Source organism: Phyllobates terribilis, unplaced genomic scaffold (genome assembly GCF_046119375.1).
Source record: "Phyllobates terribilis strain yellow unplaced genomic scaffold, ASM4611937v1 Scaffold_12__6_contigs__length_324123572, whole genome shotgun sequence".
Classification (NCBI taxonomy): Eukaryota; Metazoa; Chordata; class Amphibia; order Anura; family Dendrobatidae; genus Phyllobates; species Phyllobates terribilis.
Genome location: NW_027362772.1, coordinates 157,019,448 through 157,163,626, shown reverse-complemented (window position 1 = coordinate 157,163,626; position 144,179 = coordinate 157,019,448). Strand labels below are relative to the sequence as shown.

Sequence of the window (144,179 nt, the reverse complement as noted above, 5' to 3'; positions counted from 1 at the left end):
CTTGCCCATCTTTCTAGTAAAAAAAACTGATGCAGCTTTCAGAACAATCATAAACCTAAAAAAGCTAAACAAATATTTCAGAATCAAATCCTTCAAAAGTCCATAAGATCGGCAATAAAGCTTCTCTATCCAGATTGTTACAAGGCAGTTCTGGAAAAGATGGAAAAGATTATCACGTTCTGATTCATGCAAAACAACAAAAATTCCCGAGGGTAGCTCTCACCATAAAGGGGGAGATCCGGCTCTTTCAGTTTCGCGCCCTCCCCTTTAGATTATCAATGGCCCCTTTGGATTTTTACAAACATTGTGGTCAAGATGAGAGCTCACCTTTTGGAGAAGGATACACTGGTGATGCCTTATCTCGACAATTTCCTGATTGTGGCCAGATCCGACAGTGCAGGATTCAGATTGCAGTAATCAGAGCTATCCTGACACGGTTGGGCTGGACAATACATTTAAAAAAAATCAAGGTTAGAGCCCCAAAAAGGTACAGGTTTTTCTCTGCATTTTTTTGGCTTCCAGATTGCTAGGCTATCTGGTCGTAACTCTGAGGAAGGCCATGTCTGTGTTAGGAACCTTAACTACCTGGTATCCCGGTGGTAGAATGGGCTCAGGTACACACTCAAGTGTTAGTGGGAAATCCAGACACAGAAGTATGCATCCAAAGGGTGGTTAGACGCCAAACTAACTTTCTTCAACTATGATTTAGTCTCTCCTCTGGTGGCTAGAAACAAAACCTGTCCAGAGGGGTTTGCTGGATGAATTGGATATCTTGGATGCAACAGATGCAAGCCCCCAGGGATAGGGTGCACATCTAGGGTATCGCCTGGTCCAGGGTCAATAGCTTGAGGAAGAAAAGTCCAGTTCCTCCAACCTGAAGGAGCTTTGGCAGTAAGGCAGGCACTACGAGAGCAACTTCCGTCCATACAAGGCCACCATGTAAGAATCCTGTCGGACAACAGGATAAATGGCCTACAGTCCTGCTCATCGTTATTGGCACCCATGAAGTTTAAGTACATAATGTGGAATATCTCCTGAAAAAAAAAATGAATGAAGTGAAAGTTTTTTGTATAGAGCACTCGTGTTAAATGCAAAACAGCAAATTATAAACAATTTATAAAAACCAATGGGAGGGAAAAATAGAAAACCTAAAGCTTGCTGTGCCACTGGTATTGGCACCCTTTACATTTATTTAGTATGGAAATACATTTTGACTCACCTTTGGTAAATAAAGAATCACCTGTGATTGTTGGTGCCCATGTGTCATGAATTAGCCAATGAATGATGACTTCATTGTTCTAAAAAGCCACATGGTAGGCTCTGTTGCTTTGTCACGTTGGTGAAGACAAAGGAGCTGTCTGTGGATATCAAAACTGCTGCTATTAGCAAACCCGATACTTCCAAAGGGTATAAGGCCATCTCCAAAACCTTGGTATCCCTGTTACAGCAGTGTGCAATGTTATTAAAAAGTTTGCCAAGCATGGAACCGTCAAAAACCTCCCTGGACGTGGGGGAAAGAGGAAAATTGCCAAGAGATGTCTTCGAATGGTGGAAAAAAACATCACATAAAACATCCAAAGACCTGAAGGAGAACCTTGAACAGTCTGGGGTCTTGGTTTCAACAAGTACCATACGCCGCACACTAAACCAAGCAGGGCTTTATAAGCAAAGGCCAAAGAAGAAACCATTGCTGAAGAAAAGACACCAAAAGGAACGACTGATCTTTGCCAAAGAGTACCTTGAAACAAAAATAGAGCTTTTGGGCAATGCAAACCAACAGTTTGTTTCCAGACGGCGCAATGAAGCTTATAAGGAAAAGAACACCTTATCAACAGTTAAGCATGGTGGAGGATCCATAATGCTGTGAGATTGCTTTCCTGCGTCTGGTACTGGAGGCCTTGACCGTATCAGAGGAATCATGAAATCAGAGAATTTGAAGAGATTTTAGAGCGTAATGTCCTACCCAGTGTAAGAAAACTTTGTTTAAGTCGAAGATCATGGGTCCCCCAGCAAGACAATGACACAAAGCACACATCCAAAAGCACACAGGAATGGTTGAAAAATAAAAAATGGAATGTTTTAAAATGGCCAGCAATGAGTCCTGACCTCTATCCCATTGAAAATCTTTGGAGTCAGCTGAAATCTGCAATTGGGGAAAAAGAACCCTGCAAGAGCTTGAACAAACTGCATAGGAAGAGTGGAAGAAAATTCCAACTGAGAAGTGCAAGAAGCTTATAGATCGTTACAAGAAATGTTTGGAGGCTGTCAGCAATGCCAAACGGTGTGCGACCATGTATTGATTATTGCTGCACATGCCTTTATTGCTGCACATGCTCTTTATTCTGTTTCTTTGAAATTGCAACATGGAAGTTGAAAAACAATGTTTTATTGTATTTCTTTGGACCACTAATTAAAAAATCCTGAGGACATACCTTTAGTACATTTCCATTTATTTCTGAAGATATTGTACAGTCTATGAAAAAAATGAAGGGGTGCCAATAATGGTGATCAGCACTGTACATAATGACAAAGACCAATTAGATCTTTCGTACGGCAGAATCTCATCTCTTGTCCCTGTCCTGACAGCACTTCACATAAAGGGGAAAGAAAATTGCAAGGCAGACTTTTCAAAGTCACGTCTAACTGAAACAAGGGGAATGACTCTGAATCAGAAGGTTGTTCTATTTAATTGTGAACCTATGGGGGATCCCAGAAATAGATCTTTTTGCTTACAAATAATAGGAAGGTAAGAAAATCCTGTTCGCTGGATCGGAGAGGAGACATGTAAGCAGTGGATGCTTTCCTGCTCAATGGGTTTTCGGTCTAGCTTATGCGTTTACCCCTATGGCATTAATTCCAGCAGTTCTAGAGAAGATCAGGCAAGGGTAACCTAATAGCCCCATTTTGACTCAAGAGACCATGGTTTTCGTAGATGAGTGATGGGAGTCTCCATGGGTCTTACCAAAGATTCCAGATATACTATCTCAAGGTCCAATTCTTCACCCTCAAGTGTCCAACCTGCATTTGACCGAATGGAACTTTGAAAGGAGTCTACTAAAATATAGAAGGGTTTTCTCCAAATTTGGTCTCGACGTTACAGCAAAGTAGGAAGGCGATGACAAGGATTACGGCAGGACGTGGAAATTTCTAATTGGTTAGGAGGCAAGTGAAGATGATGTACCAGTTAGAGCCATTTTGTAATTTCTCCATTATGGATTAGACCATTTACTGTCTACAAGTACATTTAAGGTTCAGATATCTGCTCTGGGTGCCCTATATGACCTTGATCTGGCAAGTAATCATTAGATTCCAAGATTTATAAAGGTAATCCTTAGGTTCAGACCACTATCCAACCCAAAGCTGTCATATTTGAATTTGATGCTCACAGCACTAGTCAAACCTCCCTTCAAACCCATGGATTCGGCTTTTATCAAGGTTATAACCTTAAAAACCATAATCCTGGTAGCGCTGTTGTCTGCATGTAGGAGTAATGATTTTCTAGCCCTATCAGTTAATCCTCGGTTTACTTAAATTCTGGAAGATAGAGTAGATTTAAAACCTGAGCTGGCCTACCTTGCTAAGGTTGCCTCCAAGTTCCATAGGAGTCAGGAAATTATGCTCCCTTCCTTCTGCACCAATCCTGGGACCCCGAAGGATAAAGAATACCATACTCTAGCTGGCAAGAGGATTCTTGAAATTATATTTTGGCCACGAAAGCCTGGAGATGTCAGTCACTTTTCATGCCCTTTCAGGGCCCCAGAAAGTGGCTTGGGGCCTAAAAGCACACTAGCTAGATGGATTAAAGGGGTTGTTGATTTAGCTTACTCTGCAAGGGACATGGCAGTTCCAGGGGACCTGAAGGCTCATTCTACTAGGGCTATTTCCCTAGTGATCACCCCGTCCCCAGTGATCACCCCCCTAACCCAGTGATCAACCCTCCTGCTGCTGCCGGCCTCCTACCCCCCTTGCAGCTGTCGGCTCCTGCCCCCCTTTCTGCCCCAGTGATCACCCCCCCTGCTGCTGCTACTGCCGGCTTCCTGCCCCCCCCCTTTCTGCCCCCTCCTACGCCTGAGTGCGCCCCGTGTGCCTGAGTGCGCCCCGTGTGCCTGAGTGCGCCCCTTGTGCCTGTGTGCCCCCTCCTGCGCCCCGTGTGCCTGAGTGCGCCCCCTACGCCTGACAGTCCCCTACACCTGACAGTCCCCTACACCTGATTTTTGAAGTTTACACCAAGCACTCACACATACACTCACACTAATAATAAAGTTTTGATTTTTTTTTTTTTTGCACACAGCACACAAAATGTCCCGCTCAACCCAGTCTAGGGCATACACAGCTGAGGAAGCATATTCTATTATTGCCTCCGAAGCTGATAGTGAGGGAGAGGACCCCACGTTCCTCTATTCCTCCCATTCTTCCTCCTCCAGTGACACCGAGGCGGCACCAAGACGACGTCAGAGGTCAAGACATCGTCCGGAGGCCGTGGAAGAAGACCCACAGCCATCTGTGAGTAACCCTCCACCTGGTGCTAGTCACGCCCAACCTAGCACCAGGGCCCCAGTGTGGACCCCTGTCCCTGAAAATTACACCCTACGGATTCCTGATTTGCTTCCCCAATCAGGAATCCGTGGGGTGTAATTTTTAGGTCCCTGTGTGCCTAAACAATGGAGCTCCCCCACAAGTGACCCCATTTTGGAAACTAGACCCCCCAGAGAACTTATCTAGATGCATAGTCAGCACTTTAAACCCCAAGGTGCTTCACAAATTGATCTGTGAAAACGAAAAAGTACTTTTTTTTTCACAAAAAATTTCTTTTAGCCTAAATTTTTTAATTTTCACATGAGTAACAGGATAAAATGCATCCTAAAATTTGTTGGGCAATTTCTCCTGAGTACACCGATACCACATATGTGGTCATAAACCACTGTTTGGGTGCACGGCAGGACTCAGAAGGGAAGGAGCGCCATTTCACTTTTTGAATGGAAAATTAGCTCCAAAAGTCAAATTGCGCTCCTTCCCTTCTGAGCCCTGCTGTGTGCCCAAACAGTGGTTTATGACCACATATTAGGTATCGGTGTACTCAGGAGAAATTGCCCAACAAATTTTTGGATGCATTTTATCCTGTTACCCATGTGAAAATTAAAAAATTTAGGCTAAAATAAAATTTTTGTTAGAAAAATTAAAATGTTAATTTTTTTCTTCCTTGTTGCTTTAGTTCCTGTGATGCACCTGAAGGGTTAATAATCTTCTTGAATGTAGTTTTGAGTAGCTTGAGGGGTGCAGTTTTTGGAATGGTGCCACTTTTGGGTGTTTTCTGTCATGTACACCCCTCAAAGGGACTTCAAATGTGATGTGGTCACTAAAAAAAAATGGTTTTGTAAATTTTGCTGGAAAAAAGATAAATTGCCGATGAACTTTGAACCCTTCAAACTTCCTACCAAAATTTTTTTTTTTTACAAAATTGTGCTGATGTAAAGTAGACATGTGGGAAATGTTATTTATTAATAGTGTTGAGCGATACCTTCCGATATCGGGAAATATCGGATCGGATTGGATCGGACCGATACCGAAAAAGTATCGGATATCGCCGATTCCGATACCGGAAACCAATGCAAGTCAATGGGACATAAATATCGGAATTAAAATAAACCCTTTCTTTCCTTGTAGGTTAATTCTACATGAAGTAAAACAACTAAGAATAATGTAGAATGTATTGGGGGAGGTGGGGGAGACAATAAAGGCATAGAGGTTTAGCCCAGTCAAATGGAATAGCAGGAATTACTATTTTTTTAAGATGTTCTGAGTTACGGAAATATTAACTATGTTAAGTATTTTTATATTTTGTCAGATATTTATGTTTCACTACTTCCATGCTCTTCACCTTCTTTTTTACTTCTCCCACACTTTCTCCTTCATCATCCTCAGCATCTTTTTCATCCACTTCTTCACCTTCTTCTTCTTCACCTTCTTCGTATTATTCTTTTTTTACATTCTTCATATTCTACTTCTTCATCTTCTTCATATTCTTCTTCTTCATCATATTCTTATTTGTGACAGGCATTCCTGTAGTTGTTATCTATAAAAGGTTGGACATTACACCTTTCGTTCTGCCCGTCACAAAAGATTCACAACAGGATTTGTCCGCGTTCAGTTTGGCCTGCAGCAGCAGGACTTTTCCAGGGGCACCACGAGGAGGAACGGACTCACCCCCATACACTGCTTAGTCATATTCTGCTTATAATTTAGATATTATCTTTTGCTCTGAATTTTAATCTTATGCTTAATGTTCTTCCGCTTTTTGTTCTGCAGCTTCTTGTATTTCTGCTTCTTGGTTTTCTGTCTCTTGTTCTTCTGTATCTTGGTACTTGTCTTCTCTTCTTTGTCCTCTTGGTCAACTTCTTCAGGGTCATCTTCTTGGTCTTCTTCAGGGTGGTCTTCAGGGTGGTCGTCTTCCGGGTCCTCGTCTTCGGGGTCCTCGTCTTCTTCGGGTTGGTCTTCTGGGTCCTCGTCTTCGGGGTCCTCGTCTTCTTCGGGGTGGTCTTCAGGGTCCTTGTCTTCTTCGGGGTGGTCTTCAGGGTCCTCGTCTTCTTCGGGGTGGTCTTCAGGGTCCTCGTCTTCAGGGTCCTCGTCTTCTTCGGGGTGGTCTTCAGGGTCCTCGTCTTCTTCGGGGTTCTCGTCTTCTTCGGGTTGGTCTTCAGGGTCCTCGTCTTCAGGGTCCTCGTCAGGGAGATCCAGAGTGATTACCAAGAACCATTTCAAAAAGCTTGAACTTGCAAATGTAGCAGAAAGTACAAGAAGGCTGAGGAACTACCGAGGACCAGCTGACGGTACTGGAACCCGGATGGGTAGCAGAAGGTACAAGAGCCAATGGAACTACCGAGGACCAGCTGATGTTACTAAGCAGGAGGTACCTGTGCCAGAAAGCACTACCAAGGACCAGCAGACGTTGGTGGAACTTGGATACCGAGAAGGAGGCACCTAATCCAAAGGCACTGCCGAGAACCAGCTGACGGTACTGGAACCCGGATGGGTAGCGGAAGGTACCCATGTAAAAAAAAGTTCAAGGCCGCGAGCCGGCCGCAGTTACCAAAACCCACAGTCCTACAGGGGGTGCTTGTCCTATTGGCATTATGGAACCAGCCTTCATTGCCAGATCCCGCAGCCCACATAGGAGTCACCTAAACTGCAGGCACCATAGAGTCGGCTAACCCGACCGCAACACGACAGGACAACGCATTGGAGGCAAAGTGACGTTGACACTACCCGGAAACAGCTGGCGTGCTGGAACCAGGCTGGGCAGGAGGGAGTACCCGTGCCAAAGTCACTGCCGAGAACCAGCTGACGGTACTGGAACCCGGATGGGTAGCAGAAGGTACAAGAGCCAATGGAACTGCCGAGAACCAGCTGGCGGTGCTGGAGCCCAGGGTAAATACTAAAAACAGAGGAGCCAGAGGTGTATTTGGAGGAGGTTTTAAATCCGTAGTACAGTGGATGTGGACAAAGCAGGAGAATTTGCCGGACACACAGCTGGGGATCAGCTGACGTTACTGAACCCCAATAACACTGGAGCAAGCGTTGACTGTGCAGACGGCACTTCTGAGCAGCAACTAGCGGTATTGGAGCCCAGGGTAAATACTAAAAACGGAGGAGCCAGAGGTGTATTTGGAGGAGGTTTTAAATCCGTAGTACAGTGGATGTGGACAAAGCAGGAGAATTTGCCGGACACACAGCTGGGGATCAGCTGACGTTACTGAACCCCAATAACACTGGAGCAAGCGTTGACTGTGCAGACGGCACTTCTGAGCAGCAACTAGCGGTATTGGAGCCCAGGGTAAATACTAAAAACGGAGGAGCCAGAGGTGTATTTGGAGGAGGTTTTAAATCCGTAGTACAGTGGATGTGGACAAAGCAGGAGAATTTGCCGGACACACAGCTGGGGGATCAGCTGACGTTACTGAACCCCAATAACACTGCAGCAAGCGTTGACTGTGCAGACGGCACTTCTGAGCAGCAACTAGCGGTATTGGAGCCCAGGGTAAATACTAAAAACGGAGGAGCCAGAGGTGTATTTGGAGGAGGTTTTAAATCCGTAGTACAGTGGATGTGGACAAAGCAGGAGAATTTGCCGGACACACAGCTGGGGATCAGCTGACGTTACTGAACCCCAATAACACCGCAGCAAGTGTTGACTGTGCAGACGGCACTTCCGAGCGCCAACTGGCGGTGTTGGAGCCCAGGGATAAGAATGAAAACAGAGAGGAGACAGAGGTCTAATTGGAGCAAGTTTTAAATAAGTAGCACAGTGAATATGGACAGAGCAGGAGAAATTGCCGTGAACACAGCAGGGGAACAGCTGACGTTACTGAACCCCAATAACACCGCAGCAAGTGTTGACTGTGCAGACGGCACTTCTGAGCGCCAACTGGCGGTGTTGGAGCCCAGGGATAAGAATGAAAACAGAGGAGCCAGAGGTGTAATTGGAGCAACTTTAAAATGTGTAGTACAGTGGATGTGGACAAAGCAGGAGAAATTGCCGTCCGCACAGCAGGGGAACAGCTGACGTTACCGAACCCCAATAACACGGCAGCAAGTGTTGACTGTGCAGACAGCACTTCCGAGCGCCAACTGGCGGTGCTGGAGCCCAGGGATAAGAATAAAAACAGAGAGGAGCCAGAGGTGTAATTGGAGCAAGTTTTAAATAAGTAGCACAGTGAATATGGACAGAGCAGGAGAAATTGCCGTGAACACAGCAGGGGAACAGCTGACGTTACTGAACCCCAATAACACCGCAGCAAGTGTTGACTGTGCAGACGGCACTTCTGAGCGCCAACTGGCGGTGTTGGAGCCCAGGGATAAGAATGAAAACAGAGGAGCCAGAGGTGTAATTGGAGCAACTTTAAAATGTGTAGTACAGTGGATGTGGACAAAGCAGGAGAAATTGCCGTCCGCACAGCAGGGGAACAGCTGACGTTACCGAACCCCAATAACACCGCAGCAAGTGTTGACTGTGCAGACGGCACTTCCGAGCGCCAACTGGCGGTGCTGGAGCCCAGGGATAAGAATGAAAACAGAGGAGCCAGAGGTGTAATTGGAGCAACTTTAAAATGTGTAGTACAGTGGATGTGGACAAAGCAGGAGAAATTGCCGTCCACACAGCAGGGGAACAGCTGACGTTACCGAACCCCAATAACACGGCAGCAAGTGTTGACTGTGCAGACAGCACTTCCGAGCGCCAACTGGCGGTGCTGGAGCCCAGGGATAAGAATAAAAACAGAGAGGAGCCAGAGGTGTAATTGGAGCAAGTTTTAAATAAGTAGCACAGTGAATATGGACAGAGCAGGAGAAATTGCCGTGAACACAGCAGGGGAAACACAGCAGGGGAACAGCTGACGTTACTGAACCCCAATAACACCGCAGCAAGTGTTGACTGTGCAGACGGCACTTCCGAGCGCCAACTGGCGGTGTTGGAGCCCAGGGATAAGAATGAAAACAGAGAGGAGCCAGAGGTGTAATTGGAGCAAGTTTTAAATAAGTAGCACAGTGAATATGGACAGAGCAGGAGAAATTGCCGTGAACACAGCAGGGGAACAGCTGACGTTACTGAACCCCAATAACACCGCAGCAAGTGTTGACTGTGCAGACGGCACTTCCGAGCGCCAACTGGCGGTGTTGGAGCCCAGGGATAAGAATGAAAACAGAGAGGAGCCAGAGGTGTAATTGGAGCAAGTTTTAAATAAGTAGCACAGTGAATATGGACAGAGCAGGAGAAATTGCCGTGAACACAGCAGGGGAACAGCTGACGTTACTGAACCCCAATAACACCGCAGCAAGTGTTGACTGTGCAGACGGCACTTCCGAGCGCCAACTGGCGGTGTTGGAGCTCAGGGATTACAGTTCAGGTGGTAGAAACATGAACAGAACAGGAGACCTGGATACTGTTGCCAACCAATTATTTATTCTGGAAGAGGACTGGCAAATTCATGAGAGATCCAGGCCTTGTTCATTTTGAGAAAAGTAAGCCAGTCAACGTTATCGGAGGATAGTCGCATGCGATGGTCTGTTAGTACACCACCTGAGGCACTAAAGACGCGTTCCGATAATACACTAGCAGCAGGGCAAGCTAGCACCTCCAATGCATACTGACTAAGCTCTGGCCATGTATCCAGCTTACAGACCCAAAACTTGAAGGGAGAAGAGCCGTCTGGGAGTACACTAAGAGGGCAAGACATGTAGTCTGTCACCATCTGACGGAAACGTTGCCTCCTGCTGACTGGAGCCGTCTGTGATGGTGTAGACATTTGTGGCGGCGGGGACACAAAACTTTGCCACATTTCGGCCATAGTGGTCTTGCCTTGTGCTGAGGCGCTGCTTCTGCTCCCTCTTTGTGCAAAGCTTCCTCCACTGCCTCGACGCACTGAGCTGCTTTGTAAAGCACTAGCAGCACTGCTCTCGGTTGGAATGGAGAACATGATGGAATGCACCAGTGCGTCTTGGTACTCCCGCATTTTACGCTCCCGGTTCAACGGTGTTATGAGGCTTTGTAAGTTGTCCCGGTAGCGAGGATCTAGGAGGGTGGACACCCAATAATCAGCCGTGTTGAGAATGTGGGCGATGCGGCGGTCGTTTCTCAGGCACTGCAGCATGAAATCAACCATGTGCTGCAGACTGCCAACTGGCCAAGAAATCTGTCCCCTGCTTGAGGCGTGATCTCTGCCTGCTCTGCATCACCCCACCCTCGCTCTAGATACTGACTACTAGAGCATTGTGTACCTCCCTCCTCTGGACAGATGTCTTCCTCATCCATTGACTCCTCCTCATCCTCCTCACAAAGTGTCCCCTGCTTAGGCCTTTGTGAGGAACCACGTTGCGCAGACTGTAGAGAAGCAGATGGCATTTGTGACTCCTCATCCTCCACCTCTTCCAAAACCTCGTCCCTTAGTGCTTGCAGTGTTTTTTCAAGCAGGCAGATAAGGGGGATAGTCATGCTGACTAGTGCATCATCTGCACTCGCCATCCGCGTGGAATAATCGAAGGCACGCAAAACGTGGCAAATGTCCTTCATAGAGGCCCACTCAGTGGTGGTGAAGTGTGAACGGCGCGCACTGCGACTTGTTTGCGCCTGCTGCAGCTGGTACTCCATTACTGCTGCCTGCTGCTCACACAACCTCTCCAACATATGTAACGTTGAATTCCACCTGGTGGGTAGGTCACATATGATGCGATGTTCCGGAAGACGTAATCGGCGCTGATCTTATCATATGATGCGTGATCTTGCATTGCTGGAACGCCGCAAGTGAGCGCACTCTATGCGGACCTTGTGAAGCAGTGCATCAAGATCCGGATAGTCCCTCAAAAAACTCTGCACGACCAAGTTGAGCACATGTGCCAGACATGGGATGTGAGTGAGGTTGCCTAGGCCCAGAGCTGCCACCAGATTTCGGCCATTGTCACACACTACCATGCCTGGCTGGAGATTCGCTGGCACAAACCACACGTCGCTCTGCTGCTTGATGGCATTCCAGAGCTCCTGCGCTGTGTGGCTTCGATTCCCCAAAGAAATTAATTTTAATACGGCCTGTTGACGTTTGGCCACGGCTGTGCTCATATCGGTCATCATAACAGGTAACCGTTCACGGGTCGATGTGGAGGTAGACCGTGACGGCTCCTGCAGCGCTGATTCAGAGGAACTGGAGTATGAGGAGGAGTCAATGTGTACAGACTGGATTCCTGCAATCCTTGGAGTTGGCAGAACACGTACAGCGCCACTCTCAAGATTTGTACCCGGCTCCACAACATTTACCCAATGGGCAGTGAGGGAAAGGTATCGTCCCTGTCCATGCTTACTGGTCCACGCATCAGTGGTCAGGTGGACCTTGCTACTGACGGCGTTTTGTAGCGCATGTTTAATTTTTCCCTCCACATGATGTTGCAGGGCAGGGACGGCTTGCCTGCTGAAATAAAAGCGGCTGGGCACATTGTATTGTGGGACTGCCAATGCCATAAAGTTACGGAATGTGTCAGTCTCCACCAGCCTGAATGATAGCATTTCAAGGGCCAGTAGTTTAGCAATGCCAGCATTCAGAGCCTGTGCTCGGGGGTGGTTTGCCGAGTATGGGCGCCTTTTCTCCCATGCCTGTGCTAACGATGGCTGTAGACTGGCCTGGGAGTGTGAGGATGACTGGGAAAGTGGTGCTGTGGGTGGAATTACACTGTGTCTCTGTACAACAGTGCCAGAGATTCTTCCATGGCGATCCTGTGAGGAAGCCGAACCAGCTGTGTGTGAGCTGGAGGAAGAGGCTACAACACGAGCTGAAGAGGTGGTAGGTGGCGCTGTAGGTTGGCCTAGGTCTTCAGTGTGTTTTTGTAACTCCACCACGTGCTTGGTCCGCACATGTTTCCACATATTTGTGGTATTGAGGTTGCTGACACTTTTCCCTCTTTTCACCTTCTGATTACACAGCTTGCATTTGACAAAGCAAATGTCATCTGCAACTGTGTCAAAAAAGGACCAGGTACTGCAAGTCTTGGGAGCGCCCGCTTTGGATTTTGGAAGAGCCATGCTCCTAATGGGTGCCGAAGTGGAGGCTACAGGCAACCAAGTCTGCCCCCTCCCTCTCCCTCCTTTTTGGGCCGTTCGGGGAACCTCTTCCTCAGAGCTGCTCCCACCACTTTCCTGTCCCTCACGCCATGATGGGTCAAGGACCTCATCATCTACACCACCCTCTTCAAACAACTGCTTCTCCTGGGTAGTCTCGACAGCACAGTACGCACCAGAAAGTGGCACCTGAGTCTCATCATCAGATGCGTACTGAGGTGTGCTGCTGACCATAGGCACTGGCCCACCCGCCTCTTCAGATTCAGAGAGACAAAACGGTTGCGCATCACTGCATACTACCTCGTCTTCAAATTCTAGAATTCTGCTTGGCTGGCCCCCTCTTTCCAAGCCAAGAGATTCAGAGAACAGAAGTAGAGTTGGCTCCTGTCCAGGGCTCTCTGACTGCCTGGGCAATTTGGCAGGTGGTGAAGAGACAGATGGGTGCTCTTCAGTGCTCAGGACCTGAGAGGATCTGGAACTAATTGAAGTCGATGCGTTAGCTGCCATCCATCCGACAACGGCTTCAATTTGGTCCTCGCGCAGCAGTGGGGTACGGCTAGCTCCTACAAAGCTGCGCATAAAGGACTGTTCCCTGGTAAAACTGGGGGATGCTGAGTCACTGGTGCCCGCAGCAGGCACAGAATCCCCACGTCCTCTCCCTGCAGGCACAGAATCCTCACGTCCTCTCCCTGCAGAAACTCCACGCCCACGACCACATGCCTTACTCCTTGCCTTCTTCATCTTGGTAGACTGATAAAGATAGGCAGAAAAGTACTAAGGGCTTAGTGTGCTTATTCCTGAACAGCTGCTAACAGGTATAAGAAACACTAATTTTATAAAGTGTGGACTAGACTTTAATATGAGCTAATGTGGCCTACACAACTGTAAAGTGGAGTGTTTGGTGAACTTTATTTAGGTTTTTTTTTGTCACAAAAAGACACTGGATGTGCCTAAAGATGTAATAACGATAGTATCACAAACTTTTTGTAGCTATTACAATGTAGGAAGGTAACCTACAATTTAATAGATGAGGCTGCAAAAAATAGGCTAAGGCTGTGTGCCCACGTAGCATTTTTCAAGCGTTTTTGATGCGGAATTTCCGCAGCGTAAACGCTTGAAAAACGCTTGGTAACACGCACCCCATGGTCCCCAATGGGATTCCGCAAGTTCTATGCACATGCTGCGGATTTTTCCGCAGCGTTTATGCTGCGTTCAAAAATCCGCAGCATGTCATTTAATTTTGCGTTTCCGCAAGCAGAATTGCCTTTGTTCAATGCATAAAAAACGCAAGGCAATTCCGCATGTGGAAAACGCGTGATAAACGCGCGAAAAAAGCGCGATAAACGCGTGCGGAATTCCGCATGCGTTTTTCCGGGAGAGGACTTGCATTTATGCAGCAGAAATTTTCTGCTTCATAAATGCAACGTGGGCACATAGCCTTATACTAATCTGGCTGGGGCTGCAGGGCCCAATGCTGCAGAAAGGCTCCTCTAACTACTCCTATATAGTGTGTTTGGAATCAATTTAGCTGAATACAGATGGAACCACCACACTAATAGGAGATATCAGGAAAAATTATGAATTGGCAATAAAGGACAATGTATGAGGCAGTGACACACACTGAGTGCACTACAACCAGACGGGGTTGAAGCACACACTACAGGGTGAGCTGCACTCACACACCAGACCTTGCAGACAGCGGTGAACAGTACAGATGCAGAGCACTGTGCACTAGCGCTGCAAGACCAAAAAAAATTCTCTATCTACTCCTATATAGTGTGTTTGGAACCAATTTAGCTGAATACAGATGGAACCACCACACTAATAGGAGATATCAGGAAAAATTATGAATTGGCAAAAAAGGACAATGTATGAGGCAGTGACACACACTGAGTGCACTACAACCAGACTTGGCTGAAGCACACACTACAGGGTGAGCTGCACTCACACACACAGACCTTGCAGACAGCGGTGAACAGCACAGGGAACTGTGCACTAGCGCTGCAAGGCACAGCGATTTATAAAGTAGCTTGGGTAAAGCAGTATAGAGCAAATAGGTAGCTAAAACTGTCCCTCAGAACAACAGCGTCCTATCCCTAACTGAATTCACAGCAGAGTGAGCTCAAAATGGCGGCCGCGGCTTTTATAGTGCATCATGACATCATTTCAGCAGCCAATCACAGCCATGCCATTAGTTAAGATGCCTACATGCCTAACAGGATGTGCCCACACTTCTTAGGATCCTCATTGGCTGAATAAAATGAAAATGGCTCATTGCATTATGGGAACTTCCGATTCCGGTATACGATATTGCAAAAGTATCGGAATTAAGTATCGGAATTCCGATACCGCGAATATCGGCCGATACCCGATATTTCAGTATCGGAATGCTCAACACTATTTATTAACTATTTTGTGTCACATCACTCTCTGGTTTAGCAGAATAAAAATTCAAAATTTGAAAATTACGAAATTTTCAAAATTTTCCCCATATTTTTGATTTTTTCACAAATAAACGCAAATATTATCGACCTAAATTTAATACTAACATGAAGCCCAATATGTCACGAAAAAACAATCTCAGAATCGCTAGGATCCGTTGAAGTGTTTCAGAGTTTTTACTTCGTAAAGGGACACTCGTCAGAATTGACAAAAATGCCAAGGTCTTTAGGGTCAAAATAGGCTGGTTCCTGAAGGGGTTAAAGGGAATGTATCATCAGAAAATTATTCTTTAATTAGCTATTTGTATTAATATTTTTTTAAAATTTTTGACAATGTTTTTTTTCCCATATCCCAATCTGAATTAAAAGGGTTATTTTAGACTCATCCTTCTTGTCCTCTTCAGCAAGAGCTTATCAACCCAGGCAGGATTACAGTGACAGTTAACACCTTTATACAGAGCTGATCCTGGATTCACTGATCACAATAGGTAATTTCATAGCTCCTCCCGTCGAATGACTTTTGCACATGCTCAGTAGATGCTTCAGTACAATAGATGAGGTGTGAGTCAGTCTATTGCTGCTAATGTACATTTGCGTTGGATTTCCTGAAAGGACAGGAAGTATGAGTAGAATAGCCCCAGTGGCCAATGTGAAAATTGCAAAATTTTTATTTTTAATAAAGATTATATGGAAAAAGAAACATTGGCAAAACTAAAAAAAAATGCATTTAACACAAACACCTGATTTAAACAATAGGTCTTTTTCTGATTACATATTCTCTTTAACATCAGACAATCCCTTAAAGGACTTTTCCACTTTCAGGAAAGTGGACCGCAAACGCTCTAAAATACCTTTTAAAAAACAAACGATGCTTGCCCTTTCTTGGTTTAGTGTTGACTCTGTGCTGCTGTGTTGGGGCCTTGTGTGGAGCCAATGCAAAGGCAAAGCCCCTGAGATTAGTGATTAGCTACGGCTGTGGTGGTAGCTAACAACGTGATGTCACCACTGCAGCCAAAACCTCTCGAAACTCAAGCAGTAGTGGGAAACCGGTGGTGAACCCTGGGATTGTGAGTGCCTGCTCTTTGTTATTTTAGAGTTTTTGGGGGTCCATTTTTACGAAAGTCGAAAACCGCTTTAAATCTGTTGCTTCCCTGGTTGAAGGTGAATTTTATTGCAGTTACTCTGGATGCAAGTTTTTGGGTTGTGGAGTCCACTCAGTGTATCCCACTTTAGGGTTTATAGGATCAAATGCTGATAGTGGAAAATGGGGAAGGATAACTATTCTGTGTCCTAGTTCCTTCTAGAGGGGAGGTACATAAAATTCTTCAGACTGCGCCAGGTGTCGCATATATAAACAGGCAAGGGAGGGGGGGAGAAGGTCACCCTCCCTAAAGTCCACCTCTGCTCAGATCTTCACTTCAAGACAACAACACAAAGGCAGATTTCCTAAATCGGCAGGTTGAGTCAGCTAGGCTGGGTACTTAATCAGGGAGCAATGGGGGAGTCTGGATATACATATGTTTGCAACAACCCTTGGGGGGGATGGAGTCTTTCTTTGAGAGGGTCCATTGGTTATGCTTTTCCTCCTCTGTGTCTCCTTCCCAATACAAAAGATCAGACAGGAGAAAGCCAGGGTGATACTGGTAGGACCCATTCTAGCCAAGGAAGGTTTGATTTACGTGGCTCAGAAAGTTTTCCCTAATGGTTCTCCGGTCAGGGTAGAGCTATGATCTTTGGGTCCAATTCTACTTCCTGAAATACGCAACCATTATTTCACAGCTTGGAACCTGAAAGGAGGTTGTTAGCCCATTATTTTTATCAGTAGTGATGAGCAAGCATGCTCGCTACTGCTCTGTGCTCGCCCGAGCATCTTACTGCTCGAGATGCTCAGCACTCGCCGAGTATTTCCGGGGTTGGTCGGCGTGAGCTCAGGTCCCCTCCCTACATGTTTGGAGCTCTTTAGAGCACCAGTCAACATGCAGGGATTGTCTGCCACACACTGTAATGCCGCAGCCATGTTGGTTGTGGGCATTACAGTGATTGGCTGGCCGCACAGCGTCATCAGGTCTGTGTCAGACCTGGCGCTGCCATGCTCGTCACAGTCTACTCCGGAATCAGGCAGTGTAGGGAGCGCTGCTGCTGCGTCAGAGAGAGATTTGGTTGTTTATTAGTTAGTGTAGGTATTCTAAAAGATTCTCTACATATCCCTCTCAACTAACAGTCCTTCTGAGGACTAATCCAGCTGCAGAGATATCAGTGCTAGGCAGGCAGGGTATATAGCAGACTGCAGTGCACATAGCAAGAGGGTCCATTACAGTTCTGTCTGCTGGTGCTTTTACTGATATTTGTAGAATTAGCCCCAGGTATCGGGCCAGGAATATTTTTTTTTTTAAACTTAATTCTGATTATTTGCTTAAAAAGCAATCCAGAGAACACCATTTTTCTGCCCCATTTGCTTTTTGTCACTGCAGAATAGAGCCAGGTCCTTCGATATTACAGCGCTAAAAATCCAGCTATTTAAAACTTTGGTTTGTCCGTCACACGGATCACATAATTGCGCTGAAAATATTGCCTTTTCTGGCCTCCATTGAAATTTTGTTGCAGTGTGTCATCGAACTTATTGACATGAGGTCGGCGCTGTTAAAAAATAGATACGTACAGTCCATCTATTTAAAACTGTGGTTTGTCCGTCACATGGATTACATATAATTGCTCTGAAAATGCTATCATTTCTGGCCTCCATTAAAATTTTGTTTCAGTGTGTCAACGAAGTTATTGACACCAGTTTACTGTTAAAAATAATTACCTAGAGGCCAACTATTTAAAACTGGTTTGTCCATCACACGGTTCACATATAAGTTCGCTCCAAATTCAGCCATTTGTAGTGCGCGTGGAAAATATTGTCCTCCATTTAAAATGGGCAAGGTGCGTGGCAAGGGACGGGGAACTGGACATGATGGTGATGGTGCAGGCAGAGGTTGAGGCCTTGGGCAAGCTGAAATTGTGCCACAAGAAACACCCATATCTTCTCGCTCGACCTTCCTGTCCCAATTAATAGGGGACCGCAGAATACCATTATTGAACACAGCAGTGTGAAAAGGTTATACTAGATAATGCTTCCAGTCACTTAGCCGCTACTACTACCACCACCCTTTCTTCCACACGGTCAAGTCTCAGTAGCCGTGAGTCTGGACCTCATATTCCTCACCCTGATCCTCCTTCCTCCCACCATGCCGAGTGCCCGGAGACAACTGATCCCACACTTGGACACTCCAAAGAGCTGTTCACTTTTCCGTTTATAGATTCGGGCTTCTAGCCTGGTGCATTTGAAGCGGGGCAAGAGATCACATGTAGCGATGCCCAAATATTTGAGCAGCCACGGTCATATGAAGGTGACAGTGGGAAAGTGTCACAAGAGGTGGACGATGATGAAACACAATTGCCAGAAAGTCAGGAGGAGGACCAGGGTGCAGAAGTGGAAGACAGGTGGTGGATGATATAGTAACGGACCCAACCTGGCAGGAGGACATGCAGAGCAAGGACAGCAGTACACAGGGGGAGGGAGGCAGAGCACCCCAACAGGCAGGAAGAAGCAGTGTGGTAGCTGCAGACTGAAGGCGGGCAACCGTTCCCCATAACACCAACACAACGGAAGTTGCCAGTACAACTGTTTAGGTCTTCCCGAGTCTGGTTGTTTTTTAAAGACTCTGCTGATAATCCCAAAAAGGCCATTTGCACCACCTGCCAGGCCAGCATTAGCAGGGATAGCAAAACTACCAGCCTGACCACTACCAGCATGATCAGGCACATTGCAGCAAAGCACCTGACTTTGTGGGCCGAACCCCAGGGTCCAGGAACAGTGTTTGCGGGTGACACCACTGCTTGTTCCGCTGTTGTGCGTGCAAGCCAATCCCCTGTCCATGGTACATGCGAAGATGCCTCCGGCCCTGCACCTGTCGTTGCACACTCTCAACTTGCACCATCAGTAAGCACGTCCTTGTCCCAGCGCAGCGTTCAGTTGTCCATACCCCAGTCCTTGGAAAGCAAATGCAAATACGCAGCCAACGCCCCACAGAACACATTACTAAATTCCCACATTTCGCGACTGCTTGTGCTCGAAATGTTGCCTTTTGGCTCGTGGAGACGGAATCTTTCCGCAACCTGATGGCGGCGGCCGTCCCTTGGTACTCGGTCACCAGCCACCACTATTTCTTCCAGTGTGCCATCCCTGCATTACATAAGCACGTGTCCCACAACATTAACCGTGCTCTCAACAATGCAGTTACTGGGAAAGTCCACCTAACCACGGACACATGGACAAGTGCTTGTGGGCAGGGACGGTACATCTCGCTGGCGGCACATTGGGTTAACATAGTGGAAGCCGGGACCCAGTTGGACCTAGGGACGGAACACATCCTTCCGACGCCGAGGATTGTGGGCCCTAGGTCAATCAGGGTTGCCCCCACAGTCTACAGCTCCTGCACCTCAGCCTCCTCCTCCTCTTCAGCCTCCATCTCCGAAATGACCACATCAGTCACAAGCTGGAAGCACTGCAGCATTGCTTCAGCCAAGCGGAAACAGGCTTGGCTGAAGCTAATATGCTTAGGTGACAAACCGCACAATGCTGAAGAGGTTGTGGACAGCTCTGAAAGAGCAGGCAGATCTGTGGCTGACACCGCTGAACCTACAGCCAGGCATGGTCATGTGTGACAATGGCCGGAACCTGGTGGCGGCTCTGAGGCGAGCACACACATGTACCATGCCTGGCCCATGTGCTTAACCTCATGGTTCAGCGGTTTCTCAAAACCTACCCGGAGCTGCCGAATCTGCTTGTCAAAGTACGCCGCCTGTGTGCCCATTTTAGGAAGTCAGCTACAGCTTCCGCCACCCTTGCCGTGCTTCAGCAATGTTTGCAGCCTCCAGCTCACCGACTGGTGTGTGATGTCCCCACGCATTGGAACTCTACACTGCAGATGTTGGGAAGGATTTGTGAGCAGAAGAGGGCAGTTGTTGACTACCAGCATCAATAAAGCCGTCGGTATTCAGTTCAGACTCCACACATAAGACCTCAGGAGTGGACATGGATGTCAGACATATGTACCATCTTCCAAAACTTTGAGGACTCCACCAAGATGGTGAGCGGCGATGACACCATAATTAGCGTCACCATCCCACTTCTCTGTCTTCTGTACCACTCTCTGTTCACAATCAAAGAGGATGCATTGTAGGCAGAGCATGATGAGATGGAGCAAGGAACCATAGAGGGTGATTACACACAGCCCAGCCTCATCTCATCCCAACATGGATTGAGTGACAATGAGGAAGAGTAGGAGGAGGAGGAAGGAGAGGGGCTAGTTTCATGCGCTATAGACAGTACTACCTACACAACTGTCATACTGTCTGTTCAGCGTGGATGGCCAGAGGACAGGGAGGAGGAGGAGAGCATGGTCAGTCATCCTCTTGGTGAGGACACGGAAGTCTTGCCTGTTAGCTGTCTGGCACGCATGGCTGAGTTTATGTTATGCTGCCTTTCCCGTGACCCTCGCGTTCTCAAAATTTTAGGTGACAGTCATTACTGATTGGTGACACTTCTAGACCCACGCTACAAGGAGAACCTTCTATCTCTTATTCCTGAAGCGGACAGGTCTACAAAAATGGGGCTGTACCAGAAGGCCCTTGTTGCGGAACTATTAAAAAAAATCCCTTCTGAAAATGCTGACGGCAGAGGTCACAGTTCATTGGACAACCAAGGAGTACAGGCGAGAGAGACACAACTCCAATCCAGCAAAGGCAGGGGAACACTGTCAAGGTTCTGGGAGAGTTTTCTCAGCCCCTTCCATCACACAGGCCCTGAAGCGCGGGGTACTCTCACAAGGAGTGCAAAGTTTAGAAAGATGCTGAGGGAGTACCTTGCCGACTGTACCAACGTACCAACGTCCTCCGTGATTCCTCTGTGCCTTATAATTATTTGGTATCCAAGCTGGACACGTGGAATGAACTGGCTCTCTACGCGTTGGAGGTCCTGGCCTGCCCTGCCGCTAGCGTTTTATCAGAGCGGGTTTTTAGTGCAGCTGGTGTAATTATAACTGATAAGCACATCCGCCTGTCAACTGAAAATGCTGACAGGCTGACTCTTATAAAAATGAACAAGGGCTGGATTGGGCCAGACTTCTCAACACCACCGAATTATAGCAGCGTAACATAAACACAAATCCAGTGTCTTTTTTTGGGAGGTGTATTCCCATGCACCTTTTCACACCCACACATGAGTACACACTTCCTGATTTTGGCTATTTGCTCTTGTCCTCCTTCTCCTCATCCTCCACCACCATATCACCTGGGTAACTGTGGGTAACTCACAGCATATTCAATAACAGTATAGGAGACCCACTCTTTAGTAATGGGAACAACAAAGTATAGTCGGCTGATGGCTCTCTAACAATAGTGAGGGCCGACTGCTGGCCCTTTAAGAATAGTAAAGGCCGCCTGATGGCCCTATAAAAATAAGCTTTGTGACTTTCAGAGTCCCTCCTTCATAAATGAAACAGGATGTGTCTGATGATGTGTCACACACCACATGGCCAGATAAGGTTGTAAAATGTTAAAATGACATTTCCCGGTGAATGCATTTGTCACGGTTGAAAGCAATACAAAAGTGCAAAAACGCATCAAAAACGGTACGTGTGAACATAGCCCATGGTGTGGAGGAGTATTTTTGTTTTTGGTTATTTATTTTGCCTTATAAACAAGTCATTACCCTGGAAAGGATGTTCCTTAACATATTTCCCAGGAAAATCCAATTTGGTTTCGTTTTTGTATGTTTTATTGTGAGTCTGACAACATTGTTGACAGCAGTGACCTGGGAATCAGAAATGCTTCCAGGGTTCTTCCCCATGCCGTTCCCATGTCATTTGAGTACTGTTCCTATTGATTTGGGCAATTTTTAGGTCCTCTGCAGACCGCTGGGGGGAGCCGCCTGAAAAATGCTTGAGTTTCCGATAGACTTACATTGGACTCGTTGCTCGGGTCGAGAACCCGAGTATTCTAGTGTGCTCGACACAAACACCCGAGCATTTTAGTGCTCGTCCATTACTAGCTATCAGATCATCTCATTGTGGGTTAGTTAAATTAGACAAAATGTACAATTGGGGGAGGAAGGTTGAACTTGATGGACCTAGGTCTTTATTCTACCTTCGTAGTCAGCAGAAAAGAAGATTATTTCAAATATTTATTTAAGAATTTGAAACGCTTTAAAGAAGTTTTCCACTATTTTGACATTGATGATTGAGGATAGGGCATCAATGTATGATCGTCCGGCGTCCTGCACACCGCACCTCCGCCGATCAGCTGTTATTGGAGCCGGCAGCAGCGGCCGCAGGCCGGAAGTCCTTACCTGCGGTGCCTGGCCGTCAAGTTGTAGTGGCTGCCGCTGGGTACTGCACATCCGCCTCCCATTCAATTGAATAGGAGGCCGATATGCAGTTACAAGCGGCTGCCACTACAACTTGACGGCCAGGCACCACAGGTAAGGACTTCCGGCCTGCGGCCGCTGCTGCCGGCTCCGATAACAGCTGCTCGGCGTGGGTGCCGCATGTGGGACCCCGGCCGATCATACATTGATGCCCTATCCTCAATCATCAATGTCAAAGTAGTGGACAACCCCTTTAAGTTGATTAGTCATCCAGTACATGTGCTTTTGGGGTCAGAATTTCCAGTTTTTATTTTTGCAGAAGAGTCTAGATAAAAACTTGAAACTTAGTACTAATAAGGTCTAGATATCTGTCCCCTTTGAGGTTATGCTCTACGATCATTCCTGGATTAAGAAATTTGTTAAGGTTATTGAAAGATTAAAACTTTCTGTAAAAAAATAAATAAATCTTCCTTGCTGGGATTTAAATCTTGTTCTTCCAATACTTTGAAAACCAACTCTTCAACTTTTGGAGAATTTAACAGTTAGTATCCCATCCTAAAAACCATCTCTCTGTTCCATCCACAATTATTTTGGATAATAAACTTTAACAGCGTTTCTGTTTTTTTCAGTCAAGATGGGGAGTAGAGTGTACTTTAATGAGAAAAAAATGAACATTTTAGAATTTACCAAATGGCTGCAATGAAACAAAGAGTGAAAAATTTAAAGGGGTCTGAATACTTTCCGTACCCACTGCATTAGTGTATGTGCCCACAACGTTTAATTCAGGCAGATTTTGTCTACAACCCCCCTGAAAAAGCACTTCAAAGAATGAACATAATGCACAGCAATGCTTGGTATAGGTTTTGGCTTTTCTTCTTTTAACTGCTCCAGGCTAAAAGTAGAGATGTGACCATTCTGCTGGCCCTACTTTATATTAAAAAATAATCTTATAATAAAAGCACAAACATATTTCACAGTGCTTTACAATTCACAGACATTGGGGCTCACAATCTACATTCCCTATCAGTATGTCCTTGGAGTGTGGGAGGAAACTGGAGAACCCACAGGAAACCCACACAAACATGGGGAGAACATACAAACTCCTTGCAGATGTTGTCTTTGGTGGGTTTTGAACCCAGGACCCCAGCGCTCCAAGGCTGCAGTGCTAACCACTGAGCCACTGTGCTGCCCAATATTTGTGATTTAGAAAAGAATCTTTGCTGCTAAAGACATCCAAGACGACGTCACAAAAGATTCTTCAGGAAAAGCACTGCTGGCATCTTCCTACAGCAAAAACTATGTGGGTACGCCATCATCTGAAAGACATGGGCACATATCATTACTTTAGCTCATTCCTCAGCAGGGGTTCAGGTCCCTTTGTTTTTTTCCGCCTATTCTACTAGGGTCGTGGCTACATCTTGGGCTTTGATTGATATGTTGACTTGCAACTTGGAGTTCCCTAAATACATTTTTTTAGGCATTACAGACTGAATCTTTCTTCCGCTAAACAAGTGGCCTATAGAAGAAAAGTTCTCCAAGTAGTAGTCCCATCCTACTTTCATCTAGTTTATTCTCTCGCTGGTGCTGTTATACTTACCGATACACGATTTTCTATGATCCTTTGGTAGCACCGGTAAATTCCATTTCCTAGCCAGCTGATCTGCTGCATTGATTACTACCATCTTAGCCATGAGTACTAATGGAGATGGAAACTAGCGAAATCCTCCTGACCCTACTCTGCTGCAAAGTCGTTTGGATCGATGACTCTTCATCTAATGATTATTCAAGCAAGCGTTTCCTTCAGAGGAAACTGAGAAGGTGACCAAGCCGCTCAGGTCAACCAGCAAAAGAACAAGTCAGGAAATAGAGCCATGCAGGACATGATGTTTGTAAGGTTAGAGAGTAGGCACAGAACGATGTTCCGTTTCCATAAAAATGTCTGGTCCCACATATGGAAAGAATAGTGCTTATTCCTAGGTTGGTATACCACTTTGAGGAAGAGGAAAAAGGGAGCACTATTCTTTTTTTGGAGCGAAATTGTGGCTGCAATAGATTGGGGACTCCATGTCGTATTTGCAGACTCCATCAGGTACCAAAACAGCAGAAACCCAAAGTCATCCCATTTTGGAAACTAGACCCCTCAAGGAATTCATAGAGGGGTGAGTTGACCCTTTAGTACACAGAACTTTATAACATTTGGATGTGAAAACAAAAAAAAATAGTTTTTTTTTTCTTGTAAAATGTTTTGCCCCAATTATGGAATTTTAACAAGCGGCAAAATGGACCACATAATTTTTCCCCTGCTCAGTGATACCCCATATGTGGTCAAAAGCTAATGCTTGGGCACGGGTGGGGGGGGTCTCAGAAAGCAAAGAGCACTATTTGATGTGAGATATAATTGTGGTGGTTATGTTTTTTGTTCCTGTTAAAAAAAACGGAGAGCAGATGGAAAGGAGGCAAACGGAAGACATTTTATGACAATTCTGTTCTTTGATCAAATGAATGGGTGCTGTACTGGAAAGTTTTATTTCCTCTTTGATGATCCTAAAGTGAATCCTAAATCGGAAGTGACTACTAGACATGTGAACAGAGCCTAAGTTTTGTGCCTATCAGGTATAACGACTGACATGAAGGCTATACTTTCCAGAACTTAATTGACGAAAACAAGCAATGTGCAACCATTGAGTCCGCAAAGAGAATGGAGTTCTGCTCTGAAGGCTATGGAATTATCTAGTTCAGGTTTCCGCGGCTAAATGAATAATGCTGTCTCCTGTAAATTACTTTGTTTTATATGGAAGGACACAATGTAGAATTCTAAGAAAAGAATGGTTAATTTATGAGGAATACAAGTATGTACTAATACGGACATGCTGAGAGAGGTGACCGATCCCTGTAAAGCCCCATCCCTGATTCTGCCAAGGGACACTACCAGGCTACTCAGTAATACCGAAATTTGTGCAAATTTGCACAAGCACATTCCCTTTTGTGGAACAGTCCTACAGAAAACAGCATAGTTGGCGGGTGTGCGTATAATTCTAGTCTGCATTTCGGACCCCCGAGAACCATCACCTGGGAATCAGCAGAAGTATACGTCACATTTTGTGGACTCCTAAGATAAAGCCAAGTTCCCGAATGTTCTGGATTATACGATAGCCATTGAAAATTAAGGAAAAAAAAAAAGCTCAATACAAACTATATCATGTACAGTTTGTCATCCACAGCCAACCTAGGGCAGGTTGAGAATTGCAGGAGGGGTTTTTATGATTATTCGAAAACGCTATATTTATGGGAATGGTATATCGTCACCATCTTCCGCTTCGGTGACCTAAAAAAACCCCCACAAAATTATAATTGTATTATCTTTTACATGCGCTGTAGAGCGTTGGAGGAATTATTTGGGCATGTTAGGTGGCATCTGAAAGCTACGCAGCCTGATACACCAGGCACTTGCTTGGTAGCTCAGTGCATGTGCAGAGGAGGATGATATAGTGGCTGTCAGGATGCACACAGCATCTCCAAGGCTTGTGGGCTGTCAGCAGCCTCCTCCTCCTCCTCCACAGCGGGGGAACTCCTGGGCATGTGACTGTTGGAGTTAAGATGGCAGCTCTGTCTGAACCCTTAGGTCTGGAGAGAGGTAATAGACACAATGCATGTTGCATTGCAGGGGCTGGGATCTTGCCTGGAGCAGATGAGTATAGCCAGAGGGAGGGGGAGAGATGAATGAGCTTTGCCTTTATTTCGCCGGCACCTTCCTGCTAATCAGGGAGGTGACTGATTTGCAGAATAACCTTGCACTTACCTTTCATGGCTCCTATTGCTACGATGCCGAATTTTTACGCTGCTCTGAGTCAGAACATATTGTACATGTGGCCTTACAGCCTCTGGTACCAGCATTTAGTAATTACTGCATTACTCACATTAGTCGCCTCCATCCATTCATTCGTCTTTGTAGCCACAATCCACAGCCCTTGCAGGCGGAGGGCAGGGTGAGATGCTAGAGGTAGGACAAGGAGATAACGTACCGCATCAAGTACAACATTTCTGTAATGCAGAAGAGTTATTAGGGGAGCAATGTAATAAATGTCTGAGAAATAGGTGGTTCTGGAACTTCGAGGATAGAATAGATATACATTAAAGAATACAGCAGCCACTGCAAACATTGAACATATTAAATGTAAACTGCATTACTGCCATATAGACTATACTTTCTACAAGAGCCAGGTAGGACAGGGTTAAATCATAGCACTGCAGGTCTTGATTAGATTGACCTGAATAGCTTTGACTAAGAACCAGCGTCTGTGGTCACTAGGTGTGTCAGTCTGCTAGATGTTGAGCAGAATCAAAAGTGCTGCTGGTGCATGACCAGCCAAAATGTGAGCTGTAGCTGAGAGAGATGTGCCAGGTCTCTCTCTCTGAATAGAGACTGCACGGGTTAGCTAGGAAAGCTGGGCAGGCTGTGTGTTGGAGCTGCAGAGAACCTTGTGGAAGCTGCAGACTGTGCAGTGTGAACTGTGCCTGGAGTTGAACACTTCTGTTTGGTGCTAGAAACTGCCGGAGCTCAGGTTGAAGGGGACATGGAGACTGGTAGGATCCTGCCTCTTATTTGAGTAAAGTTTGCTCCTGGAGAAAGGACTGACATATGTGCCCTGCTAAATGAACTGTTTATTAGCTGTGATATCTTTGTGCCTAGAAGAGGCTGTTTTGGGCTTTTGAATCCCTTGGAGTTTTATGAAAACAATAAAATTGCCCACGTTTGGACCAAACCGTATTGACTGTGTGAACATTACCTAATGCCAACCTGAGATCGTGAATCCCTACAATTTATATACTGCATTACTGCCATATAGACTATGCTTATATACTGTATTACTGCCATATAGACTGTACTTATATACTGCATTACTGCCATATAGACTGTACTTATATACTGCATTATTGCCATATAGACTGTACTTATATACTGCATTACTGCCATATAGACTGTACTTATATACTGTATTACTGCCATATAGACTGTACTTATATACTACATTACTGCCATATAGATTATACTTATATACTGCATTATTGCCATATAGACTGTACTTATATACTGCATTACTGCCATATAGACTGTACTTATATACTGTATTACTGCCATATAGACTGTACTTATATACTGCATTATTGCCATATAGACTATACTTAAATACTGCATTACTGCCATATAGACTGTACTTATATACTGTATTACTGCCATATAGACTGTACTTATATACTTCATTACTGCCATATAGACTATACTTATATACTTCATTACTGCCATATAGACTGTACTTATATACAGTGGTGGCCAAAAGTATTGGCACCCCTGCAATTCTGTCAGATAATACTCAGTTTCTTCCTGAAAATGATTGCAATCACAAATTCTTTGGTATTATTATCTTCATTTAATTTGCTTGCAAGGAAAAAACACAAAAGAGAATGAAGCAAAAATCAAATCATTGATCATTTCACACAAAACTCCAAAAATGGGCCAGACAAAAGTATTGGCACCCTCAGCCTAATACTTGGTTGCACAACCTTTAGACAAAATAACTGCGAACAACCGCTTCCGGTAACCATCAATGAGTTTCTTACAATGCTCTGCTGGAATTGTAGACCATTCTTCTTTGGCAAACTGCTCCAGGTCCCTGATATTTGAAGGGTGCCTTCTCCAACTGCCATTTTGAGATCTCTCCACAGGTGTTCTATGGGATTCAGGTCTGGACTCATTGCTGGCCACCTTAGAAGTCTCCAGTGCTTTCTCTCAAACCATTTTATAGTGCTTTTGGAAGTGTGTTTTGGGTCATTGTCCTGCTGGAAGACCCATGACCTCTGAGGGAGACCCAGCTTTCTCACACTGGGCCCTACATTATGCTGCAAAATTTGTTGGTAGTCTTCAGACTTCATAATGCCATGCACACGGTCAAGCAGTCCAGTGCCAGAGGCAGCAAAGCAACCCCAAAACATCAGGGAACCTCCACCATGTTTGACTATAGGGACTTTGTTCTTTTCTTTGAATGCCTCTTTTTTTTTCCTGTACACTCTATGTTGATGCTTTTTCCCAAAAAGCTCTACTTTTGTCTCATCTGACCAGAGAACATTCTTTCAAAACTTTTTAGGCTTTCTCAGGTAAGTTTTAGCAAACTCCAGCCTGGCTTTTTTATGTCTCGGGGTAAGAAGTGGGGTCTTCCTGGGTATCCTACCATACAGTCCCTTTTCATTCAGACGCCGACGGATAGTACGGGTTGACACTGTTGTACCCTCGGACTGCAGGGCAGCTTGAACTTGTTTGGATGTTAGTCGAGGTTCTTTATCCACCATCCGCACAATCTTGCGTTGAAATCTCTCGTCAATTTTTCTTTTCCGTCCACATCTAGGGAGGTTAGCCACAGTGCCATGGGCTTTAAACTTCTTGATGACACTGCGCACGGAAGACACAGGAACATTCAGGTCTTTGGAGATGGACTTGTAGCCTTGAGATTGCTCATGCTTCCTCACAATTTGGTTTCTCAAGTCCTCAGACAGTTCTTTGGTCTTCTTTCTTTTCTCCATGCTCAATGTGGTACACACAAGGACACAGGACAGAGGTTGAGTCAACTTTAATCCATGTTAACTGGCTGCAAGTGTGATTTAGTTATTGCCAACACCTGTTAGGTGCCACAGGTAAGTTACAGGTGCTGTTAATTACACGAATTAGAGAAGCATCACATGATTTTTCAAACAGTGCCAATACTTTTGTCCACCCCCTTTTTTAGGTTTGGTGTGGAATTATATCCAATTTGGCTTTAGGACAATTCTTTTTGTGTTTTTTTCATTGAAGACAAATTAAATGAAGATAATAATACCAAAGAATTTGTGATTGCAATCATTTTCAGGAAGAAACTGAGTATTATCTGACAGAAAAAAAGGCAAATACAATTCTGGGATGTATTAACAGAAGCATACAGTCTAGATCACGTGAAGTCATTATCGGTCTTTACTCCTCTTTGGTCAGACCTCATCTGGAATACTGTGTACAGTTTTGGGCACCACATTTTAAAAAAGACATCGACAAACTGGAGCAAGTTCAGAGAAGAGCGACCAGAATGGTGACTGGTCTGCAAACCATGTCCTATGAGGAACGGTTGCAGGATTTGGGAATGTTTAGCTTGCAAAAAAGAAGACTGAGAGGAGACTTAATAGCTGTCTACAAATATGTCAAGGGCTGTCACATTGTAGAAGGATCATCTTTATTCTCATTTGCACAAGGAAAGATTAGAAGCAATGGGATGAAACTAAATGGGAGGAGACACAGATTAGATATTAGAAAAAACTTTTTGACAGTTAGGGTGATTAATGAGTGGAACAGGCTGCCACGAGAGGTGGTGAGTTCCCCTTCAATGGACGTCTTCAAACAGAGGCTGGACAGACATCTGTCTGAGATGATCTAGTGAATCCTGCTTTGAGCAGGGGGTTGGACCAGATGACCCAGGAGGTCCCTTCCAACTCTACCATTCTATGATTCTATGATTCTATGATTCTAGAATTGCAGGGGTGCCAATACTTTTGACCACCACTGTACTTCATTACTGCCATATAGACTGTACTTATATACTGTATTACTGCCATATAGACTGTACTTACAGTGAAGGAAATAAGTATTTGATCCCTTGCTGTTTTTGTAAGTTTGCCCACTGACAAAGACATGAACAGTCTATAATTTTAAGGGTAGGTTAATTTTAACATTGAGAGATAGACTATCCCAAAAAAAATCAAGAAAATCACATTGTATAAATTAGATAATTTTTTTTGCATTTTGCAGTGAGAAATAAGTATTTGATTCTTCTGGCAAACAACACTTAATACTTGGTGGCAAACCCCTTGTTGGCAAGCACAGCAGTCAGACATTTTTTGTAGTTGATGATGAGGGTTGCGCACATGTCAGGAGGAATTTTGGTCCACTCCTCTTTGCAAATCATATCTAAATCATTAAGATTTTGAGGCTGTCGCTTGGCAACTTGGAGCTTCAACTCCCTCCATAAGTTTTCTATGGGAGTAAGGTCTGGAGACTGGCAAGGCCACTCCATGACCTTACTGTGCTTCTTTTTGAGCCACTCCTTTGTTGCCTTGGCTGTATGTTTTGGGTAATTGTCTTGCTGGAAGATCCAGCTATGACCCATTTTTAATGTCCTGGCGGAGGGAAGGAGGTTGTCACTCAGGATTTTACGCTACATAGCTCCATCCATTTTCCCATTGATGCGGTGAAATATTCCTGTGACCTTAGCAGAGAAACACCCCCAAAACATGTTTCCACCTCCATGCTTGACAGTGGGGATGGTGTTCTTTGTGTCATAGGCTGCATTTCTCTTCCTCCAAACACGGCGAGTTGAGTTAATGTCAAACAGCTAAATTTTTTTCTCATCTGACCACAGCACCTTCTCCCAATAACTGACAGAATCATCCAGGTGTCCATTGGCAAACTTCAGATGGGCCTGCACATGTGCCTTCATGAGCAGGGGGACCTTGCGGGCACTGCAGGATTTTAAACCTTTAAGGCGTAATGTGTTACCAATGGTTTTCTTGGTGACTGTGGTCACAGCTGCCTTGAGATCATTAACAAGTCGTCCCCCCCCCCCCATGTAGTCTTAAGCTGATCTCTCACCTTCCTCATAATCAAGGATACCCCACTAGGTGAGATTTTGCATGGTGCCCCAGATCGATGTCGATTGACAGTCATTTTGTATTTCTTTCATTTTCTTACTATTGCACCAACAGTTGTCTCCTTCTCACCCAGCGTCTTACTTATGATTTTGTAGCCCATTCCATCTTTGTGCAGGTCTATGATCTTGTCCCTGACATCCGTAGATAGCTCTTTGGTCTTGCCCATGTTGTAGAGGTTAGGGTCTGACTGATTAATTAAGTCTGTGGACAGGAGTCTTTTATACAGGTGACTATGTAAGACAGCTGTCTTTAATGCAGGTAACAAGTTGATTAGGAGCGTCTAACTGGTCTGCAGGAGCCAGAACTCATAATGGTTTGTATGGGATCAAATACTTATTTATCACAGCAAAATGCAAAAAAAATTGTCTAATTTATACAATGTGATTTTCTTGATTTTTTTTTATTTGGATAGTCTATCTCTCAATGTTAAAACTAACCTACACTTACAATTATAGACTGTTCATGTCTTTGTCAGTGGGCAAGCTTACAAAAACAGCAAGGGATCAAATAATTATTTCCCCCACTGTATATACCACATTACTGCCATATAGACTGTACTTATATACCGCATTACTGCCATATAGACTTTACTTATATACTGCATTACTGCCATATAGTCTATACTTATATACTACATTACTGCCATATAGATTGTACTTATATACCGCATTACTGCCATTTAGACTGTACTTATATACTGCATTACTGCCATATAGACTATACTTATATACTACATTACCGCCATATAGACTGTACTTATATACTACATTACTGCCATATAGACTGTACTTATATACTACATTACCGCCATATAGACTGTACTTATATACCGCATTACTGCCATATAGACTGTACTTATATACTGCATTACTGCCATATAGACTATACTTACAGTACAGACCAAAAGTTTGGACACACCTTCTCATTTAAAGATTTTTCTGTATTTTCCTGACTATGAAAATTGTACATTCACACTGAAGGCATCAAAACTATGAATTAACACATATGGAATTATATACTTAACAAAAAAGTGTGAAACAACTGAAAATATGTCTTATATTCTAGGTTCTTCAAAGTAGCCACCCCTTTTGCTTTGATGACTGCTTTGCACACTCTTGGCATTCTCTTGATGAGCGTCAAGAGGTAGTCACCGGAAATGGTTTTCACTTCACAGGTGGGCCCTGTCAGGTTTAATAAGTGGGATTTCTTGCCTTATAAATGGGGTTGAGACCATCAGTTGTGTTGTGCAGAAGTCTGGTGGATACACAGCTCATAGTCCTACTGAATAGACTGTTAGAATTTGTATTATGGCAAGAAAAAAGCAGCTAAGTAAAGAAAAACGAGTGGCCATCATTACTTTAAGAAATGAACGTCAGTCAGTCCGAAAAATTGGGAAAACTTTGAAAGTGTCCCCAAGTGCAGTTGCAAAAACCATCAAGCGCTACAAAGAAACTGGCTCACATGAGGACCGCCCCAGGAAAGGAAGACCAAGAGTCACCTCTGCTTCTGAGGATAAGTTTATCCAAGTCACCAGCCTCAGAAATCGCAGGTTAACAGCAGCTCAGATTAGAGACCAGGTCAATGCCACACAGAGTTCTAGCAGCAGACACATCTCTACAACAATTGTTAAGAGGAGACTTTGTGCAGCAGGCCTTCATGGTAAAATAGCTGCTAGGAAGCCACTGCTAAGGACAGGCAACAAGCAGAAGAGGCTTGTTTGGGCTAAAGAACACAAGGAATGGACATTAGACCAGTGGAAATCTGTGCTTTGGTCTGATGAGTCCAAATTTGAGATCTTTGGTTCCAACCACTGTGTCTTTGTGCGACGTAGAAAAGGTGAACGGATGGACTCTACATGCCTGGTTCCCACCGTAAAGCATGGAGGAGGAGGTGTGATGGTGTGGGGGTGCTTTGCTGGTGACACTGTTGGGGATTTATTCAAAATTGAAGGCATACTGAACCAGCATGGCTACCACAGCATCTTGCAGCGGCATGCTATTCCATCCGGTTTGCGTTTAGTTGGACCATCATTTATTTTTCAACAGGACAATGACCCCAAACACACCTCCAGGCTGTGTAAGGGCTATTTGACCAAAAAGGAGAGTGATGGGGTGCTACGCCAGATGACCTGGCCTCCACAGTCACCAGACCTGAACCCAATCGAGATGGTTTGGGGTGAGCTATAAGACATATTTTCAGTTGTTTCACACTTTTTTGTTAAGTATATAATTCCACATGTGTTAATTCATAGTTTTGATGCCTTCAGTGTGAATGTACAATTTTCATAGTCATGAAAATACAGAAAAATCTTTAAATGAGGTGTGTCCAAACTTTTGGTCTGTACTGTATATACTGCGTTACAACCATATACACTGTACTTATAAACTGCATTACTGCCATATAGACTATACTTATATACTGCATTATTGCCATATAGACTATACTTATATACTACATTACTGCCATATAGACTGTACTTATATACTGCATTACTGTCATATAGACTGTACTTATATACTGCATTACTGCCATATAGACTATACTTATATACTGCATTACTGCCATATAGACTGTACTTATATACTACATTACTGCCATATAGACTGTACTTATATACTGCATTATTGCCATATAGACTATACTTATATACTGCATTACTGCCATATAGACTGTACTTATATACTACATTACTGCCATATAGACTGTACTTATATACTGCATTATTGCCATATAGACTATACTTATATACTGCATTACTGTCATATAGACTGTACTTATATACTGCATTACTGCCATATAGACTGTACTTATATACTACATTACTGCCATATAGACTGTACTTATATACTGCATTACTGCCATATAGACTATACTTATATACTGCATTATTGCCATATAGACTATACTTATATACTGCATTACTGCCATATAGACTATGCTTATATACTGTATTACTGCCATATAGACTATACTTATATACTGCATTACTGCCTTATAGACTGTACTTATATACTACATTACTGCCATATAGACTGTACTTATATACTGCATTACTGTCATATAGACTGTACTTATATACTGCATTACTGCCATATAGACTATACTTATATACTGCATTACTGCCATATAGACTGTACTTATATACTGTATTACTGCCATATAGACTGTACTTATATACTGCATTACTGCCATATATGCTGTACTTATATACTGTATTACTGCCATATAGACTGTACTTATATACTGTATTACTGCCATATAGACTGTACTTATATACTGCATTACTGCCATATATGCTGTACTTATATACTGCATTACTGCCATATAGACTATACTTATATACTGCATTATTGCCATATAGACTGTACTTATATACTGCATTACTGCCATATAGACTGTACTTATATACTGTATTACTGCCATATAGACTGTACTTATATACTGCATTACTGCCATATATGCTGTACTTATATACTGTATTACTGCCATATAGACTGTATTTATATACTGCATTACTGCCATATATGCTGTACTTATATACTGCATTATTGCCATATAGACTATACTTATATACTGCATTACTGTCATATAGACTGTACTTATATACTGTATTACTGCCATATAGACTGTATTTATATACTGCATTACTGCCATATATGCTGTACTTATATACTGCATTATTGCCATATAGACTATACTTATATACTGCATTACTGTCATATAGACAATACTTATATACTGCATTACTGCCTTATAGACTATACTTATATACTGCATTACTGTCATATAGACTATACTTATATACTGCATTACTACCATATAGACTGTACTTATATACCGCATTACTGCCATATAGACTGTACTTATATACTGCATTACTGCCATATAGACTGTACTTATATACCGCATTACTGCCATATAGACTATACTTATATACTGCATTATTGCCATATAGACTATACTTATATACTGCATTATTGCCATATAGACTGTACTTATATACTGTATTACTGCCATATAGACTATACTTATATACTGCATTACTGCCATATAGACTGTACTTATATACTGCATTACTGCCATATAGACTGTACTTATATACCGCATTACTGCCATATAGACTATACTTATATACTGCATTATTGCCATATAGACTATACTTATATACTGCATTATTGCCATATAGACTGTACTTATATACTGTATTACTGCCATATAGACTATACTTATATACTGCATTACTGCCATATAGACTGTACTTATATACTGTATTACTGCCATATAGACTATACTTATATACTGCATTATTGCCATATAGACTATACTTATATACTGCATTATTGCCATATAGACTGTACTTATATACTGTATTACTGCCATATATGCTGTATTTATATACTGCATTATTGCCATATAGACTATACTTATATACTGCATTATTGCCATATAGACTATACGTATATACTGCATTACTGCCATATAGACTGTACTTATATACTGCATTACTGTCATATAGACTATACTTATATACTGCATTATTGCCATATAGACTATACTTATATACTGCTGTACTGCCATATAGACTATACTTATATACTGCATTACTGCCATATAGACTATACTTATGTTCTGCATTACTGCCATATAGACTGTACTTATATACTGCATTACTGCCATATATGCTGTACTTATATACTGTATTACTGCCATATAGACTGTACTTATATACTGTATTACTGCCATATAGACTGTACTTATATACTGTATTACTGCCATATATGCTGTACTTATATACTGTATTACTGCCATATATGCTGTATTTATATACTGCATTACTGCCATATAGACTATACTTATATACTGCATTACTGCCATATAGACTATACTTATATACTGCATTACTGTCATATAGACTGTACTTATATACTGCATTACTGCCATATATGCTGTACTTATATACTGTATTACTGCCATATAGACTATACTTATATACTGCATTATTGCCATATAGACTATACTTATATACTGCATTACTGCCATATATACTGTACTTATATACTGCATTACTGCCATACAGACTGTACTTATATACTGCATTACTGCCATATAGACTATACTTATATACTGCATTATTGCCATATAGACTATACTTATATACTGCATTATTGCCATATAGACTATACTTATATAATGCATTACTGCCATATATGCTGTATTTATATACTGCATTACTGCCATATAGACTATACTTATATACTGCATTACTGCCATATAGACTATACTTATATACTGCATTACTGTCATATAGACTGTACTTATATACTGCATTACTGCCATATATGCTGTACTTATATACTGTATTACTGCCATATAGACTATACTTATATACTGCATTATTGCCATATAGACTATACTTATATACTGCATTACTGCCATATATACTGTACTTATATACTGCATTACTGCCATACAGACTGTACTTATATACTGCATTACTGCCATATAGACTATACTTATATACTGCATTATTGCCATATAGACTATACTTATATACTGCATTATTGCCATATAGACTATACTTATATAATGCATTACTGCCATATAGACTATACTTATATACTGCATTACTGCCATATAGACTATACTTATATACCGCAGTACTGCCATATAGACTATACTTATATACCGCAGTACTGCCATATAGACTATACTTATATACTGCATTACTGCCATATAGACTGTACTTATATACTGCATTACTGCCATATAGACTATACTTATATACTGCAGTGCTGCCATATAGACTGTACTTATATACTGCATTATTGCCATATAGACTGTACTTATATACTGCATTATTGCCATATAGACTGTACTTATATACTGCATTACTGCAATATAGACTATACTTATATACTGCATTATTGCCATATAGACTATACTTATATACTGCATTATTGCCATATAGACTGTACTTATATACTGTATTATTGCCATATAGACTATACTTATATACTGCATTACTGCCATATAGACTGTACTTATATACTGCATTATTGCCATATAGACTATACTTATATACTGCATTATTGCCATATAGACTATACTTATATACTGCATTACTGCCATATAGACTATACTTATATACTGCATTACTGCCATATAGACTGTACTTATATACTGCATTACTGCCATATAGACTATACTTATATACTGCAGTACTGCCATATAGACTGTACTTATATACTGCATTACTGTCATATAGACTGTACTTATATACTGCATTACTGCCATATAGACTGTATTTATATACTGCATTACTGCCATATATACTGTACTTATATACTGCATTACTGCCATACAGACTGTACTTATATACTGTATTACTGCCATATAGACTGTACTTATATACTGCAGTACTGCCATATAGACTGTACTTATATACTGCATTACTGCCATGTAGACTATACTTATATACTGCATTACTGTCATATAGACTATACTTATATACTGCATTATTGCCATATAGACTGTACTTATATACTGTATTACTGCCATATAGACTGTAATTATATGCTGCATTACTGCCATATAGACTGTACTTATATACTGTATTACTGCCATATAGACTATACTTATATACTGCATTACTGCCATATAGACTGTACTTATATACTGCATTACTGCCATATAGACTATACTTATATACTGCATTATTTCCATATAGACTATACTTATATACTGCATTACTGCCATATAGACTGTACTTATATACTGTATTACTGCCATATAGACTGTACTTATATACTGCATTACTGCCATATAGACTTTACTTATATACTGCATTACTGCCATATAGACTGTACTTATATACTGCATTACTGCCATATAGACTGTACTTTTATACTGCATTACTGCCATATATGCTGTACTTATATACTGCATTGTTGCCATATAGACTATACTTATATACTGCATTACTGCCATATAGACTATACTTATATACCGCAGTACTGCCATATAGACTGTACTTATATACTGCATTACTGCCATATAGACTGTACTTATATACTGCATTATTGCCATATAGACTATACTTATATACTGCATTACTGTCATATAGACTATACTTATATACTGCATTACTGCCATATAGACTTTACTTATATACTGCATTATTGCCATATAAACTATACTTATATACTGCATTACTGCCATATAGACTGTACTTATATACTGCATTATTGCCATATAGACTGTACTTATATACTGCATTACTGCCATATAGACTATACTTATATACTGCATTATTGCCATATAGACTGTACTTATATACTGCATTACTGCCTCATATGCTGTACTTATATACTGTATTACTGCCATATAGACTATACTTATATACTGCATTATTGCCATATAGACTATACTTATATACTGCATTACTGTCATATAGACTTTACTTATATACTGCATTACTGCCATATATGCTGTACTTATATACTGTATTACTGCCATATAGACTATACTTATATACTGCATTACTGCCATATAGACTGTACTTATATACTGCATTATTGCCATATAGACTGTACTTATATACTGCATTATTGCCATATAGACTGTACTTATATACTGCATTACTGCAATATAGACTATACTTATATACTGCATTATTGCCATATAGACTATACTTATATACTGCATTATTGCCATATAGACTATACTTATATACTGCATTATTGCCATATAGACTGTACTTATATACTGCATTATTGCCATATAGACTATACTTATATACTGCATTACTGCCATGTAGACTATACTTATATACTGCATTACTGCCATATAGACTGTACTTATATACTGCATTACTGCCATATAGACTGCATTTATATACTGCATTACTGCCATATATACTGTACTTATATACTGCATTAGTGCCATACAGACTGTACTTATATACTGTATTACTGCCATATAGACTATACTTATATACTGCATTACTGCCATGTAGACTATACTTATATACTGCATTACTGCCATATAGACTGTACTTATATACTGCATTATTGCCATATAGACTATACTTATATACTGCATTACTGCCATATAGACTATACTTATATACTGCAGTACTGCCATATAGACTGTACTTATATACTGCATTACTGCCATATAGACTGTACTTATATACTGCATTACTGCCATATAGACTGTATTTATATACTGCATTACTGCCATATATACTGTACTTATATACTGCATTACTGCCATACAGACTATACTTATATACTGCAGTACTGCCATATAGACTGTACTTATATACTGCATTACTGCCATGTAGACTATACTTATATACTGCATTACTGTCATATAGACTATACTTATATACTGCATTATTGCCATATAGACTGTACTTATATACTGTATTACTGCCATATAGACTGTACTTATATACTGCATTACTGCCATATAGACTGTACTTATATACTGTATTACTGCCATATAGACTATACTTATATACTGCATTACTGCCATATAGACTGTACTTATATACTGCCATATAGACTATACTTATATACTGCATTATTTCCATATAGACTATACTTATATACTGCATTACTGCCATATAGACTGTACTTATATACTGTATTACTGCCATATAGACTGTACTTATATACTGCATTACTGCCATATAGACTTTACTAATATACTGCATTACTGCCATATAGACTGTACTTATATACTGCATTACTGCCATATAGACTGTACTTATATACTGTATTACTGCCATATAGACTGTACTTATATACTGCATTACTGCCATATAGACTTTACTAATATACTGCATTACTGCCATATAGACTGTACTTATATACTGCATTACTGCCATATAGACTGTACTTATATACTGCATTACTGCCATATATGCTGTACTTATATACTGCATTGTTGCCATATAGACTATACTTATATACTGCATTACTGCCATATAGACTATACTTATATACCGCAGTACTGCCATATAGACTATACTTATATACTGCATTATTGCCATATAGACTATACTTATATACTGCATTACTGCCATATAGACTATACTTATATACTGCATTACTGCCTCATATGCTGTACTTATATACTGTATTACTGCCATATAGACTATACTTATATACTGCATTATTGCCATATAGACTATACTTATATACTGCATTACTGTCATATAGACTTTACTTATATACTGCATTACTGCCATATATGCTGTACTTATATACTGTATTACTGCCATATAGACTATACTTATATACTGCATTACTGCCATATAGACTATACTTATATACTGCATTATTTCCATATTGACTATACTTATATACTGCATTACTGCCATATATGCTGTACTTATATACTGTATTACTGCCATATAGACTGTACTTATATACTGCATTACTGCCATATAGACTATACTTATATACTGCATTACTGCCATGTAGACTGTACTTATATACTGCATTACTGCCATGTAGACTGTACTTATATACTGCAGTACTGCCATATAGACTATACTTATATACTGCATTACTGCCATATAGACTGTACTTATATACGGTATTACTGCCATATAGACTGTACTTATATACTGCATTACTGCCATATATGCTGTACTTATATACTGTATTACTGCCATATAGACTGTATTTATATACTGCATTACTGCCATATATGCTGTACTTATATACTGCATTATTGCCATATAGACTATACTAATATAATGCATTACTGCCTCATATGCTGTACTTATATACTGTATTACTGCCATATAGACTATACTTATATACTGCATTATTGCCATATAGACTATACTTATATACTGCATTACTGTCATATAGACTTTACTTATATACTGCATTACTGCCATATATGCTGTACTTATATACTGTATTACTGCCATATAGACTATACTTATATACTGCATTACTGCCATATAGACTATACTTATATACTGCATTATTTCCATATTGACTATACTTATATACTGCATTACTGCCATATATGCTGTACTTATATACTGTATTACTGCCATATAGACTGTATTTATATACTGCATTACTGCCATATAGACTGTACTTATATACTGCATTACTGCCATATAGACTATACTTATATACTGCATTACTGCCATGTAGACTGTACTTATATACTGCAGTACTGCCATATAGACTATACTTATATACTGCATTACTGCCATATAGACTGTACTTATATACGGTATTACTGCCATATAGACTGTACTTATATACTGCATTACTGCCATATATGCTGTACTTATATACTGTATTACTGCCATATAGACTGTATTTATATACTGCATTACTGCCATATATGCTGTACTTATATACTGCATTATTGCCATATAGACTATACTTATATACTGCATTATTGCCATATAGACTATACTTATATACTGCATTACTGTCATATAGACTGTACTTATATACTGTATTACTGCCATATAGACTGTATTTATATACTGCATTACTGCCATATATGCTGTACTTATATACTGCATTATTGCCATATAGACTATACTTATATACTGCATTACTGTCATATAGACTATACTTATATACTGCATTACTGCCTTATAGACTATACTTATATACTGCATTACTGTCATTTAGACTATACTTATATACTGCATTACTGCCATATAGACTGTACTTATATACCGCATTACTGCCATAAAGACTGTACTTATATACTGCATTACTGCCATATAGACTATACTTATATACTGCATTACTGCCATGTAGACTGTACTTATATACTGCAGTACTGCCATATAGACTATAATTATATACTGCATTACTGCCATATAGACTGTACTTATATACGGTATTACTGCCATATAGACTGTACTTATATACTGCATTACTGCCATATATGCTGTACTTATATACTGTATTACTGCCATATAGACTGTATTTATATACTGCATTACTGCCATATATGCTGTACTTATATACTGCATTATTGCCATATAGACTATACTTATATACTGCATTATTGCCATATAGACTATACTTATATACTGCATTACTGTCATATAGACTGTACTTATATACTGTATTACTGCCATATAGACTGTATTTATATACTGCATTACTGCCATATATGCTGTACTTATATACTGCATTATTGCCATATAGACTATACTTATATACTGCATTACTGTCATATAGACTATACTTATATACTGCATTATTGCCATATAGACTATACTTATATACTCCATTACTGTCATATAGACTATACTTATATACTGCATTACTGCCTTATAGACTGTACTTATATACTCCATTACTGTCATATAGACTATACTTATATACTGCATTATTGCCATATAGACTATACTTATATACTCCATTACTGTCATATAGACTATACTTATATACTGCAGTACTGCCATATAGACTATACTTATATACTGCATTACTGCCATATAGACTATACTTATATACTGCATTACTGCCATATAGACTGTGCATATATACTGTATTACTGCCATATAGACTGTACTCATATACTGCATTATTGCCATATAGACTATACTTATATACTGCATTACTGCCATATAGACTATACTTATAAACTACATTATTGCCATATAGACTATACTTATATACTGCATTATTGCCATATAGGCTGTACTTATATACTGCATTATTGCCATATAGACTATACTTATGTACTGCATTACTGCCATATAGACTATACTTATATACTGCATTACTGCCATTTATGCTGTACTTATATACGGCATTATTGCCATATAGACTGTACTTATATACTGCATTATTGCCATATAGACTATACTTATATACTGCATTACTGCCATATAGACTGTACTTATATACTGCATTATTGCCATATAGACTGTACTTATATACCGCATTACTGCCATATAGACTGTACTTATATACTGCATTATTGCCATATAGACTGTACTTATATACTGCATTACTCCCATATAGACTGTACTTATATACTGCATTATTGCCATATAGACTATACTTATATACTGCATTACTGCCATATAGACTATACTTATATACTGCATTACTGCCATTTATGCTGTACTTATATACTGTATTACAGCCATAAAGACTGTACTTATATACTGCATTATTGCCATATAGACTGTGCTTATGTACTGCATTACTGCCATATAGACTATACTTATATACTGCATTACTGCCATATAGACTATACTTATATACTGCATTATTGCCATATAGACTGTACTTATATGCTGCATTACTGCCATATAGACTGTATTTATGTACTGCATTACTGCCATATAGACTATACTTATATACTGCATTACTGCCATATAGACTATACTTATATACTGCCATACAGACTGTATTTATGTACTGCATTACTGCCATATAGACTATACTTATATACTGCATTATTGCCATATAGACTATACTTATATACTGCATTAGTGCCATATAGACTGTATTTATGTACTGCATTACTGCCATATAGACTATACTTATATACTGCATTACTGCCATATAGACTATACTTATATACTGCATTATTGCCATATAGACTATACTTATATACTGCAATACTGCCATATAGACTATACTTATATACTGCAGTACTGCCATATAGACTATACTTATATACTGCATTACTGCCATATAGACTATACTTATATACTGCATTATTGCCGTATAGACTGTAATTATATGCTGCATTACTGCCATATAGACTGTATTTATGTACTGCGTTACTGCCATATAGACTATACTTATATACTGCATTATTGCCATATAGACTGTACTTATATGCTGCATTACTGCCATATAGACTATACTTATATACTGCATTATTGCCATATAGACTGTACTTATATACTGCATTATTGCCATATAGACTATACTTATATACTGCATTACTACCATATAGACTATACTTATATACTGCATTACTGCCATATAGACTGTATTTATATACTGCATTATTGCCATATAGACTATACTTATATACTGCATTACTGCCATATAGACTGTACTTATATACTGCATTACTGCCATATAGACTATACTTATATACTACATTATTGCCATATAGACTGTACTGATATATTGTGCATTATTGCCATATAGACTGTACTTATATACTGCATTATTGCCATATACACTGTACTTATATACTGTATTACTGCCATATAGACTGTACTTATATACTGCATTATTGCCATATAGACTATACTTATATACTGCATTACTGCCATATAGACTATACTTATATACTGCATTATTGCCATATAGACTATACTTATATACTGCATTACTGCCATACAGACTGTATTTATGTACTGCATTATTGCCATATAGACTATACTTATATACTGTATTACTGTCATATAGACTGTACTTATATACTGCATTACTGCCATATAGACTGTATTTATGTACTGCATTACTGCCATATAGACTATACTTATATACTGCATTACTGCCATATAGACTATACTTATATACTGCATTATTGCCATATAGACTATACTTATATACTGCATTACTGCCATACAGACTGTATTTATGTACTGCATTATTGCCATATAGACTATACTTATATACTGTATTACTGTCATATAGACTGTACTTATATACTGCATTACTGCCATACAGACTGTATTTATGTACTGCATTACTGCCATATAGACTATACTTATATATTGCATTATTGCCATATAGACTATACTTATATACTGCATTACTGCCATACAGACTGTATTTATGTACTGCATTATTGCCATATAGACTATACTTATATACTGTATTACTGCCATATAGACTGTACTTATATACTGCATTACTGCCATATAAACTGTATTTATGTACTGCATTACTGCCATATAGACTATACTTATATACTGCATTACTGCCATAAAGACTATACTTATATACTGCATTATTGCCATATAGACTATACTTATATACTGCATTACTGCCATACAGACTGTATTTATGTACTGCATTATTGCCATATAGACTATACTTATATACTGTATTACTGCCATATAGACTGTACTTATATACTGCAGTACTGCCATATGGACTATACTTATATACTGCATTACTGCCATATAGACTGTATTTATGTACTGCATTACTGCCATATAGACTATACTTATATACTGCATTACTGCCATATAGACTATACTTATATACTGCATTATTGCCATATAGACTATACTTATATACTGGCTTACTGCCATATAGACTATACTTATATACTGCATTACTGACATATAGACTGTACTTATATACTGCATTACTGCCATATAGACTATACTTATATACTGCAGTACTGCCATATAGACTGTACTTATATACTGCATTACTGCCATATAGACTGTACTTATATACTGCATTACTACCATATAGACTGTATTTATATACTGCATTACTGCCATATATACTGCATTACTGCCATACAGACTGTACTTATATACTGTATTACTGCCATATAGACTGTACTTATATACCGCAGTACTGCCATATAGACTATACTTATATACTGCATTATTGCCATATAGACTATACTTATATACTGCATTACTGTCATATAGACTATACTTGTATACTGCATTACTGCCATATAGACTGTACTTATATACTGTATTACTGCCATATAGACTGTACTTATATACTGCATTACTGCCATATATGCTGTACTTATATACTGTATTACTGCCATATAGACTATACTTATATACTGCATTACTACCATATAGACTGTTTTTATATACTGCATTACTGCCATATATACTGTACTTATATACTGCATTACTGCCATACAGACTGTACTTATATACTGTATTACTGCCATATAGACTATACTTATATACTGCAGTACTGCCATATAGACTGTACTTATATACTGCATTACTGCCATATAGACTATACTTATATACTGTATTACTGCCATATAGACTGTACTTATATACTGCATTATTGCCATATAGACTGTACTTATATACTGCATTACTGCAATATAGACTGTACTTATATACTGCATTATTGCCATATATACTGTACTTATATACTGCATTATTGCCATATAGACTGTACTTATATACTGCATTACTGCCATATAGACTGTACTTATATACTGCATTATTGCCATATAGACTATACTTATATGCTGCATTATTGCCATATAGACTGTACTTATATGCTGCATTATTGCCATATAGACTGTACTTATATACTGCATTACTGAAATATAGACTATACTTATATACTGCATTACTGCCATATAGACTATACTTATATGCTGCATTATTGCCATATAGACTATACTTATATACTGCATTACTGCCATATAGACTGTACTTATATACTGCATTATTGCCATATAGACTATACTTATATGCTGCATTATTGCCATATAGACTGTACTTATATACTGCATTACTGAAATATAGACTATACTTATATACTGCATTACTGCCATATAGACTGTACTTATATACTGCATTACTGCCATATAGACTATACTTATATACTGTATTACTGCCATATAGACTATACTTATATACTGCATTATTGCCATATAGACTGTACTTATATACTGCATTACTGCCATATAGACTGTACTTATATACTGCATTACTGCCATATAGACTGTACTTATATACTGCATTACTGCAATATAGACTATACTTATATACTGCATTACTGCCATATAGACTGTACTTATATACTGCATTACTGCCATATAGACTATACTTATATACTGCATTATTGCCATATAGACTATACTTATATGCTGCATTATTGCCATATAGACTGTACTTATATACTGCATTACTGAAATATAGACTATACTTATGTACTGCATTACTGCCATATAGACTATACTTATATACTGCATTATTGCCATACAGACTATACTTATATGCTGCATTATTGCCATATAGACTGTACTTATATACTGCATTACTGAAATATAGACTATACTTATATACTGCATTACTGCCATATAGACTGTACTTATATACTGCATTATTGCCATATAGACTATACTTATATACTGCAGTACTGCCATATAGACTGTACTTATATACTGCATTACTGCCATATAGACTGTACTTATATACTGCATTACTACCATATAGACTGTATTTATATACTGCATTACTGCCATATATACTGTACTTATATACTGCATTACTGCCATACAGACTGTACTTATATACTGTATTACTGCCATATAGACTGTACTTATATACCGTATTACTGCCATATAGACTGTACTTATATACCGCAGTACTGCCATATAGACTGTACTTATATACTGCATTACTGCCATATAGACTATACTTATATACTGCATTACTGTCATATATACTATACTTATATACTGCATTACTGCCATATAGACTATACTTATATACTGCATTATTGCCATATAGACTATACTTATATACTGCATTACTGCAATATAGACTGTACTTATATACTGCATTATTGCCATATAGACTGTACTTATATACTGCATTATTGCCATATAGACTATACTTATATACTGCATTATTGCCATATAGACTATACTTATATACTGCATTACTGCAATATAGACTGTACTTATATACTGCATTATTGCCATATAGACTGTACTTATATGCTGCATTATTGCCATATAGACTGTACTTATATACTGCATTATTGCCATATAGACTATACTTATAAACTGCATTATTGCCATACAGACTATACTTATATGCTGCATTATTGCCATATAGACTGTACTTATATACTGCATTACTGAAATATAGACTATACTTATATACTGCATTACTGCCATATAGACTATACTTATATACTGCATTATTGCCATACAGACTATACTTATATGCTGCATTATTGCCATATAGACTGTACTTATATACTGCATTACTGAAATATAGACTATACTTATATACTGCATTATTGCCATATAGACTGTACTTATATACTGCATTATTGCCATATAGACTGTACTTATATACTGCATTATTGCCATATAGACTGTACTTATATACTGCATTACTGCCATATAGACTGTACTTATATACTGCATTACTGCCATATAGACTATACTTATATACTGCATTATTGCCATATAGACTATACTTATATACTGCATTACTGCAATATAGACTGTACTTATATACTGCATTATTGCCATAAAGACTATACTTATATACTGCATTATTGCCATATAGACTATACTTATATACTGCATTATTGCCATATAGACTATACTTATATACTGCATTATTGCAATATAGACTATACTTATATACTGCATTACTGCCATATAAACTATACTTATATACTGCATTACTGCCATATAGACTGTACTTATATACTGCATTATTGCCATATAGACTATACTTATATACTACATTACTGCCATATAGACTATACTTATATACTGCAGTACTGCCATATAGACTGTACTTATATACTGCATTACTGCCATATAGACTGTACTTATATACTGCATTAGTACCATATAGACTGTATTTATATACTGCATTACTGCCATATATACTGTACTTATATACTGCATTACTGCCATATAGACTGTACTTATATACCGCATTACTGCCATATATACTGTACTTATATACTGCATTACTGCCATATATACTGTACTTATATACTGCATTATTGCCATATAGACTGTACTTATATACTGCATTACTGCCATATAGACTATACTTATATACTGCATTACTGTCATATAGACTATACTTATATACTGCATTACTGCCATATAGACTGTACTTATATACTGCATTACTGCCATATATGCTGTACTTATATATTGTATTACTGCCATATAGACTATACTTATATACTGCATTACTACCATATAGACTGTATTTATATACTGCATTACTGCCATATATACTGTACTTATATACTGCATTACTGCCATACAGACTGTACTTATATACTGTATTACTGCCATATAGACTGTACTTATATACTGCAGTACTGCCATATAGGCTGTACTTATATACTGCATTATTGCCATATAGACTGTACTTATATACTGCATTACTGTCATATAGACTATACTTATATACTGCATTACTGCCATATAGACTGTACTTATATACTGTATTACTGCCATATAGACTGTACTTATATACTGCATTACTGCCATATATGCTGTACTTATATACTGTATTACTGCCATATAGACTATACTTACATACTGCATTATTGCCATATAGACTATACTTATATACTGCATTACTGTCATATAGACTATACTTATATACTGCATTACTGCCATATAGACTGTACTTATATACTGTATTACTGCCATATAGACTGTACTTATATACTGCATTACTGCCATATATGCTGTACTTATATACTGTATTACTGTCATATAGACTATACTTATATACTGCATTACTGCCATATACACTGTACTTATATACTGTATTACTGCCATATAGACTATACTTATATACTGCATTATTGCCATATAGACTGTACTTATATACTGCATTATTGCCATATAGACTATACTTATATACTGCATTATTGCCATATAGACTGTACTTATATACTGCATTATTGCCATATAGACTGTACTTATATACTGCATTACTGCCATATAGACTATACTTATATACTGCATTACTGCAATATAGACTGTACTTATATACTGCATTATTGCCATATAGACTATACTTATATACTGCATTATTGCCATATAGACTGTACTTATATACTGCATTATTGCCATATAGACTATACTTATATACTGCATTATTGCCATATAGACTATACTTATATACTGCATTATTGCCATATAGACTATACTTATATACTGCATTATTGCCATATAGACTATACTTATATACTGCATTATTGCCATATAGACTATACTTATATACTGCATTACTGCCATATAGACTATACTTATATACTGCATTACTGCCATATAGACTGTACTTATATACTGCATTATTGCCATATGGACTATACTTATATACTGCATTACTGCCATATAGACTATACTTATATACTGCAGTACTGCCATATAGACTATACTTATATACTGCATTACTGCCATATAGACTGTACTTATATACTGCATTATTGCCATATAGACTGTACTTATATACTGCATTATTGCCATATAGACTATACTTATATACTGCATTACTGCCATATAGACTATACTTATATACCGCAGTACTGCCATATAGACTGTACTTATATACTGCATTACTGCCATATAGACTGTACTTACATACTGCATTACTACCATATAGACTGTATTTATATACTGCATTACTGCCATATATACTGTACTTATATACTGCATTACTGCCATACAGACTGTATTTATGTACTGTATTACTGCCATACAGACTGTACTTATATACTGCAGTACTGCCATATAGACTGTACTTATATACTGCATTACTGCCATATAGACTATACTTATATACTGCATTACTGTCATATAGACTGTACTTATATACTGCATTACTGCCATATAGACTGTACTTATATACTGTATTACTGCCATATAGACTGTACTTATATACTGCATTACTGCCATATATGATGTACTTATATACTGTATTACTGCCATATAGACTATACTTATATACTGCATTACTACCATATAGACTGTATTTATATACTGCATTACTGCCATATATACTGTACTTATATACTGCATTACTGCCATACAGACTGTACTTATATACTGTATTACTGCCAAATAGACTGTACTTATATACTGCAGTACTGCCATATAGACTGTACTTATATACTGCATTACTGCCATATATACTATGCTTATATACTGCATTACTGCCATATAGACTGTACTTATATCCTGTATTACTGCCATATAGACTGTACTTATATACTGCATTACTGCCATATATGCTGTACTTATATACTGTATTACTGTCATATAGACTGTACTTATATACTGCATTACTGCCATATAGACTATACTTATATACTGTATTACTGCCAAATAGACTGTACTTATATACTGCATTACTGCCATATATGCTGTACTTATATACGGTATTACTGTCATATAGACTGTACTTATATACTGCATTACTGCCATATATGCTGTACTTATATACTGTATTACTGCCATATAGACTATACTTATATACTGTATTACTGCCAAATAGACTGTACTTATATACTGCATTATTGCCATATAGACTATACTTATATACTGCATTACTGAAATATAGACTATATTTATATACTGCATTACTGCCATATAGACTATACTTATATACTGCATTATTGCCATATAGACTATACTTATATACTGCATTATTGCCATATAGACTATACTTATATACTGCATTATTGCCATATAGACTGTACTTATATACTGCATTATTGCCATATAGACTGTACTTATATACTGCATTATTGCCATATAGACTGTATTTATATACTGCATTACTGCCATATAGACTGTACTTATATACTGCATTATTGCCATATAAACTATACTTATATACTGCATTACTGCCATATAGACTGTACTTATATACTGCATTATTACAATATAGACTGTGCTTATATACTGCATTACTGCCATATAGACTGTACTTATATACTGCATTATTGCCATATAGACTATATTTATATACTGCATTACTGCCATATAGACTATACTTATATACTGCAGTACTGCCATATATACTGTACTTATATACTGCGTTATTGCCATATAGACTGTACTTATATACTGCATTACTGCCATACAGACTGTACTTATATACTGTATTACTGCCATATAGACTGTACTTATATACTGCAGTACTGCCATATAGACTATACTTATATACTGCATTACTGCCATATAGACTGTATTTATATACTGCATTATTGCCATATGGACTATACTTATATACTGTATTACTGCCTTATAGACTGTACTTATATACTGCAGTACTGCCATATAGACTATACTTATATACTGCATTACTGCCATATAGACTGTATTTATATACTGCATTATTGCCATATAGACTATACTTATATACTGCATTACTGCCATATAGACTGTACTTATATACTGTATTACTGCCATATAGACTGTACTTATATACTGCATTACTGCCATATATGCTGTACTTATATACTGTATTACTGCCATATAGACTATACTTATATACTGCATTACTGCCATATAGACTATACTTATATACTGCATTATTGCCATATAGACTATACTTATATACTGCATTACTGCCATATAGACTATACTTATATACTGCATTATTGCCATATAGACTATACTTATATACTGCATTATTGCCACATAGACTATACTTATATACTGCATTATTGCCATATAGATTATACTTATATATTGTGCATTATTGCCATAAAGACTATACTTATATACTGCATTATTGCCATATAGACTATACTTATATACTGCATTATTTCCATATAGGCTATACTTATATACTGCATTACTGCCACATAGACTATACTTATATACTGCATTATTGCCATATAGACTATACTTATATACTGTATTATTGCCATATAGACTATACTTATATACTGCCATATAGACTATACTTCTATACTGCATTACTGCCATATAGACTATACTTCTATACTGCATTACTGTCATATGGACTATACTTATATACTGCATTATTGCCATATAGACTATACTTATATACTGCATTATTGCCATATAGACTATACTTATATACTGCATTATTGCCATATAGACTATACTTATATACTGCATTATTGCCATATAGACTATACTTATATACTGCAGTACTGCCATATGGACTATACTGATATACTGCATTACTGCCATATAGACTATACTGATATACTGCATTATTGCCATATAGACTATACTTATATACTGCATTATTGCCATATAGACTATACTTATATACTGCATTACTGCCATATAGACTATACTTATATACTGCTGTACTGCCATATAGACTATACTTATATACTGCTGTACTGCCATATAGACTATACTTATATACTGCATTACTGCCATATAGACTGTACTTATATACTGCATTACTGCCATATAGACTGTACTTATATACTGTATTACTGCCATATAGACTGTACTTATATACTGTATTACTGCCATATAGACTGTACTTATATACTGCATTACTGCCATATAGACTTTACTTATATACTGCATTACTGCCATATAGACTGTACTTATATACTGCATTACTGCCATATAGACTGTACTTATATACTGTATTACTGCCATATAGACTGTACTTATATACTGCATTACTGCCATATATGCTGTACTTTATACTATATTACTGCCATATAGACTGAACTTATATACTGCATTACTGCCATATATGCTGTATTTATATACTGCATTATTGCCATATAGACTATACTTATATACTGCATTATTGCCATATAGACTATACTTTTATACTGCATTATTGCCATATAGACTATACTTATATACTGCATTACTGCCATATAGACTATACTTTTATACTGCATTATTGCCATATAGACTATACTTATATACTGCATTACTGCCATATAGACTATACTTATATACTGCATTACTGCCATATAGACTATACTTATATACTGCATTATTGCCATATAGACTGTACTTTTATACTGCATTATTGCCATATAGACTATACTTATATACTGCATTACTGCCATATAGACTATACTTATATACTGCATTACTGTCATATAGACTATACTTATATACTGCATTACTGCCATATAGACTATACTTATATACTGCATTATTGCCATATAGACTATACTTATATACTGCATTATTGCCATATAGACTGTACTTATATACTGCATTATTGCCATATAGACTATACTTATATACTGCAGTACTGCCATATAGACTATACTTATAAACTGCATTGTTGCCATATAGACTATACTTATATACTGCATTATTGCCATATAGACTATAGTTATATACTGTATTACTGCCATATAGACTGTGTTTATATACTGCATTACTGCCATATAGACTGTACTTATATACTGCATTACTGCCATATAGACTGTACTTATATACTGCATTATTGCCATATAGACTATACTTATATACTGCATTACTGCCATATAGACTATACTTATATACTGCATTACTGCCATATAGACTATATTATATACTGCATTACTGCCATATAGACTATAATTATATACTGCATTACTGCCATACAGACTGTACGTATATACTGCATTACTGCCATATAGTCTATACTTATATACTGCATTATTGCCATATAGACTATACTTATATACTGCATTATTGCAATATAGACTATACTCATATACTGCATTACTGCGATATAGACTATACTTATATACTGCATTACTGCCATATAGACTATACTTATATACTGCATTACTGCCATATAGACTATACTTATATACTGCATTGTTGCCATATAGACTATACTTATATACTGCATTGTTGCCATATAGACTATACTTATATACCGCAGTACTGCCATATAGACTATACTTATATACTGCATTACTGCCATATAGACTATACTTATATACTGCATTACTGCCATATAGACTGTACTTATATACTGCATTACTGCCATATAGACTGTACTTATATACTGCATTACTGCCATATAGACTATATTTATATACTGCATTATTGCCATATAGACTGTACTTATATACTGCATTATTGCCATATAGACTGTACTTATGTACTGCATTACTGCAACATAGACTATACTTATATACTGCATTATTGCCATATAGACTATACTTATATACTGCATTATTGCCATATAGACTGTACTTATATACTACATTACTGCCATGTAGACTGTACTTATATACTGTATTACTGCCATATAGACTATACTTATATACTGCATTACTGCCATATAGACTATACTTATATACTGCAGTACTGCCATATAGACTATACTTATATACTGCATTACTGCCATATAGACTGTACTTATATACTGCATTACTGCCATATATGCTGTACTTATATACTGTATTACTGTCATATAGACTATACTTATATACTGCATTACTGTCATATAGACTGTACTTATATACTGCATTACTGCCATATAGACTATACTTATATACTGCATTACTGCCATATAGACTGTACTTATATACTGCATTATTGCCATATAGACTATACTTATATACTGCATTATTGCCATATAGACTATACTTATATACTGCATTATTGCCATATAGACTATACTTATATACTGCATTATTGCCATATAGACTATACTTATATACTGCATTATTGCCATATAGACTATACTTATATACTGCATTACTGCCATATAGACTATACTTATATACTGCATTACTGCCATATAGACTGTACTTATATACTGCATTATTGCCATATGGACTATACTTATATACTGCATTACTGCCATATAGACTATACTTATATACTGCAGTACTGCCATATAGACTATACTTATATACTGCATTACTGCCATATAGACTGTACTTATATACTGCATTATTGCCATATAGACTGTACTTATATACTGCATTATTGCCATATAGACTATACTTATATACTGCATTACTGCCATATAGACTATACTTATATACCGCAGTACTGCCATATAGACTGTACTTATATACTGCATTACTGCCATATAGACTGTACTTACATACTGCATTACTACCATATAGACTGTATTTATATACTGCATTACTGCCATATATACTGTACTTATATACTGCATTACTGCCATACAGACTGTATTTATGTACTGTATTACTGCCATACAGACTGTACTTATATACTGCAGTACTGCCATATAGACTGTACTTATATACTGCATTACTGCCATATAGACTATACTTATATACTGCATTACTGTCATATAGACTGTACTTATATACTGCATTACTGCCATATAGACTGTACTTATATACTGTATTACTGCCATATAGACTGTACTTATATACTGCATTACTGCCATATATGATGTACTTATATACTGTATTACTGCCATATAGACTATACTTATATACTGCATTACTACCATATAGACTGTATTTATATACTGCATTACTGCCATATATACTGTACTTATATACTGCATTACTGCCATACAGACTGTACTTATATACTGTATTACTGCCAAATAGACTGTACTTATATACTGCAGTACTGCCATATAGACTGTACTTATATACTGCATTACTGCCATATATACTATGCTTATATACTGCATTACTGCCATATAGACTGTACTTATATCCTGTATTACTGCCATATAGACTGTACTTATATACTGCATTACTGCCATATATGCTGTACTTATATACTGTATTACTGTCATATAGACTGTACTTATATACTGCATTACTGCCATATAGACTATACTTATATACTGTATTACTGCCAAATAGACTGTACTTATATACTGCATTACTGCCATATATGCTGTACTTATATACGGTATTACTGTCATATAGACTGTACTTATATACTGCATTACTGCCATATATGCTGTACTTATATACTGTATTACTGCCATATAGACTATACTTATATACTGTATTACTGCCAAATAGACTGTACTTATATACTGCATTATTGCCATATAGACTATACTTATATACTGCATTACTGAAATATAGACTATATTTATATACTGCATTACTGCCATATAGACTATACTTATATACTGCATTATTGCCATATAGACTATACTTATATACTGCATTATTGCCATATAGACTATACTTATATACTGCATTATTGCCATATAGACTGTACTTATATACTGCATTATTGCCATATAGACTGTACTTATATACTGCATTATTGCCATATAGACTGTATTTATATACTGCATTACTGCCATATAGACTGTACTTATATACTGCATTATTGCCATATAAACTATACTTATATACTGCATTACTGCCATATAGACTGTACTTATATACTGCATTATTACAATATAGACTGTGCTTATATACTGCATTACTGCCATATAGACTGTACTTATATACTGCATTATTGCCATATAGACTATATTTATATACTGCATTACTGCCATATAGACTATACTTATATACTGCAGTACTGCCATATATACTGTACTTATATACTGCGTTATTGCCATATAGACTGTACTTATATACTGCATTACTGCCATACAGACTGTACTTATATACTGTATTACTGCCATATAGACTGTACTTATATACTGCAGTACTGCCATATAGACTATACTTATATACTGCATTACTGCCATATAGACTGTATTTATATACTGCATTATTGCCATATGGACTATACTTATATACTGTATTACTGCCTTATAGACTGTACTTATATACTGCAGTACTGCCATATAGACTATACTTATATACTGCATTACTGCCATATAGACTGTATTTATATACTGCATTATTGCCATATAGACTATACTTATATACTGCATTACTGCCATATAGACTGTACTTATATACTGTATTACTGCCATATAGACTGTACTTATATACTGCATTACTGCCATATATGCTGTACTTATATACTGTATTACTGCCATATAGACTATACTTATATACTGCATTACTGCCATATAGACTATACTTATATACTGCATTATTGCCATATAGACTATACTTATATACTGCATTACTGCCATATAGACTATACTTATATACTGCATTATTGCCATATAGACTATACTTATATACTGCATTATTGCCACATAGACTATACTTATATACTGCATTATTGCCATATAGATTATACTTATATATTGTGCATTATTGCCATAAAGACTATACTTATATACTGCATTATTGCCATATAGACTATACTTATATACTGCATTATTTCCATATAGGCTATACTTATATACTGCATTACTGCCACATAGACTATACTTATATACTGCATTATTGCCATATAGACTATACTTATATACTGTATTATTGCCATATAGACTATACTTATATACTGCCATATAGACTATACTTCTATACTGCATTACTGCCATATAGACTATACTTCTATACTGCATTACTGTCATATGGACTATACTTATATACTGCATTATTGCCATATAGACTATACTTATATACTGCATTATTGCCATATAGACTATACTTATATACTGCATTATTGCCATATAGACTATACTTATATACTGCATTATTGCCATATAGACTATACTTATATACTGCAGTACTGCCATATGGACTATACTGATATACTGCATTACTGCCATATAGACTATACTGATATACTGCATTATTGCCATATAGACTATACTTATATACTGCATTATTGCCATATAGACTATACTTATATACTGCATTACTGCCATATAGACTATACTTATATACTGCTGTACTGCCATATAGACTATACTTATATACTGCTGTACTGCCATATAGACTATACTTATATACTGCATTACTGCCATATAGACTGTACTTATATACTGCATTACTGCCATATAGACTGTACTTATATACTGTATTACTGCCATATAGACTGTACTTATATACTGTATTACTGCCATATAGACTGTACTTATATACTGCATTACTGCCATATAGACTTTACTTATATACTGCATTACTGCCATATAGACTGTACTTATATACTGCATTACTGCCATATAGACTGTACTTATATACTGTATTACTGCCATATAGACTGTACTTATATACTGCATTACTGCCATATATGCTGTACTTTATACTATATTACTGCCATATAGACTGAACTTATATACTGCATTACTGCCATATATGCTGTATTTATATACTGCATTATTGCCATATAGACTATACTTATATACTGCATTATTGCCATATAGACTATACTTTTATACTGCATTATTGCCATATAGACTATACTTATATACTGCATTACTGCCATATAGACTATACTTTTATACTGCATTATTGCCATATAGACTATACTTATATACTGCATTACTGCCATATAGACTATACTTATATACTGCATTACTGCCATATAGACTATACTTATATACTGCATTATTGCCATATAGACTGTACTTTTATACTGCATTATTGCCATATAGACTATACTTATATACTGCATTACTGCCATATAGACTATACTTATATACTGCATTACTGTCATATAGACTATACTTATATACTGCATTACTGCCATATAGACTATACTTATATACTGCATTATTGCCATATAGACTATACTTATATACTGCATTATTGCCATATAGACTGTACTTATATACTGCATTATTGCCATATAGACTATACTTATATACTGCAGTACTGCCATATAGACTATACTTATAAACTGCATTGTTGCCATATAGACTATACTTATATACTGCATTATTGCCATATAGACTATAGTTATATACTGTATTACTGCCATATAGACTGTGTTTATATACTGCATTACTGCCATATAGACTGTACTTATATACTGCATTACTGCCATATAGACTGTACTTATATACTGCATTATTGCCATATAGACTATACTTATATACTGCATTACTGCCATATAGACTATACTTATATACTGCATTACTGCCATATAGACTATATTATATACTGCATTACTGCCATATAGACTATAATTATATACTGCATTACTGCCATACAGACTGTACGTATATACTGCATTACTGCCATATAGTCTATACTTATATACTGCATTATTGCCATATAGACTATACTTATATACTGCATTATTGCAATATAGACTATACTCATATACTGCATTACTGCGATATAGACTATACTTATATACTGCATTACTGCCATATAGACTATACTTATATACTGCATTACTGCCATATAGACTATACTTATATACTGCATTGTTGCCATATAGACTATACTTATATACTGCATTGTTGCCATATAGACTATACTTATATACCGCAGTACTGCCATATAGACTATACTTATATACTGCATTACTGCCATATAGACTATACTTATATACTGCATTACTGCCATATAGACTGTACTTATATACTGCATTACTGCCATATAGACTGTACTTATATACTGCATTACTGCCATATAGACTATATTTATATACTGCATTATTGCCATATAGACTGTACTTATATACTGCATTATTGCCATATAGACTGTACTTATGTACTGCATTACTGCAACATAGACTATACTTATATACTGCATTATTGCCATATAGACTATACTTATATACTGCATTATTGCCATATAGACTGTACTTATATACTACATTACTGCCATGTAGACTGTACTTATATACTGTATTACTGCCATATAGACTATACTTATATACTGCATTACTGCCATATAGACTATACTTATATACTGCAGTACTGCCATATAGACTATACTTATATACTGCATTACTGCCATATAGACTGTACTTATATACTGCATTACTGCCATATATGCTGTACTTATATACTGTATTACTGTCATATAGACTATACTTATATACTGCATTACTGTCATATAGACTGTACTTATATACTGCATTACTGCCATATAGACTATACTTATATACTGCATTACTGCCATATAGACTGTACTTATATACTGTATTACTGTCATATAGACTATACTTATATACTGTATTACTGCCATATAGACTATACTTATATACTGCATTACTGCCATATAGACTATACTTATATACTGCATTACTGCCATATAGACTGTACTTATATACTGTATTACTGCCATATAGACTGAACTTATATACTGCATTACTGCCATATATGCTGTATTTATATTCTGCATTATTGCCATATAGACTATACTTTTATACTGCATTATTGCCATATAGACTATACTTTTATACTGCATTATTGCCATATAGACTATACTTTTATACTGCATTATTGCCATATAGACTATACTTATATACTGCATTACTGCCATATAGACTATACTTATAGACTGCATTACTGCCATATAGACTATACTTATATACTACATTATTGCCATATAGACTATACTTTTATACTGCATTATTGCCATATAGACTGTACTTATATACTGCATTATTGCCATATAGACTGTACTTATATACTGCATTACTGCCATATAGACTATACTTATATACTGCATTACTGTCATATAGACTATACTTATATACTGCATTACTGCCATATAGACTATACTTATATACTGAATTACTGTCATATAGACTATACTTATATACTGCATTATTGCCATATAGACTGTACTTATATACTGCATTATTGCCATATAGACTATACTTATATACTGCAGTACTGCCATATAGACTATACTTATAAACTGCATTGTTGCCATATAGACTATACTTATATACTGCATTATTGCCATATAGACTATAGTTATATACTGTATTACTGCCATATAGACTGTATTTATATACTGCATTACTGCCATATAGACTGTACTTATATACTGCATTATTGCCATATAGACTATACTTATATACTGCATTACTGCCATATAGACTATACTTATATACTGCATTACTGCCATATAGACTATACTTATATACTGCATTACTGCCATACAGACTGTACGTATATACTGCATTACTGCCATATAGTCTATACTTATATACTGCATTATTGCCATATAGACTATACTTATATACTGCATTATTGCAATATAGACTATACTCATATACTGCATTACTGCGATATAGACTATACTTATATACTGCATTACTGCCATATAGACTATACTTATATACTGCATTACTGCCATATAGACTATACTTATATACTGCATTGTTGCCATATTGACTATACTTATATACTGCATTATTGCCATATAGACTATACTTATATACTGCATTACTGCCATATAGACTGTACTTATATACTGCATTACTGCCATATAGACTGTAGTTATATACTGCATTATTGCCATATAGACTATACTTATATACCGCAGTACTGCCATATAGACTGTACTTATATACTGCATTACTGCCATATAGACTGTACTTATATACTGCATTACTGCCATATAGACTATACTTATATACTGCATTATTGCCATATAGACTATACTTATATACCGCAGTACTGCCATATAGACTGTACTTATATACTGCATTACTGCCATATAGACTGTACTTATATACTGCATTACTGCCATATAGACTGTACTTATATACTGCATTACTGCCATATAGACTATACTTATATACTGCATTATTGCCATATAGACTATACTTATATACTGCATTATTGCCATATAGACTATACTTATATACCGCAGTACTGCCATATAGACTATACTTATAGACTGCATTACTGCCATATAGACTATACTTATATACTGCATTATTGCCATATAGACTATATTTATATACTGCATTATTGCCATATAGACTGTACTTATATACTGCATTATTGCCATATAGACTGTACATATATACTGCATTATTGCCATATAGACTGTACATATATACTGCAGTACTGCCATATAGACTGTACTTATATACTACATTACTGCCATGTAGACTGTACTTATATACTGTATTACTGCCATATAGACTATACTTATATACTGCATTACTGCCATATAGACTATACTTATATACTGCAGTACTGCCATATAGACTATACTTATATACTGCATTACTGCCATATAGACTGTACTTATATACTGCATTACTGCCATATATGCTGTACTTATATACTGTATTACTGCCATATAGACTGTACTTATATACTGTATTACTGCCATATAGACTGTACTTATATACTGCATTACTGCAATATAGACTTTACTTATATACTGCATTACTGCCATATAGACTGTACTTATATACTGTATTACTGCCATATAGACTGTACTTATATACTGCATTATTGCCATATATGCTGTACTTATATACTGTATTACTGCCATATATACTGTACTTATATACTGTATTACTGCCATATAGACTGTACTTATATATTGCATTACTGCCATATATGCTGTATTTATATACTGCATTATTGCTATATAGACTATACTTATATACTGCATTATTGCCATATAGACTATACTTATATACTGCATTACTGCCATATAGACTATACTTATATACTGCATTACTGTCATATAGACTATGCTTATATACTGCATTACTGCCATATAGACTGTACTTATATACTGCATTACTGCCTTATAGACTGTACTTATAAACTGCATTATTGCCATATAGACTATACTTATATACTGCATTATTGCCATATAGACTATACTTATATACTGCAGTACTGCCATATAGACTATACTTATAAACTGCATTATTGCCATATAGACTATACTTATATACTGCATTATTGCCATATAGACTATACTTGTATACTGCATTATTGCCTTATAGACTGTATTTATATACTGCATTACTGCCATATAGACTGTACTTATATACTGTATTACTGCCATATAGACTATACTTATATACTGCATTATTGCCATATAGACTGTACTTATATACTGCATTACTGCTATATAGACTATACTTATATACTGCATTATTGCCATATAGACTATACTTATATACTGCATTATTGCCATATAGACTGTACTTATATACTGCATTACTGCCATATAGACTATACTTATATACTGCATTATTGCCATATAGACTATACTTATATACTGCATTACTGCCATATAGACTGTACTTATATACTGCATTATTGCCATATAGACTGTACTTATATACTGCATTACTGCCATATAGACTATACTTATATACTGCATTATTGCCATATAGACTGTACTTATATACTGCATTACTGCCATATAGACTATACTTATATACTGCATTATTGCCGTATAGACTATACTTATATACTGCATTACTGCCATATAGACTGTACTTATAGACTGCATTACTGTCATATAGACTGTACTTATATACTGCATTACTGCCATATAGACTGTACTTATATACTGCATTATTGCCATATAGACTATACTTATATACTGCATTATTGCCATATAGACTATACTTATATACTGCATTATTGGCATATAGACTGTACTTATATACTGCATTACTGCCATATAGACTGTACTTATATACTGCATTACTGCCATATAGACTATACTTATATACTGCATTATTGCCATATAGACTATACTTATATACTGCATTATTGGCATATAGACTGTACTTATATACTGCATTATTGCCATATAGACTGTACTTATATACTGCATTATTGCCATATAGACTGTACTTATATACTGCATTACTGCCATATAGACTATACTTATATACTGCATTATTGCCGTATAGACTATACTTATATACTGCATTACTGCCATATAGACTGTACTTATAGACTGCATTACTGTCATATAGACTGTACTTATATACTGCATTACTGCCATATAGACTGTACTTATATACTGCATTATTGCCATATAGACTATACTTATATACTGTATTACTGTCATATAGACTATACTTATATACTGCAGTACTGCCATATAGACTGTACTTATATACTGCATTACTGCCATATATACTGTACTTGTATACTGCATTACTGCCATACAGACTGTACTTATATACTGTATTACTGCCATATAGACTGTACTTATATACTGCAGTACTGCCATATAGAGTGTACTTATATACTGCATTACTGCCATGTAGACTATACTTATATACTGCATTACTGTCATATAGACTATACTTATATACTACATTACTGCCATATAGACTGTACTTATATACTGTATTACTGCCATATAGACTGTACTTATATACTGCATTACTGCCATATAGACTGTACTTATATACTGTATTACTGCCATATAGACTATACTTATATACTGCATTACTGCCATATAGACTGTACTTATATACTGCATTACTGCCATATAGACTATACTTATATACTGCATTATTTCCATATAGACTATACTTATATACTGCATTACTGCCATATAGACTGTACTTATATACTGTATTACTGCCATATAGACTGTACTTATATACTGCATTACTGCCATATAGACTTTACTTATATACTGCATTACTGCCATATAGACTGTACTTATATACTGCATTACTGCCATATATGCTGTACTTATATACTGTATTACTGCCATATAGACTGTACTTATATACTGTATTACTGCCATATAGACTGTACTTATATTCTGCATTACTGCCATATATGCTGTACTTATATACTGCATTATTGCCATATAGACTATACTTATATACTGCATTACTGTCATATAGACTATACTTATATACTGCATTACTGCCTCATATGCTGTACTTATATACTGTATTACTGCCATATAGACTATACTTATATACTGCATTATTGCCATATAGACTATACATATATACTGCATTACTGCCATATAGACTGTACTTATATACTGCATTACTGCCATATATGCTGTACTTATATACTGTATTACTGCCATATAGACTGTACTTATATACTGTATTACTGCCATATAGACTGTACTTATATACTGCATTACTGCCATATATGCTGTACTTATATACTGTATTACTGCCATATATGCTGTATTTATATACTGCATTATTGCCATATAGACTATACTTATATACTGCATTATTGCCATATAGACTATACTTATATACTGCATTACTGCCATATAGACTATACTTATATACTGCATTACTGTCATATAGACTATACTTATATACTGCATTACTGCCATATATGCTGTACTTATATACTGTATTACTGCCATATAGACTATACTTATATACTGCATTATTGCCATATAGACTATACTTATATACTGCATTACTGCCATATATACTGTACTTATATACTGCATTACTGCCATACAGACTGTACTTATATACTGCATTACTGCCATACAGACTGTACTTATATACTGCATTACTGCCATATAGATTATACTTATATACTGCATTATTGCCATATAGACTATACTTATATACTGCATTATTGCCATATAGACTATACTTATATAATGCATTACTGCCATATAGACTATACTTATATACTGCATTGTTGCCATATAGACTATACTTATATACTGCATTATTGCCATATAGACTATACTTATATACCGCAGTACTGCCATATAGACTGTACTTATATACTGCATTACTGCCATATAGACTATACTTATATACTGCATTGTTGCCATATAGACTATACTTATATACTGCATTATTGCCATATAGACTATACTTATATACCGCAGTACTGCCATATAGACTATACTTATATACTGTATTACTGTCATACAGACTGTACTTATATACTGTATTACTGCCATATAGACTGTACTTATATACTGCATTATTGCCATATAGACTATACTTATATACCGCAGTACTGCCATATAGACTGTACTTATATACTGCATTACTGCCATATAGACTATACTTATATACTGCATTATTGCCATATAGACTATATTTATATACTGCATTATTGCCATATAGACTGTACTTATATACTGCATTATTGCCATATAGACTGTACTTATATACTGCATTACTGCAACATAGACTATACTTATATACTGCATTATTGCCATATAGACTATACTTATATACTGCATTATTGCCATATAGACTGTACATATATACTGCAGTACTGCCATATAGACTGTACTTATATACTACATTACTGCCATGTAGACTGTACTTATATACTGTATTACTGCCATATAGACTATACTTATATACTGCATTACTGCCATATAGACTATACTTATATACTGCAGTACTGCCATATAGACTATACTTATATACTGCATTACTGCCATATAGACTGTACTTATATACTGCATTACTGCCATATATGCTGTACTTATATACTGTATTACTGCCATATAGACTGTACTTATATACTGTATTACTGCCATATAGACTGTACTTATATACTGCATTACTGCAATATAGACTTTACTTATATACTGCATTACTGCCATATAGACTGTACTTATATACTGTATTACTGCCATATAGACTGTACTTATATACTGCATTATTGCCATATATGCTGTACTTATATACTGTATTACTGCCATATATACTGTACTTATATACTGTATTACTGCCATATAGACTGTACTTATATATTGCATTACTGCCATATTTGCTGTATTTATATACTGCATTATTGCCATATAGACTATACTTATATACTGCATTATTGCCATATAGACTATACTTATATACTGCATTACTGCCATATAGACTATACTTATATACTGCATTACTGTCATATAGACTATGCTTATATACTGCATTACTGCCATATAGACTGTACTTATATACTGCATTACTGCCTTATAGACTGTACTTATAAACTGCATTATTGCCATATAGACTATACTTATATACTGCATTATTGCCATATAGACTATACTTATATACTGCAGTACTGCCATATAGACTATACTTATAAACTGCATTATTGCTATATAGACTATACTTATATACTGCATTATTGCCATATAGACTATACTTATATACTGCATTATTGCCTTATAGACTGTATTTATATACTGCATTACTGCCATATAGACTGTACTTATATACTGTATTACTGCCATATAGACTATACTTATATACTGCATTATTGCCATATAGACTGTACTTATATACTGCATTACTGCTATATAGACTATACTTATATACTGCATTATTGCCATATAGACTATACTTATATACTGCATTATTGCCATATAGACTGTACTTATATACTGCATTACTGCCATATAGACTATACTTATATACTGCATTATTGCCATATAGACTATACTTATATACTGCATTATTGCCATATAGACTGTACTTATATACTGCATTATTGCCATATAGACTGTACTTATATACTGCATTACTGCCATATAGACTATACTTATATACTGCATTATTGCCATATAGACTGTACTTATATACTGCATTACTGCCATATAGACTGTACTTATATACTGCATTACTGCCATATAGACTATACTTATATACTGCATTATTGCCATATAGACTATACTTATATACTGCATTATTGCCATATAGACTGTACTTATATACTGCATTACTGCCATATAGACTGTACTTATATACTGCATTATTGCCATATAGACTGTACTTATATACTGCATTACTGCCATATAGACTATACTTATATACTGCATTATTGCCATATAGACTATACTTATATACTGCATTATTGCCATATAGACTGTACTTATATACTGCATTACTGCCATAGACTGTACTTATATACTGCATTACTGCCATATAGACTGTACTTATATACTACATTATTGCCATATAGACTATACTTATATATTGCATTATTGCCATATAGACTATGCTTATATACTGCATTATTGCCATATAGACTATACTTATATACTGCATTACTGCCATATAGACTATACTTATATACTGCATTACTGCCATATAGACTATACTTATATACTGCATTACTGCCATATAGACTGTACTTATATACTGCATTATTGCCATATAGACTGTACTTATATACTGCAGTACTGCCATATAGACTGTACTTATATACTGCAGTACTGCCATATAGACTGTACTTATATACTGCAGTACTGCCATATAGACTGTACTTATATACTGCATTACTGCCATATAGACTGTATTTATATACTGCATTACTGCCATATAGACTGTTCTTATATACTGTATTACTGCCATATAGACTGTACTTATATACTGCATTACTGCCATATAGACTTTACTTATATACTGCATTACTGCCATATAGACTATACTTATATACTGCATTAGTGCCATATAGACTGTACTTATATACTGTATTACTGCCACATAGACTGTACTTATATACTGCATTATTGCCATATAGACTGTACTTGCAGTACAGACCAAAAGTTTGGACACACCTTCTCATTTAAAGATTTTTCTGTATTTTCATGACTATGAAAATTGTACATTCACACTGAAGGCATCAAAACTATGAATTAACACATGTGGAATTATATACTTAACAAAAAAGTGTGAAAAAACTGAAAATATGTCTTATATTCTAGGTTCTTCAAAGTAGCCACCTTTTGCTTTGATGACTGCTTTGCACACTCTTGGCATTCTCTTGATGAGCTTCAAGAGATAGTCACCGGAAATGGTTTTCACTTCACAGGTGGGCCCTGTCAGGTTTAATAAGTGGGATTTATTACCTTATAAATGGGGTTGGGACCATCAGTTGTGTTGTGCAGAAGTCAGGTGGATACACAGCTGATAGTCCTACTGAATAGACTGTTAGAATTTGTATTATGGCAAGAAAAAAGCAGCTAAGTAAAGAAAAACGAGTGGCCATCATTACTTTAAGAAATGAAGGTCAGTCAGTCCGAAAAATTGGGCAAACTTTGAAAGTGTCCCTAAGTGCAGTTGCAAAAACCATCAAGCGCTACAAAGAAACTGGCTCACATGAGGACCGCCCCAGGAAAGGAAGACCAAGAGTCACCTCTGCTTCTGAGGATAAGTTTATCCAAGTCACCAGCCTCAGAAATCGCAGGTTAACAGCAGCTCAGATTAGAGACCAGGTCAATGCCACACAGAGTTCTAGCAGCAGACACATCTCTTCAACAACTGTTAAGAGGCGACTTTGTGCAGCAGGCCTTCATGGTAAAGTAGCTGCTAGGAAACCACTGCTAAGGACCGGCAACAAGCAGAAGAGACTTGTTTGGGTTAAAGAACACAAGGAATGCACATTAGACCAGTGGAAATCTGTGCTTTGGTCTGATGAGTCCAAATTTGAGATCTTTGGTTCCAACCACCGTGTCTTTGTGTGATGCAGAAAAGGTGAACAGATGGACTCTACATGCCTGGTTCCCACCATGAAGCATGGAGGAGGAGGTGTGATGGTGTGGGGGTGCTTTGCTGGTGACACTGTTGGGGATTTATTCAAAATTGAAGGCATACTGAACCAGCATGGCTACCACAGCATCTTGCAGCGGCATGCTATTCCATCCAGTTTGCGTTTAGTTGGACCATCATTTATTTTTCAACAGGACAGAGACCCCAAACACACCTCCAGGCTGTGTAAGGGCTATTTGACCAAGAAGGCGAGTGATGGGGTGCTACGCCAGATGACCTGGCCTCCACAGTCACCAGACCTGAACCCAATCTAGATGGTCTGGGGTGAGCTGGACCGCAGAGTGAAGGCAAAAGGGCCAACAAGTGCTAAGCATCTCTGGGAACTCCTTCAAGATTGTTGGAAGACCATTTCTGGTGACTACCTCTTGAAGCTCATCAAGAGAATGCCAAGAGTGTGCAAAGCAGTCATCAAAGCAAAAGGTGGCTACTTTGAAGAACCTAGAATATAAGACATATTTTCAGTTGTTTCACACTTTTTTGTTAAGTATATAATTCCACATGTGTTAATTCATAGTTTTGATGCCTTCAGTGTGAATGTACAATTTTCAAAGTAATGAAAATACAGAAAAATCTTTAAGTGAGAAGGTGTGTCCAAACTTTTGGTCTGTACTGTATATACTACATTACTGCCATACAGACTGTACTTATATACTGCATTACTGCCATATAGACTATACTTATTTACTGGATTACTGCCATATAGACTATACTTATATACTGCATTATTGCCATATAGACTATACTTATATACTGCATTACTGCCATATAGACTATACTTATATACTGCATTATTGCCATATAGACTGTACTTATATACTGCATTACTGCCATATAGACTATACTTATATACTGCATTATTGCCATATAGACTGTACTTATATACTGCATTACTGCCATATAGACTATACTTATATACTGCATTATTGCCGTATAGACTATACTTATATACTGCATTACTGCCATATAGACTGTACTTATAGACTGCATTACTGTCATATAGACTGTACTTATATACTGCATTACTGCCATATAGACTATACTTATATACTGCATTATTGGCATATAGACTATACTTATATACTGCATTATTGGCATATAGACTATACTTATATACTGCATTATTGGCATATAGACTGTACTTATATACTGCATTACTGCCATATAGACTGTACTTATATAATGCATTACTGCCATATAGACTGTACTTATATAATGCATTACTGCCATATAGACTGTACTTATATAATGCATTACTGCCATATAGACTGTACTTAAATACTGCATTATTGCCATATAGACTATACTTATATACTGCATTATTGCCATATAGACTATACTTATATACTGCATTATTGCCATATAGACTGTACTTATATACTGCATTATTGCCATATAGACTATACTTATATACTGCATTACTGCCATACAGACTGTACTTATATACTGCATTATTGCCCTATAGACTATACTAATATACTGCATTACTGCCATATAGATTATACTTATATACTGTATTACTGCCATATAGACTGTATTTATATACTGCATTACTGCCATATAGACTGTACTTATATACTGCATTATTGCCATATAGACTGTACTTATATACTGCATTACTGCCATACAGACTGTACTTATATACTGCATTACTGCCATATAGACTATACTTACATACTGCAGTAATGCCATATAGACTATACTTATATACTGCATTACTGCCGTATAGACTATACTTATATACTGCAGTACTGCCATATAGACTGTACTTATATACTGCAGTACTGCCATACAGACTGTACTTATATACTGTATTACTGCCATATAGACTGTACTTATATACTGAATTATTGCCATATAGAATATACTTATATACTGCAGTACTGCCATACAGACTGTACTTATATACTGTATTACTGTCATATAGACTATACTTATATACTGCATTACTGCCATATAGACTATACTTATATACTGCAGTACTGCCATATAGACTGTACTTATATACTGCATTACTGCCATATAGACTGTACTTATATACTGTATTACTGCCATATAGACTGTACTTATATACTGTATTATTGCCATACAGACTGTACTTATATACTGCATTACTGCCATACAGACTGTACTTATATACTGTATTACTGCCATATAGACTGTACTTATATACTGCAGTACTGCCATACAGACTGTACTTATATACTGTATTACTGTCATATAGACTATACTTATATACTGCATTACTGCCATATAGACTATACTTATATACTGCAGTACTGCCATATAGACTGTACTTATATACTGCAGTACTGCCATATAGACTGTACTTATATACTGCATTACTGCCATATAGACTGTACTTATATACTGTATTACTGCCATATAGACTGTACTTATATACTGCATTACTGCCATACAGACTGTACTTATATACTGCATTACTGCCATACAGACTGTACTTATATACTGCATTATTGCCATATAGACTGTACTTATGTACTGAATTATTGCCATACAGACTGTACTTATATACTGCATTATTGCCGTATAGACTATACTTATATACTGCATTACTGCCATATAGACTGTACTTATAGACTGCATTACTGTCATATAGACTGTACTTATATACTGCATTACTGCCATATAGACTGTACTTATATACTGCATTATTGCCATATAGACTATACTTATATACTGCATTATTGCCATATAGACTATACTTATATACTGCATTATTGCCATATAGACTGTACTTATATACTGCATTACTGCCATATAGACTGTACTTATATACTGCATTATTGCCATATAGACTGTACTTATATACTGCATTATTGCCATATAGACTGTACTTATATACTGCATTATTGCCATATAGACTGTACTTATATACTGCATTATTGCCATATAGACTGTACTTATATACTGCATTATTGCCATATAGACTGCACTTATATACTGCATTATTGCCATTTAGACTGTACTTATATACTGCATTATTGCCATATAGACTGTACTTATATACTGCATTACTGCCATATAGACTATACTTATATACTGCATTATTGCCGTATAGACTATACTTATATACTGCATTATTGCCGTATAGACTATACTTATATACTGCATTATTGCCATATAGACTATACTTATATACTGCATTATTGCGATATAGACTATACTAATATACTGCATTATTGGCATATAGACTATACTTATATACTGCATTATTGCCATATAGACTATACTTATATACTGCATTATTGCCATATAGACTGTACTTATATACTGCATTACTGCCATACAGACTGTACTTATATACTGCATTACTGCCATATAGACTATACTTACATACTGCAGTAATGCCATATAGACTATACTTATATACTGCATTACTGCCGTATAGACTATACTTATATACTGCAGTACTGCCATATAGACTGTACTTATATACTGCATTACTGCCATACAGACTGTACTTATATACTGTATTACTGCCATATAGACTGTACTTATATACTGAATTATTGCCATATAGAATATACTTATATACTGCAGTACTGCCATACAGACTGTACTTATATACTGTATTACTGTCATATAGACTATACTTATATACTGCACTACTGCCATATAGACTATACTTATATACTGCAGTACTGCCATATAGACTGTACTTATATACTGCATTACTGCCATATAGACTGTACTTACATACTGTATTACTGCCATATAGACTGTACTTATATACTGCATTACTGCCATACAGACTGTACTTATATACTGCATTACTGCCATACAGACTGTACTTATATACTGTATTACTGCCTTATAGACTGTACTTATATACTGCATTACTGCCATATAGACTGTATTTATATACTGCAGTACTGCCATACAGACTGTACTTATATACTGCATTACTGCCATACAGACTGTACTTATATACTGTATTACTGCCATATAGACTGTACTTATATACTGCAGTACTGCCATACAGACTGTACTTATATACTGTATTACTGTCATATAGACTATACTTATATACTGCATTACTGCCATATAGACTATACTTATATACTGCAGTACTGCCATATAGACTGTACTTATATACTGCATTACTGCCATATAGACTGTACTTATATACTGTATTACTGCCATATAGACTGTACTTATATACTGCATTACTGCCATACAGACTGTACTTATATACTGCATTACTGCCATATAGACTGTATTTATAAACTGCAGTACTGCCATACAGACTGTACTTATGTACTGAATTATTGCCATACAGACTGTACTTATATACTGCATTACTGCCATATAGACTGTACTTATATACTGCATTACTGCCATATATGCTGTACTTATATACTGTATTACTGACATATAGACTGTACTTATATACTGCATTATTACCATATAGACTGTACTTATATACTGAATTATTGCCATACAGACTGTACTTATATACTGCATTACTGCCATATAGACTATACTTATATACTGCATTACTGCCATATAGACTGTACTTATATACTGAATTATTGCCATACAGACTGTACTTATATACTGCATTACTGCCATATAGACTATACTTATATACTGCATTACTGCCATACAGACTGTACTTATATACTGTATTACTGACATATAGACTGTACTTATATACTGCATTATTACCATATAGACTGTACTTATATACTGAATTATTGCCATATATACTGTACTTATATACTGCATTACTGCCTTATAGACTGTACTTATATACTGCATTATTGCCATATAGACTATACTTATATACTGCATTATTGCCATATAGACTGTACTTATATACTGCATTATTGCCATATAGACTGTACTTATATACTGCATTATTGCCATATGGACTATACTTATATACTGCATTACTGCCATATAGACTATACTTATATACTGCAGTACTGCCATATAGACTATACTTATATAGTGCATTACTGCCATACAGACTGTACTTATATACTGTATTACTGCCATATAGACTGTACTTATATACTGCATTATTGCCATATAGACTGTACTTATATACTGAATTATTGCCATATATACTGTACTTATATACTGCATTACTGCCATACAAACTGAACTTATATACTGTATTACTGCCATATAGACTGTACTTATATACTGCATTATTGCCATATAGACTGTACTTTTATACTGAATTATTGCCATACAGACTGTACTTATATACTGTATTACTGCCATATAGACTGTATTTATATACTGCATTACTGCCATATAGACTGTACTTATATACTGTATTACTGCCATATAGACTGTATTTATAAACTGCATTACTGCCATACAGACAGTACTTATATACTGCATTACTGCCATATAGACTATACTTATATACTGCATTATTGCCATATAGACTATACTTATATACTGCATTATTGCGATATAGACTATACTTATATACTGCATTACTGCCATATAGACTATACTTATATACTGCATTATTGCCATATAGACTATACTTATATACTGCATTATTGCCATATAGACTATACTTATATATTGTGCATTATTGCCATATAGACTATACTTATATACTGCATTATTGCCATATAGACTATACTTATATACTGCATTATTGCCATATAGACTATACTTATATACTGCATTATTGCCATATAGACTATACTTATATACTGCATTATCGCCATATAGACTATACTTATATACTGCATTATTGCCATATAGACTATACTTATATACTGCATTACTGCCATATAGACTATACTTATATACTGCATTATTGCCATATAGACTATACTTATATACTGCATTACTGCCATATAGACTATACTTATATACTGCATTATTGCCATATATACTATACTTATATACTGCTGTACTGCCATATAGACTATACTTATATACTGCATTACTGCCATATAGACTATACTTATATACTGCAGTACTGCCATATAGACTATACTTATATACTGCTGTACTGCCATATAGACTATACTTATATACTGCATTACTGCCATATAGACTGTACTTATATACTGCATTATTGCCATATAGACTGTACTTATATACTGCATTATTGCCATATAGACTATACTTATATACTGCATTACTGACATATAGACTATACTTATATACTGCATTACTGCCATATAGACTATACTTATATACTGCATTATTGCCATATAGACTATATTTATATACTGCATTATTGCCATATAGACTATACTTATATACTGCTGTACTGCCATATAGACTATACTTATATACTGCATTATTGCCATATAGACTATACTTATATACTGCTGTACTGCCATATAGACTATACTTATATACTGCATTACTGCCATATAGACTATACTTATATACTGCTGTACTGCCATATAGACTATACTTATATACTGCATTATTGCCATATAGACTATACTTATATACTGCATTACTGCCATATAGACTATACTTATATACTGCATTATTGCCATATAGACTATATTTATATACTGCATTATTGCCATATAGACTATACTTATATACTGCTGTACTGCCATATAGACTATACTTATATACGGCATTATTGCCATATAGACTATACTTATATACTGCTGTACTGCCATATAGACTATACTTATATACTGCATTACTGCCATATAGACTATACTTATATACTGCTGTACTGCCATATAGACTATACTTATATACTGCATTACTGCCATATAGACTATACTTGTATACTGCATTATTGCCATATAGACTGTACTTATATACTGCATTACTGCCATATATGCTGTACTTATATACTGTATTACTGCCATATAGACTGTACTTATATACTGTATTACTGCCATATAGACTATATTTATATACTGCATTATTGCCATATAGACTATACTTATATACTGCTGTACTGCCATATAGACTATACTTATATACTGCATTATTGCCATATAGACTATACTTATATACTGCTGTACTGCCATATAGACTATACTTATATACTGCATTACTGCCATATAGACTATACTTATATACTGCTGTACTGCCATATAGACTATACTTATATACTGCATTATTGCCATATAGACTATACTTATATACTGCATTACTGCCATATAGACTATACTTATATACTGCATTATTGCCATATAGACTATATTTATATACTGCATTATTGCCATATAGACTATACTTATATACTGCTGTACTGCCATATAGACTATACTTATATACGGCATTATTGCCATATAGACTATACTTATATACTGCTGTACTGCCATATAGACTATACTTATATACTGCATTACTGCCATATAGACTATACTTATATACTGCTGTACTGCCATATAGACTATACTTATATACTGCATTACTGCCATATAGACTATACTTGTATACTGCATTATTGCCATATAGACTGTACTTATATACTGCATTACTGCCATATATGCTGTACTTATATACTGTATTACTGCCATATAGACTGTACTTATATACTGTATTACTGCCATATAGACTGTACTTATATACTGCATTACTGCCATATATGCTGTACTTATATACTGCATTACTGCCATATAGACTGTACTTATATACTGCATTACTGTCATATAGACTATACTTATATACTGCATTATTGCCATATAGACTATACTTATATACTGCTGTACTGCCATATAGACTATACTTATATACTGCATTACTGCCATATAGACTATACTTATATTCTGCATTATTGCCATATAGACTATACATATATACTGCATTACTGCCATATAGACTGTACTTATATACTGCATTACTGCCATATATGCTGTACTTATATACTGTATTACTGCCATATAGACTGTACTTATATACTGTATTACTGCCATATAGACTATACTTATATACTGCATTATTGCCATATAGACTATACATATATACTGCATTACTGCCATATAGACTGTACTTATATACTGCATTACTGCCATATATGCTGTACTTATATACTGTATTACTGCCATATATGCTGTATTTATATACTGCATTATTGCCATATAGACTATACTTATATACTGCATTACTGCCATATAGACTATACTTATATACTGCATTACTGTCATATAGACTATACTTATATACTGCATTACTGCCATATATGCTGTACTTATATACTGTATTACTGCCATATAGACTATACTTATATACTGCATTATTGCCATATAGACTATACTTATATACTGCATTACTGCCATATATACTGTACTTATATACTGCATTACTGCCATACAGACTGTACTTATATACTGCATTACTGCCATATAGATTATACTTATATACTGCATTATTGCCATATAGACTATACTTATATACTGCATTATTGCCATATAGACTATACTTATATAATGCATTACTGCCATATAGACTATACTTATATACTGCATTGTTGCCATATAGACTATACTTATATACTGCATTGTTGCCATATAGACTATACTTATATACTGCATTATTGCCATATAGACTATACTTATATACCGCAGTACTGCCATATAGACTGTACTTATATACTGCATTACTGCCATATAGACTATACTTATATACTGCATTACTGCCATACAGACTGTACTTATATACTGTGTTACTGCCATATAGACTGTACTTATATACTGCAGTACTGCCATATAGACTATACTTATATACTGTATTACTGTCATACAGACTGTACTTATATACTGTATTACTGCCATATAGACTGTACTTATATACTGCAGTACTGCCATATAGACTATACTTATATACTGCAGTACTGCCATATAGACTATACTTATATACTGTATTACTGTCATATAGACTATACTTATATACTGCAGTACTGCCATATAGACTGTACTTATATATTGCATTACTGCCATATAGACTGTACTTATATACTGCATTACTGCCATATAGACTGTACTTATATACTGCATTACTGCCATACAGACTGTACTTATATACTGTATTACTGCCATATAGACTGTACTTATATACTGCAGTACTGCCATATAGACTGTACTTATATACTGCAGTACTGCCATGTAGACTATACTTATATACTGCATTACTGTCATATAGACTATACTTATATACTACATTACTGCCATATAGACTGTACTTATATACTGTATTACTGCCATATAGACTGTACTTATATACTGCATTACTGCCATATAGACTGTACTTATATACTGTATTACTGCCATATAGACTGTACTTATATACTGCATTACTGCCATATAGACTTTACTTATATACTGCATTACTGCCATATAGACTGTACTTATATACTGCATTACTGCCATATATGCTGTACTTATATACTGTATTACTGCCATATAGACTGTACTTATATTCTGCATTACTGCCATATATGCTGTACTTATATACTGCATTATTGCCATATAGACTATACTTATATACTGCATTACTGTCATATAGACTATACTTATATACTGCATTACTGCCTCATATGCTGTACTTATATACTGTATTACTGCCATATAGACTATACTTATATACTGCATTATTGCCATATAGACTATACATATATACTGCATTACTGCCATATAGACTGTACTTATATACTGCATTACTGCCATATATGCTGTACTTATATACTGTATTACTGCCATATAGACTGTACTTATATACTGTATTACTGCCATATAGACTGTACTTATATTCTGCATTACTGCCATATATGCTGTACTTATATACTGCATTATTGCCATATATACTGTACTTATATACTGCATTACTGCCATACAGACTGTACTTATATACTGCATTACTGCCATATAGATTATACTTATATACTGCATTATTGCCATATAGACTATACTTATATACTGCATTATTGCCATATAGACTATACTTATATAATGCATTACTGCCATATAGACTATACTTATATACTGCATTGTTGCCATATAGACTATACTTATATACTGCATTGTTGCCATATAGACTATACTTATATACTGCATTATTGCCATATAGACTATACTTATATACCGCAGTACTGCCATATAGACTGTACTTATATACTGCATTACTGCCATATAGACTATACTTATATACTGCATTACTGCCATACAGACTGTACTTATATACTGTGTTACTGCCATATAGACTGTACTTATATACTGCAGTACTGCCATATAGACTATACTTATATACTGTATTACTGTCATACAGACTGTACTTATATACTGTATTACTGCCATATAGACTGTACTTATATACTGCAGTACTGCCATATAGACTATACTTATATACTGCAGTACTGCCATATAGACTATACTTATATACTGTATTACTGTCATATAGACTATACTTATATACTGCAGTACTGCCATATAGACTGTACTTATATATTGCATTACTGCCATATAGACTGTACTTATATACTGCATTACTGCCATATAGACTGTACTTATATACTGCATTACTGCCATACAGACTGTACTTATATACTGTATTACTGCCATATAGACTGTACTTATATACTGCAGTACTGCCATATAGAGTGTACTTATATACTGCATTACTGCCATGTAGACTATACTTATATACTGCATTACTGTCATATAGACTATACTTATATACTACATTACTGCCATATAGACTGTACTTATATACTGTATTACTGCCATATAGACTGTACTTATATACTGCATTACTGCCATATAGACTGTACTTATATACTGTATTACTGCCATATAGACTGTACTTATATACTGCATTACTGCCATATAGACTTTACTTATATACTGCATTACTGCCATATAGACTGTACTTATATACTGCATTACTGCCATATATGCTGTACTTATATACTGTATTACTGCCATATAGACTGTACTTATATTCTGCATTACTGCCATATATGCTGTACTTATATACTGCATTATTGCCATATAGACTATACTTATATACTGCATTACTGTCATATAGACTATACTTATATACTGCATTACTGCCTCATATGCTGTACTTATATACTGTATTACTGCCATATAGACTATACTTATATACTGCATTATTGCCATATAGACTATACATATATACTGCATTACTGCCATATAGACTGTACTTATATACTGCATTACTGCCATATATGCTGTACTTATATACTGTATTACTGCCATATAGACTGTACTTATATACTGTATTACTGCCATATAGACTGTACTTATATTCTGCATTACTGCCATATATGCTGTACTTATATACTGCATTATTGCCATATAGACTATACTTATATACTGCATTACTGTCATATAGACTATACTTATATACTGCATTACTGCCTCATATGCTGTACTTATATACTGCATTACTGCCATATAGACTATACTTATATACTGCATTATTGCCATATAGACTATACATATATACTGCATTACTGCCATATAGACTGTACTTATATACTGCATTACTGCCATATATGCTGTACTTATATACTGTATTACTGCCATATATGCTGTATTTATATACTGCATTATTGCCATATAGGCTATACTTATATACTGCATTACTGCCATATAGACTATACTTATATACTGCATTACTGTCATATAGACTATACTTATATACTGCGTTACTGCCATATATGCTGTACTTATATACTGTATTACTGCCATATAGACTATACTTATATACTGCATTATTGCCATATAGACTATACTTATATACTGCATTACTGCCATATATACTGTACTTATATACTGCATTACTGCCATACAGACTGTACTTATATACTGCATTACTGCCATATAGATTATACTTATATACTGCATTATTGCCATATAGACTATACTTATATACTGCATTATTGCCATATAGACTATACTTATATAATGCATTACTGCCATATAGACTATACTTATACACTGCATTACTGCCATATAGACTATACTTATATACTGCATTGTTGCCATATAGACTATACTTATATACTGCATTGTTGCCATATAGACTATACTTATATACCGCAGTACTGCCATATAGACTGTACTTATATACTGCATTACTGCCATATAGACTATACTTATATACTGCATTACTGCCATACAGACTGTACTTATATACTGTATTACTGCCATATAGACTGTACTTATATACTGCAGTACTGCCATATAGACTATACTTATATACTGTATTACTGTCATACAGACTGTACTTATATACTGTATTACTGCCATATAGACTGTACTTATATACTGCAGTACTGCCATATAGACTATACTTATATACTGCAGTACTGCCATATAGACTATACTTATATACTGTATTACTGTCATATAGACTATACTTATATACTGCAGTACTGCCATATAGACTGTACTTATATACTGCATTACTGCCATATAGACTGTACTTATATACTGCATTACTGCCATATATACTGTACTTATATACTGCATTACTGCCATACAGACTGTACTTATATACTGTATTACTGCCATATAGACTGTACTTATATACTGCAGTACTGCCATATAGAGTGTACTTATATACTGCATTACTGCCATGTAGACTATACTTATATACTGCATTACTGTCATATAGACTATACTTATATACTACATTACTGCCATATAGACTGTACTTATATACTGTATTACTGCCATATAGACTGTACTTATATACTGCATTACTGCCATATAGACTGTACTTATATACTGTATTACTGCCATATAGACTATACTTATATACTGCATTACTGCCATATAGACTGTACTTATATACTGCATTACTGCCATATAAACTATACTTATATACTGCATTATTTCCATATAGACTATACTTATATACTGCATTACTGCCATATAGACTGTACTTATATACTGTATTACTGCCATATAGACTGTACTTATATACTGCATTACTGCCATATAGACTGTACTTATATTCTGCATTACTGCCATATATGCTGTACTTATATACTGCATTATTGCCATATAGACTATACTTATATACTGCATTACTGTCATATAGACTATACTTATATACTGCATTACTGCCTCATATGCTGTACTTATATACTGTATTACTGCCATATAGACTATACTTATATACTGCATTATTGCCATATAGACTATACTTATATACTGCATTACTGTCATATAGACTTTACTTATATACTGCATTACTGCCATATATGCTGTACTTATATACTGTATTACTGCCATATAGACTATACTTATATACTGCATTACTGCCATATAGACTATACTTATATACTGCATTACTGTCATATAGACTATACTTATATACTGCATTATTTCCATATAGACTATAATTATATACTGCATTACTGTCATATAGACTATACTTATATACTGCATTTCTGCCTTATATGCTGTACTTATATACTGTATTACTGCCATATAGACTATACTTATATACTGCATTATTGCCATATAGACTACACTTATATACTGCATTACTGTCATATAGACTTTACTTATATACTGCATTACTGCCATATATGCTGTACTTATATACTGTATTACTGCCATATAGACTATACTTATATACTGCATTACTGCCATATAGACTATACTTATATACTGCATTATTTCCATATTGACTATACTTATATACTGCATTACTGCCATATATGCTGTACTTATATACTGTATTACTGCCATATAGACTGTATTTATATACTGCATTACTGCCATATAGACTGTACTTATATACTGCATTACTGCCATATAGACTGTACTTATATACTGTATTACTGCCATATAGACTGTACTTATATACTGCATTGCTGCCATATATGCTGTACTTATATACTGTATTACTGCCATATAGACTGTATTTATATACTGCATTACTGCCATATATGCTGTACTTATATACTGCATTATTGCCATATAGACTATACTTATATACTGCATTACTGTCATATAGACTGTACTTATATTGTATTACTGCCATATAGACTGTATTTATATACTGCATTACTGCCATATATGCTGTACTTATATACTGCATTACTGTCATATAGACAATACTTATATACTGCATTACTGCCTTATAGACTATACTTATATACTGCATTACTGTCATATAGACTATACTTATATACTGCATTACTGCCATATAGACTGTACTTATATACCGCATTACTGCCACATAGACTGTACTTATATACCGCATTACTGCCATATAGACTGTACTTATATACCGCATTACTGCCATATAGACTGTACTTATATACTGTATTACTGCCATATAGACTATACTTATATAGTGCATTACTGCCATATAGACTATACTTATATACTGCATTACTGCCATATAGACTGTACTTATATACTGTATTACTGCCATATAGACTATACTTATATACTGCATTATTGCCATATAGACTATACTTATATACTGCATTACTGCCATATAGACTATACTTATATACTGCATTACTGCCATATAGACTATACTTATATACTGCATTATTGCCATATATGCTGTACTTATATACTGTATTACTGCCATATATGCTGTATTTATATACTGCATTATTGCCATATAGACTATACTTATATACTGCATTATTGCCATATAGACTATACTTATATACTGCATTACTGCCATATAGACTGTACTTATATACTGCATTACTGTCATATAGACTATACTTATATACTGCATTATTGCCATATAGACTATACTTATATACTGCTGTACTGCCATATAGACTATACTTATATACTGCATTACTGCCATATAGACTATACTTATGTTCTGCATTACTGCCATATAGACTGTACTTATATACTGCATTACTGCCATATATGCTGTACTTATATACTGTATTACTGCCATATAGACTGTACTTATATACTGTATTACTGCCATATAGACTGTACTTATATACTGCATTACTGCCATATATGCTGTACTTATATACTGTATTACTGCCATATATGCTGTATTTATATACTGCATTACTGCCATATAGACTATACTTATATGCTGCATTACTGCCATATAGACTATACTTATATACTGCATTACTGTCATATAGACTATACTTATATACTGCATTACTGTCATATATGCTGTACTTATATACTGTATTACTGCCATATAGACTATACTTATATACTGCATTATTGCCATATAGACTATACTTATTTACTGCTTTACTGCCATATATACTGTACTTATATACTGCATTATTGCCATATAGACTATACTTATATAATGCATTACTGCCATATAGACTATACTTATATACTGCATTACTGCCATATAGACTATACTTATATACTGCATTGTTGCCATATAGACTATACTTATATACTGCATTATTGCCATATAGACTATACTTATATACCGCAGTACTGCCATATAGACTATACTTATATACTGCAGTACTGCCATATAGACTGTACTTATATACTGCATTACTGCCATATATGCTGTACTTATATACTGTATTACTGCCATATAGACTGTACTTATATACTGTATTACTGCCATATAGACTGTATTTATATTCTGCATTACTGCCATATATGCTGTACTTATATGCTGCATTACTGCCATATAGACTATACTTATATACTGCAGTACTGCCATATAGACTGTAATTATATACTGCATTACTGCCTTATAGACTGTACTTATATACTGCATTACTGCCATATAGACTATACTTATATACTGCAGTACTGCCATATAGACTGTACTTATAAACTGCATTATTGCCATATAGACTGTACTTATATACTGCATCACTGCAATATAGACTATACTTATATACTGCATTATTGCCATATAGACTATACTTATATACTGCATTATTGCCATATAGACTGTACTTATATACTGCATTACTGCCATATAGACTGTACTTATATACTGCATTATTGCCATATAGACTATACTTATATACTGCATTATTGCCATATAGACTATACTTATATACTGCATTACTGCCATATAGACTATACTTATATACTGCATTAATGCCATATAGACTGTACTTATATACTGCATTATTGCCATATAGACTATACTTATATACCGCAGTACTGCCATATATTCTGTACTTATATACTGCATTACTGCCATATATGCTGTACTTATATACTGTATTACTGCCATATAGACTGTACTTATATACTGTATTACTGCCATATAGACTGTATTTATATTCTGCATTACTGCCATATAGACTATACTTATATACTGCATTATTGCCATATAGACTATACTTATATACTGCATTACTGCCATATAGACTATACTTATATACTGCATTAATGCCATATAGACTGTACTTATATACTGCATTACTGCCATATAGACTATACTTATATACTGCATTACTGCCATATAGACTGTACTTATATACTGCATTACTGCCATATATGCTGTACTTATATACTGTATTACTGCCATATAGACTGTACTTATATACTGTATTACTGCCATATAGACTGTATTTATATTCTGCATTACTGCCATATATGCTGTACTTATATACTGCATTATTGCCATATAGACTATACTTATATACTGCCTTACTGTCATATAGACTATACTTATATACTGCATTACTGCCTCATATGCTGTACTTATATACTGTATTACTGCCATATAGACTATACTTATATACTGCATTATTGCCATATAGACTATACTTATATACTGCATTACTGTCATATAGACTTTACTTATATACTGTATTACTGCCATATATGCTGTACTTATATACTGTATTACTGGCATATAGACTATACTTATATACTGCATTACTGCCATATAGACTATACTTATATACTGCATTACTGTCATATAGACTATACTTATATACTGCATTATTTCCATATAGACTATAACTATATACTGCATTACTGTCATATAGACTGTACTTATATACTGTATTACTGCCATATAGACTGTATTTATATACTGCATTACTGCCATATATGCTGTACTTATATACTGCATTATTGCCATATAGACTATACTTATATACTGCATTACTGTCATATAGACTGTACTTATATACTGTATTACTGCCATATAGACTGTATTTATATACTGCATTACTGCCATATATGCTGTACTTATATACTGCATTATTGCCATATAGACTATACTTATATACTGCATTACTGTCATATAGACAATACTTATATACTGCCTTATAGACTATACTTATATACTGCATTACTGTCATATAGACTATACTTATATACTGCATTACTGCCATATAGACTATACTTATATACTGCATTACTGTCATATAGACTATACTTATATACTGCATTACTGTCATATAGACAATACTTATATACTGCCTTATAGACTATACTTATATACTGCATTACTGTCATATAGACTATACTTATATACTGCATTACTGCCATATAGACTATACTTATATACTGCATTACTGCCATATAGACTATACTTATATACTGCATTACTGTCATATAGACTATACTTATATACTGCATTACTGTCATATAGACAATACTTATATACTGCCTTATAGACTATACTTATATACTGCATTACTGTCATATAGACTATACTTATATACTGCTGTACTGCCATATAGACTGTACTTATATACCGCATTACTGCCATATAGACTGTATTTATATACTGCATTACTGCCATATAGACTGTACTTATATACCGCATTACTGCCATATAGACTGTACTTATATACTGTATTACTGCCATATAGACTATACTTATATACTGCATTACTGCCATATAGACTATACTTATATACTGCATTACTGCCATATAGACTGTACTTATATACTGTATTACTGCCATATAGACTATACTTATATACTGCATTATTGCCATATAGACTATACTTATATACTGCATTACTGCCATATAGACTATACTTATATACTGCATTACTGTCATATAGACTATACTTATATACTGCATTACTGCCATATAGACTATACTTATATACTGCATTATTGCCATATATGCTGTACTTATATACTGTATTACTGCCATATATGCTGTATTTATATACTGCATTATTGCCATATAGACTATACTTATATACTGCATTATTGCCATATAGACTATACTTATATACTGCATTACTGCCATATAGACTGTACTTATATACTGCATTACTGTCATATAGACTATACTTATATACTGCATTATTGCCATATAGACTATACTTATATACTGCTGTACTGCCATATAGACTATACTTATATACTGCATTACTGCCATATAGACTATAATTATGTTCTGCATTACTGCCATATAGACTGTACTTATATACTGCATTACTGCCATATATGCTGTACTTATATACTGTATTACTGCCATATAGACTGTAGTTATATACTGTATTACTGCCATATAGACTGTACTTATATACTGCATTACTGCCATATATGCTGTACTTATATACTGTATTACTGCCATATATGCTGTATTTATATACTGCATTACTGCCATATAGACTATACTTATATACTGCATTACTGCCATATAGACTATACTTATATACTGCATTACTGTCATATAGACTATACTTATATACTGCATTACTGCCATATATGCTGTACTTATATACTGTATTACTGCCATATAGACTATACTTATATACTGCATTATTGCCATATAGACTATACTTATATACTGCATTACTGCCATATATACTGTACTTATATACTGCATTACTGTCATACGGACTGTACTTATATACTGCATTACTGCCATATAGACTATACTTATATACTGCATTATTGCCATATAGACTATACTTATATACTGCATTATTGCCATATAGACTATACTTATATAATGCATTACTGCCATATAGACTATACTTATATACTGCATTACTGCCATATAGACTATACTTATATACTGCATTGTTGCCATATAGACTATACTTATATACTGCATTATTGCCATATAGACTATACTTATATACTGCATTACTGCCATATAGACTGTACTTATATACTGCATTACTGCCATATAGACTGTACTTATATACTGCATTACTGCCATATAGACTGTATTTATATACTGCATTACTGCCATATATACTGTACTTATATACTGCATTACTGCCATACAGACTGTACTTATATACTGTATTACTGCCATATAGACTGTACTTATATACTGCATTACTGCCATGTAGACTATACTTATATACTGCATTACTGTCATATAGACTATACTTATATACTGCATTATTGCCATATAGACTGTACTTATATACTGTATTACTGCCATATAGACTGTACTTATATACTGCATTATTGCCATATAGACTATACTTATGTACTGTATTACTGTCATATAGACTATACTTATATACTGCATTACTGCCATATAGACTATACTTATATACTGTATTACTGCCATATAGACTATACTTATATACTGTATTACTGCCATATAGACTATACTTATATACTGCATTACTGCCATATAGACTGTACTTATATACTGCATTTCTGCCATATAGACTGTACTTATATACTGCATTACTGCCATATAGACTGTACTTATATACTGTATTACTGCCATATAGACTGTACTTATATACTGTATTACTGCCGTATAGACTGTACTTATATACTGCATTACTGCCATATAGACTGTACTTATATACTGCATTACTGCCATATAGACTGTACTTATATACTGCATTATTGCCATATAGACTGTACTTATATACTGCATTATTGCCATATAGACTATACTTATATACTGCATTACTGCCATATAGACTGTACTTATATACTGCATTACTGCCATATAGACTGTACTTATATACTGCATTACTGCCATATAGACTGTATTTATATACTGCATTACTGCCATATATACTGTACTTATATACTGCATTACTGCCATACAGACTGTACTTATATACTGTATTACTGCCATATAGACTGTACTTATATACTGCATTACTGCCATGTAGACTATACTTATATACTGCATTACTGTCATATAGACTATACTTATATACTGCATTATTGCCATATAGACTGTACTTATATACTGTATTACTGCCATATAGACTGTACTTATATACTGCATTATTGCCATATAGACTATACTTATGTACTGTATTACTGTCATATAGACTATACTTATATACTGCATTACTGCCATATAGACTATACTTATATACTGTATTACTGCCATATAGACTATACTTATATACTGTATTACTGCCATATAGACTATACTTATATACTGCATTACTGCCATATAGACTGTACTTATATACTGCATTACTGCCATATAGACTGTACTTATATACTGCATTACTGCCATATAGACTGTACTTATATACTGTATTACTGCCATATAGACTGTACTTATATACTGTATTACTGCCGTATAGACTGTACTTATATACTGCATTACTGCCATATAGACTGTACTTATATACTGTATTACTGCCATATAGACTATACTTATATACTGCATTACTGCCATATAGACTGTACTTATATACTGCATTACTGCCATATAGACTATACTTATATACTGCATTATTTCCATATAGACTATACTTATATACTGCATTACTGCCATATAGACTGTACTTATATACTGTATTACTGCCATATAGACTGTACTTATATACTGCATTACTGCCATATAGACTTTACTTATATACTGCATTACTGCCATATAGACTGTACTTATATACTGCATTACTGCCATATATGCTGTACTTATATACTGTATTACTGCCATATAGACAGTACTTATATACTGCATTACTCCCATATAGACTGTACTTATATACTGCATTACTGCCATATATGCTGTACTTATATACTGCATTGTTGCCATATAGACTATACTTATATACTGCATTACTGCCATATAGACTATACTTATATACCGCAGTACTGCCATATAGACTATACTTATATACTGCATTATTTCCATATAGACTGTACTTATATACTGCATTACTGCCATATAGACTATACTTATATACTGCATTACTGCCTCATATGCTGTACTTATATACTGTATTACTGCCATATAGACTATACTTATATACTGCATTATTGCCATATAGACTATACTTATATACTGCATTACTGTCATATAGACTTTACTTATATACTGCATTACTGCCATATATGCTGTACTTATATACTGTATTACTGCCATATAGACTATACTTATATACTGCATTACTGCCATATAGACTATACTTATATACTGCATTACTGCCATATAGACTATACTTATATACTGCATTACTGTCATATAGACTATACTTATATACTGCATTTCTGCCTTATATGCTGTACTTATATACTGTATTACTGCCATATAGACTATACTTATATACTGCATTATTGCCATATAGACTATACTTATATACTGTATTACTGCCATATAGACTATACTTATATACTGCATTACTGTCATATAGACTATACTTATATACTGCATTACTGCCATATATGCTGTACTTATATACTGTATTATTGCCATATAGACTGTACTTATATACTGCATTATTGCCATATAGACTATACTTATATACTGCAGTACTGCCATATAGACTATACTTATAAACTGCATTATTGCCATATAGACTATACTTATATACTGCATTATTGCCATATAGACTGTACTTATATACTGCATTATTGCCATATAGACTATACTTATATACTGCATTACTGCCATATAGACTATACTTATATACTGCATTACTGCCATTTATGCTGTACTTATATACTGCATTATTGCCATATAGACTGTACTTATATACTGCATTATTGCCATATAGACTATACTTATATACTGCATTACTGCCATATAGACTATACTTATATACTGCATTATTGCCATATAGACTATACTTATATACTGCATTACTGCGATATAGACTGTACTTATATACTGCATTATTGCCATGTAGACTGTACTTATATACCGCATTACTGCCATATAGACTGTACTTATATACTGCATTATTGCCATATAGACTGTACTTATATACTGCATTATTGTCATATAGACTGTACTTATATACTGCATTACTGCCATATAGACTGTACTTATATACTGCATTACTGCCATATAGACTGTACTTATATACTGCATTATTGCCATATAGACTATACTTATATACTGCATTACTGCCATATAGACTATACTTATATACTGCATTACTGCCATATAGACTGTACTTATATACTGCATTATTGCCATATAGACTGTACTTATATACTGCATTATTGCCATATAGACTATACTTATATACTGCATTACTGCCATATAGACTATACTTATATACTGCATTACTGCCATATAGACTGTACTTATATACCGCATTACTGCCATATACACTGTACTTATATACTGCATTACTGCCATATAGACTATACTTATATACTGTATTACTGCCATATAGACTGTACTTATATACTGTATTACTGCCATATAGACTATACTTATATACTGCATTATTGCCATATAGACTATACTTATATACTGCATTACTGCCATATAGACTGTACTTATATACTGTATTACTGCCATATAGACTATACTTATATACTGCATTATTGCCATATAGACTATACTTATATATTGTATTACTGCCATATAGATTGTACTTATATACTGCATTATTGCCATATAGACTATACTTATATACTGCAGTACTGCCATATAGACTATACTTATAAACTGCATTATTGCCATATAGACTATACTTATATACTGCATTATTGCCATATAGACTGTACTTATATACTGCATTATTGGTATATAGACTATACTTATATACTGCATTACTGCCATATAGACTATACTTATATACTGCATTACTGCCATTTATGCTGTACTTATATACTGCATTACTGTCATATAGACTATACTTATATACTGCATTACTGCCATATAGACTATACTTATATTCTGCATTACTGTCATATAGACTATTCTTATATACTGCATTACTGCCATACAGACTGTATTTATGTACTGCATTACTGCCATATAGACTATACTTATATACTGCATTACTGCCATATTGACTATACTTATATACTGCTTTATTGCCATATAGACTGTTTATGTACTGCATTACTGCCATATAGACTATACTTATATACTGCATTACTGCCATATAGACTATACTTATATACTGCATTATTGCCATATAGACTGTACTTATATGCTGCATTACTGCCATATAGACTGTATTTATGTACTGCATTACTGCCATATAGACTATACTTATATACTGCATTACTGCCATATAGACTATACTTATATACTGCCATACAGACTGTATTTATGTACTGCATTACTGCCATATAGACTATACTTATATACTGCATTATTGCCATATAGACTGTACTTATATACTGCATTATTGCCATATAGACTATACTTATATACTGCAATACTGCCATATAGACTATACTTATATACTGCAGTACTGCCATATAGACTATACTTATATACTGCATTACTGCCATATAGACTATACTTATATACTGCATTATTGCCGTATAGACTGTACTTATATGCTGCATTACTGCCATATAGACTGTACTTATATACTGCATTACTGCCATATAGACTGTACTTATATGCTGCATTACTGCCATATAGACTATACTTATATACTGCATTATTGCCATATAGACTGTACTTATATACTGCATTATTGCCATATAGACTATACTTATATACTGCATTACTACCATATAGACTATACTTATATACTGCATTACTGCCATATAGACTGTATTTATATACTGCATTATCGCCATATAGACTATACTTATATACTGCATTACTGCCATACAGACTGTATTTATGTACTGCATTATTGCCATATAGACTGTACTTATATACTGCATTATTGCCATATAGACTGTACTTATATACTGTATTACTGCCATATAGACTGTGCTTATATGCTGCATTATTGCCATATAGACTATACTTATATACTGCATTACTGCCATATAGACTATACTTATATACTGCATTATTGCCATATAGACTATACTTATATACTGCATTACTGCCATATAGACTATACTTATATATTGCATTATTGCCATATAGACTATACTTATATACTGCATTACTGCCATACAGACTGTATTTATGTACTGCATTATTGCCATATAGACTATACTTATATACGGTATTACTGCCATATAGACTGTACTTATATACTGCATTACTGCCATATAGACTGTATTTATGTACTGCATTACTGCCATATAGACTATACTTATATACTGCATTACTGCCATATAGACTATACTTATATACTGCATTATTGCCATATAGACTATACTTTTATACTGCATTATTGCCATATAGACTATACTTATATACTGCATTACTGCCATACAGACTGTATTTATGTACTGCATTATTGCCATATAGACTATACTTATATACTGTATTACTGCCATATAGACTGTATTTATATACTGCAGTACTGCCATATGGACTATACTTATATACTGCATTACTGCCATATAGACTGTATTTATGTACTGCATTACTGCCATATAGACTATACTTATATACTGCATTACTGCCATATAGACTATACTTATATACTGCATTATTGCCATATAGACTGTACTTATATACTGCATTACTGCCATATAGACTATACTTATATACTGCATTACTGCCATATAGACTGTATTTATGTACTGCATTACTGCCATATAGACTATACTTATATACTGCATTACTGCCATATAGACTGTATTTATGTACTGCATTACTGCCATATAGACTATACTTATATACTGCATTATTGCCATATAGACTATACTGATATACTGCATTACTGCCATATAGACTATTCTTATATACTGCATTATTGCCATATAGACTGTACTTATATACTGCATTATTGCCATATAGACTGTACATATATACTGCATTATTGCCATATAGACTATACATATATACTGCATTACTGCCATATAGACTATACTTATATACTGCATTATTGCCATATAGACTATACTTATATACTGCATTATTGCCATATAGACTGTACTTATATACTGCATTATTGCCATATAGACTGTACTTATATACTGCATTACTGCCATATAGACTGTACTTATATGCTGCATTATTGCCATATAGACTATACTTATATACTGCATTATTGCCATATAGACTATACTTATATACTGCATTACTGCCATATAGACTGTATTTATGTACTGCATTACTGCCATATAGACTGTATTTATGTACTGCATTACTGCCATATAGACTATACTTATATACTGCATTATTGCCATATAGACTATACTGATATACTGCATTACTGCCATATAGACTATACTTATATACTGCATTACTGCCATATAGACTGTACTTATATACTGCATTACTGCCATATAGACTGTACTTATATACTGCATTACTGCCATATAGACTATACTTATATACTGCATTACTGCCATATAGACTGTACTTATATACTGCATTATTGCCATATAGACTATACTTATATACTGCATTATTGCCATATAGACTGTACTTATATACTGCATTATTGCCATATAGACTGTACTTATATACTGCATTATTGCCATAAAGACTGTACTTATATACTGCATTATTGCCATATAGACTATACTTATATACTGCATTATTGCCATATAGACTGTACTTATATACTGCATTATTGCCATATAGACTGTACATATATACTGCATTACTGCCATATAGACTATACTTATATACTGCTTTATTGCCATATAGACTATACTTATATACTGCATTACTGCCATATAGACTATACTTATATACTGCATTATTGCCATATAGACTATACTTATATACTGCATTATTGCCATATAGACTGTACTTATATACTGCATTATTGCCATATAGACTGTACTTATATGCTGCATTATTGCCATATAGACTATACTTATATACTGCATTACTGCCATATAGACTATACTTATATACTGCATTACTGCCATTTATGCTATACTTATATACTGTATTACTGCCATAAAGACTATACTTATATACTGCATTATTGCCATATAGACTATACTTATATACTGCATTACTGCCATATAGACTATACTTATATACTGCATTACTGCCATTTATGCTATACTTATATACTGTATTACTGCCATAAAGACTATACTTATATACTGCATTATTGCCATATAGACTATACTTATATACTGCATTACTGTCGTATAGACTATACTTATATACTGCGTTACTGCCATATAGACTTTATTTATATACTGCATTATTGCCATATAGACTATACTTATATACTGCATTACTGCCATATAGACTATACTTATAAACTGCATTATTGCCATATAGACTATACTTATATATTGCATTATTCCCATATAGACTGTACTTATATACTGCATTATTGCCATATAGACTATACTTATATACTGCATTACTGCCATATAGACGATACTTATATACTGCATTACTGCCATTTATGCTGTACTTATATACTGTATTACTGCCATAAAGACTATACTTATATACTGCATTATTGCCATATAGACTATACTTATATACTGCATTACTGTCATATAGACTATACTTATATACTGCATTACTGCCATATAGACTATACTTATATTCTGCATTACTGTCATATAGACTATACTTATATACTGCATTACTGCCATACAGACTGTATTTATGTACTGCATTACTGCCATATAGACTATACTTATATACTGCATTACTGCCATATAGACTATACTTATATACTGCATTACTGCCATATAGACTATACTTATATACTGCATTATTGCCATATAGACTATACTTATATACTGCATTACTGCCATACAGACTGTATTTATGTACTGCATTATTGCCATATAGACTATACTTATATACTGTATTACTGCCATATAGACTGTACTTATATACTGCATTACTGCCATATAGCCTGTATTTATGTACTGCATTACTGCCATATAGACTATACTTATATACTGCATTACTGCCATATAGACTATACTTATATACTGCATTATTGCCATATAGACTATACTTACATACTGCATTACTGCCATACAGACTGTATTTATGTACTGCATTATTGCCATATAGACTATACTTATATACTGTATTACTGCCATATAGACTGTACTTATATACTGCATTACTGCCATATAGACTGTATTTATGTACTGCATTACTGCCATATAGACTATACTTATATACTGCATTACTGCCATATAGACTATACTTATATATTGCATTATTGCCATATAGACTATACTTATATACTGCATTACTGCCATATAGACTATACTTATATACTGCATTATTGCCATATAGACTGTACTTATATGCTGCATTACTGCCATATAGACTATACTTATATACTGCATTATTGCCATATAGACTATACTTATATACTGCATTACTGCCATATAGACTATACTTATATACTGCATTACTGCCATATAGACTATACTTATATACTGCATTATTGCCATATAGACTATACTGATATACTGCATTACTGCCATATAGACTGTATTTATGTACTGCATTACTGCCATATAGACTATACTTATATACTGCATTACTGCCATATAGACTATACTTATATACTGCATTACTGCCATATAGACTATACTTATATACTGCATTATTGCCATATAGACTATACTGATATACTGCATTACTGCCATATAGACTATACTTATATACTGCATTACTGCCATATAGACTGTATTTATGTACTGCATTACTGCCATATAGACTATACTTATATACTGCATTACTGCCATATAGACTGTATTTATGTACTGCATTACTGCCATATAGACTATACTTATATACTGCATTATTGCCATATAGACTATACTTATATACTGCATTATTGCCATATAGACTATACTGATATACTGCATTACTGCCATATAGACTGTACTTATATACTGCATTATTGCCATATAGACTATACTTATATACTGCATTATTGCCATATAGACTGTACTTATATACTGCATTATTGCCATATAGACTGTACATATATACTGCATTATTGCCATAAAGACTGTACTTATATACTGCATTATTGCCATATAGACTATACTTATATACTGCATTATTGCCATATAGACTGTACTTATATACTGCATTATTGCCATATAGACTGTACATATATACTGCATTACTGCCATATAGACTATACTTATATACTGCTTTATTGCCATATAGACTATACTTATATACTGCATTACTGCCATATAGACTATACTTATATACTGCATTATTGCCATATAGACTATACTTATATACTGCATTATTGCCATATAGACTGTACTTATATACTGCATTATTGCCATATAGACTGTACTTATATGCTGCATTATTGCCATATAGACTATACTTATATACTGCATTACTGCCATATAGACTATACTTATATACTGCATTACTGCCATTTATGCTATACTTATATACTGTATTACTGCCATATAGACTATACTTATATACTGCATTATTGCCATATAGACTATACTTATATACTGCATTACTGCCATATAGACTATACTTATAAACTGCATTATTGCCATATAGACTATACTTATATATTGCATTATTCCCATATAGACTGTACTTATATACTGCATTATTGCCATATAGACTATACTTATATACTGCATTACTGCCATATAGACGATACTTATATACTGCATTACTGCCATTTATGCTGTACTTATATACTGTATTACTGCCATAAAGACTATACTTATATACTGCATTATTGCCATATAGACTATACTTATATACTGCATTACTGTCATATAGACTATACTTATATACTGCATTACTGCCATATAGACTATACTTATATTCTGCATTACTGTCATATAGACTATACTTATATACTGCATTACTGCCATACAGACTGTATTTATGTACTGCATTACTGCCATATAGACTATACTTATATACTGCATTACTGCCATATAGACTATACTTATATACTGCATTACTGCCATATAGACTATACTTATATACTGCATTATTGCCATATAGACTATACTTATATACTGCATTACTGCCATACAGACTGTATTTATGTACTGCATTATTGCCATATAGACTATACTTATATACTGTATTACTGCCATATAGACTGTACTTATATACTGCATTACTGCCATATAGCCTGTATTTATGTACTGCATTACTGCCATATAGACTATACTTATATACTGCATTACTGCCATATAGACTATACTTATATACTGCATTATTGCCATATAGACTATACTTATATACTGCATTACTGCCATATAGCCTGTATTTATGTACTGCATTACTGCCATATAGACTATACTTATATACTGCATTACTGCCATATAGACTATACTTATATACTGCATTATTGCCATATAGACTATACTTACATACTGCATTACTGCCATACAGACTGTATTTATGTACTGCATTCTTGCCATATAGACTATACTTATATACTGTATTACTGCCATATAGACTGTACTTATATACTGCATTACTGCCATATAGACTGTATTTATGTACTGCATTACTGCCATATAGACTATACTTATATACTGCATTACTGCCATATAGACTATACTTATATATTGCATTATTGCCATATAGACTATACTTATATACTGCATTACTGCCATATAGACTATACTTATATACTGCATTATTGCCATATAGACTGTACTTATATGCTGCATTACTGCCATATAGACTATACTTATATACTGCATTATTGCCATATAGACTATACTTATATACTGCATTACTGCCATATAGACTATACTTATATACTGCATTATTGCCATATAGACTATACTTATATACTGCATTACTGCCATATAGACTGTATTTATGTACTGCATTACTGCCATATAGACTATACTTATATACTGCATTACTGCCATATAGACTATACTTATATACTGCATTACTGCCATATAGACTATACTTATATACTGCATTATTGCCATATAGACTATACTGATATACTGCATTACTGCCATATAGACTATACTTATATACTGCATTACTGCCATATAGACTGTATTTATGTACTGCATTACTGCCATATAGACTATACTTATATACTGCATTACTGCCATATAGACTGTATTTATGTACTGCATTACTGCCATATAGACTATACTTATATACTGCATTATTGCCATATAGACTATACTTATATACTGCATTATTGCCATATAGACTATACTGATATACTGCATTACTGCCATATAGACTATACTTATATACTGCATTACTGCCATATAGACTGTATTTATGTACTGCATTACTGCCATATAGACTATACTTATATACTGCATTACTGCCATATAGACTGTATTTATGTACTGCATTACTGCCATATAGACTATACTTATATACTGCATTATTGCCATATAGACTATACTGATATACTGCATTACTGCCATATAGACTATACTTATATACTGCATTACTGCCATATAGACTGTATTTATGTACTGCATTACTGCCATATAGACTATACTTATATACTGCATTATTGCCATATAGACTATACTTATATACTGCATTATTGCCATATAGACTATACTTATATACTGCAGTACTGCCATATAGACTATACTTATATACTGCAGTACTGCCATATAGACTATACTTATATACTGCATTACTGCCATATAGACTATACTTATATACTGCATTATTGCCATATAGACTGTACTTATATACTGCATTATTGCCATATAGACTATACTTATATACTGCAGTACTGCCATATAGACTGTACTTATATACTGCAGTACTGCCATATAGACTGTACTTATATACTGTATTACTGCATATAGACTATACTTATATACTGCATTATTGCCATATAGACTATACTTATATACTGCAGTACTGCCATATAGACTGTACTTATATACTGTATTACTGCCATATAGACTATACTTATATACTGCATTATTGCCATATAGACTGTACTTATATACTGCATTATTGCCATATAGACTATACTTATATACTGCAGTACTGCCATATAGACTGTACTTATATACTGCATTACTGCCATATAGACTGTACTTATATACTGTATTACTGCATATAGACTATACTTATATACTGCATTATTGCCATATAGACTATACTTATATACTGAAGTACTGCCATATAGACTATACTTATATACTGTATTACTGCCATATAGACTATACTTATATACTGCATTATTGCCATATAGACTATACTTATATACTGCAGTACTGCCATATAGACTGTACTTATATACTGTATTACTGCCATATAGACTATACTTATATACTGCATTATTGCCATATAGACTATACTTATATACTGCATTATTGCCATATAGACTATACTTATATACTGCATTATTGCCATATAGACTATACTTATATACTGCAGTACTGCCATATAGACTATACTTATATACTGCAGTACTGCCATATAGACTGTACTTATATACTGTATTATTGCCATATAGACTATACTTATATACTGCATTATTGCCATATAGACTATACTTATATACTGCATTATTGCCATATAGACTATACTTATATACTGCATTATTGCCATATAGACTATACTTATATACTGCAGTACTGCCATATAGACTATACTTATATACTGCATTACTGCCATATAGTCTGTACTTATATACTGCATTACTGCCATATAGACTATACTTATATACTGCATTACTGCCATATAGACCATACTTATATACTGCATTACTGCCATATAGACTATACTTATATACTGCATTATTGCCATATAGACTATACTTATATACTGCATTACTGCCATATAGTCTGTACTTATATACTGCATTACTGCCATATAGACTATACTTATATACTGCATTACTGCCATATAGACCATACTTATATACTGCATTACTGCCATATAGACTATACTTATATACTGCATTATTGCCATATAGACTATACTTATATACTGCATTATTGCCATATAGACTATACTTATATACTGCAGTACTGCCATATAGACTATACTTATATACTGCATTACTGCCATATAGACTGTACTTATATACTGCATCATTGCCATATAGACTATACTTATATACTGCATCATTGCCATATAGACTATACTTATATACTGCATTATTGCCATATAGACTGTACTTATATACTGCATTACTGCCATATAGACTATACTTATATACTGCATTATTGCCATATAGACTATACTTATATACTGCATTATTGCCATATAGACTGTACTTATATACTGCATTATTGCCATATAGACTGTACTTATATACTGCATTACTGCCATATAGACTGTACTTATATACTGTATTACTGCCATATAGACTATACTTATATACTGCATTATTGCCATATAGACTATACTTATATACTGCAGTACTGCCATATAGACTATACTTATATACTGTATTACTGCCATATAGACTATACTTATATACTGCATTATTGCCATATAGGCTATACTTATATACTGCAGTACTGCCATATAGGCTATACTTATATACTGCAGTACTGCCATATAGACTGTACTTATATACTGCATTATTGCCATATAGACTATACTTATATACTGCATTATTGCCATATAGACTATACTTATATACTGCATTATTGCCATATAGACTATACTTATATACTGCATTATTGCCATATAGACTGTACTTATATACTGCATTATTGCCATATAGACTATACTTATATACTGCATTATTGCTGACGCGCCCCCTGGGCCCGTGTTGTTTGGGGGATTACCCGGAGCCGGATCAGATGGGGGGGGGTTGTAGTCTCCGAGTGGCGGTGACCCGGTCCGTGCCCAGGGTGTCAAGCTCAGTGTGTGGCAGTCCTTATAGATGTTACTAGATGTTCTTTTATGTCGACTACGCCACCCGTTGAATTGCGGTCAATACGGCCGCCGCTGCAGCAGGGTCCGCTGAGGCTGGTGATGTGTGTGCAGCTCAGGTAGTATAACCCCCAACGGGAGGGGTATAGCCTCAGGGGGTCAGGTGTAGAGGATGGTGGTTGTGGAGGTGCAGTGAGGATGGTAATGAGACTCAGAGTCGGGCTGTGCAGTTCAGGGTCTTTACTTACTGCTGTTATGCTGGTCACTCCGGCCTTGAGTGACCGCCCGAGCCGTCCTGCGTCCACCAGGTCCTGGACTCGGCCAACTCCCAAGTAATTCTGGAGCGTGATCCTGAGCTCCCTTTCTGACGTTCCTTCTCTCTGGCCTTCCCCACCAGGGATCCACCTAAGTCCGGCTCCCTCGGGCCTCTTGTTGGTAAACCCTTGTCTCTGGGTTCCCTGACCCTATTCTTGGTTTGCCTTCCGGGTGGATTTAGTGGGTGGTCGTGGCAGATCCTGCCCACGACCTCCGGTCTCTGGCTAAGGATTAATGCCCTCCACCAGCTTGGGATCCGGTACCCTTGTGCCAACTCTTCACCCTCTGATCTAATCTTGGGTTCTTGGAGTTCTCTCTTCTCCCCCTCTGGGTCCTTCTTTCTCCTCTCTCTCTCTGGGCCTTGGAGCTGCTCTTCTCCTCTGCTCTCTTCCTCTGACTCACTCTACAAAAGACTGACAGACTGACCGACCCTGATCTAAGATGGTTCCCACCTTATATACTCCCTCTATGTGTGAGCTCAGGTGACCAGCACCCAATGAGCTCCTAGCATTACCCAGACTGCTCCCCCTATCTGCCCCTACACTACTGGGATGTTCCACCCCCCTCCCACTCCAGCCAGGGACAGACGCTGTCGTACCTGCACATTTCTCTAGTGGGAGTACCATTGATCTGTCCCCCGGAAATGGGATGTATGTAGTGCATGCAGCCTACTGAGCTCAGTTCCACACTCCATCCTTACCCGGGAGTGGAATACCACACCTCTGGGTTGAGGTGTAATACCCCTGTAGCAGCCGAATCCTCAGGGTGCTACATTCCCCCCTGGTAAATCACAGCACGTCCTCGGGCTGTTAAAGATAAAAACATCCAAAACATACAATTATTTTTCATAAACATCAACATATAAACATATAAAACATCATATATATATATCAGCAATAAAACGTTTTCATAAATAACATTCTTGTAAACATTCCTGTCTCTGGTTCCTCCGGTCACGGTGCAACTTGTGACCGGGTAAAGTGCGACAGTCTCTTGAAGAAAAATGGTTTTCCCATAAAACCAGTAGGGGGCGCTTTAGGAAGCGCAACTATATACAAAGGGGATATGGCCGCTCTCAGTCCTCGGCCAGGTATTAGGAACTAGGGACACACGGGCATCAGTTCACACTTTGTCCCAACGGGGAACATATTTTAAATAAGTAACAGTTCTTGGTACCCCGACGGGCAACTTTATACAGTCTCTCTCTACCGTACTTCAACGACGGCGTCCTCCTGCTCTTTCTTGTTGGTTGGTTTCAGTTTCAGACCCGTCCGGGTCCTCTTGCTCCTCCTCACACCGCAGCTCCTCCTCCGTCAGGCGATGCACATGGAGGGCGTAGGGCCCTTTGGCACACTTGTGCCGGGTGAAGGTGACCTCGTCCCCTACATACAGGTCACGACCTCTGTGTCCCTCCGGCAGATGGCTTTCTACGTCTCTGCGGGTCACAAAGACGTCGCCGGGGGTATGATGGTCTCTAATGAAGCCCCACCCATGCTGCATGTTGAATTTTATCACAGTCCCGGTGGAAGGGGGACCATGAGCTGCACGGGGATTCCTCCTGGTCCGGCTCTTCTGCTCCGCGCTCCTTATCTGTGCTTGCTGTTCCCGGACCCGCCTCTCTCTCCGCTCCTTCTCGAAGACCTCGAGCTGCTGCCGGCAGCACTCTGCACGCTCCGCTGCGGCCGCCCGAGTCTCCTGAGTAAACCCCATGAGGTCTTCTCCGGTGGGGTCCCACTCAAACTGTGCCTCCTCCAGCGGGGGTGAGGTCCTCTTTACAGGCTTCGGAGCCGGAATCAGGGGCTCGCACATGGGCCTTGCTCTCTGGAGTTCCAGCTGAATGTACTCCTGGGGCCATACAAAGGGCTGCCCATCCGGGCACGTATGCTGGGCAAATAGATTTTCACCCAGGTGCGGCACTCTAGATGTTGAGGGCGCGTTGATGGTAGCGGCGCCCGGGTTGACCAGGCCTTGCGACCAGGCTTGGGGCACCCTAAAGGCAAAGGGCACCGTAAGAACGGCGGCGCCCTGGGTTACTCGGCCCTGCGACCAGGCCGGTGGCTCCGCGGAGGTAGGGGGCGCTGTTGGAATTGCGGCGCCCGGAGGTACTAGACCTTGCGACCAGGCCGATGGTATTTCCTGCTTCGCCGCGCTCAGGGTTGAGGCGCGTGACGTCACAGGGGTCGCGGCCGCGGTTTCCGGTTGAGGCCTAGTCGGCGGCGGTGACGATGCAGCGACGGGCACGGCAGGGGGAACTTCAGGCTCTGCGACGGGGAGCTGGGGCAGGCACGCGGTTTCCCGGCTCGGGGTAGAGACGTCCCCTTTACCTGCCTCCGTCCGTTCAGCTCCCTTCTCGGCGCCGTCTCCGGCCTTCAGTCCTCCTGCACCATCCTCAGAGGCGGTCTGTCTCCTCGTCTCGGGTGGCGTGCTCCGCTGTCGGGTTTCGGTCTGCTGGGCCATCTCTCGGCTCCACTCCGCCAACGTCTCTCGCTGTACCCGGGCCATCCTCCGTGCGAGGCTCTCCAGCGCAGTCTGTGCACACTCCCGGTCTCGGGGGAGCTGTGCCAGGACCTCCACTAAGCCTAGTGGGGTCGTTGCTTGCAGCAGGCTCCTGACCACTGGGTCGGTGCTGCCTGACTCTCCCTCCATCTCCGGGTAGGCTTTCTCTGGACTCCTCTCCAGACTTCTTGTCTCCGGGTGCGCTCTCTCCAGACTGCTCCAGGCGACACCCATCTTCGTTCTCTTGTTCTGTCTCCGCCCACATTGAAGGTGGTCCCGGGGCAACTTTGTGATTGTCAGTTCCAGGGGCAGTTCTCTTACGCTGATGGACACTTCCAGCATCACAGTCTCTGTTGGTGGGCGCGGTTTCCGCTTTTGGCGCCATTCTTCGACCTGGCCCACGATGGGAGGCGGCCTCTTGCCACCCTCTGGCACGCCCATAATGGCGTCCGCTCTTCCAAGGCGGGAAATCTTTGGAAATGGCGGGAATCGTCTCCCAGTGGCGGGAAACTCCATGGATGGCGGGAAAAAGCTGTAAATGGTGGACAACCGGCGGGAAACGACCTGTGATGGGGTCCGTTGGCGGGGACCCTCCGGAACCGGCGGGAGACTTCTTGTTAAGGTAACGGTGAACTTTTCTTCAGGCACGCAGTACCCGGTTGTTGCGGGCACGTAATCCTGCCGACTACGCCAAAGTTGACGCGCCCCCTGGGCCCGTGTTGTTTGGGGGATTACCCGGAGCCGGATCAGATGGGGGGGGGGGTTGTAGTCTCCGAGTGGCGGTGACCCGGTCCGTGCCCAGGGTGTCAAGCTCAGTGTGTGGCAGTCCTTATAGATGTTACTAGATGTTCTTTTATGTCGACTACGCCACCCGTTGAATTGCGGTCAATACGGCCGCCGCTGCAGCAGGGTCCGCTGAGGCTGGTGATGTGTGTGCAGCTCAGGTAGTATAACCCCCAACGGGAGGGGTATAGCCTCAGGGGGTCAGGTGTAGAGGATGGTGGTTGTGGAGGTGCAGTGAGGATGGTAATGAGACTCAGAGTCGGGCTGTGCAGTTCAGGGTCTTTACTTACTGCTGTTATGCTGGTCACTCCGGCCTTGAGTGACCGCCCGAGCCGTGCTGCATCCACCAGGTCCTGGACTCGGCCAACTCCCAAGTAATTCTGGAGCGTGATCCTGAGCTCCCTTTCTGACGTTCCTTCTCTCTGGCCTTCCCCACCAGGGATCCACCTAAGTCCGGCTCCCTCGGGCCTCTTGTTGGTAAACCCTTGTCTCTGGGTTCCCTGACCCTATTCTTGGTTTGCCTTCCGGGTGGATTTAGTGGGTGGTCGTGGCAGATCCTGCCCACGACCTCCGGTCTCTGGCTAAGGATTAATGCCCTCCACCAGCTTGGGATCCGGTACCCTTGTGCCAACTCTTCACCCTCTGATCTAATCTTGGGTTCTTGGAGTTCTCTCTTCTCCCCCTCTGGGTCCTTCTTTCTCCTCTCTCTCTCTGGGCCTTGGAGCTGCTCTTCTCCTCTGCTCTCTTCCTCTGACTCACTCTACAAAAGACTGACAGACTGACCGACCCTGATCTAAGATGGTTCCCACCTTATATACTCCCTCTATGTGTGAGCTCAGGTGACCAGCACCCAATGAGCTCCTAGCATTACCCAGACTGCTCCCCCTATCTGCCCCTACACTACTGGGATGTTCCACCCCCCTCCCACTCCAGCCAGGGACAGACGCTGTCGTACCTGCACATTTCTCTAGTGGGAGTACCATTGATCTGTCCCCCGGAAATGGGATGTATGTAGTGCATGCAGCCTACTGAGCTCAGTTCCACACTCCATCCTTACCCGGGAGTGGAATACCACACCTCTGGGTTGAGGTGTAATACCCCTGTAGCAGCCGAATCCTCAGGGTGCTACATTGCCATATAGACTGTACTTATATACTGCATTATTGCCATATAGACTATACTTATATACTGCCATATATGCTGTACTTATATACCGCATTACTGCTATATACATTATACTTATAAAATTAAGATACTTAGAGCACAAATTGCCCACCGGCCACCTTTCTGTGTATTGATAGAAGGATAGATTAAAAAAATAAAAGTAGCCAGCACTATAGGATTAATAAGCAGAAGGTGGTGGTTCTTTATTGAACCATCTCGATCGAAAGGTTTCCCTGTATGCAACAGTTAGTACCAACCAGAAGTGATCCATGGAAGGATATCTGGTGACATTTTCATTGGCGTCCAAGACACATCGATGCCCGTGAGGAGTGATGACTAGTTCTTCTGGTCCGATCTCGCAGAAGTTCTGCTGAAAAAGCTAATGGTGGACACCAGGTTTTGTGCAGTCTGACGCGCCCTGGGCCTATGTGATGCAGCGTTGCGCACGCAGGGACTACCCGGAGCCGGATCTGATAGGGGTAGTAGTCTCGTGGCGGTGACCCGGTCCGTGCCCAGGGAGTCAGACTAAGTGGCGGTATATTAGCAGTAGATGTAGAACGACTACGCCACCCGTTGAATGCAGCTATGGAGCTGCCGCTGCAGGGCAAACCGCTGAGGCCGGTGGGAGGATGGTGCAGCGTGGATGGTATAACCCCCAACGGGAGGGGTATGGCCTCAGGGCAGCCGACGTGGATGATGGGGGTAGCAGGAATCACTCAGAGACGATACGGTGTAGTTCAGGGTCTTTACTGGTGACAAAGATAGACCCTCCCGGAGTACTGGCTAGCGGTCGGGGCCTGGTCAGTCCTTGAGCAGATGGGATCCCCCTTGGCCAGGCGGAGTTGTAGGCCTCCCCAACTAATTGTACTCTTCTGGCTACCTTGCTAGAGGCGGGTAAAGGTAGCCCACGTCCCTGAGTGTACCGTGTGGTGCTCACCCGTATGGCCGGTGACTCGGGGCCTTCTAGTAGCTTCCGCTCCACGACGGCGGTGCTGGTCCCACACGTGTGACCGAGCCTTCGGGTTTCTGGGCCAGAGGACCTGAAATCCCCTGCCGGTCGGTTTCTGCTGCTGGGTAGGAGTTAGTCCCCACAGCCTCGGACTCTGGGTCCGGTAAGAAATCTTCAATCAGGGCGAGCTCTACAGCTTCCAGCCCTGATCTCCTCTTAGCACGACTCCCACAGAGCTCCTGATCTTTCTTTCCTATCACTGCTTCTCTTCTTCTCTCTACTCTTCTTCTCTAACCCTGCCTCAGCCCCAGGTTTATATAGGGGAAGTCCTTCCCCTCCCAGGACTGGGCAGGAGGTGTGGCATGCATAGGATTCCTGACCAAGAGACCTCCCACCTGCTCTCAGACATAACACTGCTGTTACTGTGGAAACCAGACCCCTGGGGTGCCACACAGTCCATGACCAGTTGGACACACAAGATAAAGCCAGTAATATGCAGACCCAGTATAAAAGTCATTGTGTAAAAAATTTGCCTTAATTCCAAACCACAGCTTTAAAAAAAAAAAATTATACAGTTGTGTAATGTACAGGTCAAGTGGATTTAATTCTACATTTTATTTTGCTCCAAAATATAATGTAATGAGGAACAGCGCCATCCTTTGTCATTGGCGGTGTCTAGTATTGCAGCTAAATTGAACAGCGCAAAGTGCCCATGTTCCATAAAAACAAAAGAAATCCTTAGAAATATCTGTCTTCCAAATTGTTTATTGAATCCTGTGAGATTTTAGTGTCTAACGTACTGGTGTTTCTTTGTCCCTTTCGGTCACTGTTGAGTTGTTGGGTCTCATTCCACAAGGTTTATCCATACTAGATACCCTATATAGGCAAAAGTACTGTAAAGTATAGCGGAGGAGGGATAATGCTAAATATTGTTTTTCAGGGGTTGGCCTAGAACAATGTTCTGAGCATAGTCATACTAGAACAGAAAAGGACTTTACCCAAACTGTTCACAAAAATTTGGAGGCAACAATTGTTCACAATGTCTTCGCAATTTCCCTTCACTGGAACTAATGGGCCTCAGCCGCCCCCTGATAACAGCCCATAGCATTATCCTCCTCCACCATCTGTACAGGAGCACAGTGCTGTCAGGGGGTAATGTCCTCCTGGAATCACCAAACCCAGGCTCCTCCATCAGACGTAGATAGAGAAGTGTGATCCGTCACTGCACAGAACACGTCTCCTCCAGAGTCCAGTGGTGGCAGCTTTACACCACTCCATCCAACGCTCGGCATTGTGCTTGGTGATGTACGGCTACATGCAGCTGCTCAGCCATGAAGATTAGGGCGGGGGCGCAGTGTTTGTGCTGATGTTGATACCAGAGGAGGTCTGGACTCTGCAGTTATGGGGTCAGCAGAGTGATGGTGACTTTTCTGCCCTCTGCTCCTCAGCACTCAGCCCCCCGCTCTGTAACGTTATGGGGTCTCCACTTCGTGGCTGAGTTGCTGCGATTCCTTCCACTTCTCAATAATATCACTCACAGGTGATGGGGGAAGATCTAGGAGTAAAAAATGTCATGAGCGAGGGGTCAGGGATTATACACCGGGATGGGGGGGTGAATGAGGCCGGATGTTGTACATACTGATAGGGAATTTATATTGTGAGTCCCAATGAGGACAGTGCCGATAATGTCGGTAAATTGTCTGAATTGTAAAGCGCTGCGGAATATGTTGGCGCTATATAAATAAAAAGATTATTACATCTGGTCAATGAGACTGAATGAAAAACCTTAATTCAATGATTAAGATGTGGGGCCTAATACTTTTCTCCATATAGTTTGTCTGTCTATCTATCTACCCACCTACCCATCCACCTACCTACATACCCACCCATCTGTATACCTACCTACCCATCCAACTACCTACCTACTCATCCACCCACCCATCATCCACCTATCTATCTACCTACCCATCCACCTACCTATCTACCTACCTACTCATCCACCCACCTACCTACCTATCCATCTACATACCCATCCACCTACACACCCATCCACCTACCCATCCGTCCATCCACCAACACATCTGTCCTTCCACCTACCCACCCGTCCACCTATCTATCTACCCACCCATCATCCAATCTACCTACCTACTCTTCTACCCACCACCTACCTTCCTATCCACCTACCTATCCATTTACCTACCTATCTACCTACCCATCCGTCTGTCCACCTACATACCCATCCACCTATCTACCCATCCATCCATCTACCTACCTACCCATCCATCCATCTGTCCACCTATCTACCTACCCATCCTCCCACCTACCCATTCACTTACCCATCCACCTACCTACCCATTCACCTCTCCATCCGTCTGTCCACCTACCTACCTACCTATCCACCTATCTACCTATCCATCCACCTACCTACCCATCCACCCACTTACCCATCCATCCGTCTGTCCACCTATCTACCTACCCATCCACCTACCTACCCATTCACCTCTCCATCCGTCTGTCCACCTACCTACCTACCTATCCACCTATCTACCTATCCATCCACCTACCTACCCATCCACCCACCTACCCATCCATCCGTCTGTCCACCTATCTACCTACCCATCCACCTACCTACCCATTCACTTACCCATCCATTCACCTATCCATCCGTCCATCCACGCACCTAGCCATCCACCCACCTACCCATCCATCAGTCAGTCCACCTATGTATCGTCTGACCTTCTAGTACATTACTCTTTCAGTTCTTCATGCAGGACGTGGTATAACGTCTTCTCTAGTTATCAGGTCTGTACAGGTCTTGTAGAACGTGCTGATACAGCTATTGAAGAATCTAGGACAGGGCGCACATAGTAAATGAAATATCTGAAGTGTATAATGCGGCTTTTTATCAGTCTTTTTGTACATTCCGAATTTTCCCGTCTCATAGTTAAATGGCTCCGTCTTCATAGGTGTCTCTCTTCCTTTGTTCTGTGCCCTCCATTCTTCCTCAGAAATTCAGACACCGGGTTCCTGTGATCACTGGGCCATGTCCTCATGTTGCTGCAGAACCCCTAAGGTCTTTTTCCATTGCCGCTTATAATCTTGGCGGAACAGAGATGATTAACTCCTTATTTGTTTGCTAAGAAGACTTGTTCTCAGTGATGTTGTAGTTGCGCTATAGTGTAAGGTCCATATGTACTTAACCCCTACATGACCACTGAACATGAATACTGAACACTGAATACTATCTCTTTTTAAAGAGTGACTGTCGTTTTATTATTTTTTTTTATAAATCATTAGTACGCATGAAAATAAGAAACTTTCTCTTATCGAAGAAATCCATTTATTAAAATTCTCAATTCTTTGGATGAAATATGTCTTCAGTGAATACAGATTTTTCCATTGCTGAGATAGGAGGTGACAGTTAGTGCTTATTAAGTTCTATGGAGAACGGTAACTGCATTGGGTAATTTACTGTATTACTTCTTATCACACCATTTCGATCACAAACTTTGACTTCAAGTTAAAATATTTAGTTACAGAAATCATCGGAAGAATCACGACAGCAGAAGAGGAGTGTGCTGACCTTGTGGAAGACAGTGACCTTTCATATTAACTGTATTACTACTTCTAACTAGTTCAGTCACAAAAATTGACTTTAAGTTGTGAAGTTTAAAAACATTTTGACATGGAAATCAAGGAAAGAATCACAACAGAAGAAGATGAGTGTGCTGACCTTGTGGAAAGAAGTGACCATTCATAATAACTGTATTACTATTTCTAATTAGTTCAGTCACAAAGATTGACTTTAAGTTATTGAGTATGAAAAAAATCTTGCCAAGGAAATCATGGGAAAAATCACACCAGCTGAAGAGGAGTGATCTGACCTTGTGGAAGACAGCGACCATTTACAGTTAGGTCCATATATATTTGGACAGAGACAACATTTTTCTAATTTTGGTTCTAGACATTACCACAATGAATTTTAAACAAAACAATTCAGATGCAGTTGAAGTTCAGACTTTCAGCTTCATTTGAGGGTATCCACATTAAAATTGGGTGAAGGGTTTAGGAGTTTCAGCTCCTTAACATGTGCCACCCTGTTTTTAAAGGGACCAAAAGTAATTGGACAGATTAAATAATTGTAAATAAAATGTTCATTTCTAGTACTTGGTTGAAAACCCTTTGTTGGCAATGACTGCCTGGCCTGAAGTCTTGAACTCATGGACATCACCAGACGCTGTGTTTCCTCCTTTTTGATGCTCTGCCAGGCCTTCACTGCGGTGGTTTTCAGTTGCTGTTTGTTTGTGGGCCTTTCTGTCTGAAGTTTAGTCTTTAACAAGTGAAATGCATGCTCAATTGGGTTGAGATCAGGTGACTGACTTGGCCATTCAAGAATATTCCACTTCTTTGCTTTAATAAACTCCTGGGTTGCTTCATCCAATTTTAATGTGGATACCCTCAAATGAAAGCTGAAAGTCTGAACTTCAACTGCATCTGAATTGTTTTGTTTAAAATTCACTGTGGTAATGTCTAGAACCAAAATTAGAAAAATGTTGTCTCTGTCCAAATATATATGGACCTAACTGTATATTGCCTAGTCACTGAATTACTTCTTATAACTCGCTCATTGAAAAGCATTGACTTTAAGTTATTGAGTTTAAAAAAATGTAGCCAAGGGAGGCATGAAAAAAATCACAACAGCAGAAGATGAGTTTGCTGACCTTGTGGAAGGCAGTGACTGTTCATATTAACTGTATTACTACTTCTAACTAGTTCAGTCACAAAGATTGACGTTTTAAGTTATTGAGTATTAAAAAATGTGTCCAAGGAAATCACGGGAAGAATCACAACAGCAGAAGTGGGGTTTGCTGACCTTGTGGAAGACAGTTACCGTTCATATTGACTAGTAACTATATTACTTCTAACTAGTTCATTCAAAAATATTGACTTTAATTATTGAGTTTAAAAAAATGTAGCCTAGGAAAGCATGGGAAAAATTACAACAGCAGACAATGAGTGTGTTGACCTTGTGGAAGGCAGTGCCTGCTCACATTAACTGTATTACTACTTCTAACTAGTTTAGTCACAAAGATTGACTCTAAGTTATGAAGTTTAAATAAATTTTGACACAGAAATCATGGGAAGAATCACAGCAGCAGAAGAGGAGTGCGCTGATTTTATGGAAAGCAGTGACTGTTCGTACTGAGGGATTATATGAGTAAATGAAGGCGAGTACCTGACAGGGAAGGGTCATGCATTGGGCAGATTTAGAACCACCTGTATTGTGGGCATTTACATGATAGTGTTGACCTCGGCAGCAGAAGGTGATGATGTTATTTGTGCTGCATTATTGTGCACTTTCTTGTTTTTTGGTAGAACTGCATTTTCAGGTAGATCACAACCCCCAACTGCAGCAAAACTGTTTTTGCAGAACACAAATTTTTGGTGCACTCCTTCTGGTACCCATGAATGTACCCTTAGACTACTAAAAGGGGCATTAAATTAATAAATATTCATTGTATTTTACTGATATTTTTAATCCTTGTAGATGTATCTCGTGCAATTGAGCTGCTGGAAAGACTGCAGCGAAGCGGAGAAATGCCACCGCAGAAACTGCAAGCCCTGCAGCGCGTTCTGCAGAGCAAGTTCTGCCATGCCATAAGAGAGGTCAGTATCATTATCATGGACACATTTATTGTTGAGTCTTGAGCAATTTGTATTTGGAAAAGCAGAATGCCACAATATACAGTGCTGGCCAAAAGTATTGGCACCCCTGCAATTCTGTCAGATAATACTCAGTTTCTTCCTGAAAATGATTGCAATCACAAATTCTTTGGTATTATTATCTTCATTTAATGTGTCTTCAATGAAAAAAACACAAAAAGAATTGTCCTAAAGCCAAATTGGATATAATTCCACACCAAACCTAAAAAAGGGGGTGGACAAAAGTATTGGCACCCTTCGAAAAATCATGTGATGCTTCTCTAATTCATGTAATTAACAGCACCTGTAACTTACCTGTGGCACCTAACAGGTGTTGGCAATAACTAAATCACACTCGCAGCCAGTTAACATGGATTAAAGTTGACTCAACCTCTGTCCTGTGTCCTTGTGTGTACCACATTGAGCATGGAGAAAAGAAAGAAGACCAAAGAACTGTCTGAGGACTTGAGAAACCAAATTGTGAGGAAGCATGAGCAATCTCAAGGCTACAAGTCCATCTCCAAAGACCTCAATGTTCCTGTGTCTTCCTTGCGCAGTGTCATCAAGAAGTTTAAAGCCCATGGCACTGTGGCTAACCTCCCTAGATGTGGACGGAAAAGAAAAATTGACGAGAGATTTCAATGCAAGATTGTGCGGATGGTGGAAAAAGAACCTCGACTAACATCCAAACAAGTTCTAGCTGCCCTGCAGTCCGAGGGTGCAACAGTGTCAACCCGTACTATATGTCGACGTCTGAATGAAAAGGGACTGTATGGTAGGATACCCAGGAAGACCCCACTTCTTACCCCGAGACATAAAAAAGCCAGGCTGGAGTTTGCCAAAACTTACCTGAGAAAGCCTAAAACGTTTTGGAAGAATGTTCTCTGGTCAGATGAGACAAAAGTAGAGCTTTTTGGGAAAAAGAATCAACATAGAGTGTACAGGAAAAAAAAAGAGGCATTCAAAGAAAAGAACACGGTCCCTACAGTCAAACATGGCGGAGGTTCCCTGATATTTTGGGGTTGATTTGCTGCCTCTGGCACTGGACTGCTTGACCGTGTGCATGGCATTATGAAGTCTGAAGACTACCAACAAATTTTGCAGCATAATGCAGGGCGCAGTGTGAGAAAGCTGGGTCTCCCTCAGAGGTCATGGGTCTTCCAGCAGGTCAATGACCCAAAACACAAATCCAAAAGCACTATAAAATGGTTTTAGAGAAAGCAATGGAGACTTCTAAGGTGGCCAGCAATGAGTCCAGACCTAAATCCCATAGAACACCTGTGGAGAGATCTCAAAATGGCAGTTTGGAGAAGGCACCCATCAAATATCAGGGACCTGGAGCAGTTTGCCAAAGAAGAATGGTCTACAATTCCAGCAGAGCATTGTAAGAAACTCATTGATGGTTACCGGAAGCGGTTGTTCGCAGTTATTTTGGCTAAAGGTTGTACAACCAAGTATTAGGCTGAGGGTGCCGATACTTTTGTCCGGCCCTTTTTTGGAGTTTTGTGTGAAATGATCAATGATTTGATTTTTGCTTCATTTTCTTTTGTGTTTTTTCCTTGCAAGCAAATTAAATGAAGATAATAATACCAAAGAATTTGTGATTGCAATCATTTTTAGGAAGAAACTGAGTATTATCTGACAGAATTGCAGAGGTGCCAATACTTTTGGCCAGCACTGTATATTATTTGCCTACTCTCCAAGATTATCTGGAAAGCTCCCAAGGTAAGAGGAGTCTGTCCAGAAGTAGTCAGTCACTGACCAGCCTGCCAGTCATATAGCAAGATCACACCTTCCTACTGCTGATCTCTACTTACAGGGAGGCTCCCTGGCTAGCCTATGGGGGCACTCTGACTAGTCATTGTTAATTGAGGCACCCTGGTTGGTCACTGTCTATGGGGGCACCCTGGCTGGTCACGGTCTATGGGGGCACCCTGGCTGGTCACGGTCTATGGGGGCACCCTGGCTGGTCACGGTCTATGGGGGCACCCTGGCTGGTCACTGTCTATGGGGGCACCCTGGCTGGTCATTGTCTATGTGAGCACTCTGGCTGGTCACTGTCTATGGGGGCAACCTGGCTGGTCACTGTCTATGGGGGCACCCTGGCTGGTTACTGTATATGGGGGCACCCTGGCTGGTCACTGTCTATGGGGGCACCCTGGGGGCATCCTGGCTGATCATGGTCTGTGGGAGCACCCTGGCTGGTCACTGTCTATGGGGGCAACCTGGCTGGTCACTGTCTATGGGGGCACCCTGGTTGGTTACTGTCTATGGGGGCACCCTGGCTGTCACTGTCTATGGGGGCACCCTGGCTGGTCACGGTCTGTGGGGGCACCCTGGCTGGTCACTGTCTATGGGGGCAACCTGGCTGTTCACTGTCTATGGGAGCACCCTGGCTGGTCGCGGTTTATGGGGGCACCCTGGCTGGTCACTGTCTATGGGGGCACCCTGGCTGGTCACTATCTATGGGAGCACCCTGGCTGGTCATGGTTTATGGGGGCACTCTGGCTTGTTACTGTTCATTGATCACTAGAAGCACTTTTGCAGATCACTGTCTGTGGAGACATTCATGTTGTCTTAGAAGAGACAAGAAGAATTTGTAGCTGTGACTGATAGTGGGGTTACTTCGTTCATCATTAAGGGGGAGTAGTGACCATTGTTACAGATGGTAGTACCATAAAAACTGTCAGTACTATTTACAGTTCCTAAATTTAGGCAAATATTCGACATGCAATAATTCAGGTGTTGTGAAGCCCTACTCCACCTCAAAACTTACAATCTTGACCTCCAAAGACTGTGGATATATGATTTTTTGCTATTTCCGTTCACAGACTTGGTAACTCTGGTTAATATTAAGATTACAATCTGTTTAAATTCACAATATTGTTTTAAACAAGAAGTTTCTTGAAGAATATTTGGAAATTAACAGAATCAAGTGCACTTGATGTGTCAAAATCAATAGTTGTAGTTATATTTTTGCTTATTGAAGTTACATTGTGGCGTTTCCATTATTTTCTTCTGTATTCTCTTCGTACAGGTATATGAGCAATTATACGATACCCTAGATATCAGCGGTAATGCTGAAATAAGGGCACATGCCACTGCCAGGGTGAGTTATGATTTGCAATATACCATTATGCAACTTATATTTTTATATTCACCTGTCTGATAACAATTCTGTAAGATGAGCCCTGGGGGATCTATATAGGGGGCTGCAATCATACTGGAGGATTCTCTGGTGGCCCAGGTTTGACTCAAAAATCCTGCAGAGAAAAACCCCATTGGGGTTCTGAATTGGAGCCAATCACTACAATGGAGAGGCCAGGCACAGATGCCAACCAGCACTTCATTCATTCTCTATGGGGCAATCGGAGGAAGGCGAGTGCAGCACTTGGCAGCCACATAGGGAATGAATGGATCAGGGGTCAAGCATGCGCACTGCCGCTCCTTTCTAACGGGGATTAAAGTACCTTGTTCTATTAATCGATGCCGGTCCCAGTAGTCGGACCACCAATGATCTAGAAGTTATCACCTATCCTGCGGATTGGTGGTAACTTGTTTCCACTGTACAAACCATTTAAAAATCATGAGAGAAGGAGCATGGTTCACCTTCTGGCGTCATCTTCTGAATGCATTTCTATATAAAAGTTGCATACTCTTGAAATGTAATTGTCTTTAAAAAGCTGTAGAACAATGCAAAAGATCTGAATTTATAAATTTAGAAACCGTCAAAGTCAATCTTAAATCTTCCTTCCCGTTTAGGCTACGGTTGCCGCCTTTGCTGCCAGTGAAGGACATGCCCACCCAAGAGTTGTAGAGCTTCCAAAAACGGATGAAGGCCTAGGGTTCAATATCATGGGAGGCAAAGAACAAAACTCCCCCATTTATATTTCACGTATTATTCCTGGTGGAGTGGCAGATCGCCACGGAGGGCTGAAACGTGGAGACCAGCTGCTGTCTGTCAATGGAGTGGTAAGTAAGATATGACTTTATTTTGCCAAGCTTGCCCTGTTATAATAAGTGGCACCGGTTTTATTCTAACTTTTTGCATAAATACTGAGGGGCTTAATTTTAGCAGTACAGGGACACAGGTTGTGGTTTCACCTAGACTTTGGAGTTTTCAGGAGCTTCAAAAACCCATCCCGCACAGTAGAGGATAACAGTAGTAAAAATGGTCCAGTGTAAGTTTTGCTTCAAGGTCCAGGAGCAAATTAACTAATACCAGAGCCACTTCTAAAAGGAAGTACTGGAAGTGCGGAGCCCTAAAAAAACACTGCAATTCTGTGTTTTTGATTTTTTTTCTCTTTATGACATTTATTGAATGGTTTAATTTGATTTTTTTGATAAATTTTATATTTATGGATGCTTATTGAGAGGAAAAGGGGGTGATTTTGAATTTTTATATATATATTTTTTATATATCTTTAAAAACATTTTTTTTCATTTACTTTTGTAGCCCCATCGGGGGACTTGAACCTGCGATCGTCTGTTATACCACAGTATTGCCATATATCTAAAATAACTGTCTCTGACACCTATCCTGTGGCAGAGCACTACACAGGAGTATTGACATGGCAGGCACAAGAAACTTTGGCAGACCCCTAACTGTAATGGCAACCCGCGATCGCTTCGATGGGCGCATAGAAGAGTGCACCCCCCAGTGCATCTGCCTGTAAAGCAGCAAACAGAGCTAGCTCTTATCAGTGCTTTTTTTCACCACTTACATGCTGCTGTTAGAAATTGACAGCAGCATTTAAGGGTTAATAACAGCACTGATCAGAGCTAGCTCTTATTAGTGCTTTTGTTAACCACTTACATGCTGCTGTTAGAAATTGACAGCAGCATTTAAGGGTTAATAACAGCACTGATCAGAGCTAGCTCTTATCAGTGCTTTTATTAACCACTTACATGCTGCTGTTAGAAATTGACAGCAGCATTTAAGGGTTAATAACAGCACTGATCAGAGCTAGCTCTGATCGCTGCTGTTATAGGCAGATGCCGAGTGTGTAAGTTAGCCAGCATCCTCCGGCTATGGTGTGGGCACAGCTCTCACATAGGCACTGCCTTGGATTTTACAATTTTAATGTCTCTATTCGCTCAGACGTTGTCTTCAACAGCACTGTAGAGATATATCTCATTATCAGGATACATGTACAAGGTGACTGATGTTCCCTCCCTTGCAGAGCGTGGAGGGAGAGCAGCATGAGATGGCAGTGGAGCTTCTGAAAGCGGCACAGGGAACGGTAAAGCTGGTTGTACGCTACACACCAAAAGTGCTGGAGGAAATGGAGGCCCGCTTCGAAAAAATGAGGACGGCTCGACGTCGACAGCAGCAGAATAGTTACACGTAAGAGAAGTGTATTTGCCTACCATAAAGTTATTGAACGCGATAGGGGAATACTTATTGGCCACTGGGGCCCCCACTAATCCTGAGAACGGGGCTCTGCTTGCCCTTCTGTATTCATTTTCTATGGGACCACCAGAGATAGACGAGTACAGCCTGTGTTTTCCCAGCACCTTCTGCTTGTTCAGTGACTGCGCAGAGCTTGACCTTGTGATTTGTATTCTTGTCAGTGTCATTGTCAGTATTCTATCTCACGCACCCTGTACCCCTCTACCTTACAAACCCTGCACCCCTTTACCTTACACAGCCTGCACCCCCTTGCTCACCTCTATCTCACACACCCTGCACCCCTCTGTCACAGTCTTCACACAGCCTGTACCCCCACACATCCCTCCATCAGTCGGCACCCCATAGCACACACAGTCTGCACCCCATAGCAAACACAGTCTGCACCCCAGCAGACCCTGTACAGTAATCTTATGTGGGGAAAACTAACTTTTCCACTGCATTATAAAAGCACAGCTAAGCTGTACTTGTTGTTTCAGGTAACAGAATAAGTTGTGATGCGCGTGTACACAAAGACTAGCACTATTTTTTACATTATATTAATTATATCCTGCATTTTTCACAAGCTTTCCCCTTTGCAGGCTCTAGCTCTAACTTTCTCTGAGCCTGTAGGGGGAAGAGTAGCTGTTATAATGTCTCCCATACACAACAGGCAAATATGATATAATGTACTGGTACTGGCACACAAATAGAAGCCACTCCTTACAGCAAATCTGAGCAGTGTAGCTGTGAATCCAGCTCTGGGAGGAGATAAAACACTTGCTAGAAAGGAGCAGCACCATCTCTCTGCACTTTCTTCCTGCTCTAAAGATTTTAATAGGCATCTGTTATTTGACCACCCCATAGTGAGCTGTATGAATGCACAGTAATATCTGTGAGAGCCATGATATCTATTCAAATGCGCCGCCCCTGGCCGACATCTCGTGCAGACACCGTCATTCCCAGTGGGTGGCGTGTGCACACATGGATATTCCAGCTCTCGCAGTGTCATTAGGACGTTAACGTGCAGGCATCATGGTGCCTGCTTGAGGTGTCAGCCATGGGGAGCAGGTCATAGAGACAATCAGTGGCAGGAGGCTGGTGCTGGGAGGAAAAACAGGCCAGGGAAGCTGGAGAGCAGACCAAGCCCCGGCAAAATTTGCTGATGGATTACGAGACAACGGAGACACCAATTTGTAATATAAAGGTATGGAGGTAGTCATCTGGGATGACGTTACACTAAAAACCTGCTGACAGTTTCCCTTTCATTTTTTATTTTTGCATGTAAATTATATCTATTTATGAATTCTACGTAATATGTACCTGTTACTACAACCATGTCTGGAATTATTGAACCACTTTAATGGTACGGTTACATTTCCTAACTCGATATCTCATGGCTCATTTCCCTTCCATAGTATAGACCTGAGAATTTTTAGCAGTACAAATATTTAATCGTCAACTTATACAATGGATTTCCATCTTCCACCTCATTGTGCCAGATATTATCTCTCCGTCCTGTAACAACACTTCACTTCCGCACCATTTACCTTTCCTTCTGCATCGCTTATGATCCTGCTCGTGAAATCATTTAGAAATTTTCCAGGGAAATTGTTAAAGATTGAGAAAAATGCACAATATTATACACAAGTGTAAATCGGTGAATAATGTATGCTATATATTACAAGGCACTGAAGAGCTGGAACGTGGGGCTTCCATAGGCAGACTTGGCACAGGACCTTCTATTGACTTGAATTTAGACAGTTCCCTAATTTTTGGTCTTTGCGGCAGGGAGTACAATTGTTCATCAGCTCAGTAGTCACTGACTGGTGGAGTTACCATTTATTCTAGCATCCATTGAACTCCCTTGCAGTGGTATTGAAGGCCCCTGCAGTGGAATTGAAGGCCCCTGCAATGGTAATGAAGGCCCCTGAAATGCTAATAGGCCCCTGAAGTAGTAATGGAGGCCCCTGCAATGGTAATGAAGGCCCCTGCAATGGTAATGAAGGCCCCTGCAATGGTAATAAAGGCCCCTGCAATGGTATTGAAAGCCCCTGCAATGGTAATTAAGGCCCCTGAAATGGTAGTGAAGGCCCCTGCAGTGGGAATGAAGGCCCCTGAAATGGTAATGAAGGCCCCTGAAATGGTAATGAAGGTTTCTGCAATGGGAATGGAGGCCCCTGCAATGGGAATGAAGGCCCATGCAATGGTAATGGAGGCCCCTGCAATGGTATTGAAGGCCCCTACAATGGGAATGGAGGCCCCTGCAATTGTATTGAAGGCCCCTGCAATGGGAATGGAGGCCCCTGCAATGGGAATGGAGGCCCCTGAAATGCTAATGAAGGCCCCTGAAATGGTATTGAAGGCCCCTGAAGCAGAATTGAAGGCCCCGGAAGCTGTAAAGAAGGTTCCTGCAATGGTAATGAGGGCCCCTGCAATGGTAATGAAGGCCCCTACAACAGTAATGGAGGCCTCTGCAATGGTAATGGAGGCCCCTGCAATGGTAATGGAGGCCCCGGCAATGGTATTGAAGGCCCCTACAATGGTTATGGAGGCCCCTGCAATTGTATTGAAGGCCCCTGCAATGGGAATGGAGGCCCCTGGAATGGGAATGGAGGCCCCTGCAATGGTATTGAAGGCCCCTGCAACGGTAATGGAGGCCCCTGCAACGGTAATGGAGGCCCCTGCAAGGTATTGAAGGGCCCCTGCAACGGTATTGAAGGCCTCTACAATGGGAATGGAGGCCCCTGCAATGGTAATGAAGGCCCCTGCAATGATAATGGAGGCCCCTGCAATGCTAATGAAGGACCCTGCAACAGTATTGAAGGCCCCTGAAATGCTAATGAAGGCCCCTGAAATGCTAATGAAGGCCCTTGCAATGGTATTGAAGGCCCCTGAAATGGTAAAGAAGGTTCCTGCAATGCTAATGAAGGCCCCTGAAATGGTAAAGAAGGTTCCTGCAATGCTAATGGAGGCCCCTGCAATGGTAATGGAGGCCACTGCAATGGTAATTGAGGCCCCTGAAATGCTAATGGAGGCCCCTGCAATGGTACTGTAGACCCCAGAAATCCTAATGAAGGCTCCAGCAATGGTAATGGAGGCCCCTGCAATAGTAATGGAGGCCCCTGCAATGGTATTGAAGGCCACTACAATGAGAATGGAGGCCCCTGCAATGGTAATATAGGCCCCGGAAATCCTAATGAAGGCTCCAGCAATGGTAATGGGGCCCCTGAAATGCTAATGAAGGCCCCTATCACCACTATGGTTGTACTCTCATAGCTTGGTTAAAATATTATAGTATATAGTAAAAACAATCAAAGGAAAAAAAAAGTTTCTAAAAATATATATAAAAAATAAAATAAAGTCCTAAAAGTTTCAAGCACCCCCCCCAATTCCAAAAAGAAGTTGAAAAAGTAAAAAATTAACATATTTGGTTTTGTCACATGCGTAAAATTCCGATCTCCTTCCCTCTGCTTTATGAACTCACTGTAGCGTCGGCGTCCCTGCCTCCTGCCCGACAGAGACGCCGATCTACTCACCACCGCGGCTCCGGTCCGGCGTTCCCCACTCCTTCCCCTGTCCTCATCGCAGCGTCAGACCGGGGTGCACGCACCGCACGTAGATCCCCAGCCTCTGTACTTAGGGCACACGCACGAGCGCTCCCTTCCTCTTAAAGGGGACGCGCGTGCTGTCCTAAAAGTCCCCAGCCACAATGGAGGTGCCTGTGCAAAGTTGTTGTTTGTGTGCTAACACTCTCTCCAGCCCTCAGGTCCCAGTGTTCGCCTGCCTGTCTATCAGCCGTGCCCACAGGCCTATCAGCCATGCCCGCCTGCCTGTCTATCTGCCGTGCCCGCCTGCCGGTCTATCTGCCGTGCCCACCTGCTTGTCTACCTGCATCACTTGCCTACCAGCCGTGCTCATCAGTTGTGCCTGTCGGCTTCGGCCTTCGGTCCCGTGGGAGTCGCCTGCTCTCACACGAGGTCAATCCCAGAGTGGCACCTGGTTCACCTTCCTGTCCCTTCTTGGTTCACGGAGTTGACTAAGCCGCCGTGTTGCCAGGGTCGGTCCAGGTAGGCACTTAGTTACGCCCCTCTGGTCCCTACTTGTATCACAGCACAGAGGTTCCACCACCCGGATCCGTAACAGTTTGCACAGGCTATAGAATCTGGTGGCTCCCAGGCTCCTTCGCTCTCAGACCTGTACAAAGAGGTCTCTCAGCAGAGATCCCAACAGGATACTATCGTGTCCTATCTACGGACAGTCAACTCCCGCTTGGGCGCGCTGTCCACCCCGACTGTGTCCGCCTCTAACCAAGCGGCACCCGCTCCAGCGGCACCTCAACCCAGTGGCGCTATGGCACCCAGCTTAGGACCCCGGCTATCTCCTCCACGTTTTGGTGGTGATCCTGCCCTATGTCGGGGCTTCATTAATCAGTGCACGCTGCACTTTGAGCTCCTGGCGCACCAGTTCGCCTCCGATCGGGCCAAGGTGGCATTCGTCATCTCTCATCTCACCGGAGAGGCATTGGCGTGGCTTAACCCTCTGTGGGAGTTGGGGATCCTCTGGTGTCCAACCTCCAGGCTTTTCTCGCGGCTTTCCGGAAGGTGTACGATGAGCCCGGACGAAAATCTTCGACTGCTTCCTCTCTTCTCCGACTCCGCCAAGGGAGTCTCTCTGTGGGTCAGCGTGCCGTGCGTTTCCAAAACCTCGTGTCTGAACTTGCCCGGAACAATGAGGCTCTGGTGTCCACCGTTTGGGAGGGCCTTTCCGGATGGATCAAGGATGAGCTAGCCGGTCATGACATACCTCCCTCTCTGGGCGACCTGGTGTCATTAGCTACACGGATTGACATCCATTTACAGGAGCGTTCTAAGGAGGCGACCCGTGAGAGAAGATCCCTGCGCCTCGCACCAACCTTCCAAAGGCCAGTCTCTCAACCAACATCCCCCCCACTTTCTTCCCCAGAGTCTATGCAAATAGATCAAGTTAAGATGGTCAAGTCTCGCCAGGAGGCCCGCCGCGCCGAGGAGAGTTGCTTCTACTGTGGCAGTATAGAGCATCTAATCCGCTCCTGTCCGGTGAGACCGGGAAACTCCAGTGTCTAGGACCACTTGGAGAGGTCGTCATAGGCAAAAGTTCTTCCTCTCCGCCCTTGACTCTGTCTGTGTCAGTTACTAGTGATATGACCCGCTTCTTCGAGACTGCCTATCTGGATTCCGGAGCCGCTGGGAACCTCATTCAACAGGCCGTTGTGGAGCGATATCAGATTACTACCATATGTCTGGCTGATCCTTTAGCGGTTTCCTCTGTGGATGGAAAGCTTCTCTCTGAGACCATCTTGTTTGTCACTGAGCCTCTGAGACCATCTTGTTTGTCACTGAGCCTGTATCTCTTCATGTGGGAATGCTACATTCGGAGAAGATTTCCTTCTACGTGCTGTCCGGTCTCTCTCATCCCCTCTTGCTTGGCCTGCCTTGGTTACAGAGACACGAGCCCATCCTGAATTGGAGCTCGGGTGAGGTGTTCCGCTGGGGTCAGGAATGTCATAAGTCCTGTCTGGTTCCTGTTCGTCCTGCTCAACCCCCGTCTACTCCAGCTAACCTACCTGGCCTGCCGGCACCCTATTGGTCACATGCAGACGTCTTTGATGAAAAGGAGGCAGAGACACTACCACCTCATAGGCCGTATGATTGCCCCATCGACCTAATACCTGGTGCTTCACCTCCTCGTGGGCGAATCTACCCCTTCTCGCTGATCGAGAGCCGTGCTATGTCAGAGTACATAGAAGAGAATCTTGCTAGGGGATTTATCCAGAAATTCAACTCTCCGGCTGGAGCAGGATTCTTCTTCGTCAAAAAGAAAGACGGCTCTCTTTGTCCATGTATCGACTATAGGGGCCTAAACGAGATTACCATCAAAAATAAGTACCCCCTGCCTCTCATCTCGGAGCTGTTTGACCGCCTAAAAGGCGCGAAGATCTTCACTAAGCTCAATCTTCGTGGGGCGTACAATCTGGTCCGGATTCGCCAGAGAGACGAGTGGAAGATGGCATTCAACACTCGGGATGGTCACTACAAGTACCGCGTGATGCCCTTCAGTCTCTGTAATGCTCCAGCCGTCTTCCAGGAGTTAGTAAATGACATCTTCCGAGATCTCTTGTATTCCTGCTTTGTGGTGTATCTGGACGATATCTTGGTGTTCTCTCCTGATCTGCCCTATCATCGGAGGGATGTTCGTCAGGTGCTGCTGAGGCTTCGGAAGAATCGCCTGTATGCAAGGTACGAGAAATGCATCTTTGAGCAGACCTCCCTACCATTATTGGGGTATATCATCTCTGAGACTGGACTGCGGATGAATCCCGAGAATGTGTCTGCCTTCTTAAAGTGGCCCCAACCTGAGGGGTTGAAGGCTATTCAGCGGTTTCTGGGATTCTCTAACTATTACCGCCTCTTCATTCCTCATTTCTCCTCCCGGACTGCTCCCATCTCTGCTCTAACCCGTAAAGGGGCAAATCCCAGGGAATGGACTTCCGAGGTGGAAAGTGCCTTTGTCTCTCTTAAACAAGCCTTCTCCTCCGCTCCAGTGCTACATCGCCCAGATTGCAATAAACAGTTCTTCTTGGAGGTTGATGCCTCTTCCTCCGGGGCCGGAGCAGTGCTCACCCAGAAATCCTCGTCCGGGCGAATGGTGACCTGCGACTTCTTTTCCAAACTCTTTTCTCCGTCCGAGCGCCATTACTCCATAGGAGATCGAGAACTGCTGGCCATCAAATTAGCGCTGGAGGAGTGGCGCTACTTGCTTGAGGGGGCTCTGCACTCGGTGGTCATCTACACTGACCATAAAAACCTCGCTTACTTGCAGACCGCCCAAAGACTAAATCCGCGTCAGGCAAGATGGTCTCTGTTTTTTGCTTGTTTCAGCTTTACTCTCCATTACCGCCCGGCAGACAAGAATATTAAAGCTGACGCTCTATCCCGCTCTCTCCTGTCTACCGACCAAGAGGAGGAGCCTCTACACATTATTGACCCCTCCAGAATAATGTCTGTTGCTTCGTTTGACCTGTCTCATCTTCCTCCTGGTAAGACCTTTGTGGCGGCTCAAGATCGGAAGAGGGTCTTACTCTGGGGTCATTCGTCCAAACTGGCTGGTCATGCCGGCCAGAGGAAGATGCTTCTGCTTATTGCCCGACATTATTGGTGGCACACCCTGCGCAAGGATGTTGCGGATTTTGTCGCGGCTTGTTCCTCCTATGCCCGTAACAAGATACCTAGGCACCTCCCAGCTGGTCATCTTCCTCTCCCCGTGCCTTCTGCTCCTTGGCAACACATTGCTATGGACTTCATCACTGATCTTCCGGTATCTGCCGGTTCTACCATCATATGGGTGGTCGCTGACCGCTTCTCCAAGATGGCTCACTTCATTCCTTTGCCTGGTCTTCCATCCGCACCGGTGCTGGCTAAGGACTTCATCCGTCACATCTTTCATCTCCATGGCTTACCCCTCCATATTGTCTCGGATAGAGGAGTTCAGTTCACTTCTCGCTTCTGGAGAGCCATGTGCAAGTTGCTGGATGTCACTTTGGACTTTTCTTCGGCCTATCATCCTCAGTCCAATGGTCAGGTGGAACGTATTAATCAGATCCTCACCAATTTTCTTTGGCACTTTGTCAACGCTCACCATAGTGATTGGGTAGAACTTCTGCCTTGGGCCAAGTTTTCTTATAACAACCATGTGAGTGAGTCCTCTGCTAAGTCCCCATTTTTTGTGGTTTGCGGTCAACACCCCCGAATTCCGTTTCCCGTCTCTTCTTCAGTGGACAATCCTGCCGCAGAGTCTCTCGTCAGTGACTTTTCGGTGATTTGAGAAGACACTAGATCTGCGCTTCTACAGTCCTCTGAGCGGATGAAGAGACACGATGATGAGATGTCTGGATCCGCCTCTTTTCCGTCCGGGAGACAAGGTCTGGCATTCCTCTAAGTATGTTCACCTCAAGATGCCTTCTTACAAGTTGGGTCCTCGATTCATTGGTCCATTCGAGATTCTGAGCCAAATTAATCCGGTGGCGTACAAGTTGAAACTTCCTGCCTCATTACGGATCCCCAACTCCTTCCGTGTATCACTTCTCAAGCCTGTTGTCCTCAATCCTTTCTCTGATGATCCGGGTACCGCTCCAGTTCCAGTCAGCACTGAGGACGTTTTTGAGGTAGAAAACATTCTGGCTACCAAGAGGGTAAGAGGAAAAACCTTTTTTCTTGTGGATTGGAAGGGGTTTGGTCCTGAGGAGAGGTCATGGGAGCCCAGGGAGAACATACATGCTCCTCTTCTTCTTGAAAAGTTTCTTGCGGGCTTGAAGAGGAGGGGGCATATAGGGAAGGGTACTGTAGCGTCGGGGTCTCTGCCTCCTGCCTGACAGAGACGCCGATCTACTCACCACCGCGGCTCGGATCCGGCGTTCCCTGCTCATCCCCCTGTCCTAATCGCAGCGTCTGACTGGAGTGCGCGCACCGCGCATAGATCCCCGGCCTCTGTACTTAGGGCACGCGCGCGCACTCCCTTCCTCTTAAGGGGGACGCGCGTGCCGTCCTAAAAGTACCCAGCCAATGGCTGGAGGACTGCCCCTACTTAAGGCACCTCCTCCATAATGGAGGTGCCTGTGCAAAGTTGTTGTTTGTGTGCTAACACTCTCTCCAGCCCTCAGGTCCCAGTGCCCGCCTGTCTGTCTATCAGCCGTGCCAGCCTGTCTATCAGCCGTGCCCGCCAGCCTATCAGCTGTGCCCGCCTGCCTGTCTATCAGCCGTGCCCGCCTGCTTGTCTACCCACATCACCTGCCTGTCTACCAGCCGTGCTCATCAGCTGTGCCTGTCTGCTTCGGCCTTCAGTCCCATGTGAGTCGCCTGCTCTCACACGAGGTCGGTCCCAGAGTGGCACCTGGTTCACCTTCCCGGTCCCTCCTTGGTTCACGGAGTTGACTAAGCCGCCGTGTGGCCAGGGTCGGTCCGGGTAGGCACTTAGTTACGCCCCTCTGGTCCCTCCCTGTATCACAGCACAGAGGTTCCTCCACCCGGATCCGTAACACTCACTATGAAAAACAGCTTAAAACAAAAATGTCACTCACTGAGGTATCAGGTTACTACAGTTTTTTGCTTTTGTTTAGATAACACTTGTAAACTTTTAGGCTCCCAATAGTTTTATTTTTATATATATTATGTTTTTTTTCCTTCTTACTGACCATCTTCTGTTTTTTTCCTTCCAGGTCTCTCGAGTCTCGAGGATAATAATATCTTGTCATATACATTCCACCAAAATCCTGAGCTCCGGACCCTCCACTATGTATCTATTGGCACAAGTCATGTCTGATCTGTGTATAGTATTTATTTCAGTTGTGTTTGTACGAGATGGTGTGCGGAGGATGTTGTGAGCAGGTTTTGGGTGAAAACAGAATATTTTGAAGGTTTTTGATTTTTAGCAATTTTTTGAAACGAGTAAAGGGAAGAACACTTGTGAAACTATTTTCTTGGCAAAACTATAACAGGCACAGTTTATTGGAAGGGGGCTAGCCATATACATGAGATAGCTGTCCACTGAACCTATGTTTGGCACATGGTTTTCTTTCGTGACTCCTCCATACACATCAGCACTAAGTGCTCATGTGTTTTCAATGGGGAGAGAAGAGAAAGCCACTGCCAGACTCATTTGGCATCGAATTACCATCCCTGAAAACAAAATTATCGGGGTTTTGAAATCCAAAATGCCCGATCCTGCTCTTCCTATGATGTCAGGGGAGAGTCAGGAGGCCCGAAATTTAATTTAATGTGTGTGGATACCTTAAGGGGTTTGTCCACCATTTCGGCTAATGTTTTTTATTATTATTTAAATCCATGTATTTGGGTCTAAAAATAATTTTTGCAATTGGGTTTTATTAAAAATTTTGCACCGTTTGGCTTTTACAGGCTCTTTGTTTCTCCACACTTTCAACTTTGATGTGGTAATAAATCAGCTGAAAGGAGCTAAAAAACAAACATAATAAAGTTAGAAACTCTCCCATTGGACCGTCAGAATGAGCTCACTGACGGGATAACTCAATCTGCAGCCAGCAATAGACAGAGGCTATAGAGGGCAAATGGTGCAAACATTTGGAAAACTGTAGGCAAAAATATATGCATTTAAGTAAAAATAAAAATAGTCACCAAAGGTGGACAACCCATGTAAGAGGGGATTATAGTCTAGACTTTGGTGGGCCCATTGGGGTACACATCGTGATTAGGATCTCTGTTTCTCATAGCCACTTCCTTAATATTAAAAATATATATGTAATACATAATTGAAAAAGTTGAAAAGTAATGAACAACGATCTTACAATAGTTTGCAATTGCTTGTCTTAGAGGAAGGGAGGAAAATACCTTTTGGGTTACCTTTTGTGGGTGAAGCTTATCATTGAGTCATCCAACAAGGCGCAGATCACATACAGGCTTTTGATGACTTGTCCTACACTTCTAGTCCATTTGGCCATTGAGCCTTATGTATCAAAATACATTTAAAGAGTAACCGTTGTTTGATTTTTTTTTTCCCTAAATCAATAGTACACATGAAAATAAGAAACTTTGTAATATATCTTATCAGAGAAATCCACTTCTTTCTCCTCCTGGACTGCACTTTCATTCTCAAAATTCTTAATTCACTGGTAAAATGTGCCTTTAGTGTGTACAGATTTTCCCATGACCGTTGGTGCTCATAAAGTTCTATGGAAAACTTGCAGCTCCTCCCACCTCCATAGAATTTTAAAAGCACCAACTCAGTATTGGTAAAAACTATCTTTGCTGGATACAGATTTTACAGAATTGAGAATGAAAGATCAGTTCAGGAGGAGAAAAAAGCAGATTTGTCAGATAAGATATAATACACAGTTTCTTATTTTTATATGTACTATTGATTTATAAAAGGAAAAAAATAAAAAATGAAATGAAGGTTACCCTTTAGATATCCTGTTACTTGCCTTTTCCTCCTTACACCCTCTCTTTAAAACATCCTCAATCTGCCTTGTGTAAAAAAGTAACTAAAAACTGGGAGGAGGGGGATGCTGCTGCAGTATGTCTCCTGGAATGTTGCTGTGAGAGGGGAGGAGGAGCAGCGTCATAACACACAGCACAGCTCTTACATCACATCAGTAAGAGACGACCCCAAAAATAGTACACCCGCTTTAAAACTGGTTCCTCATTAGCGTGCACCATTTATAGTGAATAATAAATGGGGGTATGTCTGAGACCCCTATTAACATATTAGTTATTGTTGAAAGCGATTGGAATTAATCACGTGGCCCTCGCGCTCGACAGGGGATACGACGTAGTCTGTTTATCTGCTGATTAGTAAAATAGGCCTGACTACACTGTAACGCCTTTTTTTTTATCCTTTTATCCTTTTGCCTTTTTATTCTTGAAAATAATCAGCAATCTGCTGCTTGTAGGTCCACGGTTTTATTTTTCTAATGTAAAATTCTAAATTCTCTAAATTCCGCATGAAAATACAGATTTATAAATCTCCTATAGAATTTAAAAATACTGTCTGTCTGCAGCCACCACTAGGGGGAGCTCACTGAATACAGATTTATAAATCTTCTATTGAAATTGAATTCCAAAATAAGTCTATATGCTCTGTGCTGTCTCAAGTGGCTGCAGATATAATAATAATATTATTATTAATAGAGTCATTTTACTTATTTTATGGAAATTATTTTTTTATTATTATGGAAACTATCAGCAATCTAATGTTTGCAGATCCATTAGCCCTACATCATAGCCCTACACTCATTAATTGATAAGGTCCAGGGCTTTATTTTTCTAATGCAACACACATTACCTGGGTTTCATATTAAAGTACTGTCTGCCTGCAGACACCACTAGAGGGAACTCACAGCATACAGATTTATAAATGGTCAAGTCTATATGCACTGTGCTCCCCCTAGTGGCCACAGAAATGACAATAATTTTACTCTGCTTTTTATTCTTTTTTTTTCTACTCTGTGCAATGCAACATTTTTTTAATTCTTGTAAACCTTCCTATTTGCAGGTCCTAATTCATATTCCTGCACTCATTATCTGTGCATAAATTAAAATATTTAAATGTCAATTTGCTAAAAAAACACCAGATGCAGTCTGATACATTCAACTATTTAGATGTCCGTTTGTGGAAAAACACAAGATCCAGTCCTGGGGCATCAGCTAGCCTGCTTACTGATTGTTTCCTCACAGCAATAGATTTTTCTACAGCGTAAAATATTGCGCAAAAAAAGAAAAAAAAGTCAAATCATCAGGTTTTGAAGATAGAATTCAGAGATGTCAGATCGTATTTCTGCCTATATTACTCCAAGATAAAATTTTACATAATTATTTATGCTATAATTATATTTTTTTGTGTATATTTTCTTTTTAGATAAAGATTTTATGATAAAATTAAGGCATGGACTGTATACTCCAAACCACATATACTACAGACTGCCACTAAAGGAGCTTGTATTCTTTTGAGAAGCACAGGGGAATTTGGTTTCCTGCCCCTGCCCTTCTCTAAATTGCTCTGTCTTTTAAAGGGAATCTCTCAGCATATTTTTACTATGTAATCTGAGAGCAGCATGACGTAGGGGCAGATACCCTGATTCCAGCGATGTATCACTTACTGGGCTGCTTAGTGCAGTTTTGATAGAATCCCTGTTTTCTCTGCTGGAGATCTCGGAATTCTGAGCTGTGTATAACCCCGCCCACACTCCTGATTGGCAGTTTGCTGACAGTGAACACAGGAAACTGCCAATCAGTGTTGGAGGCGGGGTTACATAGATTAGCTGGACTGCCTGACACGTGACACCTAGTCCTGTAGAGATAATCTCCTGCTGATAAAACACTGATTTGTATTAAAACTACAGCAAGCAGCCCAGTGAGTGAAACATCCCTGGAATCAGGATCTCTGCCCCTACATTATTCTTCTCTCAGATTAAATAGTAAAAACCTGCTGACAGATTCCCTTTAAATGGAAGTGATTTTAGTTGGGTATAAATTTTGCCCGGTTCTCTAAAATGAAAAGCTCGGCTTCAGATTAATCTCCCACAATAAAGTAAGTGAACCCTGCACTTTATCTTACAGTACATTAGGAAGTTGGGTTTATGGCATCCATACATTTTAATCAGTGTCGAGCACTGGTGGTCATGTTGGATGTGTCTTCTGCGCTTAGCTAATACACGAGGGTTCCCCGGTGGTGGATTTCAGCCCTTTCTTCCTCTTTCAACGTGACCTAATTGGGCATTTGATAAAGGGTTTTGCGTTGCATACAAAAAGATGGAAAGAAAATTGTCCACCTTTGGGGACAAGTTTATTTATTTGTACTTAAATATATATTTGGGGTCAAAAGTAATTTTTGCAATTTGGTTTCATTAAAAATCTTACACCATTTCTTTGTTTCCCCGCCATATTCAACTTCGATGTGGTCTGTGGTCACAAATCAGCTGAGCGGAACTTAGAAAGAGACAGATAATAGAAATACAAACTCCCTATCAGACCTTCACAACAAGCTCACTGACAGATTCTCACTTAGCTCATTCTGCAGCCAGCAATAGACAGTGCAATACAGCAGCTATAGAATTCAAACAATGCAAAACTTTTAATGAAATCCAATAGCAAAACTGATTTTTAGCCCCAAGTACATGCATTTTAGTGAAAACCGAAATCAGTCCGAAAGTTCATGTGACCAGGGAATATTGGAAATAGCTGATGGATAACTGCTCCAGACAAATGCTCTATGCACTGTTAGGTTTGGGCTGTGTTCACATCTGATTGGCACTGGGTTCACCTCAACGGATGGCTTCAACAAAACATTAAATCTAGTAGTTTTGTCTTTGGTTAAGTTGGATGACAAATGTCTTTTGTAGTAGTGAATAGTTTCTTGTATGCTGCATAGTGTAAATTTTTTAAAAATTCCATTATCTACTATGCTTAAAGGGAATCTGTCATCATAAAATAAAGCTCAATCGAATAAATGGCGCTATAATAATAAATAATAATAATAATAATAAAATGACTGTTCAAATCAAGCACAGACAGATGCTCAGTGCACATTCCCACCTACTTGTTTTCCATCGATCTCAGCCCTCTCTTCCTTGATTGACGGCTCTGTCTGAGATAGGCTGGAAGGCGCATTTAACAGTTAGTCTTCAACAACTTGTGCTTGGTTTGAACAGTCATTTTGTGCTGACAGACTCTCTTTAATCTTTGTATTGCAGTTGTGTCCATAAGTGAGAACCATGTGCTATAAAGGTCTTCAGTCTTCTCCCACCCAGTTTATTTCTGAGTACGATTATGGAGCTCCAATGGGAACCTTGTGTTGTCTTAGGTGACCCATGACCTTTGGTGGTTATCCTGGACTATTTCTTTTTTTTTCTCATGGGACTGAGAACTGACAGGCAGGTAGTTGACAACCAACTACCTGCCTGTTCCTGCCAGCACCAGCTCCAACCGTTCCAACAGGCGATTCTGCTGCTTCATGTCGACAGAGCTGCTGCTTCTCTTCTGCTCTGCTCTGTTGACAGGGCGTGACTGCCGACATCATGCTGATTGATAGCCGGCTCTCCGCAGTTAGGCAGTGGGGAGCTGAATGTCAATCAGCATGCTGTCGGCAGTCACTCCCTATCAAGAGAGCAGAGCGGAAGAGAAGCAGCTGCTCTGTCGACATGATGTCAGTGGAAGCGGCAGAGTTGCTGTTAGGATCGGTCGGTGACCGTTCTGTGCCAACAGGCAGAACGGGGAGATAGTTACCTGCCTGTTAGATCTTAGGCCCATAAGAAATAAGTAAAATAGTCCTGGATAACCCCCTTTACCTGTGAGAATAAAACTTAGAATCGAGTCCCACCCAACCTGTAGAAACCCCAAATGCATAGATCATGTTGAATTCATGAATTCATAAATTCTCTTCTACTTTCCCCCATTTCTTAACTGTCTCCGAGACTCCTTTTTGTAGGTTCTGGCCATGGAAACACCGAGCAGCACTAATCCCTTTTGCAGAATGGTTAAGGAGTTGGGAAATCTTTTTTTTTTTTCTTGGTTGAAGCTTCAAAAAAGATGGATGAAAGATCGGTAGTATTGGTGATGAGTGTGTATGTTGGTGACGTCTTGATGGATATCCTCATATCTAGGTGTGAACGGTCATTTTTGTAACTCATTTCCACTGTGAAACTTCCAAAGTGATGAGTGTTTATGTATCCAGTATGTGGACAGTGACGTAGACTGGACTTGTACACCCGTAGAAAGAGCACAACGTCTGACCTGTGTTTTTAATGTTCTTGTATACTGTCATACCCTCTCTCACCAATGTGGGCGCTGGAAATATATGTTTCGCAGGCAAAAGATCAAGACCGGGTTTTTCCTGCATCCATAATGGCAATGAACTGTGACCTTAGTGATGTCATTCTGGAACCTTTCTACTACCTGTAATTGTTGAGATTTTAGGAGAGACTGTTATATATAGCCCAGTCTCCGTGAACATTCGACCTATAGCAGATTATCCTGAATGCTGCTGTAATGTCTGTGTACTTGCAATAAAATTGTACTGTCGGTGGTATTGGCCGCTCTCTGGCTCTAATGATGGCGGTATGAGTACTGCCTGCCATTACATCAATGATATTATGGTATTATTTGCAAAAAGAACCTTCCATCTTTAATGGTAGTCTGGATGGATTTTCACATTTCCTACTGTTATGTCTCACCTTGTGACTTGGATCCTAGAAGCCCTTGGTCTGGATGAACTATTGCTATGCAGCACGGACAGATGGTGCTGGTGCAGCAGAACAGTCCGGTTGGAACAATGGAGGTAGATACGGCAAGACTGCAACTGGAGAAACCACAGGAACCAACTAAATACAGTCGCAGCAATTGGAGCAACAGCGTTGGACAGTGACTCAGCGATGAGGAACCAGAATAGCAGAACTGAGTGACACAGGTGGTTCTGAGACCAACAGGTCCAGTAGTACAGCAGAGTTAACACAGAGAAGTAGCAGAGCTGAGCTTGTTATAGAGTCCAAAGCAGCATGGGAACACAGGTTGGGTCAGCCAGTGATGTAGCAGAGCTGGGTTTGTCACAGAGTGCAAGCAAAAGAGGCCAATGGATTACATGGGTTATCCAGAGATATAGCGTAGATAGGTTTGTCCCAGAGTCCAGGCAGAACTGGCCAAATGTGTAACAGCGTTACCTAATGATATAGCAGAGCTGGGTTTGTCACAGAGTTCAAGCAGAGCTAGCCAGTGATGTAGCAGTTACCCAGCAATATTAAAGAGCTGGGTTAGTCACAGAGTCCAGGTAGAACTGTCCAGTAGTGAAGCAGGTTTCCCCAGCTATGTAACAGAGCTGAGTTTGTCTAGATATTCAAGATAGGGTAGAAAGGTAATCAATGGCACGGGCATCAACTAACTCAGTACTTGGGCAGCATGCCACCTCCTCAGCCGGACTATAAGAAATGGGAATGAGACCTGACGGGTGTGTGCCGAGTTGCCATTGTAACATAGCATGAAAAGCAGAAGTAATACCTACTACAGCAGGAAAACAATTTAGAGCCTCTTGTTTATGTTTTGTTCACACCTGTTTTATTTGATGTGTCATTTCTGGGATGTTTTTCAGGTTGATTTGATCTTCCCCTTGGAAAAGGTTCTCTTAATGCACAGTAACTTTCCCATGATGCTTCAGGCTTTGCAGAAGGGTTGGCGTATAATCCCACTTCACTTGCTTTACACTAATTCCTATATATGGGCTGAATACCAGAGACATAGAACTACAGTCTCCTGACGCACACTGTAGGGTCTCAGTGGGCCACTGCCTCCTGCTTGTGATAAGATTCTCCCTTTCAACTCTTACAAGCAGGAGGCAGGGGAGACTGTACGAAACTGGATCTTATAGGACACAATGGTAGAAAAAAATGTGCATGCCATTTGCATAAAGCAGATCATGAAGGAAACCTCTCCAATCTAGACACCATCCAATCAAATTGCTTCAGGAAAAACTCGTCAAAACCAATTCAGAAAACTCTTCAGGAAATAAAAAAACTCCCCCAAAAAGGAGAATTAGCAGATGTGGATTCTACTTGAAAACCTTAGCATTTTTGAACACCTTAAAAAAACCTCAGTGTGAACATAGCCTTAAACTTCTTTCTGTACCCTTAACATGTCGGATACAAAGGTTGTAGATTTGGAATTATTACCCTTGGGTGGGGACATGACTGTTGCACCCAACTACCCTTTGCTGAACATCAGTGGTGCTCTACTTATTCAGCGCTTACAATAGAAGATACACTGTAGCCGCCATAGATTTTCTTTCTCTTTCATAGAACAAAATAGTTGCTCTTTATCTGTACAGAGATACATTTTGACTTTCTAACACTGCAGACCTACTTTTATTGTTTAAAGGTATTTAATTATTGGGTACAAGGAGGTGAAAAAAAAATTGATTTTTATCTCTTGAACCGCCACCGTTTTTCCGTACTCGGCATTCTCTCCTCCACCGGCCTGCTGGGATTAAAATCCAGACGGCCTTTATTGTGAGTGCTGCAGCCCATCAGTGGCCTCTGATTAACCCTGAGTACAAAGTATCAGCCCTGGTCTGGAAGTTATCATTTTTATTTATTTATTTTACCTGTCTGGTACTATTAATAATAGGTTGTAAAATAATGGATAACCCCTTTAATATGGCGTTCTCATGGGCATAACTATAGTCGGTGCAAGGGTTGCAGTTGTACCTGGCACTGGATAGTTGGGGGCCACAAGCTTCAAGTTACACTACTGGGAGATCCCTTTATTCCACAGACAGGGGCAGTGGAAGGACCCTTTTAAATGACTCATCATATATCCGCTCCCACATTCATTTTCAGATTGGTTGCTGGCTCTAGAAACTCAAAAACTAAGAATATATTCACACTGAGTCTTTCTTTCACAAGTTTTTGTAGCAGAAACTGAGCAGAAACTCTCCATATCCTCAGTTTTTGCTCACTTTCACTCTAAAATCTCAACACAAAGACTGAGGGTACACGTACCCTAAGGCTATGTGCGCACATTGAGTATTTGGTTGCATAAATTTCTACGAGGTTTCTGCATCTCTTGGCAGCAAAAACGATGCAGAAAAAATGCACACTTTGATACATTTTTGCATGCGTTTTTGTACAGCAATGAATGCTTTTTTAGCTAAATAAAGATATTTGAAAAAAGAAATGTGGGACATCGCTTTAACCCTTGGATTACTATCTGACCTGGGGTGAGTATATTTGTTAATTTAAATGATTAATGAATGTGTCTTGTATTTCAAATAAAGTGTTTTATTCTCGGTGTGTGTGTTTATTTAACTCTTTACTTACAGGTTTAGTATTGAGGGTGTCTGGCTGACACCTCTTCACTAGTGTTGAGCAAGTATGTTCTATTAACCCTTTCGCCGAGTATGCTCGGGCCGAGCTCCGAGTAGTTACAGCTGCTCGGTGATGTGTTTGAATCGCTCCCGTGTGCATGATTTGCGACTGTTTAACAGTTTTATTACATGTGAGCAATGTCTATTTCTTACCCATTCCTCACATGTAATAAAACTGTCAAACAGTTGCAAATCATGCACACGGGAGTGATTCAACCATATCACCGAGCACGCTATAAATGCTCGGAGCTCGGCCCAAGCATACTCGGACAGAACATACTCGCTCAACCCTACTCTTCACTACTAAACCTAGGGCTTTGTGTCAGTGACACCTAATCCCATTCAGATATGAAGTGACATTTCTGGGGCAGCTGAGGGATGCTATTTTTATCCTAGGAAGGGGCCATTAGGCCAACATGTTCCCTGGCTATTAATAACAGCTCACAGCTGTTTAGCTAGCCACTACATCTCCATGATCAGGAACCAACAGTGCTTTTGGATGCTGCGTTCTAATGCCACACTTGTTTTGTCAGTACATGCAGATCCACCGCATGTAATGACATTTCAGTCGTTCAGAATCTGCAGCGGAGACTATTGTCTCTGCTACAGAAATTGACATGCTGCGGGTGAGTTTACGTAGCATCAAAAACAAGTACAGTGGGCATGGCATTTCTTATAAATTGTAACATCCCTGGCGGCATGCTTGCATAGTGCACCATCTCCCACTATGCAAGATCACAATCTTACCTTTCAGTCCAGCTTGCAAATCTTGCTCCTGTTCATATTGTGTGCATGCCTCTGTTCTGACTGCTTAGGGCGGCGGCCCGGTTACTTCCTGATTCTTGTAGCTGCTGTGGGCACACCCCTAATGCGTCCCCAGCCTATTGCTGTGGGTCACTGGATATTTAAGCCTCCTCCCAGAAGAAGGTGCCTGAGCAACTCTTTCCTTCAGAGGGCTCCTTGCCTCTGATGTGCCAGGTCCCGTTCTGTTTCTTGCCTGTCCGCCAACCTTGGGGCTGTATTCCCAGGCCTGTCTGAACTATCTCCTAGCCTGTTTGTCCGCCTCTCTGGGGGCCGTATACCCAGACTCGCTCCTGTATCTTGTTGCAGTGTCAGTTCCTGTCTGAACACTCTCCTAGCCTGTTTGTCCGCCTCTCTGGGGGCTTTATACCCAGACTCGCTCCTGTATCTTGTTGCAGTGTCAGTTCCTGTCTGAACACTCTCCTAGCCTGTTAGTCTCTGTGTCCGTACCTTCCCTTTTCCTGCAGTCTCTGAACCTGCACCTAACTCCTACTCGATGTCTCTGTTGTGAGTTTAGAGTCCACTCGCTACTTCATTGCAAGTACCTTGTGTGTATCCGGTTCTGCTTGTCCCTTCCAGTCTGTTCAGTGTGAACAGAGCCCTGTCCTCTCTGCTCTGCCTTGCTCACCGCTCCGGCGGTTTCGCTCTGCTCTGCCTTGCTCACCACTCCGGCGGTTCCTCTCTGCTCAGCCTTGCTCATCGCTCCGGTTGTTTCTTCCTGCTCTGCCTTGCTCACCGCTCCGGCGGTTTCTTCCTGCTCTGCCTTGCTCACCGCTCCGGCGGTTTCTTCCTGCTCTGCCTTGCTCACCGCTCCAGCGGTTCCTTCCTGCTCTGCCTTGCTCACCGCTCCGGCGGTTCCTTCCTGCTCTGCCTTGCTCACCGCTCCGGCGGTTCCTTCCTGCTCTGCCTTGCTCACCGCTCCGGCGGTTTCTTCCTGCTCTGCCTTGCTCACCGCTCCGGCGGTTTCTTCCTGCTCTGCCTTGCTCACCGCTCCAGCGGTTCCTTCCTGCTCTGCCTTGCTCACCGCTCCGGCGGTTCCTTCCTGCTCTGCCTTGCTCACCGCTCCGGCGGTTCCTTCCTGCTCTGCCTTGCTCACCGCTCCGGCGGTTCCTTCCTGTTCTGCCTTGCTCACCGCTCCGGCTGTTCCTCTCTGCTCTGCCTTGCTCACCGCTCCGGCGGTTCCTCTCTGCTCTGCCTTGCTCACCGCTCCGGCGGTTCCTCTCTGTTCTGCCTTGCTCACCGCTCCGGCTGTTCCTCTCTGCTCTGCCTTGCTCACCGCTCCGCCGGTTCCTCTCTGCTCTGCCTTGCTCACCGCTCCGCCGGTTCCTCTCTGCTCTGCCTTGCTCACCGCTCCGGCGGTTCCTCTCTGCCTTGCTCACCGCTCCGGCGGTTCCTCTCTGTTCTGCCTTGCTCACCGCTCCGGCTGTTCCTCTCTGCTCTGCCTTGCTCACCGCTCCGCCGGTTCCTCTCTGCTCTGCCTTGCTCACCGCTCCGCCGGTTCCTCTCTGCTCTGCCTTGCTCACCGCTCCGGCGGTTCCTCTCTGCCTTGCTCACCGCTCCGGCGGTTCCTCTCTGTTCTGCCTTGCTCACCGCTCCGGCGGTTCCTCTCTGTTCTGCCTTGCTCACCGCTCCGGCGGTTTCTTCCTGCTCTGCCTTGCTCACCGCTCCGGTGGTTTCTTCCTGCTCTGCCTTGCTCACCGCTCCAGCGGTTCCTTCCTGCTCTGCCTTGCTCACCGCTCCGGCGGTTACTTCCTGCTCTGCCTTGCTCACCGCTCCGGCGGTTCCTTCCTGCTCTGCCTTGCTCACCGCTCTGGCGGTTCCTTCCTGCTCTGCCTTTCTCACTGCTTCGGCGGTTCCTTCCTGCTCTGCCTTGCTCACCGCTCCGGCGGTTCCACTCTGCTCTGCCTTGCTCACCGCTCCGGCGGTTCCTCTCTGTTCTGCCTTGCTCACCGCTCCGGCTGTTCCTCTCTGCTCTGCCTTGCTCACCGCTCCGGCGTTTCCTCTCTGCTCTGCCTTGCTCACCGCTCCGGCGGTTCCTCTCTGTTCTGCCTTGCTCACCGCTCCGGCTGTTCCTCTCTGCTCTGCCTTGCTCACCGCTCCGCCGGTTCCTCTCTGCTCTGCCTTGCTCATCGCTCCGGCGGTTCCTCTCTGCTCTGCCTTGCTCACCGCTCCGGCGGTTCCTCTCTGCCTTGCTCACTGCTCCGGCGGTTCCTCTCTGTTCTGCCTTGCTCTCCGCTCCGGCGGTTCCTCTCTGTTCTGCCTTGCTCACCGCTCTGGCGGTTCCTCTCTGTTCTGCCTTGCTCACCTCTCTGGCGGTTCCTCTCTGCTCCGCCTTGCTCACCGCTCCGGCGGTTCCTCTCTGCTCTGCCTTGCTCACCGCTCCGCCGGTTCCTCTCTGCTCTGCCTTGCTCACCGCTCCAGCGGTTCCTCTTTGCTCTGCCTTGCCCACCGCATCTGCGGTTCTGTTCCTGAATCCCAGTCTGTACTGGACCCTATCCAGCCTGCGCTCCAACCTGCTAGTGCCTCCCTGTCTGCACTCCAGCCGTGCTTGCCAGTATCCTCCTGCCTGCTCTCCAGCCGTGCCTGCCAATACCCACCTGTCTGTATGCCAGCCTAACCTGCTTGTTCCTGCATTCCCCAGTGTGGGTCAACAGCTGTGACCGGGGTCTGACCTGGAGTAGCACCTGGTCCCTCTGCTCGGTTCCTCCTTGGTTCACGGAGTCGTTAGCCGCCGTGCGACCTTGGTCGGATCGGGTAGATACTTAGTTACGCCCCTCCAGGCACTCCTCGGTTCATTGTACAGTGGGATCACTAATCACGCACACGCCAGCCAGTCCGGGCGTGTGCATAACATAAATGAAAGAAAATCAATTAAATTAAAAAAATGGAGTGGGCTCCCTCATCATTTTCATAACCAGCAGAGGAAAAGCCGACCTCTGGGGGCTGATATTACTAGCCAGGGAAGGGGCCATTAGCCAAAAGATGTTCCCTGGCTATTAATAACAGCTCACAGCTGATTGCTTAGCGTTTACTGGCTAGATTACAGGGGGACCCCAGAGAAAAATTGACGTAGGGTCCCTCTATAAAATCTAATCAGTAAAGAGTAAACAGACAGCTGTGAGCTGATATTAATAGCCAGGGAAGGGGCCATGGACACTGGCCCCCTCTGAGGCTAATAATACCAGCCCTCAGCGGCCCTAGAAATGGCACATCCATAAGATTCTGGAGCATAGCCTCGCTCTTACCACTTGCCTTTGTGCGGAGGCAAGTGGAGTAATAGGGTTGTGGTTCATGTCAGCCTTGTATTGGTAGCTGACATGTAGCCCAGGTTAGTAATGAAGGGCATCAATAAGACGCCCCCATTACTAGCCCCATAGTCAAGGTTATGAAATAAACACACGGCATGAAAAAAAATCCTTTATTTGTAATAAAAGTCCACAAGGTTTTAATCATTTACTTAAAAATAAAAAACACCATATACTCACCTAACGCCTAATCCTCTGAAGCCATTGTCCCCTGTAAAGAAAATAGAAAATAATAAACAAAAATACTCACCTAACGCCTAATCCGCTGAAGCCATTGTCACCTGTTAAGAAACAAAAATGAAAAACAACCATATCCCTCACCTGTCTGCTGTGATGAAATAATCCAGAGTGTCTCACGAAGATATGGGTCACTTCTAGAGCAGCCACATCAGCAGTCACTGATGTGACTGCTCTAGAGGACCGCACTCTGTACACTGACAGGAGTGTAATGACTCCTGTCAGTGTATAGCGTTGAGCTGCCAGAACAGAGGTCACATGAGTTCATCAGCTGATGAGTTTCGGTGACCTCACTTACTGCACCACTGCGTGAGAATTTTTATACCTACCTTTTTACTGCGGATTTGACTGACTCAATTAAAGTTAATGGGTGAAAAACGCGGCCAAAACGCACAAAGAATTGACATGCTTCAGATTTAAACGCAATGGAAATCCTGACAGGAAACGCCACGAAAACCCGCGAAAAATGCACTGTGTGCACACAGCCTAAAGGAAGTGTTGACACAGAGTATTTTTGCTATGTTTTTTTGAGCGGAAACTCTCCAAAATCCACTTCAAAGTGACTCAAAAAACTTCCGTTAAGTTTCCGCTCCAAAGACGCAGCAAAAAATTCAGTGGAAACACACGCTATAGAGTGACAAGTAGAAGATCTGTACCAGTATCCGAGAAGCTTAAAGAAGAGAAGAGCAACCTTTCATCTAACAATTATTATTCATCCAATGGATATGATTTTGGTGGGAAAAAAAACTATTTAGAAAAATTTAAGGAAATTTGAAATAGGTAAATGGAAAGCAACCACAAGGGGGCACTGCTATATCAACTTTGGTTGTTCATGGAGGCTTATTACTTTTTGGGCTTGTTGATAGTTGTCTCCTCTTTACAGATCAGCAGAACATGGCTCTGCTCTGTCCCTGAGGCCAGGGGCCCCAATGATGACTTTATCCCCTACGATGAGTAATTAGTGCATTTTTTACGTTGCAAATTTTCATTGTTTTTATCACATTTTTGATGCTGCAGTTTTTGTCTCTTTTTGGTATGTCATGTTTTATACAAAGCTGCTTTGTTTTGCTACTGCCTCGTATTTGGCTTCGATAAAACTTTATAGATGCAGTCGTCTGTGGATTACATCAAAAATAGACTGAGAGACTGCCTTTAACCTGACTGCCTGGTGTAGTGCAATATAGACAACTGGTGCAGCACCAGAAAAGCCTTGGAAATGGGAGTGGTAGGCTCATGTATGTATGTATGTATGAAGGATGTCATACTTACATCTTTAGGGAACGGAGAGCATGGTAGGGTGGTAAATAGAAATGGGGAAGGAGATATAGGGTGGTGCAGCACTGTGGAGAGCTTTAGTGTGTGAGCAATATTGTATTCTATAGTAGAAGGGTAACCAGTGCAACAACTGGCACAGGGTGGGTGCATCAGTAT

At 38.8% G+C, this 144,179-nt stretch overlaps 1 protein-coding gene across 1 annotated transcript; it reads left to right on the top strand.

The window, feature by feature from the left end:
* Positions 1-25,923: 25,923 nt before the first annotated feature.
* On the top strand, positions 25,924-135,582 carry LIN7B (lin-7 homolog B, crumbs cell polarity complex component). The gene is made up of 6 exons (XM_073656414.1): positions 25,924-26,078; positions 114,445-114,563; positions 117,637-117,708; positions 118,362-118,571; positions 119,783-119,946; positions 129,242-135,582. The coding sequence occupies exons 1-6, from the start codon at positions 26,042-26,044 to the stop codon at positions 129,261-129,263; spliced, it is 624 nt and encodes a 207-aa protein (XP_073512515.1). The 5' UTR covers positions 25,924-26,041; the 3' UTR covers positions 129,264-135,582.
* Positions 135,583-144,179: the final 8,597 nt, after the last annotated feature.

Coding starts and splice junctions, on each gene's coding strand:
- LIN7B (XM_073656414.1), top strand. CDS start 26,042: ATGGCAGCTCTGTCTGAACCCTTAGGTCTGGAGAGAG. Junction 114,564..117,636: donor TCTGCCATGCCATAAGAGAG/GTCAGTATCATT, acceptor CTCTTCGTACAG/GTATATGAGCAATTATACGA. Junction 118,572..119,782: donor TGCTGTCTGTCAATGGAGTG/GTAAGTAAGATA, acceptor CCTCCCTTGCAG/AGCGTGGAGGGAGAGCAGCA.